We start from the raw sequence: 121896 nt of genomic DNA, 5'->3' as shown, positions 1-121896 counted from the left end.
CATAGAGGATTGATGGCAAATAAATCAATACTTCTCAGTTAGTAGTGTCATTTGGGGAGATGTAGGAAATGTCTGCCTGCTGGAGAAAATATGTCACTGAGGTTGAATTTCAGAGTTTACTTCCTCAAATCATGTCTAGTCCTAACACATTCTAACACATTCATTCTCTCTCTCTCTCTCTCTCTCTCTCTCTCTCTCTGTTTTATTGAGACAGGGTTTCTCTGTGTAGCCCTGGCTGTGCTGGAATTCACTCTGTAGGCCAGGCTGGCCTCGAACTGAGAAATTTGCCTGCCTCTGCCTCCCAAGTGCTGGGATTAAAGGTGAGTGACACCTCACCTGGCTCTAATACTCTCTTTGAGGCTATAGGTTGAGGACGTGAGCTCTGAGCTCCTCCTTTAGCTGCCACAAATGACACTTGTTGCCATGACAATATCATGGTGATCCTATATCCCTTTATAACTCTAATGAAATTTAAATGCTTCTAAAAATTGCCTTCATGTTGGGGTTTTGTTTCTTGCTATGACCTGTAATGTTAAAAGCAGGAAACTAAAAAAATGATTGTTCCATAGAAGACAAGATCTGCACACAGACCTAAGAGAAGGTGTGTGACCTTGCTCTCAAGTTTCTTCTGACTGGTTATTAAAGATGACAACAATCAATAGCTGGACAGTAGCTGGGCAGAACAGACATAGACAGGGATTAGGGATACTGGACTTGGGATCAGTGGAGAACCACAAGGACAAGAAAGTAGACAGAGAAAAAACAGCCTTAAGTTAGGTCAACAATAAAATAATGGAGTTAAGCATAACCCAGAAGAAATAAAGCAAAATAATATGACAAAATTACTGGCTGGCAAATAGACAAGATAGCATAGAGGATAGATATTAGCCAATATTGGGTATTGATTAAGGTTTATTACAAATATAAAAGTTGTGTGTGTTTTACCTGGAAAAAAATTGGCCAAAGCTGGGGTGGAAACCCTGGTTTGGGACTTCAGTATTCTACAATACCTTAGACATTTTATCACAACAACAGAAAAGGCACTAATACTCACCAACAGTGTTTCACACCTGAATGAGTTATTTTACGGACTTAAAGTGAACTGTGAATTTTAAACCAGTACGTTATCAATGAATCTCACAGGGCTTTTGTCCCTATGAGTTTCCATGTATGAACAAAATAGAGACACCATGCTTGAGCAGATAGTTGACATTTGCTAAAGGTTTTCTCAAAAATGAATAATGTGTAAATTAATGTAACTGGGTTGGCACAAGATGGAACCATGTCCATCAGAGTCATAGATTGCCTTATTTTTGAGTTCTTTAAAGTCCTAAAAGATTATTGTGACATGCAAACTTTAAGCGATCCAGTCCATGTTAAAGGTTTTACTCTCGCATACAGATACTGTGACGTACAAAATGTTTCCACAGTGGCTCCATTTACAGGGTTAACCTGCAGCATGGATTTTTCTCAAGAAAAAAATGACTGGTCCACACACAAGCTTACCACATTTCTTATTTTTATGAGATTTCTTACAAGTCTGTGTTAATTTATACATGATGAGATCAATGTCAATGTCAACTGCAAAGGCCTTACCACATTAATCACACACACTTTCTCTCTTCAGTGTCTTCTTTTATGAATTCTGAGATATATTGTGTGCTCTTTTATGTATTCAAAGATAACTGTGATACGCAAAGGTTTACCACATTGTGTATATTTATACGGTCTCTCTCTGTCTCTCTCTCTCTCTGCAGTATGTGTTCCTTGCTGCATTAGGAGATAACTGCCTGGCATAGATTTTTCCACATTCCTTATAGTCAGAAGGATTCTGGCCCCTAAAATATGTTCATGACGATTAAGACTATGATAACATCCATAGTCTTTCTCTTCAGTACGTTCACTTATACATTCAGAAATGTAAATTGTAAAAAATTGTAAAAAATTTGCTCACAATCCAATTCCTTCGTAGCTTTTTTCTCCAGTGTGGATTCTTTTATTCTTTTGAAGATTAAAATGTTTTGAAAAGACTTACACACACTGAATACACTTGTAAGGTTTCTCTCTAGTATGTCTTCTCTTATGAATTTGTAGATTATAATGCTAGGAAAAGGCTATATCACATTCATTAAATTTGAAGGGTTTCTCGTAGGTATGTGTTTTTCTATGAATTTGAAGATGACAGTATTGGGAAAAGCCTTTATCTCATTGATTACATTTGTAGGGTTTTTGTTCAGTATGTGTTTTTCTATGAATGTGGAGATTACTGTATTGGAAAAAGGCTTTATCACATTGATTACATTTGTAGGGTTTCTCTCCAGTATGTATCCTTACATGGTTTTGGAGATTAATTTCATAGAAAAGGCTTATCACACTGATTACATTTGTAGGGTTTCTCTCCAGTATGTGTTCTTCTATGAGTTTGAAGAGTACTGTATTGAGAAAAGGCTTTATCACATTGATTACATTTGAAGGGTTTCTCTCCAGTATGTGTTCTTCTATGAGTTTGAAGAGTACTGTGTTTTGAAAAAGCTTTATCACACTGATTACATTTGAAGGGTTTCTCTCCAGTATGTATTCTTCTATGAGTTTGAAGAGTATTGTATTGAGAAAAGGCTTTATCACATTGATTACATTTGTAGGGTTTCTCTCCAGTATGTATCCTTATATGTTTTTGGAGATGACATTTCTCAGAAAACGCTTTATCACATTGATTACATTTGTAGGGTTTCTCTCCAGTATGTGTTCTTCTATGAATGTGGAGGTGATAGTTATGGGAAAAGGCTTTATCACACTGATTACATTTGAAGGGTTTCTCTCCAGTATGTGTTCTTCTATGAGTTTGAAGATTACTGTATTGAGAAAAGGCTTTATCACATTGATTACATTTGAAGGGTTTCTCTCCAGTATGTGTTCTTCTATGACTTTGAAGAGTACTGTATTGAGAAAAGGTTTTATCACACTGATTACATTTGAAGGGTTTCTCTCCAGTATGTGTTCTTCTATGAGATTGAAGATTACTGTGTTTTGAAAAGGCTTTATCACATTGATTACATTTGAAGGGTTTCTCTCCAGTATGTGTTCTTCTATGAGTTTGAAGAGTACTGTATTGAGAAAAGGCTTTATCACATTGATTACATTTGAAGGGTTTCTCTCCAGTATGTGTTCTTCTATGAGATTGAAGAGTACTGTGTTTTGAAAAGGCTTTATCACATTGATTACATTTGAAGGGTTTCTCTCCAGTATGTGTTCTTCTATGAGTTTGAAGAGTACTGTATTGAGAAAAGGCTTTATCACATTGATTACATTTGAAGGGTTTCTCTCCAGTATGTGTTCTTCTGTGAGTTTGAAGAGAAAAGTATTGAGAAAAGGCTTTATCACACTGATTACATTTGTAAGGCTTCTCTCCAGTATGTGTTCTTTTATGATTTTGGAGGAGAAAGTGTATTGAAAAGGCTTTATCACATTGATTACATTTGTAGGGTTTCTCTCCAGTATGTGTTCTTCTATGAATGTGGAGGTGATAGTTATGGGAAAAGGCTTTATCACATTGATTACATTTGTAGGGTTTCTCTCCAGTATGTATCCTTATATGTCTTTGGAGACTACATTTCTCAGAAAAGGCTTTATCACACTGATTACATTTGTAGGGTTTCTCTCCAGTATGTGTTCTTCTATGAGTTTGAAGAGTACTGTATTGAGAAAAGGCTTTATCACATTGATTACATTTGAAGGGTTTCTCTCCAGTATGTGTTCTTCTATGAGTTTGAAGATTACTGTATTGAGAAAAGGCTTTATCACATTGATTACATTTGTAGGGTTTCTCTCCAGTATGTGTTCTTCTATGACTTTGAAGATGATTATGTTTTGAAAAGGATTTATCACAGTGATTACATTTGAAGGGTTTCTCTCCAGTATGTATGCTTATATGTGTTTGGAGATGACGTTTAAAAGAAAAGACTTTATCACATTCATTATATATGAAGGGTTGCTCTCCAGTATGAAATCTTTCATGCCTTTTAAGATGACTGAGCTTTGCAAATCCTTTACCACATTGTTTACATTCAAAGCGTTTCTGTCCAGTTTGTGTTCTTTTATGTACTTGGAGACTAGTGTAAGGTAAAACGTCTTCGACACAGTGAATATCTTCAGAGGGCATCTTTTCTGTATGAATCCTTTCATGCCTTTGAGCATGACTGTGAGCACATAAAACAAAGGCTTTATCACGTTGAGTATATTCAGAGGGTTTCTCTGCACTCTGAATCCTTTCACACCTAAGAAGAGAATTGGCACATGTGAAAGTTTTACCCCACGGATGAATACTTTCTTCTTGTTTTTCTGTTTGGTAGTTTGATTACTTATTTTATATAAGTACACTGTAGCTGTCCTGTCTTCTGACACTCCAGAAGAGGGAGTCGGATCTCACTAGGGATGGTTGTGAGCCACCGTGTGGTTCCTGAGATTTGAACTTAGGACCTTCAGAAGGCCAGTTGGTGCTCTTAACTGCTGAGCCATCTCTGAAGTCCCAGAATACTTTCATCTCTAGGATTTAATGTTACTCTTTGTCTAAATGTAAACAGGCATCAGACCTTTTATCCCTTTGCTTACATTCATGCTGTTCCCCTTCATTATGGGTTGTTTCTCATGGTTAGAGACATCTGAGAAGGTATGAACATTGATTACATGGCTCAGTTTTAGGTATTCTTTTTCTATAAAATGTTGTTCCTGTACTTGAAGAAAAGTGGAGCAATTCAGAGCTTTAACGGACTAAGTGTATTCTAAATTTTACTGTACTGTGGCTCATAGTATATTTGCAAAGTGAACCAGGAGAAATAGGAGCATTTCTACATCCCTAGGACTCAAGAGAATTTTCACCAGAATGAGGTTGCTGATGTTTTGCCATCAAACTTGGAAATGTAATTAACTGTTAACTTGTATTATGTTCAAATATCTACTCTATAACTGCAACCCACTATATATCTTCTAATAGTTATAGGAGGCAAAAGAAAAGAGAGAGAGAAAGAAAGACAGACATAGTTTTTTTGGGATATCTGTTTGGTATACATGGTGTGTATCCATTATAAAATATTATATACTTATGAAAGGAAGTCCAATACATAAAATGTTGAAGTTTGCATTCACAAGGTTTGACTCAGTGTTCTCATAGACATGTGAAATATGGATTAAGGTTACTGCAAAGCCGCCTACTCACCTCCCAAATGCTGCCCTTCTAACTAAACTTAGCACTGACACTGCTAATAAATGAGTACAACCAGCTTAAATATAGACTATTGCTTCTTAGAAGCTTTTGGACACATATTTATCAACTATTCAATTCCTGTAGCTTTTCCAAATTAAGCAGAAACAGACTGGCAGTTGTACTGTGTTGCGCTAATAGGGCTATGTTTCAAATGAGGATACACACTAAGGCATTGTTTCCTTGTCCTCTTTCTTAAAGGAAGATCTTTCAAAAAATCAGATACAGGACATTATAGGTGATGGTTTTGTAGGAATGTAACAATCATCAATATACCTAAAGCTGTGCTAATTTACACGGCTCCTTTTCTTATCAATTTTCAGCACACATTAAAATATCTTTAGAGGCAGATTTGTATGAGCTTGCACATGAAAATTACCTTCTGTGTCTTCTAGAACTTTGACAATATTCTTCAATATTTTGGGCTTCCCAATTAAAGCCTAAAACAGAAAATGTATGCCTTGAAATTTGGCAAAATGTAAGTTACTATTTTCAGTGAACCTTATAGTCATGCATGATTTATTCACCAAATCCTTCCTTCATTTTTATTGAAACTACAGAAGTGCATCAAAAGAAAAATTTTTTTCTTTAATTTTAAATCAGGGAAGGGAATTCATAGTCTTACCTATAGCACTGAGGTTCCTGTAGGTCTCCAGCATGACATCTTTGTAGAGCTTCTTCTGGGAAGGATCCAGCAGAGCCCACTCCTCTTGAGTGAAGTTCACATGCACGTCCTCATAAGTCAGTGCATTCTAGAGCATCCCATAAACGTGTACAAAAGAAAGCACAATAGAAACATCGGGCATCTATTCTTCATAGGCAATGTGTTCATATAATTCTGGGGCCTGTAAAACTTATTTACTCACACCCAAGTTCTACTGTAACTACCAAACCATATCAGAAGGAAACTTAATAATAAGGTTCACCCCTGTCATTTCTTTTTTTCTTTTTTAAGAGTTATGTATTTCATATATGTGAGCACACTGTTGCTATCTTCAGACTCCCACATGAGGGCATTGGATCACTATTACAGGTGGTTGTGAACCACCAAGTGGTTGCTGGGAATTAAATGCAGGACCTCTGCATGAACAATCAGTTTCCTAAGTGCTGAGGCATCTCTCTAGCCCTGTCACCCCTGTCATTTCTCAGCCCTTTGAATAGGATGTAGCCTTTTTCAAAAATGTCAATTACACGTATAAAGAGAAAAGCTCTACAAGAGCAATAGTGTTTGGCACACACCAAAGAAATTGTATTAATATTAACAATTACTAATATAAAACACAATAAGCATACTGGGTCTACTCGCTTATGCATTTAACAATGCAGTCAGAGCCAGGCATGGTGGCACATGCTTTTAATCTCAGCACTTGGGTGGCAGAGGCAGGCAAATTTCTGAGTTAGAGGCAAGCCTGGTCTACAGAGTGAGTTCCAGGACAGCCAGGGCTACACAGAAAAATCCTGTCTCACAAAACCAAACCAAACCACACCAAACCAAACCAAACCAAACCAATGCAGTCAGGAGACATAGGCAGAAGGCATTGAGTAGGATGTCAGTGTGATGTATACAATGAGTTCTAGGACAGCCAAAGATACATAGGAAGACCCTGTTCTCCTGCCACAATTAACCAACCAAACCAGAAACATAGAATGAACTTATGTGCTTTTATTTAAGTTCTTATTTAAAAAAAAGATTTTATCTATATATTTTATGTATATGTTACTGCAGCTTTCTTCAGACACATCAGAAGAGGGCATCAGATCCCAATACAGACGGTTGTGAACCACTATGTGGTTGCTGGGAATTGATCTTTGGAAGAGCAGTCAGTGCTCTTACCTGCTGTGGGATCTCTCCAGCCCTTTACTTAAACTCTTTTGAGAGTGATACATACAATACAGTTCTGTATTCATCTTCCAGAACCTGAGGTACACCAGTTCACAATATAACTTTAATAAGATATTACCAAAAGGGAATATATGGTTTAGCAGTTCCACTTGGACATAAGAAAATATTGGCCGAGTTCCTGGGTGCCTGGTTACCTATGGTCCCAGTACTGCAGGTATTGGGGAACATGTTTTGTGATCCTCACCTCTAATCCTATGATCCAGGAAGTGTTAGAGCACTTGGGAGTGGTGCTTCCTCTGGGTGTTGTGGGACAGGTTACAGAATTTACACCCAATGTCCACTCATGGCACCAGTCCATAGTGGAAGCAAGTTGATCCATTCTTATCTCCTTGTACAAAGCTCAAGTCCACTTGGATCAAGGACTGCCACATAAAACCGGATACACTGAAACTAGTAGAAGAGAAAGTGGGGGGAGAGCCTCAAACACATGGGCACAGGGAAAAATTTCCTGAACAGAACACCAATGGTTTATGCTCTGTCTTAGTCAGGGTTTCTATTCCTGCACAAACATCATGACCAAGAAGCAGTTGGGGAGGAAAGGGTTTATTTGGCTTACACTTCCAAACTGCTGTTCATCACTAAGGAAGTCAGGACTGGAACTCGAGCAGGTCAGGAAGCAGGAGCTGATGCAGAGGCCATGGAGGGTTGTTCCTTACTGTCTTTCTCAGCCTGCTCTCTTATAGAATCCAACACTACCAGCCCAGGGATGGTTCCACCCATAAGGGGCCCTTCCACCTTGATCACTAATTGAGAAAATGCCTTACAGTTGGATCTCATGGAGGCATTTCTTCAACTGAAGCTCCTTTTTCTGTGATAACTCCAGCTGTGTCAAGTTGACACAAAATTAGCCAGTACATGCTCTAAGACCTAGAATTGACAATGCAACCTCAGGAAAATGCAAAGCTTCTGTAAGGCAAAGGACAGAGCCAATAGGACAAAATGCAATCAACAGATTGGGAAAAGAATTTTAACAACCCTACATCTGCTAGAGGGCTTATATTCAATATATATAAAGAACTTAAGAAGTTAGACGCCAGAGAACCAAATAACCCTATTAAAAATAGAGTCCAGAGCTAAACAAAGAATTCTCAACTGAGGAATATTCAGTGGCTGAGAAGCACCTAAAGAAATAGTCAACATCCTTAGTCAAAAGGGAAATGGAAATCAAAACAACTCTGAGATTCCAGCTTACACCTGTCAGAACGGCTAAGATCAAAATTTCAAGTGACAGCAGATGTTGGTGAGGATTTGGCAAAAGAGGAATACTCCTCCATTGTTGGTGGGATTGCAAGCTCGTACAACCATTCAAGTTTCTTCAGAAAATTGGACATAGTACTACCTGAGAACCCAGCTATACCACTTCTGTGAATATACCCAAAAGATGCTCCAACATATAACAAGGAAACATGTTCCATTATGTTCATAACAGCCTTATTTATAATAGCCAGAAGCTGCAAAGAACTCAGATGTCCTTCAACAGAGGAGTGGATACAGAAAATGTGGTACATTTACACAATGGAGTACTACTCAGCTATTAAAACCAATGACTTCATGAAAATCTTAGGAAAATTGACGGAAATAGACAATATCATCCTGAATGACATAACCCAGTAAAAAAGGACACACATGATATGCACTCATTGATAAGTAGATATTAGCTGAAAAGCTCAGAATAACCAAGGTAAAATTAACAGACCATATGAAGCAAAAGAAGAATGAAGGCCAAAATTTGGATGTTTCAGTCCTTGTAGAATGGGGAAGAAAATACTCATGGGAGGAAAAGTGTGGCAGGACTTGGGAAGAAGTGAGGAGTGGAAGGTAGGAAAAGGGGGACAGGACCAAGTATGGGAGGAGAGAGGGATGATTTACAGAGGATCAAAAGTTTGAACACAGGTGTGTAGAAATGGGGAAGGGAGATCTGGGGGTAGCTACCAGCAAGTCCAAGATGCTATGAGAGCAAAAGGCTCCCAGGATGTAACAGGGATGAGATTAGTTGAAATGCCCAACAAAGGAGGGGAGAATCATTAGAGAACATATCCAGAGGTTAGGCAAGGCCCCCATTTGGAGGCTGGGGCCACCCACTCATCTTCAAATTCCTAACCCAGAATGTTCTGTCTAAAGGAAAGAATGGGACAAAGTATGGAGCAGAGTCTGAGGGAAAGACCATCCAGAGACTGCCTCACTTGGGAATCTAGCCCTTATACAGACAGCATCCAGAGACTGCCCCACTTGGGAATCCATCCCCTATACAGACACTAAACCCAGACACTACTGTGCATGCCAAGAAATGCTTGCTGACAGGAGCCTATTATACCTGTCTCCTTAGAGGCAATGCCAGAGCCTGACAAATACAGAGGCAGATGATCACAGCCAACCACTGGACTGAGCACATGGACCCCAATGGAGGAGTTAGAGAAAGGACTGAAACAGCTGAAGGGGTTTGCAACCCCATAGGAAGAAAAACAATATCAACCAACCAGATACCTCAGAACTCCTAGGAACTAAATCACCAAACAAAGAGTACAGATATTGGAACTCATGGCTCCAGCCCTATGTGGAGCAGAGGATGGAATTGTCTGGCATCAATAGGAGGAGAAGCCGTTGGTTCTGTGAAGGCTCCATGCCCCAGTGTACTGGAATGCCAGAGCGGTGAAATGGGAGTGGGAGGGTGGGAGGGGCAGTATCCTCATAGAAGCAGGAGAAGGCAGTATGAGAAAAGGCGGTTCCAGAGGGGAAATGGTGAACAGATATAACATTTGAAATATTTTATGTATGTGAAATACACAAAATATCCAATTAAAAAAAAATTCCAAAACCTCCTTCCATTATTTGGGAATCTTATGATAGAAATCCAACTTCAAGCATAAAAGCAAAAACCATGAGCAAATATTGTTTCCTGGCTTGCTCTCTTGCTCATCCAGGCCAGCCCTACTCACTTAGCAATTCTTCCACACTCAGTGGATAAGCCTTCCCTAGTCAAGGGTCACAATGCCACAATCTCTCACCAAATTAGCAAACAATCATTCTGACTGTGTACCGCCTCAACTGTAGTTCTCTCAAATGATTGTAGGCTCTGAAATGCTGACAAATTAAGTAACTTAGGAGACAGAGACAATAATATATGAAAATAATTTAAGAACCCCCATACCAAATCAGTCACTGAAGGATTAAAAATCCAAACACTGATGACTGCAAGGACTGGAAAACACAGATTCTCCAAGAAAGGAGGAGAGGCAACCTTTTCAGGTGAAGAAGAGAAAGCTAACACTGTTTCTCCACAGAAAGTCCCCAAACCAACAAAAACTCAAGGAACTGATAGTAAATTATCAGAAGAAGAAAAGAGGTGAAGGCTTATTATTTCCTAGATAAACAATTGTGTAATTAGATTATAATTAATGAATCATACAACATAGATGGCAGCACTGTAAAAAGGAAACATAAACAGGCCTGTGAATCTAACATGGTCATTTAAATAAGAACTGCAAGACTATAATCAGAATGAAAATTACAAACTCAGTGGCCAGCACTCTTCCTGTTCATTGCTATTGTCTGCTTTGACAATAATGTGAGATGGATTGGGAATGGAGGCTAATCCAAAAAACTGAAGAGATTAAGCATTCTGATATTATAAAATTATAAAAGTGTGAACTGCATTTATGAAATGGAAACTCTAAAAAAATACAAAATACCAGGTTAAAAAACACTGTATGATTTCTATTATACACATAAGCTTGCTTGATTTGCTTACCTTGCATTATAAGATATTAGCACCTTTGAAGACAAGTCTGTCCCTATGTTCATGTGTATGATATTTCATGAGAGAGAATGTTTTCCATGTATGTGTGAGTGGCACACAAGAGAGGAGGGTGTCAGACCCCCTGGATCTGGAGTCACAGGTAGTAAACATGGGTGATGGTATCTAAACTCAGATCATCCCAAGCAAAATGCTTCCTAAGTGACCTGCCCAGGTCACAGATTCTTTTCACGCAATAAAAGAAAAGACTTAACATAGATTAATAACAACAAAAATTTAAATTAACAAAGAAGTGAATAAATTAGTTCAGAGAACCTGAAGCTCAGTGTTTAGATGTGAGTTATAGGGCCAGGGTAGAGGCACGTGGACCATCTCTAGTAACTGTTATCTGAGACCCAATAATCATGGCTATCCCTACTGCTGAGTCTTCTACTGCCCTTATACTTACCTGCTGTGTGTAGAGAAAAAGCCAAAAAAAATCTTTATTAGTAAAGGTTTTCCACTTGAACAGAACAGATAGTTTGGATCTCTCTATGTATGTAGAAAGTGGATATATAAGAATGGCTCACAGAATGTGGTCCAACTAGGAAACCAATAACTGCATACCAATGGAAAGTTGAAGGATATAGTAGTGCCTGTATGTCTCAACTGGCCTTCCTCATATACCATAATTCCAAAGATGGAACCTCTAATGGTAGAAAAATCAACTGATCTCTCTTGCCACAGTATGGCAAGCATAAAGAGAGAAGGAGAGAGCATCTTCAATATCCTTTATAAATGTAGGATGCCGCCAGAAGTAGTAGCCTAGATTAAAGACTGTTTTTTGTCAATTCAAAAGCTCCAGAAGGAAGAAGGGTTCTCCCTAGCCAGGCATGGTGGTGCACACTTTTAATCCGAGCACTTGGGAAGCAGAGGCCGGCGGGTTTCTGAATTGGAGGCCAGCCTGGTCTACAGAGTGAGTTCCAGGACAGCCAGGGCTACACAGAGAAACCCTGTCATGAAAAAAACAAAAACAAATAAACAAACAAACAAAAAAACAAAAAAACTACTTTCACAATGCCCACCTGTTCCAGTTTTAGCTAAGTCAACTTGTTTTAATACAGTAATTTGAACTACTTGAAGTAGTGTTAATTACAGTGACAATATGTTCAGTTCTTTATCCAGATTCATGACTGCCTTTTCTGCAGCCAGAGTCATGGCCAGTCAAGGTGATTATCGACCAGGTCAAATTGATTACCTCACTTCTCATTGCTAATGTCAAGTACTGCCAAACCAGGAAAACTTTCCCCTTCAAAGCCTAGGCTAGAAGACATGCAGCGCTGTCTTCCCATCATGTGGCCTTAGGAACAGGGCCAGATGTTCAAAGCAGTTATCAATTACATAGCATGAGCCAGCCTAGGCATCAAGAGACCTTGTCCTAAACTGCCCTTGTAATAAAATAAAAGAAATTTTTATATGTGGGAAACACCACAGAATTGCAAATAGTAACAGATCATAGCAGTGCTGAATTTACAGAAATTACATTGAAAAGGGAACCAGTAATTGTTTTGTTTTGTTTTGTTTTTTTTGGTTTTGGTTTTTGGTTTTTGAAGATAGGGTTTCTCTGTATAGCCCTGGCTGTCCTGGAACTCACGCTATAGACCAGACTGTCCTCAAACTCAGAAATCTGCCTGCCTCTGCCTCCCAAGTGCTGGGATTAAAAGCGTGCACCATTGGCAGGAGACATCTTGGATCCGGGACTCCACTGAGATTAGTCTGCACAGGTGAGAGTGTGGACTATAGGAGCTGACAGTTTCTGGGACAGGATGTCTGAGGCACCCCCCTTTTCAGGCTCCAGACATCCGGGCACCTGTCCTGCCAGAGGATAGGTGTCCAACCGGCCCGGAGGGATTTGCCTGAGCATCAGCGGGAGCCATCTTGCTTTCCGGATCCCTATGAGACTAGTCTATGCAGGTGAGAGTGAGGACTACAGAAGCTAACAGCTTCCGTGACAGGCCACAGCAACACAGCTTCTGGGACAGGTCCTGTATTGGACCATCATCTTCGGCCAGGAGGGAAGTCCGAACGCCAGATACCTGTGCACCTTCCATGTAAGAGTAGAGCTTGCCTGCAGAGAGTGCTCTGACCACTGAAACTCAGAGGAGGGAGCTAGTCTTGCAGGTCTGCTGAGAGAGGCTAACAGAATCCCAACAGGAACAATCTCTAACCAGAGACAACTAAAACAACTAACTCCAGAGATTACCAGATGGAGAAAGGCAAACATAAGAATCTTACTATGAGAAAACAAGACCACTCATCATCATCAGAACGCAGCACTCCCAGCCCGCCCAGTCCTGGGCACCCCAAAACACCCGAAAAGATAGACCCGGATTTAAAAGCATATCTCATGATGATGATAGAGGACATCAAGAAGGACTTTAATAACTCACTTAAAGAAATACAGTAGAACACTGCTAAACATGCACAAGAACTTAGAGAGGAAGCACAAAAATCCCTTAAAGAATTGCAGGAAAACATGACCAAACAGGTGATGGAATTGAATAAAACCATCCAAGATCTAAAAAGGGAAGTAGACACAATAAAGAAAACCCAAAGTGAGGCAACGCTGGAGATAGAAACCCTAGGAAAGAAATCTGGAACCATAGATTCGAGCATCAGCAACAGAATACAAGAGATGGAAGAGAGAATCTCAGGTGCAGAAGATTCCATAGAGAACATAGGGACAACAATCACAGAAAATATAAAATGCAAAAATATCCTAACTCAAAACATCCAGGAAATCCAGGACACAATGAGACGACCAAACCTATGGACAATAGGAGTAGATGAGAATGAAGATTTTCAACTCAAAGGGCCAGCAAATATCTTCAACAAACTTATTGAAGAAAATTTACCAAACCTAAAGAAAGACATGCCCATGAACATACAAGAAGCCTACAGAACTCCAAATAGACTGGACCAGAAAGGAAATTCCTCCTGACACATAATAATCAGAACAACAAATGCACTACATAAAGATAGAATATTAAAAGCAGTAAGGGAAAAAGGTCAAGTAACATATAAAGGCAAGCCTATCAGAATTACACCAGACTTTTCACCAGAGACTATGAAAGCCACAAGAGCCTGGACAGATGTTATATAGACACTAGAGAGCATGAATGCCAGCCCAGGCTACTATACCCAGCCAAACTCTCAATTACCATAGATGGAAAAACCAAAGTATTCTATGACAGAACCAAATTGACACATTATCTTTCCACGAATCCAGCCCTTCAAAGGATAATAACAGAAAAAAAACAATAGAAGGACGAAAACCACACCCTAGAAAAAGCAAGAAAGTAATCCTTCAACAAACCTAAAAGAAGACAGCCGCAAGAACAGAATGGCAACTCTAACAACAAAAATAATAGGAAGCAACAATTACTTTTCCTTAATATCTCTTAATATTAATGGAGTCAATTCCCCAATAAAAAGACATAGACTAACAGCCTGGCTAAACAAACAGGACCCAACATTTTGGTGCTTACAGGAAACCCATCTCAGGGAAAAAGACAGACACTACTACCTCAGAGTGAAAGACTGGAAAACAATTTTCTAAGCAAATGGTCTGAAGAAACAAGCTGGAGTAGCCATTCTAATATCGAATAAAATCGACTTACTTCCAACCCAAAGTTATCAAAAAAGATAAGGAGGAACACTTCATACTCATCAAAGGTAAAATACTCCAAGAGGAACTCTCAATTCTGAATATCTATGCTCCAAATAAAAGGGCAGCCACATTCATTAAAGAAACCTTAGTACAGCTCAAAGCACACATTGCACCTCACACAATAATAGTGGGAGACTTCAACACCCCACTTTCATCAATGGACAGATCGTGGAAACAAAAACTAAACAGGGACACAGTGAAACTAACAGAAGTGATGAAACAAATAGACTTAACAGATATCTACAGAACATTTTAATCCGAAAACAAAAAGATATACCTTCTTCTCAGCACCTCATGGTATGTTCACCAAAATTGACCATATAATTGGTCACAAAAAAGGCCGCTACAAATACAAAAATATTGAAATTGTCCCAAGCATCCTATAAGACCACCATGGATTAAGGTTGATCTTCAATAACAACATAAATGATGGATAGCAAACATTTATGTGGAAACTGAACAACACTCTTCTCAATGATACCTTGAACAAGTAAGGAATAAAGAAAGAAATTAAGGACTTTTTAGAGTTTAATGAAAATGAAGCCACAACATACCCAAACTTATGGGACACAATGAAAGCTTATCTAAGTTGGAAACTCATAGCTCTGAGCGCCTCTAAAAAGAAACTAGAGCACACAATAGCAGCTTGACAACACACCTAAAAGCTCTAGAAAAAAAGGAAGCAAATTCACCCAAGAGGAATAGATGGCAGGAAATAACCAAACTCAGGGGCGAAATCAACCAAGTAGAAACAAGAACTATTCAAAGAATCAACCAAATGAGGAGCTGGTTCTTTGAGAAAATCAACAAGATAGATAAACCCTTAGCCAGACACACTAGAGGGCACAGGGAAAGCATCCTAATTAACAAAATCAGAAATGAAAAGGGAGACATAACAACAGATCCTGAAGAAATCCAAAACACCATCAGATCCTTCTACAAAAGCCTATACTCAACAAAACAGGAAAACCTAGATGAAATGGACAAATTTCTAGACAGATACCAGGTACCAAAGTTAAATCAGGATCAAGTTAATGATCTAAACAGTCCCATATCCCCTAAAGAAATAGAAGCAGTCATTAATAGTCTCCCAGCCAAAAAACGCCCAGGACCAGATGGGTTTAGTGCAAAGTTCTATCAGACCTTCAAAGAAGATCTAATTCCAGTTCTGCACAAACTATTCCACAAAATAGAAGTAGAAGGTACTTTACTCAACTCATTCTACGAAGCCACAATTACTCTGATATCTAAACCACAGAAAGATCCAACAAAGATAGAGAACCTCAGACCAATTTTTTTTTTATGAATATCGATGCAAAAATACTCAATAAAATTCTGGCTAACCCAATCCAAGAACACATTAAAACAATCATCCATCCTGACAAAGTAGGTTTTATTCCAGGGATGCAGGGATGGTTTAATATATGAAAATCCACCAACATAATCCACTATATAAACAAAGTCAAAGACAAAAACCACATGATCATCTCCTTAGATGCAGAGAAAGCATTTGACAGAATCCAACATCCATTCATGATAAAAGTCTTGGAAAGATCAGGAATTCAAGGCCCATACCTAAACATGGTAAAAGCAATCTACAGCAAACCAGTAGCCAACATCAAAGTAAATGGTGAGAAGCTGGAAGCAATCCCACTAAAATCAGGGACTAGACAAAGCTGCCCACTTTCTCCCTACCTATTCAACATTGTATTTGAAGTCCTAGCCAGAGCAATTCGACAACAAAAGGAGATCAAGGGGATACAAATTGGAAAAGAGGAAGTCAAAATATCACTTTTTGCAGATGATATGAGAGTATATATGGATGACCCTAAAAATTCCACCAGAGAACTCGTAACCTGATAAACAGCTTCAGTGAAGTAGCTGGATATAAAATTAACTCAAACAAGTCAATGGCTTTTCTCTACACAAAGAATAAACAGGCTGAGAAAGAAATTAAGGAAACAACACCCTTCTCAATAGTCACAAATAATATAAAATACCTTGGCGTGACTCTAACTAAGGAAGTGAAAGATTTGTATGATAAGAGCTTCAAGTCTCTGAAGAAAGAAATTAAAGAAGATCTCAGAAGATGGAAAGATCTCACATGCTCATGGATTGGCAGGATCAACATTGTAAAAATGGCTATCTTGCCAAAAGCAATCTACAGATTCAATGCAATCCCCATCAAAATTCCAACTCAATTCTTCAAAAAATTAGAAAGAGCAATTGGCAGATTCATCTGGAATAACAAAAAACCTAGGATAGCAAAAACTCTTCTCAAGGATAAAAGAACCTCTGGTGGAATCACCATGCTTTACCTAAAGCTGTACTACAGAGCAATTGTGATTAAAGACTGCATGGTACTGGTATAGCAACAGACAAGTAAACCAATGGAATAGAATTGAAGACCCAGAAATGAACCCACACACCCATGGTCACTTGATCTTTGACAAGGGAGCTAAAACCATTCAGTGGAAAAAAGACAGCATTTTCAACAAATGATGCTGGCACAACTGGTGGTTATCATGTAGAAGAATGCGAATTGATCCATTCCTCTCTCCTTGTACTAAGGTCAAATCTAAGTGGATCAAGGAACTCCACATAAAACCAGAGATACTGAAACTTATAGAGGAGAAAGTGGGGAAAAGGCTAGAAGATACGGGCACAGGGGAAAAATTCCTGAATAGAACAGCAATGGCTTGTGCTGTAAGATCGAGAACTGACAAATGGGACCTCATAAAACTGCAAAGCTTCTGTAAGGCAAAAGACACCGTCAATAAGACAAAAAGGCCACCAACAGATTGGGAAAGGATCTTTACCTATCCTAAATCAGATAGGGGACTAATATCCAATATATATAAAGAACTCAAGAAGGTAAATGCCAGAAAATCAAATAACCCCATTAAAAAATGGGGCTCAGAGCTAAACAAAGAATTCTCACCTGAGGAATACTGAATGGCTAAGAAGCACCTGAAAAAATGTTCAGCATCCTTAATCATCAGGGAAATGCAAATCAAAACAACCCTGAGATTCCACCTCACACCAGTCAGAATGGCTGAGATCAAAAATTCAGGTGACAGCAGATGCTGGCGAGGATGTGGAGAAAGAGGAACACTCCTTCATTGTTGGTGGGATTGCAAACTTGTACAGCCACTCAGGAAATCAGTCTGGCGGTTCCTCAGAAAATTGGATGTAGTACTACAGGAGGATCCCGCAATACCTCTCCCGGGCATATATCCAGAAGATGTTCCAACTGGTAAGAAAGACACATGCTCCACTATGTTCATAGCAGCCTTATTTATAATAGCCAGAAGCTGCAAAGAACCCAGACACCCCTCAACAGAAGAATGGATACAAAAAAATGTGGTACATTTACACAATGGAGTACTACTCAGCTATCAAAAAGAATGAATTTCTGAAATTCCTAGGCAAATGGATGGACCTGGAGGGCATCATCCTGAGTGAGGTAACCCAATCACAAAAGAACTCAAATGATATGTACTCACTGATAAGTGGATATTAGCCCAGAAACTTAGAATACCCAAGATATAAGATACAATTTCCAAAACACATGAAACTCAAGAAGAACGAAGACCAAAGTGTAGATACTTTGCCCCTTCTTAGAATTGGGAACAAAACACCCATGGAAGGAGTTACAGAGACAAAGTTTGGAGCTGAGACAAAAGGATGGACCATCTAGAGACTGCCATATCCAGAGATCCATACCTTAATCAGCTCCAAACGCTGACACCATTGCATACACTAGCAAGATTTTGCGACCCTGATATAGCTGTCTCTTGGGAGACTATGCCCGGGCCTAGCAAACACAGAAGTGGATGCTCACAGTCAGCTATTGGTTGGATCACAGGGCCCCCAATGGAGGAGCTAGAGAAAGTACCTAAGGAGCTAAAGGGAACTGCAACCCTATAGGTGGAACAACAACATGAACTAACCAGTACCCGAAGCTCTTGTCTCTAGCTGCATATGTATCAAAAGATGGCCTAGTCGGCCATCACTGGAAAGAGAGGCCCATTGGTCATGCAAACTTTATATGCCCCAGTACAGGAGAACGCCAGGGCCAAAAAGTGGGAGTGGGTGGGAGGGTATGGGGGACTTTTGGGATAGCATTGGAAACGTAAATGAGGAAAATACCTAATTAAAAAAAATATATAAATATATAATACATATATATTTATATATATATAAAGCGGGCACCACCAAGCCCGGCATTTTTTTTTTTTGAGACAGGATATCTCTCTGTAGTCTCAGCTGTACTGGAACTCGCTCTGTAGACCAGTGTGGCCTCAAACTCAGAAATCCGCCTGCCTCTCAATAATTGGTTTTTTCATACTTAAATAAAATTGAAAAACTGCATAGACATACTGGCATCCAAAACTAGCTGCCTATACCCTCATATCAGGAATAGCATTAATGAAACACTATTTGAACTTGCCTCTATGTGGACTCTTAGTTGCTGACACCTGTATCTTGACACATGCAACTACAACCACTGGCCTGGGTTTCAATTCCTGAGCTGACTTAATGATGTCAGTGAAGATTGCACATGTATCTGTAGAACAGTACCCTACGTGCAAATTGAATACTCATTGGCTTAACTGACGTTCACAAATCAAACACCCATCAATATAGGCTGTCTTCATCACAGAACATGATTAATACATGATCCAAAATTAAAAATCACCTCCCTGCCATAATCAGGTCTTGTTCATAATGGTAACTCCAGCAGCTGATTGCCTACACATTTCCCCAGCAGGGATCGCAATAAACTCTCTTCTCTTCTGATGTGAATGCAGAAGCCATGCCCATCATGCAAATCCTGTTCCTCTTACTGTAATAAAAAACTTGATTACATACATGATTCAGCAAGTAATTTAAAAACACGGTGGTGGTAGTGATTTAGACTTAAGTATTTAGTTGGTTTAGTCAACAGGAGAACAATGTCATTGTCCTGGGAAATACAGAGTGGAATGAATGCTACCTGACTCGACATAGGAAAGCTTGTCTCAGAAACATTATTAAAAAGCCTGCAGGTACAGCTGGTGTGGATTAACATCTTTCCCAGGGTGAGATCACTTATTCACCTCTGGCTGATGCCCAAAGAAGACCCAGCCTAGGAAACAGCATGAATTCCACATATGGTGTCATCAGTAAGTCCTTGTAGGATCAGCCCCCAGGTTACACTTTGAATAATTTACTGGGTGACAGGACATTGCAAGTCACTGAGGCTGATGGAGATTTACAGAGCAAAACTATCTTCTAGTCCATAATGTAAGATCTAGAAAAGAGGTTTTGTTGTTATTGTTGTTGTTATTTGTTTTTTGTTTTGTTTTGTTTTGTTTTATTTTGTTTTGTTTTGTTTTGTATTTTCATGACAGGGTTTCTCTGTATAGCCCTGGCTGTCCTGGATCTCAATTTGTAGACCAGGGTAGCCTTGATCTCAGAAAACTCCCTACCTATGCCTATCAAGTGCTGAAATTAAAGGCGTGTGCCACCACTACCCGGCTTAGAAAAGACTTTTAAAAGATAAGATTCATGCTAGAACTCTCCCATACATAAAGGACAGAGAACACAAATACAGAAAATATCAAGGATACATCACCTAACAGCACTGTGGTTATGGTTCTAACATGATCATGTCTGCTGACCTTCTCTAATCTCAGAATAAGACTGTTTGAAGGTTCTGACTCACCCACCCACCCACCCGCCCGTCCATCCGTCCATCCATCCATCCATCCATCCATCCATCCATCCATCCATCCAAATATATGGGTGTAGCTATTTTCCACTTTGCCCAGTGTATATGTGTCTGTGTGAGTGACTCCTTTCCTCTCCTCTCCTCTCTCTCTTGAAGAGAGTTAACAAACTCCCTGGCCAGAAAGTAGCTTCTAGCAATAAAAATTTGTATTTAATACTCCCCAGGCTAGCCAGCAGGTTTTAATTCCCAGATATTAGTGTTTATTTATGTAGAAATAATAAAGAGTTAAGTTTATAGCAATACTAAGACATAACAGACGTAAAGAGTTAATAAAGAATAGTTTCTCCAGCACTTAATGTACCACAGAATAATGAGAAAGAATGTAGATTTTACCACAACATTATAAGAAAGAGTTAAGATTCCCCAGCATGGCATGAAGCACAGGACAGTCATAAAGTTAAGAAGGAGTTAAGTTTTCAGGGCTTAATAAAGCACACAATAGTAATAGAGAGTTATAAAGTGAAGATACAGCAATTAATAAAGCATAGAGTTTTATAAAGTAAAAATAATGCACAGCGAGATAAAGAGGAAAGAAGCCAGCCATTTTCAGCCACAATATGAGTAAGAGAGTGTCAAGTCTCTAGAAGCCATTAGTGGATAGCATCCAGTACACTTGGAGAAAGTTACCCGGCCAGAGATCATCAGTCTTTTGGCCCTCATCCAATGCTGTGTCCTAACCACCTGAGCTGTAAACCCCCAAAAGCTGGAATGCCCCCAGCAGCAGGGGCTGTCCCTAAACCTGTAGCCTAATGTGGTATCTGATGCACCTAATCTGGGGAAGACTTGATGAGAAAAGGTGGGAAGATACCTGGGGCCAGGAGAAGCAATGGAAAAGGTCTCTATGACAGGGAGGGGAGATCAGCAGATGGGACAGCATTTGAAATACAAAAAACAGCACCTCAGTTTAGTAAAGCTTTCACCAAGAACCTAAGGCAACTCTGTGAGGTAAAATGTGAACTTGATCAGTGTTACCAAAGGCTTTATGTGTAGAAAATTAAAACAACACAGACTTCTCAATGCCCACATAATGACTCAAACTGGACCCTAATCTGTTATATTTCTCACCCTCCAGGTACTACTGATCTTTCTTCCAAGCTTGATCCACATCACCTCCTCTCTCAGTTTTGAAACTATTTGTAAAATTTATCACACAAACACGTCTGTGTAATGCAATGTTCAGAAACCCTAGAAACCAGAAATTTATTCTGTCAATTGCCTTTCCACTACTTTGACAAAACAATGTCTCAGTGTGTACACTGTATAGTAATTTCATAAGCACCACAGTTTAACACTGCCAGGACTGCAGAACCTCTCTCTCCCCATGAAATTTAACCTCAGGAAGGCTGAGAGGCCAAGGGTTTCTGCTCAGTTCACCACATGGACGAATAGAACCATTGTCTGACTCACAGTCCATCCCAGTCCCAGCAGATCAGATTCTGATTACTCAGCCTACCTGCTCTTCCTGGTCATGGAATTTCCTGTCCTAAACAGTGGCTGCCACACTCAGCACAGTATTGCTTGTGGTCTACCTTACAGACCACTCATGCTGCATCACAGGAGAATCCCAGCAGGATTCCACAACATACCTCTTAATGTTGCTTCTAATGACTAGGTCTTCCCAGAATTCATCTCAACCTAGAGTCACTCAGCTGTACCTCAGGACAGCAGCGACATTGCTACTGGATGAACAGAGAACAAATGACTCAGACAGCACAGACCTACCTAGCTCTGTACTTCCTCAACAGGGGCAGACAGGGCCCTAGTCTGGGAAATTTGTAGTTATCAAGAAATTCTTCCAATCTCCCAGAGAACATCTTCTTATTCAATCAACGACAGAGTACCTTGTGTGTGCATTCTATTACACTCCAATAGTCCATTTCAGCCATTAACTCACTTCATATTTGGAATGTCCTGCAGGCAGACGTAGGTCACATTCAAACAGTAACGATTGTTCAAGCAAAAAGAGCTCTTAGATGATAAACAATGAGTCGCCTATGCAAGGATTGGAGGCAGAAGATGGATGGTGGAAATGCCATAAGTATAGTCAGAAAATATTGTTTAAAAGGTGAAATGGGCCTTATGGGCATGTGCTCTAAGAAGCCGGCCAGTTTGCGTCTCAGTCATGATGTTTGTGGAGGAATACCAACTGTGACTAAGACAGTGATGCTAACGGTTGTTTGCTTGCACTATTTCTCTCCGTGAATTACACAAGAATCCTGTCCTACTCTGGTCTGAAGGCAGAAGCCATGCGCCACATGCAAATCCTTTCCCCTTACTGCAGTGGAAAGTTGATGATATAACTCAAAACTGGTAAGTTTAAAAATGAGTGACGGTGCAGGCAGTTCGTTTAGAATTTAGCTATAGCTTAATCAAGAAAACAATGTTATTCGACCAGGAGCAACAACTGGGATCAAGGACACTGGAGTATGTGTGGGAAAACTTTTCCAAAAACATATTTCTAGGCTGGAAATACAGCTGCTCTAGTATTAATACGTGTTTTTTTTTTTTTTTCTTTTTTTACAGTAGTTAGTTTTATTAAGTACTCTGTAAACTGAGACTAATACGCTGACATCAGAGGATACCACTTTTTCACATTATCTCACCATCGTGGCATAGGTTATGCCAAGTGCCAGAATGCCCCTTTCTACTTGTCCTAAGGATTGGGTGAAGGTGGGGACAGATCCTTCCACTTTAGGAAAGTCATGTTCATGTCACAATACACCTGGTTTAAATGGAGCAACAAAATTCCAAAGGACATTCTACCCACTTTTGAGATGTTCTAAATCCAAATATTTCTATTCAGTTGAGTGCAATGGGGTAGACACAGAAGGAACCTCACCTCAACTTACATCTTTGGGATTAAACAGCATTTAACAGGGTAGGTGATTTACAGCCAAAATCAAGCAAAGATTTTCAAAGAAGCATCAACAGAAATGTTAAGAATGACATTTGAATTCCAATCCAGAAGAAGTGCTACTGGGAGATACTGAGGTCTTAGCCAATATCAGAAAGGGATGGGAATGACCTTTTAGACACTGTTCTGTAAGAATGCTTTGGCCAATAAAGTCTGGGTCTGCTGAACCAGATATCTCGAGTCCTGCAAGGCTGGCACCTGTGCAGCTCCATCACAGAGTGCTCTCCAGTGTGTTATAGTTGTCTTTAAAGCTCTTCAGTTCGAGGAAGTGCTTAGGGCGTTTGCACTTCTGACTGGAGGGCAGGTATGTGACCTGGATTGTTGTTGGCGACTGAGTTAGGTCTTTGGCTGCTGACTGGTGTTGTCACTGAGAACTTCCAATTCGTGCTTTGACCACAGTGGCCAGCTCACTCAAGGCCTCTTGATATCGCAAGTACTCACTCTGGCCAAAGACCCCTGTCCCATAGTGGGCTGTCTCATATCCATCCAGGAGAGTATCAATGAGGGCCTTGCCAACACCCTTGAAAGGCGTGCTAGTATTTCGCAGACCTAGCAAGTAGGAGCAGAAATTCTTACCCATTAAAGAACAGGGGTTCCGGCCTTCAGCATGGAACCGGATCTCAGAGGCACGGAAGGCATCTAGAGCTTTCATTCTGTACAGATAGTTGTAGCAACTTTGATTCCCCTGGGTTTCCAGCTGCAGTAGTCTGGTATCATCATCTGCAAGGAGCTGGGGTTCATACTTGATATCTTGAACCCTGGATAGTCGATATCGATCTCCTCTTTTAAGTCCTTGAGTGCATTGTGTCCTACAGGAACATGAGGTCCCCTTCTAGATTTCATTGCAAAGCGCATGATTTGTCTCTTCACAAAAATAAACAGCAGTACGAATACCAGGCTCCCGTACGCCATCACCAGGAAGACATTCACTCCAGAAAGCCAGTTACTACTAGATGCCATCGCCTCTCTCTCTGGGAACACCTGCTAGGACAGTCACGTCACGCTCAACTGTTAGCCCAGGTTCTGCCGAAGCCAGGGCACCTAGGTTCCTTGGAGCTTTCCAAACATTTCCATATGGTTTTCAATTAAAAAAAAAAATCAACCAACCAAATAAACAAATAAAAAACAGACTAGAGTCCGTCAGAAAACATGGTGGATGGGGGAGCTAGTTAAGCATAGGACCTTCCCGACCCATTTCCCCCCCACTCCCACCCCGACCGTCACGTGACTTATGTCCGCAAAGGAACCTGGGAGTCAATACGTGATTTGATAAGGAAATAACTCTACACAATTAAAAATTATCTTTAAAAATCTTTTTTCAATCATTTATTTTCTTTATTTACACTTTAAATGTTATCCCCTTTCCTAGTTTCCCCTCTGAAAATCCCCTATCACCTCTCCCCCTGCTTATCAACCCACCCACTACCACTTCCTAGTCATGGCATCCCCCTATATTGGGGCACAGAACCTTCACAGAACTAAGGGCCTCTCCTCCCAGTGATGACCTACAAGGCCATCCTATTCTACATATGCAAGGGGAGCCATGAGCCCCACCATGTGTTTTCTTTGACTGGTGATTTAGTCCCAGGGAGCTCTGGGGGTAATGGTTAGTTCATATTGTTGTTCCTCAGCCTGGGACTCTCAGCCCCATAAAGAATAGGGGAGGTACAGGAGGGAAGTTAAGTCAAGAGGGTGGGTTTTCTAATCTCAAAATTATCAGTCCCTCAAAATCAAAGTTGCTCCTTAACGAGAAACAGAAAGCAAGAGTGGACAAAAGTGACAGAGAGCAAAAATAAACAAGACACCATATGGGAGGTTCCACATCCACTCAGTCTTTCCCAGAAAGTAACACCAGGCACATTCTGTTCCCTGGGGTCCTTGGAACATCTCTCAAGGCCCCATGGCTATGAGGAACCAGCACATCTGCTGCAGCGAGATTCCACATCCTCTTTTGTCATTTCTTCCATGAAATACAAAGTTTTAGGCTTCTTCAGAACAGAATTACAGAATTATTTAGAAAAGAATTATTGTGGCACATAGACACACAGACATTACTGGCATTGAGACCTACTGTGTTGGGTCCTGGTGGCCTTGTAGTTCCTGTACCAGAAAGCATTCCTTAACCCCAAAGACCACCAAGGAGCCATTTCTGAAGTAATAGAATTTGGGTAGCTTAATTACAACTCAGGCTTGGGCTCTCCTCCAACCCAACTCTGACTCAGTAGGACAGGAAGGAAAGGTGGATGAGCCCCAAATCTCAGCAGGACAAGATTTTATAGGACAATAGAACCCAGTGAGGGGGTGAGGGAGGAAGTACAGTCTGACAAATATCTATTAGAATATCTATTGTAAGTCAACAGGTGGGTGCTCTAAGGCAAGATCATATACAATCACCACAAGTCTGAAAGTACATCTGAAACAATCAGACTACCTTTGATTAACTGCTGCTTGGAAGTAGCTAGGGAGGAACTCATGGCCAAGGACAAAAAGTGGGGTCCTTGCTGGAACAGGGGTGGGGCTTGGGTACTCCTGCAGGTCAAGTTCTCAGGCTTTTTTTCTTTTCTTTAAGATGGAGGACGGTCCCAAGATGGAGTAGATATAATCTCTCAAAACAACTCTCAAAGTAATTTGTGGAAATATGAATGACAATACCAGGCAAAACTGCTCCGAACAAGCAGTCTTCCTTGAAAAGTATGATGAAGCACAGCTTGATATTTGTATAAACTGAGGCATTTAGATGATAGGAGTCCCTTTCTATACATTGCTGCAGAAGGCTACCTATCACCAGGTGAAAGCATATTCCAAGATGAACAGGAGTCACAGAAGGAAGACAGGAACAGCCAAACAATCTCTCTGAATGGATTTGTCACACACAGAGCAAATGTTAATATCTACTACCAGTGTTACAACAACCACATTGGTGATCTCCCCAAAAGCACTTGAGTAAATGTGGTAAATAATTTACTTCCTTCAAGGCTGTGATGCAGAAGAGATGAAACAAGATTGTTTTTTGAAACAAGATGTTTTGCTCTTGAAATTAAAGACAACTCTGATGTCTACAGTCTTTACCAAGTCATTTACATGGATAGGATTTTTCTCTTGTAAAACCTTTTCCTATTTCCTGACATTAAGATGATATAAAAAGACTTGAAAATATTTACAGTGCTATAGACATAGACAAGCCATACAGAAAAGTTCATTTCCAGAACAAATGAAGTTTTTTGGCAACATTTTATAATTCCTTCTAAAAGAAGATCTAATGTTTAAATCTTCTGGGAAACCAGTATGTATATCCTATCACAAAGACACAGAGATGTCTCTTAATAAAAAATTAAAAGAAAATCTATAAATACAGTTACTGTGGTAAATGTCAACACTTCATGGTCTCTTTAAAAGTAAAATTATGAGAGTGTACTCAGTCTGTCAAAGCCTTTGCATAATACAGAAGTTTTTGAGGACCAGAGAGAATTAATACTGAAGGAACTCTAAGACTACAGAGAATGTGGTATGATCTTTAGCTAGCCCGCTTATGTTAAGTTCCACAGGATTGTATTTTCTTGAGAAAAACTCTAACAAGTATCATGAGACTTCTTAAGTATACTGATGTCCCTTTCTATAGTTTCTGTATTTGCAAACTCATGGAAAGAAACCTATGAATTTCATTGATAAGGCAACCTGTTTAGATTTCACACTTCTCTTTACCTCTATGAAATAACTCATTTAGGTGTAAATGGTTATGGCTATGTACCAGTGACATCTCAGCTGCTGGTGATAAAACAAAATATCTAAGGCAACTTTTAAAAGTGTTTAACTTGGGGCTGGAGAGATGGCTCAGCGCATCTGGCCACTGGTTCCCACCCAGCCACGGGAAGTGCCCACTTCCCCAGCTTCAAATGTTCATGCCCCTGCTCTTTCAAGTAAGAGGCAGCTGTCACAGACTCACCATAGAGCTGAACCTCCAGGATGGCACAAAGTACTGGGAAGAACCCTCCTATTCTCCTGATTGGCCTGCCTGGACGCCCTGATTGGCCAGTGATTCTTGAGTGACATAAGCATGCTCCTTAGGGTTGGAGTGTGCTGAAGGCACACATTATACACCTTCAATGCTCAGGATTCTAGTTCAGGAACTTTGAAAATAGTGTAGTCACAGCCCAGAAAGGGACAGGACAAAAGGAAGTAGATAATTTCACTGCTTTGACAATATGTAATATTAAGAATGAGCAGTGAGGCAATCAATTGTAGACCATTGACAAGAGTCTGACTGGCCCATTTTTTGGGTCCACACTCCAGGCAATCAAGAATCTGAATAAAAATTTGAACTTGCTGTGAAACCAAGATACTACATGAGTCCTACCAAACCTATTAATACAATGTGGCCCATTGACTCAGATGAGAAGGGGAGGGGGACCTGGGGGAAGAATTGTGCAAACGGGGTGACTGGGAGGAAGGCAGTGAGCAGGATGTAAATTGAATAAAGAGAAATCGATTTATTAAAAAGCAGGAGAGTGCTTTTATAGTCAAGCTCAAGGCCTAGGCCTAGGTACATAGCATGTGCTTACAAAGGTAGAAACTTTTTCAGTTAGTAATTTAGTTCACTATCACACAGTTAACAGAACATACCAGGAACACTGGAATCCATTTCTGATGTGGAAATCACAAAACTATAAATAAAGAACAAGTCCAAAAAAAAAAAAAAAAGAAGATGACTTCTAACTTGGAATTGAACTGTTACTTTAAGATTAATTTGTAAAAGAAAGAAAAACTGGAGTTTGCAAGCCTATCACCAAATAATCCTGATTATTTCCTGTGTTTGAGACAGGGTCTAATTCAGATGCCCAGCTGACTGTGATTCACTAAGCATACCCCAACGTATCATACATATTAAAAGTATAATAGATAGCAGGATGTATCTAGTCTTGTGCCTTTGAGCAAATATTCTGAGCACCAGAATCTTCTATAGAAGAGAGAGCTGAGAAGTCATTTGGCGTAGGTCTGGTTATTGGTAAAGGAGAGTGATTTTGAAAAATAGCAGGCCATTCCCTGGCAGAGAGAACAGCATAAGAAGATACAGTTAGATCTCACCCCTATGTGCAATGTTTGCTGTTGAGAGATGTAACCTAAAACACAGCTTCTCAACACTCTGAGCTGATGTAACTGTGCAAGTGGATTGGACATATCTGCAAAGTAGTCCCCTTTAGTTGGAAATTCAATATACATTGGATCAAACTAACCTCTCAAAGTATATGAATTTGTATATGAATTTGAGTTTATCCATATTTGTTTGTGTAAAAGTCTTTCCTTCTGTTAGGGTGGCTCTCTTCTCCTGGTTTAAGAGAAGTTTATTGCTCCAAACTTCCCCCAAGCTTAGCAAACAAGAGGCATCTGGACAGGAGGGAAAGGTTCAAGCAATGACTCCTTTACTTAATCACCCACTCCCTTTCCTTGGAGAACTTTCATAGGAAACTTTCTAGAAGAAGTTGAAAGTAAAGATTAAAGACATGTTTAAAAGTGTCCCACTTTTCTTCCTGTGACTTCAACTAACAGCTGGAAGTTAGAGCAGTCCAGTTTCTGTGGAGATAGAACAAAAGCCACTCACTTAATCCCCTGCCATTTTAAGAGGAGGCTCTAAATACTAGAGAAAACAGCTTCCAGCCTTGCCTTAGAGGAATTCCGGTAGGTCAGCTTCAACAGCAAAGCGAATGAGACTCAAGACAGGCAAATGTCTTAATACTAAACAGCAACCCTAAATATCCCTGAAGACCAAGTCTTGTCACCTCAGAAACTCTTCCCCCTCCGGAGGTCAAAGAGGAACCAAGAATGGCCAGGGCTGGTCCCCTGCATCCCATCATCCCGACTCCAGCTGCTTAGACCCCTGCTCCTTCTGGTTAAGGGCAGTGGTCATATGCTCACCATGTTGCCACGTTGAAGATCACTGGCAATTCACTAAGGCCCCTGGCAGCAGACATCAAAATACATCAGACCAATCTTTCAGCCTGCTCCCAAAGGAGAGGACACAGAAAAGAGAAACATGAGACACTGAAGAACACACCTCTATTTCTATTGGCTGGCCTAACCAGAGTTGTTGATTGGCTACTGAATCTTGATTGACATGACCACCTCACCTAGGGTTAGAGTGCTCTGTAGACACACTGCATTGGGCTTCCCAACTCGGGTTTCTTATCCAGGAGCTGACCCTTTTCAGATCTCCAAGACTTTCTTTCAGTCCTGTCCTCCAATAGTCTATCTTTCTGTGATCCAGAACTCAGCAGGAATTTCTTCTTCTTGCTCCTCCAAGGATACCACCTATTCTCCTCCTCCTCGCTCCTCCCCCTCCTCCTCCAAGGAATCAAGAGCCACACCTTGCAGAGTACATTATTCAACCTGGAGCAGAGTGAACCATAGGTTCCAAGGATATTTACAATTAGAGATTTTTAGGACATAAAATGTGATGTTTGCTTCTCTCATTTTACACTGACATCAGGAAAACCACAGCTAATATGCAATTGCTACAGATGAGACTCCAGACAGCCCTGGGAGAAAAGCAGGGGATGGATTCCAATCACTACAGAGCACTGTTGTTAGCAGCACATCTTCCTACGTGGGAAGGTGAAAAAACATATCTGTATTAGTAAAGGTTTTCCAGATGAACAAAACTCAGAGCATGGATCTCTTTAAGCATGTAGAAAGTGGATAGGTAAGAATGGCTCACAGAATGTGGCCCCACTAGTAAATCAATGACTGTACCAACGGAGAGTTGAAGAAAACAGTAGTTCCTGTATATCTCGGCTGGTTTTCAGCATTTATCAGAATTCCAAAGATGGAGCCTTAAGGCTAGAAAAATAAAAAGACCTTGCTAGCCAGTATGTGGGAAGAAGTGAAAGAAAAAGAGAAAGAACTACCATCTTCAATATCCTTTATATATATAGGTTCACAGTAGAAGTTCTGGCCTAGATTAATTTTTTTTCTTCTCAATCTAAACCTCCAGATTAAAGAAGGGTTTTCCCAAGTTAAATGGTGAAAATAATAAAAACCCCTCACAGTGCCCATCTGTTTGGTTTTAGGTAACTAAACTCCTGTAACTACAGTCATTTGAAATAATTGCATTGGTGGCAATAACAGTTGACAGGAAGTTCAGTTTTTAATCCAGATTCTTTTTGTTTTGTTTTGTTTTGTTTTGTTTTGTTTTTTTTCAAGACAGGGTTTCTCTGTATAGCCCTGGCTGTGCTGGAACTCACCCTGTAGATCAGGCTGTCCTCAGACTCAGAAATCCAACTGCCTCTGCCTCCCGAGTGCTGGGACTATAGGTGTGGGCCATCACAGTCAGGCTTCTATCCAGATTCTTAATTGTCTGGTCTGTAGACTGGAGTAATGGCCAGTCAAGGAGACTATGAATATGGAAAATTGGTGACCTCACTACTCATTGCTGATGTCAAGTACAGTCATACCAGGAAAACGTTCACCTTGAAAGCCTAGCCTAGAAGAGGTGCAGGAACCTGGAATGGAGTTGTAAATTTCTAAGGTTGCTGCTAAGGAAGCTTCATAAGAATGGCAGCTTGTAGCTGGGTGTGGTGGCGCACACCTTTAATCTCAGCACTCAGGGGGCAGAGGCAGGTGGATTTCTGAGTTTGAGGCCAGCCTGGTCTACAAAGTGAGTTCCAGGATAGCAGGGCTACACAGAGAAGCCCTGTCTTGAACAACAACAACAACAACAAAAAGAATGGCCGTGTGTGTACTACCTACAGGGAAATGGGAAGATATGGGAGACTTCCATGCTGTCAGCAGAAACTAGCGTACAATGGGACAAAGGAAGAATCTAATCAAACACTGCTGCTCAAGGAGAACACAAGTAATCTCATCAATATCAGTGTGCATGCCTACGGTGGTTTGTGATTGACATCATCAGCCCTATGTGGTAGGAACTATTAGATTCTCAGGATAAGAAACCACCCCTCTCCACAGGCTCTGACCCCAGACCATTACCAGCTCTTCCAAGAATATGCCTGGTTTTAGAGAAGGAGCTCTTTTTCTGTTTCTTTGTCAATACCTCATGGCCTTAGGCAAGGATTCCAAGGCCTAAGCCCCAGGCTGTTACAGGCCCAACCAAGAATGTTGCTGAGTTTGAGAAGAAGCTATGTCATTCTCCATCTATGAAGGCCTCAGGGATAGCCTTGCTTGATCAGGACAGTCCTCACCACAACAGTGTTTTTCCTTTCCAAATGGTGTTGACAGATGTCTTGACCATGTGGCAGAACTATGCTTTTTCAAGAAGAAAAATGGTCCTTTATGGGACACCAGGCCTTAGTGTTGGTTGTGAGCCTGTAATACTTCATTGAGCAGCTTGTTAAAGGGCTGGTCTGTGACCTGGGAAAGGGCCTATTTATTAATCAGGGTTGTCCTCTTTGTTATGACCTGGAGCCATATTTCCCACAATCCTGAAGAACAAACATGTGTATCCCAGCATCCTAGTCTCTCAGATACCTGGTTCCCATACTACTTCTCTGTGGGTATTTAGGTGGCATTCCCTTACTCAACTAAATGTAACTTCCCATTTTCTTATCATTGGGAAGTCTTTTCCCTCATGGACTCTACTCTATGCTTCTTATCACAGCATACTTTTGGAGTTTTCGAGATGGGTATTACAACTGCCGCAAAATTAATTCCGTATCGTTCTTACATGGAGGCCAAGGCACAATGTTTAGAAGATACCAGAGACTCTCAGACTCTCCAAATTTGGCATCTTGCTGAGGATGTTTCTACATTGCAAGCCTTTTCTCCAAACGCTTAGTGCAGATGAAGCTCTCATAAAGAAGTTATTCACGTGCCACAATCGAGTACATCTAGTGATCAAGACCTCATGGAATTGCACAGCTGGCTGTTACTTTCCACCTAACCCAGGGGAGAACCCACTATCAGGACTCACTCCTGCTTCTCACACCACTGCTCCTTCAGGTTAGTGGCAATGGTCACATGCTCACCATGATGAGACTTAATAGCTTGCCTGCACTCTGCAAGGGCACCCAGCATCAGAGGTCAAAGCACATCACACCAACCACAGAAGCCTGCTTTGCTATACCTTAGAACCTACAACAGGGAACAAAGCACCCGGAAGAGCCCTCCTCATCGTCTGATTGGACAGTTTTCCAGGAGTTCCTGATTGGCCAGTGAATCTTGAGTGACAAGAGCACTGGCCTTAGGGATAGACTGTGCTGAAAGCTTGCCTCTTAGGGTTTCCTGCCTCAGGAAATCAGTCCAGAACTTGACACTAAAGATTTGCAAGATCTTTGTTTCAGTTTTGTGTGTGCCTGTCCTCCAATAGCCTAGCTTTCTGTTACCAGCACTGAGCACAAATATCTTCTCCCTCCGTTTCATAATCCTCCCCGTCTCCTCTTCATCCTGCTTCTCCTCCTCCTTTTTCTCCTCCTCCTTTCATTCTACTGTTCCTCCTCCTTGTCCTCTTCTGCCTAATGTTCCCCAACCCCTCTTCCTCCTGCTAATCTTCCTCCTTTTCTTCTTCTCCCTGCCCTCGTCTGCCTCTCCTCCTCCTCCTGTTGTAGAAGAGTGAACCTTATGAACCACAGGCAGAATGTTTCCATGCATATTATCAATTACTGCATCGTTTTAAGATATAAAATGTGATATTTGTCTCTGTGATTTTACATTGATCTCAGAAATACTGCAGCTAATATTCACCTGCTACATATTGAAAGGGTTCAAAAATCACTGAGGACCCCAGATCAGATAATATGCAAAAAGAAAAAGCACTCATTCTGGAGAAACAACCAGCTTTCTTTGAAATGGAGACCCCAGACAACGGTATGAGGACCTCCTTATAGGAAACAGGTGGAACCCTCTAGAATGATAGGGTAGTCTAAAATTTCATTGGTGGATGTAGAGGGTGGCAGGTTGTCAGTGATCTGCAATCCTATGCCATGAACTTTTCACCATATGATGAAATAGGGCTGCCCAGCCCGGATGGACCATTCTCAGATACTTCCCCATTTCTGTGGTTATCCACAGTCTGGTCTCTGGAAGGGGGTTCTACCATCTTCTTCTAGATTTTATGGTCTGTTCCTAAACATGGTGTCTTATGACTTACTTTTGGGATTTACAGTTTATTACTGAAGCTGGCACCTCTTTGAAATCAGGACTGGTCATCAAATGACAACCATGGGGCTCCTTAAATGGAGAAAAATAGGGTTTATTTTGCCCTTTGAATATGATTCTCCAGACAACCCTGGGAGAAAAGCAGGAAATGAGGAAATGGATTCCAATCACTATGGAGCACTACTGTTAGCCAGCACATCTTCCTGAGTGAAAAGGTGAAAAAAAAAAAAAAAACCTATCTGTATTAGTAAAGGTTTTCCACTTGAACAGAACTGATAGTACGGATCTCTCTATTTATGCAGAAAGTGGATATATAAGAATGGCTCACAGAGCCGGCCGTGGTGGCACACGCCTTTAATCCCAGCACTCAGGAGGCAGAGGCAGATGGATTTCTCAGTTCGAGGCCAGCCTGGTCTACAGAGTGAGTTCCAGGACAGCCAGGGATATACAGAGAAACCCTGCCTCGAAAAACCAAAAAAAAAAAAAAAAAAAAAAAAAAAAAAAAAAAAAAATGGCTCACAGAATGTGGTCCAACTAGGAAACCAATAAGTGCATAAGTGCATACCAATGGAAAGTTGAAGGATACAGTAGTGCCTGTATGTCTCTACTGGTCTTCTGCATATAATGTAATTCCAAAGAAGGAACTTTAATGCTAGAAAAATCAAATGATCTCTCTTGCCAGATTATGGCAATCAGAAAAAGAGAAGGAGCTCTCATCTTCAATATCCTTTATAAATGTAGGCTGCCACCAGAAGCTGTGGCCCAAATTAAAGACTGTGTCAATTCAAAAGCTCCAGAATAAACAAGGGTTCTCCCATGTTAAATGTTACATAAAAATTGAAAACACTTTCACAACGCCCACCTGTTTCAGTTTTAGGTTATTCAACTTGTCTTAATACAGTAATTTGAACTACTTGAAGTAGTGTCAATTACAGTTGACAATAAGTTCAGTTCTTTATCCAGATTCATGACTGCCTTTTCTGCAGCCAGAGTCATGGCCAGTCAAGGTGATTATCGACCAGGTCAAAATGATTACCTCACTTCTCATTGCTAATGTCAAGTACCGCCAAACCAGGAAAACTTTCCCCTTCAAAGCCTAGGCTAGAAGACATGCAGCACTGTCTTCCCATCAAAGCGACTGAGACTTAAGATAGGAAAACGAGTTAATACTAAACAGCAACACTAAATATATCTGAAGACCAAGTCTTGTCACCTCAGACACCCTTTCCTCTCAGCTGCCTCAGAAGGAACCAAGAATGGCCAGGGCTGGTCCCCTGCATCCCATCACCCCGACTCCAAATGCTTAGCCCCCTGCTCCTTCCGGTTAAGGGCAGTGGTTCCATGCTCACCATGTCGCCACGTTGTAGATCACTGGCAATTCCCTAAGGCCCGTGGCAGCAGAGATCCAAAACACCTCAGACCAAGCTTTCAGCCCGCTCAGCAACAAAGAGGAGAGCCGGAAATGTGGCCCACGCAAGAACACCCCTCTACTTCTATTGGCGGGCCTATCCGAGGCTATGATTGGCTAGTGAATCTTGATTGACATGACCACCTCCCTTAGGGTTAGAGTGAGCCATAGGTATACAGCATTGGGCTTCCCAGCTCTGGTTTCTTATCCAGGAGTTGACCATTTTCAGATATGCAAGACTTACTTTCAGTCCTGTCCTCCAATAGTCTATCTTTCTGTCATCCCGGACTCAGCTGGAATTTCTTCTTCCTGCTCACCAAGGCCGAGGGCACTGGTTCTCTTCCTCCTCCTCGCTCTGCCCCCTCCTCCTCTGGGGAATCAAGAACCACACCTTGCACAGTACAGTATTCAACTTGGACCAGAGTGAACTATAGGTTCCAAAGATATTTACAATTAAAGATTGATTTTAGTACACAAAATGTGATGTTTGCTTCTCTGATTTCACACTGACATCAGGAAAACCGCAGGTAATATTCAATTGCTACATATGAGACTCCAAATAACCCTGGGAGAACAGTAGGGGATGGATTCCAATCACTATGGAACACTGTTGTTAGCCAGCACGTCTTCCTACGTGGGAAGGTGAAAAAACATATCTGTATTAGTAAAGGCTTTCCACATGAACAGAACTCAGAGCATGGATCTCTCTAAGTATGCAGAAAGATAAGAATGGCTCACAGAATGTGGCCCCACTAGTAAATCAATGACTGTACCAATGGAGAGTTGAAGAAAACAGTAGTTCCTATATGTCTCAGCTGGTGTTCAGCATGTAACAGAATTCCAAAGATGGAGCCTTAATGCCAGAAAAAAAAAAAACAAAAACAAAAACAAAAAACCTTGCAAGCCAGTATGTGGGAAGAAGAGAAAGAGAAAGAACTACCATCTTCAATATCCTTTCTATATGTAGGCTCACCGCAGAAGTTCTGGCCTAGATAAATTTTTTTCTTCTCAATCTAAACTTCCAGATTAAAGAAGGGTTTTCCCATGTTAATGATTGAAAATAATAAAACCCCCTCAGAGTGACCATGTGTTTGGTTTTAGATAACTGAACTCCTGTAACTACAGTCACTTGAAATACTTGCATTGGTGGCAACAACAGTTGACAGGAAGTTCAGTTCTTTATCCAGATTCTTAATTGCCTGGGCTGCAGACCAGAGTAATGGTCAGTCAAGGTGACTATCCAGATGGAAAGTTGGTGACATCACTACTCATTGCTAATGTCAAGTAAAGCCATACCAGTAAAACTTTCACCTTCAAAGCCTAGCCTAGAAAGCATGCAGGACTGTCTTCCCATCATGTGGCTTTAGAGACAGGATTAGATGTTCAAGGCAAGTCTTAATTACATGGCATGAGCCAGCTTGGGCTTCAGGAGACCTTGTCCTAAGCAGCACTTGTAAAAGAAATGGAAAGAAATTCTTATATCTGGAAAACATAACCGAATGGAAACAAGAGCAGTGCAGTATTTATAGGGAACCAATAATTGACTTTTTACAAACATAAATATTATTGAAAAAACACATACCCATTCTGACTTTGAAAAGGAGCATTCATTTCCTTGTAGAATGAATAGCATTTTTCCAATACTGTTTGACCTTGCCTCTATGTGGATGGTTGCCTGCTGAGAAGTCCCAGCACATTTTGGAAGTACTCAACACCTATCCCGAGCTTATCCCTGTCCCGCAGGAAATAAACACAGGACATGCCAGGTTCTTCCGTAGTTAACTTTACTTCTATATCATATTGAGGTAGACAAAGAAGGCTCAGAAAGTGTGTGGCTTAAATACTTTTGGTGACGTGTCTAAACTAGGACTGGTAGCAACACCCATGATCCTCATGCACCCTGGGGATAGGTTAAAGCCCCCAGGGGTTGGGCAAAAGCCCCGGAGACGGACTGGTGACTTTGGCAGGCTGTGCTCTCGCAGCTGCGCACAAAGAGGTTTAGCACCATCTAGTGGCGGCACATAGATTGCAGCCCTTTACAAACACCAACATCAATGGGCTGCGGAAAATAGCCTTTGCCATCACTGCCATTAAGGGCGTGGGGCAGAGATATGCTCATCTGGTGTTGAGGAAAGCAGACATCGACCTCACCAAGAGGGCTGGAGAACTCACGGAGGATGAGGTGGAGCGAGTGATCACCATCATGCAGAACCCACGACAGTACAGCATTCCAGACTGGTTCCTGAACAGACAGAAGTATGTGAAGGATGGGAAGTGCAGCCAGGTTCTGGCCAAAGGTCTAGACAACAAGCTGCCTGAGGACCTGGAGCGGCTGAAGAAAATTCGAGCCCATAGAAGGCTGCACCACTTTTGGGGCCTTCGTGTCCGCGGCCAGCACACCAAGACCACTGGCCGCAGGGGCCGTACTATGGGTATATCCAAGAAGAAATGAGTCTCTGGGTCTTTGCTGTTAATAAATAGCTTATATACCTATGGGGGGGGGCTTGAAATGGGCTTGATGATTATGTGTTCCAGAGAGGAGGGATTTGATTAGAGCCCACCAAGTATTACTTAAGCCTATTCTATCAGGAGGATTATCTTAAATTTTGAAAGAGACAAAAAAATGGCCTTTAGTTCCAGCACTGGGGAGGCAGAGGCAGGCAGATTTCTGAGTTTGAGGCCAGCCTGGTCTACAAAGTGAGTTCCAGGACACACAAGAAACCCCCGTCTCCAAAAACCAAAAACCAAAAACCAACCAAACAAACAAACAAAAAGAAAACCGAAGCACAATCAGTACCTAGATACCCTTTTGCTAGGACTAGTGTAACTATAGTAATTTGATTTTTTGGTAAATTCATTTTTTTATGCAGATTCTTTTGTTTTTGTTGTTTTCAGTTTTGTTTTTGTTTTCCAAGACAGGGTTTCTTTGTGTAGCCCTGGCTGTTCTGGAACTCATTCTGTAGACAAGGGTGGCCTCGAACTCAGAAATCCACCTGCCTCTGCCTCCCCAGTGCTGGGATTAAAGGTGTGGGCCACCACCGCCTGGCTTCTTTGCAGATTCTAGAAGGCTAGAAGGTGTTGGACACCAAAAATGGGCCAGCAGGATACTTATCAATCATCTAAAATTGATTACCTCAATGTTCATTGCTAATATTAGGTACTGTCAAAGCAGGGAATTTATCAGCTCTTTTGGCCTGTTCCACTTTCCAAGCACCATGATTGCAGACCTGTGCCTCCATGTCTTTCTGAGGTGACTTTCACTTCATTCACTGAGTCCCTGGAAACACAGCAGGAATAAGAAGAGCAGTTCCACATATCTTTTCAGTACTGACTTAACACTCTGAGGCTCAGTTTCACCATCTATAGAATGAGGACAGAATCTGCCCTAGTCCTTTGGTGACCCTAACAATATAGACTCAGCCACTCATGTTCACTAAGCCAATTAAAAGAACTCATTTATCTAGCTGTCACATGCCCACCTATAATGCTGGTAATCTGGAGGCAAGGTGGGCAGAATTCTCTGATGTTCTAGAACAGATTATAGTTCCGGGCCATCCATTGTAAGAATAGTCTTTAAAATAAAACAACAGAAATGAATAAAGTAAAAAAAGGAAATTACGAATCAAAATTGAAAACAGATTAACTTGGATGGAGAGATGGCTCAGAGGTTAAGAGCACTGATTGCTTCTTCTGCAGGTCCCAAGTTCAATTCCCAGCAACCACATGGTGGCTCACAACCATCTGTAACAAGACCTGATGCCCTCTTCTGGTGACTGAAGAAGGCTACAGTGTACTTACGAATAATAAATATAATAAATCTTAGAAAAAGAAGAAGAAGAAGAAGAAGAAGAAGAAGAAGAAGAAGAAGAAGAAGAAGAAGAAGAAGAAAACAGATTAACACATTTGTTCATGTGACTAATTTGAAACAGAATTTTCTCCCTTTTCTAAGTTCTGAACAGAATTTTAGCTCCTTGCTCTCCTGAAAAGCATTTAGTTAACAAATGAATATTTATTATACACAGAAGTCCTTAACTAGAGGGAAAAGTCATCCAAGGAAAATTCAAAATTCCTGGTGTCCACTGTAACACTACACCACAACCAAAGGGAGAGCTGAGTATCCAATTCCTACCATCCCTGCAGGATACAGGGATAATGGGGTAGGGGCTGAGAGGCTTTATGGCCTAATTGGAGACGCCCCATGGGGTATGCAAGGTGCTATCATCCACTGATCTGTGTAGTTGCCTTGATAAAAAGAGGGGAAGAACAGGAAAGGACTGACCCACCACAGCTGAGTGGATACAGAGAGTACAATAGAAGGCAGCTGGTGTTCAGCTACACCCCAAGCATTGCACTCCAGAGGGCCTTTTCTTCCTCTTTCTTTTAAAACCAAACCTCACCTCCCCACCCCCAATCCATACTCCATGGTTCTTTCCAAATGCCTGACTTCCACAGTTCTAGAGTGACCTGGTTTTGAGGTCCCGGGTCCCCTGACAATGGCCTTGATGACACCTAGAGTCACCATCACTCAGAATTCAGAAATGAATGTTTTACAGGCATTAAGGAACCAGAACAGGATCCAATTCAGCTAGTCAATCTTCATACATGCATGGTACTCTTCTCTCATTACAAAAAGCATAAATTACATCAGAGGCTCCTACTGCTGCCAAATGAGTCCAAAAACCAGACAGATTGTATTAGAAAATTTTCAGTAAAATGAGGTATGCTCTTTCTTTTTGGATTTTTTTTTTGAGACAGAATTTCTCTATAAAATATGTCTCTCCAAGAACTCACTATGTACACCACCCTGGCCTAAAACTCAGAGACAGTCCTACCACCATCCCTAAATGTCATAGGTTTACAGGTATGCACCTCTAAGATGAGCTGAGATTTTTTTTAAGTGACTTACATTCAAACCAAAGAACGAATGACAAGATCAGAACTGAAGATTAAACCTCATGGTTTTGATATTCAGTACTACTGAAATGTAATAGTAATAATTTAAACTGGCAAATCATTTCATGTTTTCAAAAATGGGGTTATTTTCTTGGCTTTGTTAATTTCCTCCATGGAAAATTGTTTCAACTCTGTTTGTGGATATACAGCTGTGCCATGGGAGTAGGTAGCAGTGAGAAAACACCTAACTGGTGTCTATTATCTACTTCCATTATGGGAGTTCTAGAAATAAAACCCAAGGAGGTTTTGGCTGTGACTCACACCGTTGTATCTTTTTTTGTACCATTTATATACTGCTGGTGTGTGACATGCATAAGCCAGAACCTAAGTATAGAAATAAGAAAATATTGTGGATAATATGGGTCTCTCACTGACTGAACTCAGGTCATCGGGTTTAGAAGCAACTAGCTGTACCCACTGAGACAGTTGTCTGGCATTCATTTGTGATGCTCAGAAAAGCGTTCTAAAGAAGTGTTTTCACCTAAGAATAAAATAACACATTTTTAAAAGGACTTAGCAATACATTATTTTCTTTTGCAGATAAAATATGTTATCACCTTGTACTGTTTTCCTCCATCCTTATAGGACAAAATGTTTACAATTTAAAATGAAGGTAATGTTTCCTGTTAAAATGTTTGATCCACCTAATCTTATTTGAGCATCTATGAGAAGGCTCAGTTTGAAACACTTCTGGTGTGCAAGGTTGGCAAACTGATATTGATCAATGTATAAAGATGGCCAAATGTGATCACACAAAATCATCTTCCAGTCTCCATAAATCCATGGGGGCCTAAAGGCCCATTATCATATCACAGACATAGAACACAAAACAAAATAATACATCTCATTGCTCTTGTAATATCTAGCATCTCTAGATAATTCTATCACAACTTAGTAATTCAAGATGAAGTGCCAAATGGATAACTAATGGGGATATGAAGGAGCATGAATACATATATCTTTGGGATGGAGAGATGGTTCAGTGGTTAAGAGCACTGACTGTTTTGCCAGATGTCCTCATTTCAATTCCCAGCAACCACATGGTGACTCACAACCATCTATAATGGGATCTGATGCCCTCTTCTGGTGTGTCTGAAGATAACTCTGGTGTACTCATATACATAAACAAATCTTTACAAAACACATAAAACAAAACAAAACAAAAACCAAAAATAAATAAATAAAAACAAGACAGCAGGACTTCTGTGATGCAAAGGTCACTGTCAGTAGGACCAAACAGGAGCCTACACACTGGAACATAATCTTCAATAATCCTTCATCTGACAGAAGGATAACATTCAAATTTCTAAAGAACTCAAGAGGTTAGACACCAACAACCCAAATATCCCAATTAAAGTATGGGGTACAGTGCTTATCAGAGAAGTTTCAACAGAGAAATTGTGAGTGGCCAAGAAATATTTAAGAAATGTTCAAAGTCTCTCGTCATCAGGGAAATTCAAATCAAAACTTTGAGGATCCATCTTACACCCACTGGAATTGCAAACATCAAAGACTCAAAATATGCACATGTTGGAAAGAATGTGGAGCCAGAGAAACACTCTTGTATTGGTGGTGGGTGTGCAAACTTATAGAACCACTTTGGAAATCATTTTGTCAGCTTCCAAGAAAACTGGGAAATGTTTTACCTCAAGAGCCAGCTATATCACTCTTGGGCATATACCCAAAACATGTTCCCCCACTCCACCCGGACACTTTCTCAACCATGTTAATAGCAGGTTTATTCATGACAGATATAAACTGCAAAATAAACTTTTCATGTTGCTGACCCGAAGAATGGATAAAGGACATGCCATTCCATTACACGAGGAACAGTCAGGCATTAAAAACAAGAGCATGATGCAGGCAAATGGATGGAATAAGAAAATGTCATCCTGAGTGTGGTAATCCAGACCCAAAAATACATGAAATGTTATGCACTGACTTATAAGTGGATATTACAGATAAAGTATAGGATAATCATACTAAACTTCACAGATCTAAAATACCCAAATAATTAAGTGGGCCCAAGGAAGGCTGGTTGCATGTTCCTCATAAGATTTCAAACTGGGTGGGAAAAGAAATTTGGAAGGAAGCTGTGGGTCGGGGGAGTGAGGTACAGGTGCAGGGAAAGCAGAGAAGATAATGGAAACTGGTGGAATAGGATCCAAAAGACATGTTTAGGTTCTGCCAGGAATCACAGACAGAGGGAGCCCACAAGATGACTATTGCAAGCCTCTAGCTAAACCTCTTAGGACTGGAAGATGTGGATCATGAATTGCCCACTTCCTGTAGCCAAGCAGGTCTCCCAGTGGAGAAATAAGGACATCACCTCACCCACAAAATCTTCCGTCTACTCTTGAGTTCTTGCTCTAGCTCTGTCCTCTCCCTCCTGCTCCCCCTTTCACCCCATTCCTCTTCCCATCTCTCTCCAGTGCTCATGGCCAGCCTCTACTCCTCTATTTTCTCTCTGACCTTCTCTATCTCTACTACCTTCTTAACTCCCCTCCCCTGTGCTGAATAAACTCTATTCTCTACTCTATCTATCTATCTATCTATCTATCTATCTATCTATCTATCTAAAAACAAACTTCCTTCTAAAACTTGCCCTGTCTATAAGACAAACAGGGAGAAGATAGCAAAGAAGGAAGAAGTGGTCAATCAATAACTGGCCCAAATTGAGTCCCATCCCATGGACAAGAACCAATCCCTCACAATATTAATGATATCATGTTATGCTAGCTGACAGGATACTAGCAAACCTCTCTTCTGAGAGACTCTAATGAGCAGCTAACAGAAATACATGCAGAGACAGACAGTCATTAAACAGAGCTTGGTGAAGTGTGTGGAAGAGTTGAGTTCAGGAAAAGATTGAGGGACCCAAAGAAGATAGGGAATCCACAGGAAGACCAATAGAATCTACTCCCCTGGAATCTTGATGGATCCCAGAGACTGAACAACCATCCAAATTGTGAGCATGAACTGGACTTAGACCCTCTCTCATATATGTAACAGAGGTACATAATGGTTTTAATGTGGATTCCCCAACAACTATAGTGGTGGCTGTCTCTGATTTGATGCCTGCCTGTGGATTCCATTACTCTAAGTGGGCTGTCAAATCTGATCTCAGTGAGAAGATGTGCCTAGTCCTGTAGAGAATGATGTGTTCAGGGTAGAGGGGTTGAGGGGGCGGCAGAGTTGAGGATCATACACAGGACTGGTTCCTCCATCTCAAAAGGGAATGTGGAGAGGAGCTGCGAGAGGGTGGTTGGAGAAGAGGGGCTGATACTGGGATTTTAGCTGAAAGTAAATAATTTTTTTTAAAAAGTGAAATCAATTGTTGAGTCTTAAAAAAGACAAATATGCTGAAAAAAATCTACGTAGCTGTACTAACTTTGAAAAGGAGAAGGCAGGGTTGAAGAGATGGCTCAGCAGTTACAAGAACTATTGAAGGTCCTGAATTCAAATCCCAGCAACCACATGTGGCTCACAACCATCCATACCAAGATCTGACGCCCTCTTCTGGAGTGTCTGAAGACAACTACATTGTACTTACATATAATAAATAAATGAATCTTAACAAAAATAATAAAAGATGGTCATTCCCCTGCAGAGAGAAAGGTATTAAGAAAGTGCTGTATAATCTTGCCCCTGAATAAACTGTTAACTTCTAAGATATGTAAACATACAATGTCTTAGAGTTTTACTACTTAGTTAGGGTTTTACTGAACAGACACCATGAACAAAGCAACTCTTATACAGCAAAGAAGTAATTGGGGCTGACTTACAGTTTTAAAGGTTCAGTCAATTATCATCAAGGTAGGAGCATAGTTCTGTCCAGGCAAGCATGGTGCAGGAGGAGCTGAGGGTTCTCCATCTTCATCTGAAGTCTGCTAGCAAAATACTGGCTCCCAGGCAGCTAGGACAAGGATCTTAAAGCACACACCTACAAGGCCACAGCTCCAACAGTGACACACCCTGGGCCAAGCATATAGGAAACATCACAAATACACACAGTTAAAACCAATGGCCTGTTTCTCACACCTCTGAGATGAATTACCTATGAAAGGGGATAAAACATATCTGCAGGGCGCACCTGGTTCAGGTAAATTCAATATTCACTGGATCAAGCATGCCTCCTCAAATTGTATGCATACAAATCTGGTCGGCATGTGGCATGAATTATTAATACATGCAGGAAAATTACAAAATCCTTCAGCATGTCACAATGAGGTACTTTTGCATAATTGTGACTCTAGCAGCTGATTGCTTACAATATTTCTCCCTGTGAATTGTACAATAAGAGGCTACTTTCATTCTGGTGTGAAGTTAAAAGCCATAGTCCATATCCAAATCCTTTTCCTCTTACTGTGATGCAAAGATGACAACATGATTCAAATGGGTAACTGAAAAACTGAATGGTGAGACACCCAGCTAATTGAAGGGTTTAGCTAGGTTAGTCAAGAAGACAACATGTTATTGCCCTCAGGAGCAACAGTGGGATCAAGGCCACCAGAGTCAACCAGAGGAGCTTTTCTCAGTCTCATTCTAGACTGGGAGCAGCTGCTCTAGAATCAATATGTATCTCTTGGAAGAAATTATTTCACACATTTAAAAGATTATTTTTTCAAAAAAATTTTTTTACTAACAGCCAAAATTCAGCTTGAGTTAATGCTCAAAGAAGACAAGCAAGGTCAAAATTTGTATTCCGCATATGTTGTCATTCTGGAGGCTGTTTTGTTAACAGTCTGAAAAGAAAACAGTCCTTTCCTGTTTATAGTCTGAACAGAAAACAGTATTCTACTGATGGAATCTCTCTATTTCCTTGAGCATTAGTGAGAAGGATTAACGTGAAATGTCTACGGTGATCAAGGCTGATAACCTGAATTAGATCTCCATATAATGATGGCCAAAAGTGGAAGCCAAAAAGTTGTCTTCCAGTCTCCACATATCTCTGCTGACCTAAAAACACATCACCACATCCTACACAGATTCAAAGTAAAAAGATTTAAAATTTCACTGCATTTACATCATCCTACATCTACAGATAATTTCCTTAAAAGACAGCAGTAGTTCAAGATGAAGTGCCAACTGCATAACTCACAGGACATGAAGAAGCATGAGCTGACAAATAATATAGACACACACATTGCATAACAAGCTATATTGTGAGATATAGTTGATTGCTGATTATTCTACATTATATTTCTATGAGATAGAGGAATATGATAGGAATTTTATTGTTCTTTCTATTTCCATCCATTAAGCACGTTAACATTAATATTATTAAAACATGTTAAAGAAAAAGGACACACTGATCATACATCTCCTATCTTTGTGCTTGTACTCAGAAGGCTGACACATGAGTATCAAGAGGTAAAACTAAATACTGACTAAAGAGTGACACCAAAGCCAGGCTGGATAACATACAACAATATCTCAAAGAAATTTGTGAATAAAATAAAACACAAAACAGAGCTCACCATGCTTTTACCAGCAACCTTACTGGAAATGTATAATCACACATATCCTTATATTTAAAGAATGGGCCACTTAGAAGAGGAGTATCCAACTAAATTCATTGCAGCAGAAAAATACCTTTTAACAAGTAAAGTTGAAATAAAGGTGAACTTAAGTCTCAGAATGAACTCAAGGATCCCCTAATAAACACCTGTAAATGGATTTGAAAGTCATAAGACAAACGTCAATATCGATTCCAAAAGTTTGAAAATAAAAAACCACCACTACGACTGGTGATCTCTACTACAACACATGGGTGACAATGGGAAATAATTTACTTTCTTCAAGGCCAGGATGAAGAAGAAATTAAACAGGATTTTTTTCCCTGATGTCAAAAACAACTGTGGTGTCTACAGGCTATAATGAGATCATCAACATACATAGGGTTTTTCTCTTGTATAAGTGTTTTCCATTTTCTGACATCAAGATGATATAAAATACTGTAAAATGTTTACATGGGTAGACACATGGCCAAGCAATTAAGAAAACTTTGTTCCCAGGAACCAGGTCAGGGTTCTAGATCTTCCTATATATTCTGCTATACAACAGCTTAATTTTCTTGGAAATCAGCATTCACATAATCACACAAAGCCACAGACAAAGCATAGCCTAGATGAACCAAGGCAAATTCTAGGATGAAATCATTGGCTGGGAAATACACATAATAGCATAGAGGATAAATATCTGCCAAGCTCATGTGCTGATCAAGGCTCAGTATAAATATAAAGGCTGTGTGTCTTTTACCTGAAAAATAAATGGCCAAAGTTGGGGTGGAAACCCTGGTTTGGGATTTTTCTACAATATTTAAAATATTTTCTCCCATCAACAGAAAACACACTAATATGCACCCATAGTTTTACACATGAATGAGTTATTTAATGGACTTAAAGTGAACTGTGAAATTTAAACCAGTTACCTTATCAATGAAATTGAAAGGGCTTTTGGATTTATGTATTTACATTTAAAAAAAAATAGAGACATCATCACATTTGAGCAGATAGTTGACACTTCCTAGAGTTTTTCTCAGGAATAAATAATTTTGTGTAACTTAATGTAAGTGGATTGGCTAAAAATTTTTCCAAGTCCATCAGAATTCTAGACTGCCTTACTTATGAGTTCCTAGAGGTTGAAAAATTACTGTGATGTGCTAATATAACAGATTTAGTATAAGCTAAAAGCTTTCCTCTTACATAAAGATACTGTGAAGTGCAAAGTTTTAACTGAAGGACTACATTTGTAGGGCTTCCCTCCAGCATGGATTTTTACCACATTGTGTACCTTCATAAGTTCCCCCCTCCCCCTACACACACCTCTGTCTCCCCAGTATGTGCTCCTTGATGCATTAGGAGATAAGTGTGTTGGTATAGGTTTTATCACACAGTTAATATTCAGAGGGTTTCTTGCCAATACAAATATGTTCAGGATGATTAAGACTATGGATATTTGTAGATTTTACCATATTATATACATTCTTAAGCTTTCTCTACAGTACTAATTCTTTTATGCTTTTGAAGATGCCTGTTACATATTCAGGCTTTCACACATAGATCACACTCATCGGGTTTCTATCCAGTATGTATTCTTTTATGTCTTTGGAGGTTATACTGTCGAAAAATGGCTTTCTCATATTTATTACATCTGTAGGGTTTCTCTCCAGTATGAATCCTTTTATGTGAATGGAGGTGACTATGCTGTGAAAAGGCTTTCTCACATTTATTACATCTGTAGGGTTTGTCTCCAGTATGAATTCTTTTATGTGAATGGAGGTGACTATGTTGTAAAAAGGCTTTCTCACATTTATTACATTGCTAGGGTTTCTCTCCAGTATGAATTCTTCTACGGGAATGGAGGTTACCATGTTGTGAAAAGGCTTTATCACATTCATTACATATGAAGGGTTTCTCTCAGATATATGTTCTTTTATGTATTTGGAGATGATGATGTTGGGAAAAGACTTTCTCACACTGATTACATTTGTAGGGTTTTTCTCTTGTCTGTGTCCTTTTATGCTTTTGGAGATCACTGCTTTGGGAAAAGGCTTTTTCACATTCTTTACATTTGTATGGTTTCTCTCCAGCATGTATTCTTTTATGTACCTGGAGCATAATATGTCGAGAAAAGTCTTTGTCACATTGATTACATTTGTAGGGATTCTCTCCAGTATGTAATCTTTTATGCATTTGGAGATCGCGGTTTTGTGACAAGGCTTTACCACATTGATCACATCTGTAGGGTTTCTCTCCAGTATGAATTCTTCCATGCCTTTTAAGCCAACTATGTTGTGAAAAGGCTTTACCACACAGATTACATTCATAGCATTTCTCTCCAGTATGTGTTCCTTTACGTTGTAGATTACTGTGACTTGAAAAGGCTTTTTCACACTGATGACATTCATAAGGTTTCTCTCCGGTGTGAATTCTTTCAGCCATTTTAAGATGACTGTGGACAGAGCTTCTGAGGCGGCGCCATTTTCGGCTCCAGACAACCAGCCACTTTCCTGGTCAGAGCACAGGTGTCTGCCCGGTCCAGGATGCTTCTGCCTCAGGTTCCATGGGAGCTGCCTTGGTTCTGGGACTCCGTGGAAAGTAGTCTACACAGGTGAGAGTGTGGACTACTGAAACAACAGCTTCTTTGACAGGCCAAAGCAACACAGCTTCTGGGAAAGATCTTGTTTTGGGCCTTCATCTTCGGCCAGGAGGAGGTCCAAACACCAGATAACTGTACACCTTCCCTGAATGAGGAGAGCTTGCCTGCATAGACTGCTCTGACCACTGAAACTCAGAGGAGAGAGCTAGTCTCCCAGGTCTGCTGATAGAGGATAACAAAATCACCAGAGGAACAATCTCTAAACAGAGACAACTATAACAACTAACTCCAGAGATTGCCAGATGGCGAAAGGTAAATGTAAGAATTTTACTAACAGAAACCAGGACCACTCACCATCATCAGAACCCAGCACTCCCACTCCGCCCAGTCCAGGGCACCCCAATACACCTGAAAAGCTAGACCTGGATTTAAAAGCATATCTCATGATGATGATAGAGGACATCAAGAAGGACTTAAATAACTCACTTAAAGAAATACAGGAGAACACTGCTAAAGAAGTAGAAGACATTAAAGAGGAAACACAAAAATCCCTTAAAGAATTGCAGGAAAACATAACCGAACAGGTAGAAGACATTAAAGAGGAAACACAAAAATCCCTTAAAGAATTGCAGGAAAACACAACAAAACAGGTGATGGAATTGAATAAAACCATCCAAGACCTAAAAAGGGAAGTAGACACAATAAAGAAAACCCAAAGTGAGGCAACGCTGGAGATAGAAACCCTAGGAAAGAAATCTGGAACCATAGATGCCAGCATCAGCAGCAGAATACAAGAGATGGAAGAGAGAATCTCAGGTGCAGAAGATTCCATAGAGAACCTCAGCACAACAATCAAAGAAAACGGAAAATGCAAAAAGATCCTAACTCAAAACATCCAGGAAATCCAGGACACAATGAGAAGACCAAACCTACGGATAATAGGAGTTGATGAGAATGAAGATTTTCAACTCAAAGGACCAGCAAACATCTTCAACAAAATTATTGAAGAAAACTTCCTAAATCTAAAGAAAGAGATGCCCATGAACATACAAGAAGCCTACAGAACTCCAAATAGACTGGACCAGAAAAGAAATTCCTCCGGAAACATAATAATCAGAACAACAAATGCACTAAATAAAGATAGAATATTAAAAGCAGTAAGGGAAAAAGTTCAAGTAACATATAAAGGCAAGCCTATCAGAATTACACCAGACTTTTCACCAGAGACTATGAAAGCCAGAAGAGCCTGGACAGATGTTATACAGACACTAAGAGAGCATAAATGCCAGCCCAGGTACTATACCCAGCCAAACTCTCAATTACTATAGATGGAGAAACCAAAGTATTCCATGACAGAACCAAATTGACACATTATCTTTCCACGAATCCAGCCCTTCAAAGGATAATAACAGAAAAAAAAAAAAAAAAACCAATACAAGGACGGGAACCATGCCCTAGAAAAAACAAGAAGGTAATCCTTCAACAAACCTAAAAGAAGACAGCCACAAGAACAGAATGCCAACTTTAACAACAAAATAACAGAAAGCAACAATAACTTTTCCTTAATATCTCTTAATATCAATGGACTCAATTCCCCAATAAAAAGACATAGACTAACAAACTGGCTACACAAACAAGACCCAACATTTTGCTGCTTGCAGGAAACTCATCTCAGAAAAAAGACAGAAACTACCTCAGAATGAAAGGCTGGAAAACAATTTTCCAAGCAAATGGTCTGAAGAAACAAGCTGGAGTAGCCATTCTAATATCTAACAAAATCGACTTCCAACCCAAAATAATCAAAAAAGACAAGGAGGGGCACTTCATACTCATCAAAGGTAAAATCCACCAAGAGGAACTCTCAATTCTGAATATATATGCTCCAAATACAAGGGCAGCCACATTCATTAAAGACACCTTAGTAAAGCTCAAAGCACATTTTGCACCTCACACAATAATAGTGGGAGACTTCAACACACCACTTTCACCAATGGACAGATCATGGAAACAGAAACTAAACAGGGACACAGTGAAACTAACAGAAGTGATGAAACAAATGGACTTAACAGATATCTACAGAACATTTTATCCTAAAACAAAAGGATATACCTTCTTCTCAGCACCTCATGGTACCTTCTCCAAAATTGACCACATAATTGGTCACAAAACAAGCCTCAACATATACAAAAATATTGAAATTGTCCCATGCATCCTATCAGATCACGATGGACTAAGGCTGATCTTCAATAACAAAATAAATAATAGAAAGCCAATTTTCACGTGGAAACTGAACAACACTCTTCTCAATGATACCTTGGTCAAGGAAGGAATAAAGAAAGAAATTAAAGACTTTTTAGAGTTTAATGAAAATGAAGCCACAATGTACCCAAACCTTTGGGACACAATGAAAGCATTTCTAAGAGGGAAACTCATAGCTCTGAGTGCCTCCAAGAAGAAATGGGAGAGAGCACATACTAGCAGCTTGACAACACATCTAAAAGCTCTAGAAAAAAAGGAAGCAAATTCACCCAAGAGGAGTAGACGGCAGGAAATAATCAAACTCAGGGGTGAAATCAACCAAGTGGAAACAAGAAGAACTATTCAAAGAATTAACCAAACGAGGAGTTGGTTCTTTGAGAAAATCAACAAGATAGATAAACCCTTAGCTAGACTCACTAGAGGGCACAGGGACAAAATCCTAATTAACAAAATCAGAAATGAAAAGGGAGACATAACAACAGATCCTGAAGAAATCCAAAACACCACCAGATCCTTCTACAAAAGGCTATACTCAACAAAACTAGAAAACCTGGATGAAATGGACAAGTTTCGAGACAGATACCAGGTACCAAAGTTAAATCAAGATCAGATTAATGATCTAAACAGTCCTATATCCCCTAAAGAAATAGAAGCAGTCATTAATAGTCTCCCAACCAAAAAAAGCCCAGGACCAGATGGGTTTAGTGCAGAGTTCTATCAGACCTTCAAAGAAGATCTAATTCCAGTTCTTCATAAACTCTTCCACAAAATAGAAACGGAAGGTACTCTACCCAACTCATTCTATGAAGCCGCAATTACTCTGATACCTAAACCACAAAAAGACCCAACAAAAATAGAGAGCTTCAGACCAATTTCCGTTATGAATATCGATGCAAAAATCCTCAATAAAGTTCTTGCTAACCGAATCCAAGAACACATCAAAACAATCATCCATCCTGATCAAGTAGGTTCCATCCCAGGGATGCAGGGGTGGTTTAATATACGGAAATCCATCAACGTAATCCAGTATATAAACAAACTCAAAGACAAAAACCACATGATCATCTCGTTAGATGCCGAGAAAGCATTTGACAAAATCTAACACCCATTCATGATAAAAGTCTTGGAAAGATCAGGAATTCAAGGCCCATACCTAAACATGATAAAAGCAATCTACAGCAAACCAATAGCCAACATCAAAGTAAATGGTGAGAATCTGGAAGCAATCCCACTAAAATCAGGGACTAGACAAGTCTGTCCACTCTCGCCCTACCTATTCAACATTGTAATTGAAGTCCTAGCCAGAGCAATTCGACAACAAAAGGAGATCAAGGGGATACAAATTGGAAAGGAAGAAGTCAAAATATCACTTTTTGCAGATGATATGATAGTATATATAAGTGACCCTAAAAATTCCACCAGAGAACTCCTAAGCCTGATAAACAGTTTCAATGAAGTAGCTGGATATAAAATTAACTCAAACAAGTCAATAGCCTTTCTGTACTCAAAGGATAAACTGGCTGAGAAATAAATTAGGGAAACAACTCCCTTCTCAATAGTCACAAATAATATAAAATATCTTGATGTGACTCTAACTAAGGAAGTGAAAGATCTGTATGATAAGAACTTCAAGTCTCTGAAGAAAGAAATTAAAGAAGATCTCAGATGATGGAAAGATCCCCCATGCTCATGGATTGGCAGGATCAACATTGTAAAAATGGCTATCTTGCCAAAAGCAATCTACAGATTCAATGCAATCCCCATCAAAATTCCAACTCAATTCTTCAACGAATTAGAAAGGGTAATCGGCAGATTCATCTGGAATAACAAAAAACCTAGGATAGCAAAAACTCTTCTCTAGGATGTAAGAACCTCTAGTGGAATCACCATGCCGGACCTAAAGCTGTACTACACAGCAATTGTGATAAAAACTGCATGGTACTGGTATAGTGACAGACAAGTAGACCAATGGAACAGAATTGAAGACCCAGAGATGAACCCACACACCTGTGGCCACTTGACCTTTGACAAGGGAGCTAAAACCATCCAGTGAAAAAAAGACAGCATTTTCAACAAATGTGCTGGCACAACTGGAGGTTATCTTGTAGAAGAATGTGAATTGATCCATTTCTATCTCCTTGTACTAAGGTCAAATCTAAGTGGATTAAGTAACTCCACAAAAACCAGAGACACTGAAACTTATAGAGGAGAAAGTAGGGAAAAGCCTCAAAGATACAGGGGAAAAATTCCTGAATAGAACAGCAATGGCTTGTGCTGTAAGATAGAGAATCGATGCATGGTACCTCATAAAATTGCTAAGCTTCTGCAAAGCAAAAGACACTGTCAATAAGACAAAAAGGCCATCAAAAGATTGGGAAAGGATCTTTACCTATCCCAAATCAGATAGGGGACTAATATCCAATATATATAAAGAACTCAAGAAGGTGGACTCCAGAAAATCAAATAACACCATTAAAAAATGGGGCTCAGAGCTGAACAAAGAATTCTCACCTGAGGAATACCGAATGGCTGAGAAGCACCTGAAAAAATGTTCAACATCCTTAATCATCAGGGAAATGCAAATCAAAACAACCCTGAGATTCCACTTCACTCCAGTCAGAACGGCTAAGATAAAAAATTCAGGTGACAGCAGATGCTGGCGAGGATGTGGAGAAAGAGGAACACTCCTCCATTGTTGGTGGGATTGCAAGCTTGTACAACCACTCTGGAAATCAGTCTGGCGGTTCCTCAGAAAATTGGACATATATCCAGAAGATGTCCCAACCGGTAAGAAGGACACATTCTCCATTATGTTCATAGCAGCCTTATTTATAATAGCCAGAAGCTGGAAAGAACCCAGATGCCCCTCAACAGAGGAATGGATCCAGAAAATGTGGTACATTTACACAATGGAATACTACTCAGCTATTAAAAAAATGAATTTATGAAATTCCTAGGCAAATGGATGGACCTGGAGGGCATCATCCTGAGTGAGGTAACCCAATCACAAAGGAACTCGCACAATATGTACTCAGTGATAAGTGGATATTAGCCCAGAAACTTAGGATACCCAAGATATAAGATACAATTTGCTTAACGCATGAAATTCAAGAAGGTAGACCAAAGTGTGGACACTTTGCCCCTTCTTAGAAATGGGAACAAACCACCCATGGAAGGAGTTACAGAGACAAAATTTGGAGCTGTGACGAAAGGATGGACCATCTAGTGATTGCCATATGCAGGGATCCATCCCATAATCAGCTTCCAAATGCTGACACCATTGCATACACTAGCAAGATATTGCTGAAAGGACCCAGATATAGCTCTCTCTTGTGAGACTATGCCGGGGCCTAGCAAACACAGAAGTGGATGATCATAGTCAGCTATTGGATTGGTCACCCGGCCCCCATGGAGGAGCTAGAGAAATTACCCAAGGAGCTAAAGGGAACTGTAACCCTATAGGTGGAACAACAATATGAACTAACCAGTACCCCGGAGCTCTTGTCTCTACCTGCATATGTATCAAAAGACGGCCTAGTCGGCCATCACTGCAAAGAGAGGCCCATTGGACTTGCAAACTTTATATGCCCCAGTACAGGGGAACACCAGGGCCAAAAAGGGGGAGTGGGTGGGTAGGAGATTGGGGGGGTGAGTATGGGGGACTTTTTGGTTAGCATTGAAAATGTAAACGAGGAAAATACCTAATTTAAAAAAAAAAGATGACTGTGATTGCAAAGGTTTTACCACATTGCTTCCATTCATAGAGTTTCTTTCCAGTTTGTGCTCTTTTACGAATTTGGAGACTATGTTGAGCAAAGGCTTCAACTAATTGAATAATTCCTTGGGGGTTCTTTTCTGTATGAATTCTTTCATGCCTTTGAGCATGACTGTGAGCATGTAAAAAAAAGAAAAAAGACTTTAACACATTGAGTATGTTCAGACGCTTTCTCTGCACTCTGACATCTTTCATGCCTGACAAGAAAATTGGAACATGTGAAAGCTTTATCACACTGAGAAATACTTTCACCTGTATGAATTAGTAGTATTATTTGTCTAAATATAAAGAGGAATCAGATCTCAAGGTTTTTATCACTTTGCAGTTTATCATTCCTGCTCTTACCCCTTCCTTATGGGTTTTTTTTCACCTTCAAAGATACCTGAGAAGGTATGACCATATATTACATAGCTCTACTTTATATATTCTTTTTCTATAAAAGGATTTACCCATATTTGAACAAAAGTGGAACAACTCAGACCTTTACCACACTAAGTGTATTCCAATTTTTCCTAGACTGTGGGTCATATTATATTTGCAAAGTGAATCAGGAGAAAGAGAAGCATTTCCACATTTCTAGGACTCAAAAGAATTTTCTACAGAATGAGGTTGCTGATGTATTGTAAATGAAGCTGGAAAACCAATGATATGAAACTTGTATCACATTCCGAAATCCATCCTAAATGCAAGCAAATGCATGTCTTCTAATTGTTCTGGGAGACAGAGGGGGTCCACTATTTCATTCAATATCCCTTAAGGACACGTGGCAGGTATCCATTAGGATACATGATACATCTATAAAAGGACAACGAACAAATAAAAAGTTAGAACATTTCATTCTATGTATAACATTTTGTTCCTCAGTGATATGTGATATAGGGACTAAGGTTACCGTACAGCATTATTCTTACCTCCCATATGCTCCTCGTCTCAATGAATTTAGAAATGTTACAATTAATATGTGAGTAACACTATCTTTACTAGACTATTTGCTTCTTAGAAGATTTTGGACCTATATGTACTACATTTTAATGTGTATAGCTTTTACATAATGAGAAGAAATGGATTGCCAGATGTACAGTGTAGCTCTAATATGGCTATGTTTCAAATGATGATATACACTAAGGCACTATTTCCATGTCCTCTTTCTTAAAGGAATGCCTTGCAAAAACAAATCAGATACAGGACACTGAGGACCATGGTTTTGTTAGAATGTAAGAATAACCAATACAATTATAGTTGTGCTTATTTACACTGTTGATTTACTTTAAAACCTTTAGCACACATTAATATTTCTTCAGAGGCATATTTGTATAAGTTTGCATGTGAAAATTACCTTCTGCATTCTATGAAGCCACAATTACTCTGATACCTAAACCACACAAAGACCCAACAAAGAAAGAGAACTTCAGACCAATTTCCCATATGAATATCAATGAGAAAATACCCAATAAAATTCTCGCAAGCCACATCCTAGAACACATCAAAACAATCATCCATCATGATCAAGTAGGATTCACCCCAGGGATGCAAGGTTGGTTCAATATACAGAAATCTATCAACATAATCCACTATATAAAAAAACTGAAAGAAAAAAACCATATGATCATATCATTGGATGCCGAAAACGCATTTGACAAAATCCAATAGCTATTCATGATAAAAGTCTTTGAAAGATCAGGAATGCAAGGCCAATACCTAAACATGATAAAAGCAATATAAAGCAAACAAGTAGGCCACATCAAATGAATGGAGAGAAACTTGACAATCCCACTAAAATCAGGGACTAGACAAGGCTGCCCACTCTCTCCCCACCTATTCAATATAGTACTTGAAGTTCTAGCCAGTGCAATCAGACCATAAAAGGAGATCAAAGGACTACAAATTGGAAAGGAACAAGTCAAAATGTCACTATTTGCAGATGATATGATAGTATATATAAGTGACCCCAAAAAATTCCACCAGAGAACTCCTTCAGCTGATAAACAACTTGAGTGAAGTAGCTGGATATAAAATTAACTCAAACAAATCAGTGGCCATTCTCTACACAAATGATAAACAGAATATGAAAAAAATTAGGGAAACAACACCAGTGCCTGACAAATACAGAGTGGATGCTCACAGCCATCCATTGAGCAGAGCACCGGGTCCCCAATGAAGGAGCTAGAAGAAGTACCCAAGGAGCTGAAGGGGTTTGCAGCTCCATAGGAGGTACAACAATATGAACTAACCAGTACTCACAAATCTCCCTAAGACTAAACCATCAATCAAAGAGAACACATGGTAGGACTCATGGCTCTAGCTGCATATGTAGCAGAGGATGGCCTAGTCAGTCATCAATGGGAGGAGAGGCCCTTGGTCCTTTGAAGGTTCTATGCTTCAGTATAGGGGAATGCCAGGGACAGGGAACTGGAGTCATTGGGATGGGGAGAAGGGGGAGGGGAGGGGGAGAGAGGATAAGAGGTTTTCAGAGAGGAAACTAGGAAAGGGGATAACATTTGAAATGTAAATAAAGAAAATATCTATTACAAAAATAAAAGTAGAGATAAATTTAGAAATAAATAAAAAAGACAGAAAATTACCTTCTCTGTCTCCTACAACTTTGACAATGTTCTTCAGTATTTTTGTCGTCCCAATTAAATCCTAAAATAGAGTAACAGGAAATGTATGTGTGGAAATTAGGCAAAATATAAGTTACTATGTTCAATGAACCTTAGAATTACACATGATTTATTCACCAAACTCTTTGTCCATCTCAATTGAAATTACAGAAGTGCATAAAAAGAAAGTAACTGTTTTTTCCAATTTAAAAACACGAAAGGGAATTCATAGTTTTACCTATAGCATTGAGGTTCCTGTAGGTCTCCAGCATGACATCATTGTAGATGCTTCTTCTGAGAAGGATCCAGCAGAGCCCACTCCTCTTGAGTGAAGTTCACATGCACATCCTGATAAGTCACTGCATTCTAGAGCATCCCATAAACGTGTACAAAAGAAAGCACAATAGAGACAATATTGGGCATCTATTCTTCATAGGCAATGTGTCCATATAATTCTGTGGCCTACTCCACTTATTTACTGACACTGAAGTTGTACTTTTTAGTGCCGAGTGTGTGCCACCACCGCCTGGCACTAATCTCTAACATTATTAATGATACTCTGTTATGTTTGTAGAAGGCACCTAGGATAAAGGTCCTCTGAGGGGCTCTACTCAGCTGTTGACTCATACAGATGCATTACCCAAAGCCAAACATTGGACAGAGGTTGGAGATTTTGTGGAAGAGTTGGGGAAAAGATTAAAGTCCCTGGAGTAGGTGGGAACCCCACAGGAAGACCAACAGGGTCAACTAACTTGGACCTCTGTGAGCTCCCAGTGACTGAGCCACCAACCAAAGTGCACACATGGGCTGGAATGGGGTCCTAGGCACATATGTAGCAGAAGTGCAGCAGTCTCCCTGTAGGCTCCCCACCAAATGGATCTGAGTGTCAGGAGCCATCTAGGAAAGTCTAAGTCAAGCAGGAGACCTTCTTATATGGAGCCTACCTCTTTTTGTGTGGCCTAAGATGGGTGAGCTCTTAGAAGAAAGGTCCCAAGAGATTTCACATCAGGATTGCTTCTTGCAGATGATATATATATCTTTTTATCACTACTACTTTTTTTTAATGGTATGTAGGCATCAGCCAGTCTTATTGGGCAAATTTCTTTCAGATCAATATGAAGATGAACTTTGATGAATTAATGCTTTTAGAAGAATTAATGATTTTATGGAGTTCCTGATTTGATTAAAATAATATGAGGAATATTTTTTATAGTGTGCCCATTCCTCATTAAACTAAGTAATGTTTTCCAAATAAGAAATACAATGAGCTCCGGGCGGTGGTGGTGCATGTCTTTAATCCCAGCTCTTGGGAAGCAGAGGCAGGCAGATTTCTGAGTTCAGGCCAGCCTGGTCTACAAAGTGAGTTCCAGGACAGCCAGGGCTATACAGAGAAACCCTGTCACACACACACACACACACACACACACACACACACACACAAAACAAAACAAACAAACAAACAAAAAATAAAACTACAGCATTGAATAAAGCCCAAAGTTTTATAAAGTAAAAATTACACACAGCGAGATAAAGAGAAAAGAATCAAGCCAAGAGAGTGTTTGGTTTCTAGAAGCCATTAGCTGATAGCATCGAGTCAATCAGAGAAAGTTTTAAGACCAGTGATCATCATCCAACACTGTGACCCACCCACCTGAACTGTAACCCCTCAAAATCCAGTCATGCTCCCAGCAGAAGATGTTGTCCCTAAATCTGTAGCCTGACTGTGGTATGTGATGCACCTAATCTGGGGAAGACTTGATGGCCAACAATGGGAGGATACCTAGGGCAAGGAGAAGCAACGGGAAAGGTCTCTATGGCAGGAAGTGGGTGGATGGGGGACCAGCAGAAGGTTCAGCCTTTGGAATGCAAAAAAAAAAAAAAAAAATGTACCTAACTTTAGAAAAGCTTTCACCAAAAACCTAAAGAACCTCTGCAAGGCAAAATGTGACCTTAAACAATGTTCCCTATGGCTTTATGTGTGGAAAATTCATAGAATATTTTGAGCTTTTGGGCTAATATCCACTTATCAGTGAGTGTATACCATGTGTGTTCTTTTGTGTTTGGGTTACCTCACTCATGATTCTATTTCTATCCATTTGCCTGTGAATTTAATGATGTCATTGTTATTAATGCTTTAGTAGTACTCCATTGTATAAATGTACTACATTTTCTGTAGCTATTCTCCTGTTAAGGGTCATCTGGGTTCTTTGCAGCTTCTGGTCATTATATACAAGGTTTCTATAAACATGGTGGGGCATGTGTCCTTGTTATATGTTGGAGCATGTTTTGGGTATATGCCCAGGAGTGGTATTGCTGGTCTTCAGGTAGAAGCATTTCCAATTTTCTCAGGAGCTTCCAGATTGATTTCCAAAGTGATTGTACCAGCTTGTGATCCCACTGGAAATGGAGGAGTTTTTGAACTTACCCATTCTCATTGGTATGAGGTGGAATCTCAGAGTTGTTTTGCTTTGCATTTCCCTGATGGTAAGGATGTTGAACAATTCTTTAGGTGCTTCTTGGCCATTCTAGATAACTCAGTTGAGAATTCTCATTTAGCTCTGTACCCCATTTTTTACCCACAGATCATATGGTGCTTTGGGGAAAGAAAACCAGGGTATGGATGCTTCAGTCCTGCGTAGAAAGGAGAACAGTATGGTTGAAATAGGTAGAAGGAGTAGGGACCTGGGAGGTAGAGATGAGGGGGAAGGAATGCAGATAGGGGCAGGATGAGGCATTGGAAAAAACAGGAGAGAATTACAGAGGATTAGGAAATCGAATAAAATTATGTACCAGTGAGGGATGAGGAACTGGGGGAAGCCACTGGAGAGTCCCAGAAGCCAGGGAAGCAAAAGGCTCCCAGGACACAATGGGGATAACTTTAGCCTCAATAGGGATGACTCTAGCTGAAATTAGAAGCAAAGGAGATATGGAACCTTTAGAGACCATCTCAAGTAGAATGGCGTGGCCTCCAGTCAAAGGATGGAGTAACCAACCTTTTTCAAAGTTTTTAACCCAGAAATGTTTTCGTGCAAAAGAAAGACAGAGATAAATATTGGAGTACAGACTGAAGCAGGGTCATTCTGCTACCACTCCAACTGGGGATCCATCCTCTCATCAGACACAAAACTGACACTGGACACTGTTGCTGTTGCCAAGAAGCTCTTGCAGACAGTAACCTGGTGTGGCTCTTCCTGGGAGGTTCTGCTAGTGCCTGATGAGAGCAGATGTGGATGCTCCCAGCAAAACATCACACTGAGCTCTGGACCCTGGTGGAGGAGGTCAGGGGAAGGACTGGAAGAGCGGAGTGGGATTGTAACCCCATAGAAAGAACAATGTAGATGTGTTCCGACTTTCCGGGTAAAGATGGCACAGCACGATTACAGCTTCTCGCTGACTACATTCAGCCCATCTGGTAAGCTTGTCCAGATTGAATATGCTTTGGCTGCTGTAGCTGGAGGGGCCCCTTCAGTGGGAATTAAAGCTGCAAATAGCGTAGTATTAGCAACTGAGAAAAAGCAGAAATCCATCCTGTATGATGAAAGGAGTGTTCACAAGGTGGAGCCCATAACCAAACACATCGGTGTGGTGTATAGTGGCATGGTTCCCGATTACAGAGTACTTGTACTCAGAACTCAGAAACTTGCTCAGCAATACTGTCTTGTTTACCAAGAACCCATTCCCACAGCCCAGCTGGTACAGAGAGTAGTATCTGTGATGCAGGAGTACATGCAGTCAGGTGGTGTTCCTCCATGTGGTGTTTCTTTACTCACCTGTGGGTGGAATGAGCGACGGCCATATTTATTTCAGTGAGATCCATCTGGAGCTTACGTTTTCTGGAAGGCCACAGCAATGGGAAAGAACTATGTGAACGGGAAAACTTTCCTTGAGAAAAGATATAATGAAGACCTAGAACTGGAGGATGCCATTCATACAGCCATCTTAACCCTAAAGGAAAGCTTGGAAGGGCAGATGACAGAAGATAACATAGAAGTTGGGATCTGCAATGAGGCTCGCTTTAGGAGGCTCACTCCAACTGAAGTGAGGGATTACTTGGCTGCCATAGTGTAAGGAAGATGTGCTGGTAAAATCATGATCTCACCCACTCGACTTTTTCATGTTTAAAGTATGTTTTGTTTGTGTAGACTCATTTCTACATGGTTTAGTGGATTCACATTTTAAAAATAATCATAATAAACTGTTAAAACCAATAAAAAAAAAAAAGAAAGAACAATGTAGGCTGGGATGACCACACAGAACTCCCAGGGACTAGACCACCAGCCAAGGAGTATACATGGAGGAATCCATGGCTCCACATACATATGTAGCAAAAGATGGCCTTGTCTGCCATCAATGTGAGGGGAGAGACTTGGTCCTGTAGATATTTGATGATCCAGCATAGGGGGCTGATGGTGTGGTATGGCAGGAATGGTGAGTTGGTGGGAGCACCCTCATAGAGGCAAAAGGGAGTGGGGAGAAGAGAGTTGGAATGTGGTAGTGGCAGAGGTGTAACCAGGAAGGGTGATATCATTTGAGATGTAAACTAATGGAATGATGAACTAACAAAATGTAGTAATTAAAAGTACAAAGACTTCTCAACACCCACAATAATAACTCAATCTAGACCCTAATTTGTAATTTGGTATTTTTTTCTTTTTTGGGGGGGATTTGTTTGTTTGTTTTCTGGTTTTGTTTTGTTTTGTTTTGTTTTGTTTTTCAAGACAGGGTTTCTCTGTATAGCTCTTGCTGTCCTGGAACTCAATCTGTAGACCTGGCTGGCCTCAAGCTCAGAAATCCACCTGCCTCTGTCTTGCAAGTGCTGGGATTAAAGGTGTGTGCCACCACTGCCCGACCCTAATTTGGTATATTTTTTACCCTACAGCAACTACTGATCTTTCTTTCAAGTATGACCCCATCTCCTCCTGTCAATCAGTTTCTAAACTATTTATAAAATTTATCACACAAAACTACCTTTGGAATGCAATGTTAAGAACTTCTAGAAACCACAAATACATTTTCTAAAATTGTCTTTTCTGTATATCCACAAAGCAGTGTCTTGGTGTGTGCACTGGAAAGTCATTTTGTAAGAACCACAGCTTTCCACTGCCAGGACTGCAGAACCTTTCTCCACCCCCCACGCCCCCAGCAAATTCAAACTCAGGAAGGCTCACAGGCCAAGGGCCTCTGTCCAGGTCACCACATACATGTATGAACAGGACCATAGTCTGCTCACCATCCATCCCAGTCCCAACAGATCAGATTCTGATAGTTTAGCCAACCTGCTCTTACTAGTCCTGAAAGTGACCTTCCTGGACAGGAGCTGAGACACTCAGCTTATGGTCTACCTCACAGTTCCCTAGTGCTACTTCAGAGTTGAATCCCAGAAGGAAGACACAAGGTACTTCCTAATGTTGCTTCTAGTGGCTATGTCTACCCAGAGTTCATCACAATCTAGTGTCATCCTGCTGGGCCTCAAAACTGTGGCAGCACTCCTACTGGACCAGAAGAGATCAAATGACTCAGACAGCACAGGCCTGCCCAGCTCTCTGCTTCCACAATAGGGGCACACAGGGCCTGAGTGTGGGAAATTTGTAGTTATCAAGAAATTCTTGCAGTCTCCCAGAGCACATTTTCTTATTCAATCAAGGGACAGAGTACCTTGTGTGTACAACTACTTCCAATTTTCTGAGGATGGCCAGATTGACTTTCAGAGTGGTTATACAGTTTTACAATCCCACCAGGAGTGGAGGGGTCCCTTTCTCCACACCCTTGGGAGCAGGTGCTCTTACTTGAATTTTTGACCTTAGCCATTCTGATTATTTAGGAGGAATCTCAGGGTTGTTTTGATTTCCACTTTCCTGATGAGTAAGGAGTTTCAACATTTCTTTAAGTGTTTCTCAGACATTCTAGATTCTTCTGTTGAGAATTTTGTCTCCAATTATATGATTAATTTTGGAGAATTTTCTGTGAGGTGCCAAGAAGCAGACATTCTTTTGTCTGAATGTGAAATGTTCTTTAGATATCTGTTTTTGAAAAAATTCTAAAAGAGCTAGAAATTGTAAGAGAGCTGTGTTTTCTCTCCATGGATTTTCCAAACAATGTCAGAAATTCTCATTGAAAAAAATAAATTTCAAGAACTGTTTTAGGTTTTCCAGACATGTCCAGACTGCTCAGGTCTTGCAAAAAAAAAAAAAAAAAAATCTAAAAAGGAAGTGCTACAGCTAGTTGATCTAATGCATACCAAAATCCAAGGTTTTAATTTACACATCAATTTAATTCTTTATTGTAGGGTTACTTTTGATTATCCTATGAATCAGCATCCAGAGTTACCAGAACTTTGACAACAAGCATTTTTTTTTAAGCACTGCAAAAGAATTCAGAGGTCTGTCTGCAGAGCATAAATTTAGCTGGGTGAGACCTTGTCCTGAGATTTCCATTCTGACCACACCTAGACCTAAATTTTCTCTGTTGCAGGCTCACTTTAAACTCAGGGATCTGCCTGCATTTGCATTTGCCTGTCTTTGAATCTTTCCCTTAAGCTGGCTCATAGTATAGCTTCCTCTGTTCCTTTAGATCTGTGAAGCACCTTATACAATTTATATTGCATCCTTATATTTATGTTTAGTTCAGAAGTGATATATTTTTAAACTCATGGTTTTAAAGTTCTTTTCCACAGCCTTAGGTCTTTCTTGAAGTTCCTAGGATTTACCATTTTGATGAGACATTCCCCTGTACTAGGATATATAATCTTTGCAAGACCAAGGGCCTCTTCTCCCATTGATGGCCACCTAGGCCATCCTCTGCTACATATGCAGCTAGAGACACCTTTGTAGAGCTGCTTCTGAGAAGGACCCAGCAAAGCCAATTCTTCCTGCGTGGAGTTCACATGCATGTCCTCATAAGTCACTGCATTCTAGAGCATCACATACACGTTTACAAAAGAAAGCACAATAGAGACAAAATTATTTCCTGACACAGAAGTTCTACTATCGCTACCAAGTCATTTTAGAAGGAAACCTAATAATGAGGTTCACCTCTGTCATTTCTCACCCTTTGAGTAGGATGTAGCCTTTCTAGAGATACACCAATTAATAGACATAAAGATGAGACAAGCTCCACAAGATCAATACTGCTTACCATACATTTAAGAAACTGTATGAACAATTACTAACTATGAAAATTAATAAAGAAGCTGGGTCTATTGGCTTATGCCTTTAACGGTGCAGTCAGGGAGACAGAGGCAGAAGTATCACATTGAGTCTGATGCCACTGTGCTGTTTACAATGAGTTCTAGGACAGCCAGTGTTGAAAGAACCTAGTGGGGAAACCCCCACTCGATTCCCAATTCAGCGTGCACCCAAGAATCACAAACAGATGACCATCTTGATGTAAAAGCATGAGGTAGTTTAATGACCGAACTCCGGGCCAACATGTATCTCCCATAGGAGACAGAGGTGTCGACCACATGTTGGAGCCATAATGGCAGAGCTCTGGGTCGAACCGTATCTCACGCAGGAGACAGTGAATTCGACCCCAAGATTTGGAAGCTAGGGGCTTTTATAGAAAAGGGGTGGGGCTCGGGGAGGAGTTGGCATAGTTTCACATGATTGGTCCATTTAAACATCAACAGACTGTCAGAAGGACGGGAGATAGGGAGGCACCAGGCCAGTCAGGACATGTAACGACGGGCCTGCCTGGGCATGTCCTGGCCTGTTCTGCTATGTTCTCAGCCCCAGGTTTTAAAGCTCACAAACAACTCTTTGGGCTATTTGACATACATTACATGAATCACAGGTCTAAAGTTTTATTTCCTTTCAGTGTTACATAGTAAGACCCTGCATCCCCTGCCAGAATTAACCAACCAAACTGGAAAGAGAGAAAGAACTCATAGGTTTTTATTTAAATTCCTAAGAGAATGGTACATACAATCCAATCTGTGTTCAACTTCCAGAAACTTGTGGTGCACTGGCTCAATCCATAATGTTAATGGGATGTTACCAAAAGGGAATATGTGTTTAAACAGTTACAATTGAACAGAAGAAAACAACATAGGGAAAGACATAGCTCACTATGAAGTGTATGGGGTTGTTTTGAAGCTCTGATTGAGAACCTGCATGTAAACTCTAAAGGTCCTTCTCCCCAATTGCTTTTTGATCAATCAAGAAAGTTGACAGCAGCCAATGGCTGGGAGGAAGAGGCTGGACTTTCAGGTTCCCAAAGGTAAAGGAAAGAGAAGCAGGAGACAGGAAAGAGTGATTTGCCAAGCTTTGGAATAAGAGTCACCAGCCATGTGAGATTTCCACTGGAGTGTTCATTGGCAGCTTCCCCAGATGGGAGATTAGAAATGCAACTAAGTTCAGAGCATCTTTAGGGTGTTGAGCAAGGAGAAGGTAACTGGATAATTAAGCAGATGGTTGGCTTAAGATGTTGAGCAAGGAGATATAACTAGATAACTAAGCTAACTCTAAGGAGATATAGAGATATAGAGAGTTGAGCCAGGAGTAGAGGAAAGGACACACTAGGTGTGAGAAGCTTGGAAAAGCCCAGCCACTGAGTCATAAGGCAGGGTAAAAATATTAATGTGTCTGTGTTTGTGTGAATTTCATCTGCTGATCCAAGGCAACCAGAGCAGGAGTTGGATGTGTACCTGTCCGGAACTTAAAAGGAGGTAGTTACAAGACTACATGCTACATGAAGAGATCTTGCTGCTCCTACAAATCAGTGAGCTCAATTCCCTTTACTTACAGGGGTTTCATAGCTTTCCCTTGTTCTACTTTCAGGAGGTCTCCGGCCATCTTCTGTCTACTGTGAGGACTGGACACACATGAGGTGTATATTCACGCATACAGACTAAAGACTCATAGTGTTCCTAACATAAGTCACAACAAAAACAACTAGAAAGAAGGTCAGCACCTGACATCCAATGACTGAGAAGTCTAAGCAGTATTAATGCCATGCATACATGCCATGCTGGGAAATAGGATGATAAGGTCTGTGAAATTTCAAAAATCAGGAGGTGGATAAAGCTAAGCACAAAAGCATATGTTTGACATCACACATACGAAATACACACACATTACAGGCCCATCTGTCAATAAAACAGGCCAGGCTAGTTGGCCCACATTTGGTCCCAACATTTGAAGTCAGAATCAATTTTATCTCTATGTTCAAGGCCTGGCTGGCCTATAGGACTACTAGGTAGGGGTACAGAGAAAAATTATCTTCAGGAACAGAAAACAAAAATAAAGTATGAAAACTTTAGTTGAGTAAAATAACTTAAGACTCACTAGCTAGCTATTGCTTCCACAGCATCTTAAGGGATTTAAAGACAGAGTCTATTATGGGGAAGGCATGACAGGAAGGAAGGAAGGATGTTTGAAGGAAGCTACAGGATGAATTTCAATCAAAACCGAATAAACAGAAAGAACAGGAAATGGATTAAGCCAATAGACACTCCAATACCATCTCAATAAGGAATTGCATCTAGTAGGGCTTCTTCTACAAAAACCTCCATATTCTCATCAAGGAAGGACACCACAAGGAGACAAGAGTTTAAAGTCAACATGCTATCTGGAAGCTCTTTGATGCCCCTAACTACCCACGAAGTCACAGTCATTCCATGATAAAATTGCCTTGAATCTAACTTCATGGACCCTTAAAATCTGCAACAGCATATACACTGTTCCAATGTCCAAAGTCTCTTTCTCTCTCTCTCTCTCTCTCTCTCTCTCTCTCTCTCTCTCTCTCTCTCTCTCTCTCTCTCTCTGTCTCTTTCTCTCTGTCTTTTGTTTTGTTTTGTTTTTGTCTTTGGTTTTTTGAGACAGGGTTTCTCTGTATAGCCCTGGCTGTCCTGGAACTCACTTTGTAGTCCAGACTGCCGTTCAACTCAGAAATCTACCTGCCTCTGCCTCCGGAGTGCTGGGATTAAAGGTGTGTGCTACCATGCCTGGCTCCCAAAGTCTCTTTTGTTCCTAAAGGCAATCTTTGGACTGTCACATCTTCTAAATTCTGAAAACAAGTTATATTTTTATAACATAAAATGGCACAGAATGCCCTTTCCCATTCCAATAGACAAGAATGGTTACATTTGTTAGATGGAGCAAAGCAAGAAGCCAGCAGGAGAAACAGCAAGTCCTGTCACTCTGTCTCAGACACATGTGGCTTCAATTTTAAGGGGCAAATTCTTCTACGTCTGTTGGGCTTGTTCCTTCTCCTCTATATACGCAGCAGTCCATAGCAGATGTCTCATACCTTGTGCATCTCAACATCCTCATTTTAGATAATGCAACTAAGTATCCATCCTCATAGCATCAAGCAATGAGCTCACCCAGATTGACATTGGGGCTCTGATGCTTAGGAAGAGAGAAGCAGGAACAGTGTTAAAATGAAACCACAGAACAAGCATCCTTGACGTTAAATTTTGCACCATTTTTGTTTCCAGAACCCACAAGACATAACTGGTTGTGCTGCGTTTGGCTTCTAAACTGGGATGGACCCCACTGCAGGTGAACCACAGTTGTAGCAGGTTCTTCATGAAGTTGTTTCCTGGCACTAGGAATCACTTTGACTACTCCCACCATTAATTAGAGACTTAGTAGGAAAGGGTATTTTTCTTATGGCACCCTTTAAAATTTCCAGCCCATAGAAAAGATCTTTCTTTCTTTTTCTGTTTCTTTGTTTGTTTTTCGAGACTGGGTTTCTCTGTGTAGCCTTAGGTGTCCCCGAACTCAGAAATCTGCCTGCCTCTGTCTCCCAAGTTCTGGGATTAAAGGCGTATGCTACCACTGCCTGGCAAAAGAACTTTTCTTTTTTTTTTCTTTTTTTTTTTTTTAGATTTATTTATTTTATTTTATTATATGTGAGTATACTGTAGCTGTCTTCAGACACTCCGGAAGAGGGTGTCAGATCTTGTTATGGATGGTTGTGAGCCACCATGTGGTTGCTGGGATTTGAACTCAGGACCTTCAGAAGAGCAGTCGGTGCTCTTAACCACTGAGCCATCTCACCAGCCCAAGAACTTTTCTTTAATGGTGATAATGTTCTTGCATTTCAATTCATGTATTTCTTTCAGTACTTGATGTTCATCTGAAACTACCTGACATTCTTCTATGTCCTGACCTTCAGGACTCAGTTATTGGGGGGGAGGGGGCTCGAGCAGGACCATGCCTGAAAGAAAAACGGGCAGGAAAGAAGGAGCAAGACCAAGCAATGATTGTCAAGGTCTGTTTATTGTGAGCAAGATTACAGAACATAAGCGGTAAGAAGGGGAAGGAAGTAAAGAGGGAGAAAATTGCCCGTGCCTCAGCCTGGGGGGAGGGGTGGTTCTGCATAACTGCCCAGGAAGGTGCTATCTACTCTTAGCTCAGGCAACATTCCATTCCGTGGTTTTTCCCAGGAAGTTTGCAGATACTATTATCTGATATTGATGTTCTGTCAGCTGTCCTTTCAAAAGGTCAGAAGTTTCTCAAGAAGGGAGAGGAACTTTGGCTTATGGTTCAGTGTCAGTCTCCAACACTTCTATAAAACCAACAAATTTGCTTTAGTTTTTAACCCACTTGTTGACTTATTTCAGTGTTCTGAATGAATCAGTAGGAATAACTGTCCTAAAGATTTATTTTTAAATCTAGGAAATCAGCCCCTTACTTTTTAATCCTGCCTCACTCAATATCCCAGAGCATAGGCAAAACTAGAAGGTTTTGAGGCCAAAATATCACACAAATGACCTATAGCTCAATTTTTCATGGAGTCTCTTTCCCTCTGATACCTATGACATTGATTTCCTTTGTGTGTATACTCTTAACAGGCCAATCTTCTGAGTTCTATGAGGACAGTCAATTAAGATAAATATAGTTCTCAGTGTCTTTGCCTTCTAAAGATCCTATATTTTCAACCTAAATGGAAATGACAACATTCCTAGGTTATGTCAAGCAGCAAATTCATGTTTTATTTAGCATTTTATGTTTATTTTATTTTTTCAATTTTTTAATTAGATATTTTCTTTATTTACATTTCAATTGCTACCCTGAAAGTTCCCTATACCCTCCCTCTGCCCTGCTCCCCTACTGACCCATTCCCACTTCTTGGCCTTGGCGTTCCCCTGTACTAGGTCATATAAAGTTTGCAAGACCAAGGGGCCTCTCTTCCCAGTGATGGCCGACTAGGCCATCTTTTACTACATATGCAGCTAGAGACAGGAGCTCTGGGGGGTACTGGTTAGTTTATATTGTTGTTCCACCTAAAGGGTTGCAGACCCCTTCAGCTCCTTGTGTAGTTTCTCTAGCTCCTCTCTTGGGGGCCCTGTGTTCCATCCAATAAATGACTGTGAGCATCGACGTCTATATTTGCCAGGCACTGGCAAAGCCTCACAAGAGACAGCTATATCAGGGTCCTTTCTGCAAGATCTTGCTGGCATATGCAATAGTGTCTGGGTTTGATGGCTGATTATGGGATGGATCCCTGGGTGGGGCAGTCTTTGGACGGTCCAACCTTTCGTCTTAGTTCCAAACTTTGTCTCTGTAACTCCTTCCATGGGTATTTTGTTCTGTATTCTAAGGAGGAATGAAGTATCCACATGTTGCTCTTCCTTCTACTTGATTTTCTTGTGTTTTGCAAATTGTATCTTGGGTATTCTAAGTTTCTGGGCTAATATCCACTTATTAGTGAGTGCATATCAAGTGACTTTTGTGATTGTGTTACCTCACTCAGGATGATATCCTCCAGATACATCCATTTGCCCAAGAATTTCATAAATTCATTTTTTTAAAGCTGAGGTGTACTCCATTGTGTAAATGTACCACGTTTTCTGTATCCATTCCTCTGTTGAGGTACATCTGGGTTCTTTCCAGCTTCTGGATATTATGAATAAGGCTGCTATAAACATAGTGGAGCATGTGTCCTTATTACCAGTTGGAACATCTTCTGGGTATATGCCCAGGAGATGTATTGCTGGATCTTCCCGTAGTATTATGTCCAGTTTTCTGAGGAACCGCCAGACTTGTCAGAGACCATCCCGTGAGAAAACGAGCCCTTCACAATCTTCCACCCTGACAGGCCAAATGGCCTCGTGTTAGGAGCTGGTTATCACTCCCTCCTCCCTGTTCCCTTCCTGGCACCAGAGGCTGTAAAAGCTGAATTATAGTCCCCTCTTCCCTATCTCTTCCTGAACTCCCATGCCATCCAAGGACATGAGTTATGCCTGAGCCCAGCCTGACACCCCAAGGCTGTTAAGGAGGATCTATGTTCCAGAGATAAGATGCAGAGTGCCAGCTGCCTGGCACCTGACTTCGGCCCTCATGTCAGTAGATGCCCACTTCTTTGTTCTTTGTAAAATTCCCCCTCCACCCTTCCCTATTCCACTCGATGTATGCTTTAAAACAAGGCATCTCAGCATAATAAATGGAGACCTTGATAGGCATCCTTCTTGGTCTCTGCTTACCTTCCCTTCCTCCCATTTTCTTCCAGGTCTGTGGTCCCCCTCGCACCCACGAATAACTGAATCCTGTGGGACGGGATACAGACTGACTTTCAGAGTGGTTGTACAACCTTCCAATCCCACCAGCAGTGGAGTAGTATTCCTCTTTCTCCACATCTTCGCCAGCATCTGCTGTCACCTGAATTTTAGATCTTAGCCATTCTACTGGTGTTAGGTGGAATCTCAGGGTTGTTTTTGATTTGCATTTCCCTGGTGATTAAGGATGTTAAACATTTTCTCAGGTGCTTCTCAGCTATTTGGTATTCCTCAGTAGTGAATTCTTTGTTTAGCTCTACCTCATTTTTCAATGGGGTTATTTGAATTTCTGGAGTTCAGCTATTTGAGCTCTTTGTATATATTGGATATTAGTCCTCTATCAAATTTAGGATTGGTAAAAATCCTTTCCAAATTAGCTAGTGGCCTTTTTGTTTTATTGACAGTTTCTTTTGCTATACAGAAGCTTGCAATTTTATGAGGTCCCATTTGTCAATTCTTGATCTTACAGCACAAGCCATTGCTATTCTATTTAGGAATTTTTCCCCTGTGCCCATATTTTCGAGGCTTTTCCCTGCTTTCTCCACTATAAATTTTAGTGTCTGTGGTTTTTTAAAAAATATTTTTTATTACATATTTTCCTCAATTACATTTCCAATGCTATCCCAAAAGTCCCCCATACCCTCCCCCCCCAATTCCCTACCCACCCATTCCCATTTTTTGGGCCCTGGCGTTCCCCTGTACAGGGGCATATAAAGTTTGCGTGTACAATGGGCCTCTCTTTCCAGTGATGGCCGACTAGGCCATCTTTTGATACATATGCAGCTAGAATCAAGAGCTCCGGGGTAATGGTTAGTTCATAATGTTGTTCCACCTATAGGGTTGCAGATCCCTTTAGCTCCTTGAGTACTTTCTCTAGCTCCTCCATTGGGAGCCCTGTCATCCATCCATTAGCTGACTGTGAGCATCCACTACTGTGTTTGCTAGGCCCCGGCATAGTCTCACAAGAGACAGCTACATCTGGGTCCTTTCCACAAAATCTTGCTACTGTATGAAATGGTGTCAGCGTTTGGAAGCTGATTATGGGGTGGATCCCTGGATATGGCAGTCTCTAGATGGTCCATCCTTTCGTCTCAGCTCCAAACTTTGTCTCTGTAACTCCTTCCATGGGTGTTTTGTTCCCAATTCTAAGGAGGGGAATAGTGTCCACACTTCAGTCTTCATTCTTCTTGAGTTTCATGTGTTTAGCAAATTGTATCTTATATCTTGGGTATCCTAGGTTTTAGGATAATATCCACTTATCACTGAGTACATATTGTGTGAGTTCCTTTGTGAATGTGTTACCTCACTCAGGATGATGCCCTCCAGGTCCATCCATTTGGCTAGGAATTTCATAAATTTATTCTTTTTAATAGCTGAGTAGTACTCCATTGTGTAAATGTACCACATTTTCTGTATCCATTCCTCTGTTGAGGGGCATCTGGGTTCTTTCCAGCTTCTGGCTATTATAAATAAGGCTGCTATGAACATAGTGGAGCATGTGTCCTTCTTACCGGTTGGGACATCTTCTGGATATATGCCCAGAAGAGGTATTGCTGGATCCTCCAGTAGTACTATGCCCAATTTTCTGAGGAACCGCCAGACTGATTTCCAGAGTGGTTGCACAAGCCTGCAATCCCACCAACAATGGAGGAGTGTTCCTCTTTCTCCACATCCACGCCAGCATCTGCTGTCACCTGAATTTTTGATCTTAGCCATTCTGACTGGTGTGAGGTGGAATCTCAGGGTTGTTTTGATTTGCATTTTCCTGATGATTAAGGATGTTGAACATTTTTTCAGGTGCTTCTCTGCCATTCGGTATTCCTCAGGTGAGAATTCTTTGTTCAGTTCTGAGCCCCATTTTTTTAATGGGGTTATTTGATTTTTCTGAAGTCTACCTTCTTGAGTTCTTTATATATGTTGGATATTAGTCCCCTATCTGATTTAGGATAGGTAAAGATCCTTTCCCAATCTGTTGGTGGTCTTTTGTCTTATTGATGGTGTCTTTTGCCTTGCAGAAGCTTTGGAGTTTCATGAGGTCCCATTTGTCAATTCTCGATCTTACAGCACAAGCCATTGCTGTTCTATTCAGGAATTTTTCCCCTGTGCCCATATCTTCAAGGCTTTTCCCCACTTTCTCCTCTATAAGTTTCAGTGTGTCTGGTTTTATGTGAAGTTTCTTGATCCACTTAGATTTGACCTTAGTACAAGGAGATAGGTATGGATCGATTCACATTCTTCTACATGATAACAACCAGTTGTGCTAGCACCATTTGTTGAAAATGCTGTCTTTCTTCCACTGGATGGTTTTAGCTCCCTTATCGAAGATCAAGTGACCGTAGGTGTGTGGGTTCATTTCTTGGTCTTCAATTCTATTCCATTGGTCTACTTGTCTGTCAGTATACCAGTACCATGCATTTTTTATCACAATTGCTCTGTAGTAAAGCTTTAGGTCAGGCATGGTGATTCCACCAGAGGTTCTTTTATCCTTGAGAAGAGTTTTTGCTATCCTAGGTTTTTTGTTATTCCAGATGAATCTGCCAATTGCTCTTTCTAATTTTTTGAAGAATTGAGTTGGAATTTTGATGGGGATTGCATTGAATCTGTAGATTGCTTTTGGCAAGATAGCCATTTTTACAATGTTGATCCTGCCAATCCATGAGTATGGGAGATCTTTCCATCTTCTGAGATCTTCTTTAATTTCTTTCTTCAGGGACTTGAAGTTTTTATCATACAGATCTTTCACTTCCTTCGTTAGAGTCACGCCGAGATATTTTATATTATTTGTGACTATTGAGAAGGGTGTTGTTTCCCTAATTTCTTTCTCAGCCTGTTTATTCTTTGTGTAGAGAAAGGCCATTGACTTGTTTGAGTTAATTTTATATCCAGCTACTTCACTGAAGCTGTTTATCAGGTTTAGGAGTTCTCTGGTGGAATTTTTAGGGTCACTTATATATACTATCATATCATCTGCAAAAAGTGATATTTTGACTTCCTCTTTTCCAATTTGTATCCCCTTGATCTCCTTTTGTTGTCGAATTGCTCTGGCTAATACTTCAAGTACTGTGTTGAAGAGTTAGGGAGAAAGTGGGCAGCCTTGTCTAGTCCCTGATTTTAGTGGGATTGCTTCCAGCTTCTCTCCATTTACTTTGATGTTGGCTACTGGTTTGCTGTAGATTGCTTTTATCATGTTTAGGTATGGGCCTTGAATTCCTGATCTTTCTAAGACTTTTATCATGAATGGGTGTTGGATCTTGTCTAATGCTTTTTCTTCATCTAATGAAATGATCATGTGGTTTTTGTCTTTGAGTTTGTTTATATTATGGATTACATTGATGGATTTTCATATATTAAACCATTCCTGCATCCCTGGAATAAAACCTACTTGGTCAGGATGGATGATTGCTTTAATGTGTTCTTGGATTCGGTTAGCGAGAATTTTATTGAGTATTTTTGCATCGATATTCATAAGAGAAATTGGTCTGAAGTTCTCTATCTTTGTTGGATCTTTCTGTGGTTTAGGTATCAGAGTAATAGTGGCTTCATAAAATGAGTTGGGTAGAGTGCCTTCTACTTCTATCTTGTGAAATAGTTTGTGCAGAACTGGAATTAGATCTTCTTTGAAGGTCTGACAGAACTCTGCACTAAACCCATCTGGTCCTGAGCTTTTTTTGGCTGGGAGAATATTTATAACTGCTTCTATTTCTTTAGGGGATATGGGACTGTTTAGATCATTAACTTGATCCTGATTTAACTTTGGTACCTGGTATCTGTCCAGAAATTTGTCCATTTCGTCCAGGTTTTCCAGTTTTGTTGAGTATAGCCTTTTGTAGAAGGATCTGATGGTGTTTTGGATTTCTTCAGGATCTGTTGTTATGTCTCCCTTTTCATTTCTGATTTTGTTAATTAGGATTTTGTCCCTGTGCCCTCTAGTGAGTCTAGCTAAGGGTTTATCTATCTTGTTGATTTTCTCAAAGAACCAGCTCCTCGTTTGGTTAATTCTTTGAATAGTTCTTCTTGTTTCCACTTGGTTGATTTCACCCCTGAGTTTGATTATTTCCTGCCGTCTACTCCTCTTGGGTGAATTTGCTTCCTTTTTTTCTAGAGCTTTTATATGTGTTGTCAAGCTGCTAGTGTGTGCTCTCTCCAGTTTCTTCTTGCAGGCACTCAGAGCTTTGAGTTTCCCTCTTAGAAATGCTTTCATTGTGTCACATAGGTTTGGGTATGTTGTGGCTTCATTTTCATTAAACTCTAAAAAGTCTTTAATTTCTTTTTTTATTCCATCCTTGACCAAGGTATCATTGAGAAGAGTGTTGTTCAGTTTCCACGTGAATGTTGGCTTTCCATTATTTATGTTGTTATTGAAAATCAGTCTTAAGCCATGGTGGTCTGATAGGATGCATGGGCCAATTTCAATATTTTTGTATCTGTTGAGGCCTGTTTTATGACCAATTATATGGTCAATTTTGGATAAGGTCCTTTGAGGTGCTGAGAAGAAGGTATATCCTTTTGTTTTAGGATAAAATGTTCTGTAGATATCTGTTAAGTCCATTTGTTTCATCACTTCTCTTAGTTTCACTGTGTCCCTGTTTAGTTTCTGTTTCCATGATCTGTCTATTGATGAAAGTGGTTTGTTGAAGTCTCCCACTATTATTGAGTGAGGTGCAATGTGTTCTTTGATCTTTACTAAAGTTTCTTTAATGAATGTAGCTGCCCTTGCATTTGGGGCAGAGATATTCAGAATTGAGAGTTCCTCTTGGTGGATTTTACCTTTGATGAGTATGAAGTGCCCCTCCTTGTCTTTTTTGATTATTTTGGGTTGGAAGTCGATTTTGTTAGATATTAGAATGGCTACTCCAGCTTGTTTCTTCAGACCATTTGCTTGGAAAATTGTTTTCCAGCCTTTCAATCTGAGGTAGTGTCTATCTTTTTTCTGAGATGAGTTTCCTGCAAGCAGCAAAATGTTGGGTCTTGTTTGTGTAGCCAGTTTGTTAGTCTATGTCTTTTTATTGGGGAATTGAGTCCATTGATATTAAGAGATATTAAGGAAAAGTAATTGTTGCTTCCTTTTATTTTTGTTGTTAGAGTTGGCATTCTTTTCTTGTGGCAGTCTTCTTTTTGGTTCGTTGAGGGATTACTTTCTTGCTTGTTCTAGGGCGTGATTTCCGTCCTTGTATTGTTTTTTTTTTTTTTTCTGTTATTATCCTTTGAAGGGCTGGGTTCTTGGAAAGATAATGTGTGAATTTGGTTTTGTCGTGGAATACTTTGGTATCTCCATCTATGGTAATTGAGAGTTTGGCCAGGTATAGTAGCCTGGGCTGGCATTTGTGATGTCTTAGTGTCTGTATAACATCTGTCCAGGCTCTTCTGGCTTTCATAGTCTCTGGTGAAAAGTCTGGTGTAATTCTGATAGGCCTGCCTTTATATGTTACTTGACCTTTCTCCCTTACTGCTTTTAATATTCTATTTTTATTTAGTGTATTTGTTGTTCTGATTATTATGTGTCGGGAGGAATTTCTTTTCTGGTCCAGTCTATTTGGAGTTCTGTAGGCTTCTTGTATGATCATGGGCATCTCTTTCTTTATGTTTGGAAGTTTTTTTCTATTATTTGGTTGAAGATATTTGCTGGCCCTTTAAGTTGAAAATCTTCATTCTCATCTACTCCTATTATCCGTAGGTTTGGTCTTCTCATTGTGTTCTGGATTTCCTGGATGTTTTTAGTTAGGAGCCTTTTGCATTTTGTATTTTCTCCTCTTTTCGAAGATCAAGTGACCATAGGTGTGTGGGTTCATTTCTGGGTCTTCTATTCTATTCCATTGGTCTACTTGTCTGTCGCTATACCAGTACCATGTAGTTTTTATCACAATTGCTCTGTAGTAAAGCTTTAGGACAGGCATGGTGATAAGAGGAGAAAGTGGAGAAAAGGCTCAAAGATCTCTTGGCACAGGGGAAAAGTTCCTGATTAGAACAGCAATGGCTTGTGCTTTAAGATTGAGAATTGACAAATGGGACCTCATGAAACTGCAAAGCTTCTGTAAGGCAAAAGACACTCTCTATAAGACAAAAAGGCCACCAACAGATTGGGAAAGGATCTTTACCTATCCTAAATCAGATAGAGGACTAATATCTAATATATTTAAGGAATTCAAGAAGGTGGACTCCAGAAAATCAAATAACCCCATTAAAAATGGGGCTCAGAGCTAAACAAAGAATTCCCACCTGAGGAATACCGAATGGCAGAGAAGCACCTGAAAAAATGTTCAACATCCTTAATCATCAGGGAAATGCAAATCAAAACAACCCTGAGATTCCACCTCACACCAGTCAGAATGGCTAAGATCAAAAATTCAGGTGACAGCAGATGCTGGTGAGGATGTGGAGAAAGAGGAACATTCCTCCATTGTTAGTGGGATTGCAAGCTTGTACAACCACTCTGGAAATCAGTCTGGTGGTTCCTCAGAAAATTGGACATGGTACTACTGGAGGATCCTGCCATACCTCTCCTGGGCATATATCCAGAAGATGTTCCAACTAGTAAGAAAGAAACCTGCTCCACTATGTTCATAGCAGCCTTATTTATAATAGCCAGAAGCTGGAAAGAACCCAGATGTCCCTCAACAGAGGAATGGATACAAAAAATGTGGTACATTTACACAATGGAGTACTATTCACCTATTAAAAAGAATGAATTTATGAAATTCCTAGGCAAATGGTTGGACCTGGAGGATATTATCCTGAGTGAGGTAACCCAATCACAAAAGAACTCAAATGATATGTACTCACTGATAAGTGGATATTACCCCAGAAACTTAGAATACCCAATATATAAGTTACAATTTGCAAAAACATGAAACTCAAGAAGAACGAAGACCAAAGTGTGGACACTTTGCCCCTTCTTAAAACTGGGAATAAAACACCCATGGAAGGAGTTACAGAGACAAACTTTGGAGCTGAGACAAAAGGATGGACCATCTTGAGATTGCCATATCCAGGGATCCATCCCTTAATCACCCTCCAAATGCTGACAGCACTGCATACACTAGCAAGATTTTTCTGAAAGGACCCTGATATAGCTGTCTCTTGTGAGACTATGCAGGGGCCTAGCAAACACAGAAGTGGATGCTCACAGTCAGCTATTCGATTGATCACAGGACCCCCAATGGAGGAGCTAGAGAAAGTACCCAAGGAGCTAAAGGAATATGCAACCCTATAGGTGGATCATCATTATGAACTAACCAGTACCCTGGAGATCTTGACTCTAGCTGCATATGTATCAAAAGATGGCCTAGTCGGCCATCACTGGAAAGAGAGGCCCATTGGACTTGCAAACTTTATATGCCCCAGTACAGGAGAACGCCAGGGCCAAAAAGTGGGAGTGGGTGGGTAGGGTGTTGGGGGAGGGTATGAGGGACTCTTGGGATAGCATTGGAAATGCAAATTAGTAAAATACCTAATTTAAAAAAAAATGTTCTTAAAAGGCTGAAAATACAGCTGTTCTAGACTTCCCAGGGAGGGAAACACTCAACACACAATTCAAAGATTAATTAAGATAGCCAGAAGCTGGAGAAAACCTAGATGTCTTATGACAGAAGAAGGGTACCGAAAATGTGGTTCATTTACACAATGGAATACTACTCAGCTATTAAGAACAAGGACATCCAGCCGGGTGTGGTGGCACATGCCTTTAATTATAGCACTCGAGAGGCAGATACAGGCAGATTTCTGAGTTTGAGGCCATCCTGGTCTACAAAGTGAGTTCCAGGACAGCCAGGGCTATACAGAGAAACCCTGTCTTGAAAAACAAACAAAAACGAGGAATCCAAGTCTTTCATTTTGGGTGTGTTTGGTGTCTGTTATAGCTGTCTGGTATGAGGCTATGCCAGTGTCTGGCAAATACAGAAGTGGATGCTCACAGTAATCTATAAGATGGAACACAGGACCCCCAATGGAGAACCTAGAGAAAGCACCCGAAAGAGTTGAAGGGGTCTGCAACCCTATAGGTGGAACAACATTATGAACTAACCAGTACCCCCAGAGCTCGTATCACTAGCTGCATATGTAGCAGAAGATGGCCTAGTCGGCATCACTGGGAAGAGAGGCCCCTTGGTATTGCAAACTTTATATGCCCCAATACAGGGGAATGCCAGGGCCAAGAAGCAGTAGTAGGTGGGTAGGGGAGCAGGGCAGAGGGAGGGTATAGTGAACTTTCAGCATAGCATTTGAAATGTATATGAAGAAAATATCTAATAAAAAGTAAATAAATAAATAAATAAATAAATAAATAAATAAGAAAGAATGAAAGAAAGAAACAAACAAAGAAACAAAAAACCGAGGAAATCCTGAGTTTTGCAGGCAAATGATTGAATCTAGAAAACATCATCCCGAGTGAGGTAACTCATACCCCAAAGGACTTGCATGGTATGTACTCATTAATAACTGGATATTAGCCAAAAAGAAAGAAAAAGAAAAAAACCTATACAGAATACACAAGATACAGTCTACAGAATTCAAAAGGCTCAACAAGCTGAAGTGTCCACCCAAGTGAGGACGCCTCATTTCCACTTGGGAGAGAGAAGAAAGCAAACACAAGTGGGGAGGGAGGAACTTGGGAGAGAAAGTGGATGGGGTTGGGGGGCAGTGGGAGGTAGAGGGGTACCTGATCTGGTATTGGGTGAGGGAAAAGGATTGAAGACCTGAGGGTCAGCAGAAAGAATGTAAACAGGCAACCTCAGGAAATAGGAGGTTGGAGGAACCCCCCCGGAATGCACCAGAGACCTGGGAGGTGAGAGATTAACAGGACATATAGGGAGGGATCTTTGATGAAATGCCTGACAGTAGGCAGAGGGAACTTATAGAGCCCACCTCCAGCAGGAAGACAGGACATCAAATGAGGGATGGGGTTGCCATCCCATAGTCACATCTCTGACCCATAATTGTTTCTGTCTGAAAGGATTACAGGGATGAAAATGAAGAGGAGTCTGAGGAGAAGAAGGTCTAGCGACAGGCCCAAGGTGGGATTCAGCTTGACGGGCGGTCCCAAAACCTGACAGTATTACTGAGGCTATGTAAAGCTCACAAAAAGAGATAATAACTGACCCCAAAAGACCCAACAAGCAGCTGAAAGAGTCAGACATAGTTATTTACACCCAAGCAATGGACAGAAGCAGCTGACCCCTGTTGTTGAATTAGGGAAGGCTGAAAGAACCTGAGGGGAAGGGCGATCCTGTAGGAGGACCAGCAGTCTCAATTAATCTGGACCCCTGAGATCTTTCAAACACTGGACACCAAACAGGCAGCATACATCAGATGATATGAGTCCCCCAACACACATAGAGTAGAAGACTTTCAGTTCTGTGTTCATTCCGAGATGATACACCTAACCCTCAAGAGACTAGGTGTTTAGAGTTCAGGTGGGGTTGGGGGTGGAGGCATCCATGAGTAGATGGGGTTGGGTGGGGAGGAGGTGTGGGATGTGGAGCAGTTATATTTATATATATATATATATATATATTTTTTTTTTTTTACAGAAAGGAAGTTCCTACAGGAAATCCAGTGTTGTAAATGTTTTTGTAGATCCAGCTCCCATAATTAAGTTATTAGGAACCTCACAGTTGGCACTAGTTTTCTCTTTGCCAAGGGGCGAACCACCACCTTGTATCCCGCTTCTCAGTCCACAGCGAATTCAGATTAGAGGGCAGTGGTCACATGCTCACCATGATGCGATTTAGTAGCTCACGGCTGCCACTCCCCTAAGGCACTCAGCAATAGAAGTCAAAGCATATCACACCAACCACAAAAACCTGCTCAGCAATGGAGGTGAACAGAACAATGCATATGGAAGAACCCTCCTCCTCTTCTGACTGGAGGGTCTTCCTGGTGTTTCTGATTGGCCAGTGAATCTTGAGTGACACTAGCACCTTCCTTAGGGTTAGACTGTGCTGAAGGGTACACAACAACATTAGGTTTCTTGTCCAGGAGCTGACCAATTTTCAGAATGGCAAGTTTTGTCTTTCAGTATCACTTTTGCCTTTTTTTTTTTTTTTGTATTTCAGATGGGTAGATTTTATTCTTATTTTTCCAGTTTATTAACACTGCTTTAAAAAAGGAGCTTTTGGGCCTCCAAATATTTATATTTACATACATTTCAAAGGGATCCAGTGATTAATATAAGATTCAGTTTAACATGGACAAAGACTTTCTCTGTTACTGTAGTTCATGAATTTTAACCTGTAATACAACTGATCTAGCATTTCATACATGACATGTTTGATGTTCTCTAAATGCAGCTGAGCTAAAAAATAAAATAAAACTATTATGGATGATGAAAGAATAGTTTCAAATTCCATTGCAGACTCACAATAGCTTCATGAAACCTGGAGTTTATTTTCTTAAAGACAATTCAGGGCTTCAAAGAAAAAAAGTACTTGAAGATAGTTCCTCCATTAGATATCTGTATGGGAGATAATGTCTTCATTTTTTTTTTAACTTGTGTGGTATAAATTTGCACGGCATAGTATATTTCTGAAAAAAGCAATAGACATCATTAAGAAAATAGACACTATTTCTAAATTTTGTTAGGAATAAGAAAGCACCACTGATTTGAGGTTATGTCCTGTTGTCACTGATAGTTGACTGTGAGTTGTTTATTTCATCATTTACTCTTATTAAATGTTTTTCTGGGTAATAGCACTTAAGACCATTATTGTGGCTTTCGGACCACAAACAAAACACACTCATAGTAGTATTTCATCATAGAGAGATCATTCACAGTATATGTTGACAATACAGATTCTTTCTCCACCTCTAGCTGAAATCCATACTGCAGAACAACATTTTTAATATCCTCATAGCTCAATTCTATAGATAGTTCATTTGCCAGATTTTCAAAATGGTATAGTAGAGGACCAAGATTTATCCAGATTCCACGTGGCTTGAGTATTCTCCATAACGTATCAATATAATCATTTACATTGTGAGCTGTGTCTATGAAGAAACAGGTGGCAATACCGTCCCAGGCACTGCATTCGGAGTAAATCTCCTGAAAGTCTCCTGCTGTCATCGAAAAGTTAGAATCAGGAGGACGACTGTGGGGGTCAACATCAGGGAAAAGAATGGGTCGGATCTGATCAGCTGATCTCCGATTATTGCTAAACTGATGGATCCAGGGATAAAGTTTATATTTGTTAATTTCAGAACATCTGTTGAGTACAACGTTGGAAGAAAAGAGCATAAAAAAACTCCATTCATTTCCTTGACAAGCATAACCTAGCATAGCTACTTCCCAGGCCAATCTTCCTAGTCCAGCACCAGGTACCAGAATATTTACTTTAGAAGGATCCCATCTCTCTTTTGGAAAAATTTTGATAATCTCTTTAATGATTGGCTTATAGCAGGCGTCCCTTTCTGCTTTCCCGGTCTCACTCCAGTCTCTTACAAACTGTTTCAGTGTAGATTTTAACTTATCCATGTCAAATGTAGATGCTGGCATAATCTTTCCATTGGCATCTTCTCCATATTCTTTATTTTCGAACATATGTATGCAATCATTCACAATGGTCAGCAGTATTTCCTGATTATGGTCAATGCATTTCCGGATCTTGTCCAAGTGAAGAGGAAACTGAGGAAGCAGTTTCTGCTGGTTATCTGGAAGTGATCGAAACTGTCTTTCTGTTCTGTTCACTCGTTCGTGCATGCTGGTGCCATAGTAGCGGAAAGCATTGATGACCTTCCAGAAGTGCTCCCGCTCCAGCTGCTCCTCGTCCTCCGCGGTGCCGCGCGCCGGGGGGCCAGGCAGGCGCGGCCGAGCCCAAACGCCCGGCGGAGAACTGCACCTCCATGTCCTCGCTTCGCCTGCCGTCCTGGGCCGGTTGAGACGCGGGCGGAGCGCGCTGTCGTCGCTGCATCGCCGCCGCGGCCCACGGCGTGACCCGCCTGCGCTTCCCGGCTTCCGAGTGCGTGGTGGCAGACGGCCGGGCCTCCTCTAGACGGCGCCGGCCGCGGCCGAGGCCTCCCTTGCCTATCTTTCAATAGCCTAAATTTCTGTCTTCCAACACTAAGCAAGGATTTCTTCCCCCACCCCCGCTCCCCCTTCTCCCGTCTCCTCCACCTCCTCTTCATACTTTTGCTCCTCCTCTTTCTGTTCTATTTCTTCTTCTCCACTTCTTTCTTTTCATCTTCTTCTTGGTCTCCTTCTTGTTCTTTCTCTTATTTTTCGTCTTCTTTTCTACCTGCCCCTCCCCCCACACCTTCTCATGCTAAACCTCCTTGAATCAAGATGGAGACCTTCAAAAATTCATTATTCATTATATGACCCATTCGCAGAATGATTCTGAGGATATTAAAACTTGATAGAAATTTTAGGACACAAAATACGATATGTGATTTTGTGATTTCACACTTTTTCACTTTCACCTATTGAGCTCTGCCATTCCACAATGGGTGCAGACAGAGTCCTAGACTGGGAAATTCATAGTTATGAAGAAGATCTTGCAGTCTTCCAGAGCATGTCTACTTGATTTATTCAATCAAGGAACAGGGTACATCATGTGTACATTCTCTTACACACCTACAGTAAGTTCTGCCATCAATTTGCTTCATAGTTGGGAAGTCCTGCAGGTAAACATAAGTCACATTCAAACAGTAACTGTTGTTCACGGAGAAATATCCCTCATGAAAAACAATAAATTGTCTATGAAGGAATTCAGAGACAGAAGAGAGATGGTGGGAATGCTGTAAGTATAATGGAAAAATACAGTTTTAAAAGTGGAAAAGGCTTGATGATTATGTGCTCCAGAGAGGAGGGAAGTGTATTAGAGCACACCAAGTGTTACTCAGGCCTAGTCTCTCAGGAGGATCTTTTTTTTTTTTTAAATATTTATTTTTTATTTTAGAGATTTATTATTATTATTATTATTATTATTATTATTATTATTATTATTATTATATAACTACATTGTACCCGACTTCAGATGCACCAGAAGAGGGAGTGAGATCTCATTTTGGGTGGTTGCTGGGATTTGAGCTCAGGACCTTCAGAAGAGCAGTCACTGCTCTTACCACTCAGACATCTCTCCAGCCACCAGGAGGATCATCTTTAAACTTGAAAAGAAAAAACTGCCTTATTTGGTAACAACACAATCATTATCTAGATATTATTCTTCGTAGAATTAGTGTAACTACAGTAATTTGACATTTTAGCAAGTTCAGCTTTTTATCCAAATTTTTTTTTTTTTTTTTTTTTTGGTTTTTCAAGACAGGGTTTCTATTTCTATCCTAGGCTGTCCTGGAACTCACTTCATAGACCAGGCTGGCCTTGAACTCAGAAATCCACCCGCCTCTGCCTCCCAAAATTGATTACCTCAATGTGAATTTTAAGTACTGTCAAAGCAGAGATATTATTATCACCTCCTTTGTCCTGACCCTTTCTGGGCTGTGACTAAACATATTTCAAAGTTGGTCACAAAATTCAATTCTTGCACAGGTGCAGCTTCATTGGACAGTCCCCAACAGAAAACAGAAGTTGGATGGCAATCATTCACTGGCCTATCTTTCCTTTCAATGCAGTCAAGGCCCAGGCTGGGAGAGGTGCAGGACTGACATCCAAGCTTGTGGCAGCAGAGACAGGACTGGAAGATCACATTAATTCTAAATTACAGAGTATGAGCCAGCCTATGCTACAGCAGATAATGCTCTAAACAGAAATAAATAATCTACAGCACTCTTTAAAAATGAAAAGAAATTTTTAATGACTGGGAAGTACTGGAGAAGGAAAACAATTAAGAGACAAGAGCAGAGATGCATTTAAAGGAAATCACATTCAAACACTGAAATCAAGTATTAACTCTTTAAAAAGATAAACATCATTGAAAACTTCTCACATATCTCCACCAATTTTCAAAAAAAGGAGAGCATTCCCTGGCAGCGAGAATGCTGTTAAGAAGATGGGGTTTTACCTCACCCCATGAGCAATGTTAGCTGCTGAGTTATGTAACTTAACACATGCAATCACATGTAATCACTGGCCTGTTTCTCAGCCCTTGGAGCTGAAGTAAATTTGCAAGTAGATTGGACATATAGGCAATATTGACATCTAGTCGGAAATTCAATATTCATTGAACCAAGCTAATCATCCCAATGTGTATGCCCACCAGTCTGATCTGCTTTCTCTCACATGACATGAATTAATAAATGCTGGGGAATTACAAGTTCACTCACCCTGGCATAACCAGGGACTTCTACATAATGGTGATACTAACAGTTGTTTGTGTGCCAAATATCTTTCTGTGAATTACACAAGAATCTTGTCCTCCTACTCTGGTCTGAAGGCAGAAGCCATGCTCCACATGCAAATCCTTTCCCCCCTTACTGCACTGGAAAGTTGACTACATGGCTCTAACAGGTCATTTAAAACTGAGTGGTACTGCAGGCAGTTCATTTAACCATTTGGCTAGCTTAATCAAGAAGACAATATGTTATATTGCCCTCAGGAGCAAGAACTGAGATCAAGGCCACCTGAGTGTAAGTGGGAGAGTTTTTCTCAGAAACATCTTTCTAGGCTGGAGGTACAGCTGTGTTTTGATAAGGAAATCACTGCACAAAAGTAAATGATTATTTTGAAAAACTTCTTTACAAAGAATGTGTATTCAGCTCAAAGAGAACCCAGCCAAGAATAGATTTTGCATTTCACATTTGCTACCACTTTAATTCTTTTTAAGTTTTAGGACCCAGGTTATCCTTTGAACCACAGCAATAGGGAAAGGAGTCTGCAAGTCTAGCCACTGAGGCACATGGGGATTTATAACTCAAGTGCACATTTTAATCATGAAGGAGGACTTCAAAGATAGAGTTAAAAGATGTATCAGTGCCACAATTCTCACACATAAAAGCTACATATGATGGGAGACTTCTGTTAATAGTGTTAGGACTAGGGACTGTGTCCTAACTACTCTAACCAGCTAGGCTGAACCACTCAGCCTCATACAAAACAGAAATATAGAATATTGGAAAAGTCACCTAACAGTACCATGGTTACTGCTTGTACAAGAACAATTCTACTGAGCTACTCTAATCTCAAAGAAAACCAGCTTTTCCTCCTGAGCAAGCTGGTTCAGAGGAAGGCAATGGACGCATCAATGCAGTACAAGAAAGAGTTACATTCCAACTAGCCCGACTGCTGTCTATCTCAGTGCCATTACTATAATGTGGAGAATTCCAGTTTTTTGAGCTATACTTTTAAATTTTATTTAATATGTATTTTAATTTTACTTTGTATGCATGTGTCTGTGCTCTGTATACTTTGAGACTAGAAGGCAACAGCAAATACTTGGCAATAATAGTTAGCAACCAGGTAGTTTAGGGAATGTGCCACAATTCTCACACATACAAGGGACACAAAACACAAATATAGAATATTGCAAAAGTCACCTAACAGTACTGTGGTTGCTGCTCTTACATGAACAATTCTGCTGAGCTACTCTAACCTCAAAGAAACCTCGGCCTTGGCTCTCCGGACCTTGCAACACACTCTGTTGACCACTTTTAACTTGGATGACTGTGAAATCCTGCTGTCCTCACTCTGTAAGCACCATGAATATAGGCATGTGCAACCATACCTGGTTTAGGTGGCTTCCACTTCAATTACTAATGCATTAGAATTACAGCATGTGAAAGACGAACAGTTCCAATTAAGTATATTCAGAAGCAACTTAACTGTGTGACCCTCAGTTTTACCATCTGTAGAACAAAAATAGAAGTCTACCCCAGTTTTGGTGAATTATAACAGATGCCACCATAAACCAAAATAATAATGTTCTTAGTTCACAGAGAGTAGCTTTTAGGAAGGAGAGCTACATAGGATGGGAGACTTCTGTTAATAGTGTTAGGACTAGGGACTGTGTCCTAACTACTCTAACCATTAAGACAAAAAAAAGTGTTATCTGGCGACAACGTGCCCACCTATGTGTGAGATATATACTTGATTGCAGACTATTCTACATTATTACATCTCTATGAGATAGATGAATAGGATGCTTTGGGTGTATACCTAAGGTATTGTTCTTTCTATTTTCATCTATAATTTCACTTTCTATTTTCATCTATTATTTCACTTTAATTTTAATATTATTAAAGCGTGTTGACAAAACAGGACCCACGGAGTATACATGTTCTATTTTTGGACTTGTACTCAGAAGGCTGACACATGAGTATCAAGAGTAAAAGATAGCCCTGACTAATGACTGACAGCAAAGCTAGGATGTATAACAACCAACTCTCAAATGATTTTGTGAGAAAATGAAACACAAAGCCGTGCCCACTATGCTTTCACCAGCAACCTTACTCGAAATGTATGATCTCACTGCCCTCATATTTCAATAAACAATGGACCACTTAGAAGATGAGTATCCAATTCATTTCATTGCAGTAGAAGAGTACCTATCAACAAGAAAAGTGGGATTAAAGCTAAACAGAAATCACAGAAGTCAAGGATCGCATAATAAACATCTGTAAATGGTCTTGAAAGACATAGAATAAACTTTAATATCTATTACAAATGTTTGAAAATAAAACCACCACCACAATTGGTGATCTCTACTACAACACTCGAGTGACCATGGGAAATAATTTACTCCCTTCAAGGCTCTGATGAAGAAGAAAAGAAACAGGATGTTGTCCCTGATATGGAAAACATCTGTGATGTTACAGGCTATAACAAGGTCATCAACATGGATAGGGTGTTTCTCTTGTATAAGATTTTTTTTTTCTATTTCCTGATGATATAAAACACTTTAATTATTTAGATGGCTAGAGACATGGCCAACTAATTAAGACATTTTCATTCCCAGGGACAAGGTCAGGTTTGGACATCTTAGTGTATCTTCTGCCATAAGAAGATACAACAACTTAATAATCTTGGATATCAGCATAGACATGCACATACTCACCCGAAGATGCAGACAAACCCCATAAATAAAATTAAACGACGTTGGTCCGCAAAGAAAATTTTATTCATGATGTTATTCTTGTATAAACATTGACTACTATAACCCAGGGTTTGTGGCATCTAATGCTTATCCACGGAGATTTTCTTCATCATAAGTTGGCTTATATAACAAAAAGCAGACAGAGAATTGATGGCAGAGAAATCAATACTTCTCAGTTAGTAATGTCATGTGGGGAGATGTAGGAAATGTCTGCCTGCTGCAGAAAATATGTCACTATGGTTGAATTTCAGAGTTTACTTCCTCAAACACACACACTCTCTCTTTCTTTCTTTCTTCTTTGTTTTTTTTGGTTTGTTCAAGGCAGGGTATCTCTGTGAAGCCCTGGCCGTGCTGGAACTCACTATGTAGACCAGGCTGGCCTCGAACTCAGAAATTTGCCTGCCTCTGCCTCTCAAGTGCTGGGATTAAAGGTGAGTGACACCTCACCTGGCTTTAACTCTCTCTTTAAGGCTATAGGGTGAGGACGTGAGCTCTGAGCTCCTCCTCTAGCTGCCACAAATGACACTTGTTGCCCTGATAATATCATGGTGATCCTATATCCCTTTAGAACTTTAAGGAAATTTAAATGCTTCAAAAAATTGCCTTCATGTTGGGGTTTCGTCTCTTGCTATGTACTGTAATGTTAAAAGCATGAAACTAAAAACTGATTGCTCCATAGAAGACAAGATCTGCACACACACCCTAAAGAAGGTGTGTGACCTTGCTCTCAAGTTTCTTCTGACTGGTTTTTAAAGATGACAACAATCAATAGCTGGACAGTAGCTGGGCAGACCAGACATAGACAGGGATTAGGGATACTGGACTTGGGGTCAGAGGAGAACCACAAGGAGAAGTAGACAGAGAAAAAAGTAGCCTTAGGTTAGGTCAATAATAAAATAATGGCCATGTGGGGTGACTAAGTGGAGTTAAGCATAGCCCAGATGAAATATGGCAAAATTATATGACAAAATTACTGGCTGGGAAATAGATGTGATAGAATAGAGGATAGATATCAGCCAATATTGGGTGTTGATTAAGGTTTATTACAAATATAAAAGTTGTGTGTGTTTTACCTAGAAAAGAAATGGCCAAAACTGGGGTGGAAAACCTGGTTTGGGATTGCAGTTTTCTACAATACCTTAGACAGTTTATCACAACAACAGAAAAGGCACTAATACTCACCAACAGTGTTTCACAACTGAATGAGTTATTTCATGGACTTAAAGTGAACTGTGAATTCTAAATCAGTTACCTCATCAATGAACCTCATAAGGCTTTTGTCCCTATGAGTTTCCAGGTAGGAACAAAACAGAGACATCATCATACTTGAGCTGATAGTTGACACTTGCTAGAATTTTTCTCAAGAATGAATAATATTGTGTAAATTAATGTAAATGGGTTGGACAGAGATTGGACCATGTCCATCAGAGTCATAGATTGCCTTATTTTTTAGTTCTTTAAAGTCCTAATAGATTAATGTGACATGCAAACTTTAACCGATCTAGTACATGCTAAAGGTTTTACTCACACATACAGATGCTGTGGCATACAAAATGTTTCCATAGTGGCTCCATTTACAGGGTTACCCTGCAGACTGGATTTTTCTCAAGAAAAAAACAACAGGTCCACACACAAGGTTTACCACATTCCTTATTTTTATGAGGTTTCTTACAGTTCTGTGTTAATTTATACATTATGAGATAAATGTAAACTGCAAAGGCCTTACCACATTATTCACACACAGTTTCTCTCTCCAGTGTCTTCTTTTATGTATTCTGAGATATACTATCTGCTCTTTTATGAATTCAAAGATAACTGTGATATGCAAAGGTTTACCACATTGTGTATATTTATACGGTCCCTTCTCTCTCTATCTCTCTGTCTCTCTCTCTCTCTCTCCAGTATGTGCTCCTTGTTGCATTAGGAGAAAACTGACAGGCATAGACTTTTCCACACTGCTTATACCCAGAAGGATTCTGGCCCCTACAAATATGTTCATGATGATTAAGAGTGTGATCACATTCACAGTCTTTCTCTTCAGTATGTTCACTTATACATTCAGAAATGATGGTGTTGTAAAACGGTTGCTCACATCCATTTCCCTCGTAGATTTTCTTTCCACTATGTATTCTTTTATTCTTTTGGAGATGACCATATTTTGAAAAGACTTTCACAGCTGGGCGGTGGTGGTGCACACCTTTAATCCTAGCACTTGGGAGGCAGAGGCAGGCAGATTTCTGAGTTCAAGGCCAGCCTGGTCTACAGAGTGAGTTCAAGGACAGCCAGGACTACACAGAAAAACCTTGTCTAAAAAAAAAAAAAGAAAGAAAAAAGAAAAGACTTTCACACACTGATTACACTTGTAAGGTTTCTCTCTAGTATGTCCTTTATGAATTTGTAGATTATAATGATGGGAAAAGGCTTTGTCACATTCATTACATTTGTAAGATTTCACTCCAGTATGAATTTGTCTCTGTGACTGGAGGTTAGGAGGTAGGGAAAAGGCGTTGCCATACTGATTACATTTGTAGGGCTTATCTTCTGTACGTGTTCTTCTATGAATGTTAAGAGTACTGTGGTGTGAAAATGCTTTGTCACATTGATTACATCTGTAAGGCTTCTCTCCAGTATGTGTTCTTCTGAGTTTGAAGAGTACTGTGTTGTATAAAGGCTTTATCACATTAATTACATTTGTAGAGTTTTTCTCCAGGATGTATCCTTATATGTGTTTGGAGACTACGTTTCTCAGAAAAGGCTTTATCATATTGATTATATTTGTAGGGTTCATCTCAGGTATGTGTTCTTCTATGAGTTTGGAGATGACCGTATTTGGAAAAGCATTTATCACATTCATTACATTTAAAGCGTTTTTCTCCAGTATGTATTCTTATATGTGTTTGGAGACTATGTTTCCCAGAGAAGGCTTTATCACATTCATTATATTTGTAGGGTTTATCTCCTGTATGTATTCTTCTATGAATTTGAAGATAACTGTGTTGTGAAAAGGCTTTATCGCATTCATTACATTTGTAGGGTTTCTCTCTGGTATGTGTTCTTCTATGAATGTAGAGAGTACCTATTGGGAGAAGCCTGTATCACATTCATTACATTTGAAGGGTTTCTCTCCAGTATGAATTCTTATATGTGTTTGGAGACGATGTTTCTCAGAAAGGGCTCTGTCACATTGATTACATTTGTAAGGCTCCAGTATGTGTTCTTCTATGAATGTGGAGATTACTGTATTGGGAAAAGGCTTTATCACATTGATTACATTTGTAGGGTTTTTCTCCAGTATGTATCCTTATATGTGCTTGGAGATTACATTTCTCAGAAAAGGCTTTGTCACATTGATTACATTTGTAAGGCTTCTCTCCAGTATGTGTTCTTCTATGATTTTGGAGGTGAATGTGTTGTGAAAAAGCTTTATCACATTCATTACATTTGTAGGGTTTCTCTCCAGTATGTGTTCTTCTATGAATGTGGAGATTACTGTGTTGTGAAAAGGCTTTATCACATTGACTACATTTGAAGGGTTTCTCTCCAGTATGAATTCTTTCATGTCTTTTAAGATGACTGGGCTCTGCAAATCCTTTACCACATTGTTTACATTTATAGGGTTTCTGTCCAGTTTGTGTTCTTTTATGTACTTGGAGACTTGTGTAAGGTAAAAAGTCTTCAACAAAGTGAATAACTTCAGAGGGGATCTTTTCTGTATGAATCCTTTCATGCCTCTGGGTATGACTGTGAGCATGGAAAGCAAAGGCTTTACCACATTGAGTATATTCGGAGTGTTTCTCTGCACTCTGACTCCTTTCACACCTGAGAAGAGAATTGGCACATGTGAGAGCTATACCTCACGGTGAATATTTTCTTTTTGCTTTTCTGTTTGTTTGTTTGTTTGTTTACTAATTATATGAAAGTACACTGTAGCTGTCCTGTCTTCTGACAATCCAGAAGAGGGTGTCAGATCTCACTAGGGATGGTTGTGAGCCATCATGTGGTTGCTGAGGTTTAAACTCAGGACCTTCAGAAGGGCAGTTGGTGCTCTTAACTGCTGAGCCATCTCTGAAGTCCCAGAATACTTTCATCTGTATGATTTAATGTTACTATTTGTCTTAATGTAAAGAGGCATCAGACCTTTTATCACTTTGCTTACATTCATGTTGTTCCCCTTCATTATGGGTTGTTTTCCATGGTTAGAGACACCTGAGAAGGTATGAACAATGATTACATGGCTCAGTTTTAGGTATTCTTTTTCTATAAAACGCTGTTCCCATACTTGAAGAAAAGTGGAGGAATTCAGAGCTTTAACACACTAAGTGTATTCCAAATTTTACTGTACTGTGGGTCATAGTATATTTTCAAAGTGAACCAGGAGAAATAGGAGCATTTCCACATCCCTAGGACTCAAGAAAATTTTCTCCAGAATGAGGTTGCTGATGTATTGCCATCAAACTTGGAAATGTAATTAACTGTTAACTTGTATTATGTTCAAAAAGTCTACTCTATAACTGAAACCCACTATATATCTTCTAATAGTTATAGGAGACAGAAGGAAAGAGCTAGTGAAAGACAGACAGATATATTTTTTGAAATATCTGTTCGGTATACATGGTGGGTATCCATTATAAAATATCATATACTTATGAAAGGAAGTCCAATACATAAAATGTTGAAGTTTGCATTCACAAGGTTTGACTCAGTGTTCTCATAGACATGTGAAATATGGATTAAGGTTACTGCAAAGCCGCCTACTCACCTCCCAAATGCTGCCCTTCTAACTAAACTTAGCACTGATACTGCTAATAAATGAGTACAACCAGCTTAAATATGGACTATTTGCTTCTTAGAAGCTTTTGGACATACATTTATCAACTATTCAATTCATGTAGCTTTTCCAAAGTAAGCAGAAAGAGACTGGCAGTTGTTCTGTGTAGTGCTAGTAAGGCTATGTTTCAAATGGGGATACACACTAAGGCATTGTTTCCTTGTCCTCTTTCTTAAAGGAAGGCCTTACAAATAATTAGATACAGGACATTAAAGATGATGGTTTTGTTGGAATGTAACAATTATCAATATACTTAAAGCTGTGCTAATTTACACTGCTCCTTTTCTTATCAATTTTCAGCACATATTAACATATCTTTAGAGGCAGATTTGTATGAGCTTGCACATGAAAATTACCTTCTGTTTCTTCTAGAACTTTGACAATGATCTTCAATATTTTGGGCTTCCCAATTAAAGCCTAAAACAGAAAATATATGCCTTGAAATTTAGCAAAATGTAACTTACTATGTTCAGTGAACCTTATAGTCATGCATGATTTATTCTCCAAATCCTTCCTTCATTTTTATTGAAACTACAGAAGTGCATCAAAAGAAAAAATTTTTTCTTGAATTTTAAATCAGGGAAGGAAATTCATAGTCTTACCTATAGCATTGAGGTTCCTGTAGGTCTCCAGCATGACATCTTTGTAGAGCTTCTTCTGAGAAGGATCCAGCAGAGCCCACTCCTCTTGAGTGAAGTTCACATGCACGTCCTCATAAGTCACTGCATTCTAGAGCATCCCATAAATGTGTACAAAGGAAAGCACAATAGAAACAACATCGGGCACCTATTCTTCATAGGCAATGAGTTCATATAATTGTGAGGCCTGTACCACTTATTTACTCACACCCAAGTTCTACTGTAACTACCAAGTCATGTCAGAAGGAAACCTAATAATAAGGTTTGCCCCTGTCATTTCTTTTTTTTTAAGAGTTATATATTTTATATATGTGAGTATATTGTTGCTGTCTTCAGACACCCAAGATGAAGGCATTGGATTGCTATTACAGGTGGTTGTGAACCACCATGTGGTTGCTGGGAATTAAACTCAGGACCTCTGCAAGAACAGTCAGTGTTCTTAAGAGCCTAGGCATCTCTCCAATCCTGTCACCCCTGTCATTTCTCAGCCCTTTGAATAGGATGTAGCCTTTTTTAAAAATGTCAATTACACATATAAAGAGAAAAGCTCTACAAGAACAATAGTGTTGGGCACACACCAAAGAAATTATATTATTATTATCAATTACTATATATACAAATCAATAAGCATGCTGGATCTATTGGCTTATGCCTTTAACAATGCAGTCAGAGCCAGGCATGGTGGCTCATGCCTTTAATCTCAGCACTTGGGTGGCAGAGGCAGGCAAATTTCTGAGTTAGAGGCAAACTTGGTCTACAGAGTGAGCTCCAGGACAGCCAGAGCTATACAGAAAATTCCTGTCTCAAAAAACCAAACCAAATCAAACCAAACCAAACCAAACCAAAAAGAAACCAAAACAAAACAACGCAGTCAGGAGACATAGGCAGAAGACATTGAGATGGATGTCAGTGTGATGTATACAATGAGTTCTAGGACAGCCAAAGATACACAGTAAGACCCTGTATCTCCTGCCATAATTTACCAACCAAATTGGAAACAAAGAATGAACTCATGTGCTTTTATTTAAGTTCTTACTTAAAAAAAAAGATTTTATTTATTTATTTATTTTATGTATATGGCACTGTAGCTGTCTTCAGACACATCAGAAGAGGACATCAGATACCATTACAGATGGTTGTGAACCACCATGTGGTTGCTGGGAATTGAACTCAGGATCTTTGGAAGAGCAGTCAGTGCTCTTACCTGCTGAGCCCTCTCTCCAGCCCTTTACTTAAACTCTTTTGAGAGTGATACATACAATACAGTTCTGTATTCATCTTCCAGAACCTGAGGTACACCAGCTCACACTATAACATTAATAAGATATTACCAAAAGGGAATATATGGTTTAGCAGTTCCACTTGGACATAAGAAAATATTGGCTGAGTACCTGGGTGCCAGGTTACTGATGGTCCCAATAACTGCAGGTGTTGGGGCACATGTTTTGTGATCCTCACTTCTAATCCTATGATCCTGGAAGTGTTAGAGCACTTGGGAGTGGTGCTTCCTCTGGGAGTTATGGGACAGGCTGCGGAATTTACACCCAATGTCCACCCATGGCACCTGTCCAAAGTGGGAAGCAAGTTGATCTGTTTCTATCTCCTTGTAGAAAGCTCAAGTCCACTTGGATCAGGAACTGCCACATAAAACCAGATACACTGAAGCTAATAGAAGAGAAAGTGTGGGGAGAGCCTCAAACACATGGGCACAGAGGAAAATTTCCTGAACAGAACACAAATGGTTTATGCTCTAAGACCAAGAATTGACAAATGTGACCTCAGAAAATTGCAAAGCTTCTGTAAGGCAAAGGACATAGCCAATAGGACAAAATGGCAACCAAAAGATTGGGAAAAGATCTTTACCAACCCTACATCTGCTAGAGGGCTTATATTCAATATATATAAAGAACTTAAGAAGTTAGATGCCAGAGAACCAAATAACCCTATTAAAAATAGGGTCCAGAACTGAACAAACAATTCTCAACTGAGGAATATTGAATGGCTAAAAAGAACCTGAAGAAATAGTCAACATCCTTAGTCATCATGGAAATGCAAGTCAAAACAACTCTGAGATTCCACCTCACACCAGTCAGAATGGCTAAGATCAAAATTTCAAGTGACAGCAGATGTTGGTGAGGATTTGGCAAAAGAGGAATACTCCTCCATTGTTGGTGGAATTGCAAGCTGGTACAACCACTCTGGAAAACAGTCTCAAATTTCTTCAGAAAGTTGGACATAGTACTACCTGAGAACACAGTTATAACACTTCTGTGCATATGCCCAAAAGATGCTCCAACATATAACAAGGACACATTTTCCATTATGTTCATAGCAGCCTTATTTATAATAGCCAGAAGCTACAAAGAACTCAGATGTCCTTCAACATAGGATTGGATACAGAAAATGTGGTACATTTACACAATGGAGTACTGCTCAGCTATTAAAAACAATGACTTCATGAAATGTTTAGGAAAATTGACAGAAATAGACAATATCATCCTGGATGAGGAAACCCAGTCAAAAGGGACACACATGGTATGCACTCACTGATAAGTAGATATTAGACCAAAAGCTCAGAATACCCAAGATACAATTAACAGACTAGATGAAGCTCAAGAAGAAGGAAGACCAAAATGTGTATGCTTCAGTCCTTTTTAGCAGGGGAAAAATGCTCATGGGAGGGAAAGTGTGGTGGGTCTTGGCAAGAAGTGAGCAGTGGAAGGGAGGAAAAAGGGGACAGGACCAAGTATGGGAAGAGAGAGGGATAATTTACAGAGGGTCAGGAATTTGAGCACAGGTGTGTAGCAATGGGGAAGAAGGATCTGAGGATGGCTACCAGCAAGTCCAAGATGCTATGTAAGCAAAAGGCTCCCAGGATCTAACAGGGATGAGATTAGTTGAAATGCCCAACAAAGGAGGGGAGAACCATGAGAGACCATATCCAGAGTTTAGATAAGGCCTCCAGTTGGAGGCTGGGGCCACCTACTCTTCTTCAAATTCCTAACCCAGAATGGCTTCTGTGTACAGGAAAGAAGGGGACAAAGTATGGAGAAGACCATACTGAGGGAAAGAACATCCAGAGACTGCCCCATTTGGGAATCCAGCTCCTATACAGACACCAAACCCAAAAACTACTGTGCATGCTAAGAAATACTTGTTGGCAGGAGCCTATTTTATCTGTCACCTTAAAGGCAATGCCAGAGCCTGACAAATACAGAGGCAGATGATCACAGTCAACCACTGGACTGAGCATACGGACCACAACGGAGGAGTTAGAGAAAGGACTGAAACATCTGAAGGGGTTTGCAACCCCATAGGAAGAACAACAATATCAACCAACCAGACCCCTCCCTCAGAGCTCTTAGGAACTAAACCACCAAACAAAGAGTACACATGTTGGGACCCATGGCTCCAGCCCTATCTGGAGCAGAGGATGGAATTGTCTGGCATCAATAGGAGGAGAAGCACATGGTTCTGGGAAGGGTCCATGACCCAGTGTAGTGGAATGCCAGAGAGGTGAGATGGGAGAGGGTGGGTGGGAGGGGCAGTATACTCACAGAAGCAGGAGGAGGGAGTATGGGAAAAGTGGTTCCAGAGGGGAAATGGGGAACAGGTATAACATTTGAAATGTTTTATGTATTTAAAATACACAAAATATCCAATTAAAAAAAAACAAAAACAAAAACCTCATTCCATTATTTGGGAATCTTATGCTAGAAACTCAACTTCAAATATAAAAGCAAAAATCATGAGCAAATGTTGTTTCCTGGCTTGCTCTTTTACTTGCTCTCACTCATCCAGACCAGGCCTACTCACTTAGCGATTCTTCCACACTCAGTGGCTGAGCCTTCACTAGTCAAGTGTCAATATCACAATCTCTCACCAAAGTAGCAAACAACCATTCTGACTGTGTACTGCTTCAACTGCAGTTCTCTCAAATGATTGTAGGCTCTGAAGTGCTGAAAATTTAAGTAAATTAGGAGACAGACACAACAATATATGAAAAAAAATTAAGAACCCCCATACCAAATCAGTTGGTGAAGGATTAAAAATCCAAACATCGATGATTGTAAAGATTGGAAAAGACAGATTTTCTAAGAAAGGAGGAGAGGCAACCTTTTCAGGTCAAGAAGAGAAAGCTAACACTGTTTCTCCACAGAAAGTTCCCAAAGCAACAAAAACTTAAGGAACCGATAGTTAATTATCAGAAGAAGAAGAAAAGAGGTGAAGGTTTATTATGTCCTAGAGAAACAACAGTATAGTTAGATATAATTAATGAATCATACAACATAGATGGCAGCACTGTAAAAAGGAAACATAAACAGGCCTGTGAATCTAACATGGTCATTTAAATAAGAACTGCAAGATTATAATCAAAATGAAAATTACAAACTCAGTGGCCAGCCCTCTTCCTGTTCATTCCTATTGTCTGCTTTGACAATAATGTGAGATGTAATGGGAATGGAGGGTAATCCAAAAAACTGAAGAGATTAAGCATTCTGATATTATAAAATTGTGTACTACATTTATGAAATGGAAAGTCTAAAAGAATAAAAATCCCAGATTAAAAAACACTGTATGATTTCTATTATACACATAAACTTACTTGATTTGCTTACCTTGCATTATAAGATATTAGCACCTTTGAAGACATGTCTGTCCCTATGTTCATGTGTATGATTTCATGCAAGAGAGGATGTTTTCCATGTATGTGCGAGTGACACAGCAGAGAAGAGGGTGTCAGACCCCCTGGATCTGGAGTTGCAGGTAGTAAACATGGATGTTGGTATCTGAACTCAGGTCACCCCAAGCAAAATGCTTCCTGAGTGACCTGCCCACATCACAGAGTCTTTTCACACAATAAAAGAAAAAGACTTACAGAGATTATTAACAACAAAAATTTAAATTAACAAAGAAGTGAATAAATTAGTGCAGAGAGCCTGAAGCTCAGTGTTTAGATGTGAGTTATAGGATCAGGGTAGAGGCTCGTGGACCATCTCTAGTAACTGTTATCTGAGACCCAATAATCATGGCTATCCCTACTGCTGAGTCTTCTACTGCCCTTATACATACATGCTGTGTGTAGAGAAAAAGCCAAGAATAAAATGCCCAAATATATTCAAGTCTTCATCAAAAGCTGTGAGGAATCTCAGCCAGGAAAAATTAGAGTTTCAACGATGTTAACTGTGATTGTATGTGCTTAGAAAAAAAAACAAACTCATAACTCACAGGAAAAATAGCTCAAACTGACCCCTAAGTTGTTATATTTTTGCCCCTAAACCTCCTTCTGATGTTTCTTCCATATAGAGAGGGCCCATTCTCTAGAGCTCCCTCTGAAAATGGAAGTGATCAGAAAGGTGGGCTATGGCTTTATAACTCCTCATAGGCTGTTGTGGTTTCAGTCAAACCCAGACCCTCTGACGACCACACAAAAAACAAAGTTGAAGAATAATTTAATGTCTGCTTCCTGTCATATGACTTATGAAACAAAATGCAGAATCTGCCCTATTGACAGGTCAACACAATGAACACATCAAACACCTCTGTATCACAGAAACTCTTTGTACCATGGAGCTGAATTTGCCTGAATCATGCCATTGGGACTGGTAGGAGTAGAAAGTAAAAAGCATTCTAATGAAGTAAGGCTGACAGATGATCAGCACCTCCATTCTACCAGTTCCCAAACTATTTGTAAAATGTATCCCATGAAACTGAAGTGTGGAATAGAACATTTAGAACTTCTACAAACCAGACCTCAAGTTTCCCTACCTGTCCTCGAACTGCATACCAAAAGTCTCTGTGTGCACACTGCACAGTGATGGTATCAGCACCACAGCATCCAATGGTGACAACTGCAGAGCCTCCCCTCCCCAAGGAATCTACTCTCAAGGAGGAAAGAAAGCCATTTGCCTCTACCCAGATCAACACATGTATGAACAGAACAGTATGGCTCATAGTCCATCCTAGTTCCATCAGATTGGACTCTGATAGCTGTACCAATGTGCCCTTCCTGGTCTGGGGTCAGTTGTCCTTATCTTCTCCATGGTAGCACTGTGTGTGGTCTTCTTCAGAGCTCAAAGGCATGTGGCTGAGGAGAATCCTAGAAGAACCTGAATGCTATCCCCCACTGGTGTCCCTCATTAGCTTGCACCACCTACCTGAGCCTCATGACCTTAGCATCTCCCCTACTGGAGGTTTACTGATCAATAACTAAGACAGGACAGGTCTCCCCACATCCACCCTTCCATACAAGTCAGTTCTTAAGAAGGTTCCTCTTTATTTGTAATTACCCCCAAAGGGACAGAGACCTTAGAAAACACTCATGCATGGTCTTTTTTCCTTTTCATTGACTGACCAATCATGGCACATCCTGGAATGTGTTTCAGGTCTATCGTTCAGGAACTGGATGGCAGGGTCAAGATTGAGTTTCCAAACTAATTCTCTATTATACAGGATAAGTCAAGTCTGATCTACAGAAGATACTACTATAAATAAAGACAAATAAGCAAAACAATTGGGAAAAATTGAAAATAATATTGATTGGGAAATGTTGGAGAATTCAAACAGGTCAGCGTGTGGTTCTTTAAAAAATGAAATTTATAAATTAATGCCAAAAATGGACTTGGGGGAAGATATATAACACACAGGTATACTGGCACTGCAGGCCATTCCCTAGCAGAGGCAATGACATTAATAAAATACTTTTTGATGTTGTCCCTGTGTGGACTGGTAGCTGCTGAGTCCCGTAACCTGACACACACAGCTGCACCTAATGAGTGGCCTGTGTCTCAAAAATCTGAGCTGACTTAACCATGTCAATGAGCATCACTCAAATCCACATAGGACAGTACCCTAACTGAAAATTCAGTATTCACATGATCACCACATAATACAGTACCCTAACTGGAAATTCAGTATTCATTGGATCAACCTCAATACTTCAAATTGTACACCCACCACTCTTGTGTGTTTATATTAAAATGTACACATTAACATAGGCTAGGAAATCACAAAATCACACAACCTGTGCAACTCAGGTCCTTCTTCATATTGGTGAGCCCTGCAGCTGAGTGCCTTAAACTTGAGTTAGTCTGAGATCTAGCTATTGCCTACTCTGTTTCACTGTGCACTGTACACAGGACATTGCTCTTCCTGTTCTGTTCTGAGGGCTGTGACAATGCTTCATGCAAATCCTTTCTCTGTTACTGCAACACACAGTTTATTCCAGGAGCCAAATGGGTAGTATTAAAACTCTGTTGTGCTACTACCCTTTAACTTAGGAATTTAGAAACTTTAATCAAGAGGAAAGCAAGGTCATTGCCCTGGGAAACAAAAGACTGGGATCAGGGCACTGTGAGCCAATATATCTCCTGTCAGAAAAATGTGCCAGAAAGGCTGAAAATCCAGCTGTTCTAGAATTAGTATGTCTTCCCAGGGAGGGAAACACTCAACACACAATTCAAAGATTAATTAAGAAAAAAAAAATCTACCCTTCGCCTGGTGATTTCTGCCTGGATAGACTGACTGCTAGCTAGTCTGCTCTCCTGAAGGTACCATATCCTGAGGCATCCCAGGAGATCTGTTTGCTTAAGCATTTGATACCACAGCCAGCGACATCCCAGGAGATCTGCTTCACTTAAGCCTCTGACACCACAGCCAGAGACCTCCCAGGAGATCTGCTGCACACAGCACAATTGAGCAACTGATCACCAGCTTGTGTACTCCCCTGAAGACAACACAATTTGAAGGCATCCCAGGGGTTCCTCTGTACACAGGGCAACTGGGCAACCAACATCACAGTCTGAAGACCTCCTGGGGGCTCTGTAGCATGCAGGGCAACTGACCCAATAGATTGAAAGCCTCCCCGGAGTTCTGATGCACACAGGGAAAATGAAACCATAGTCCACAGGCCTCCCTGGAGAACATCTTCCCATAGGACAACAGCTTGACTGCTCCTCTGAAGACCCAAAAGTCTGATGTCCTCCCAGGAGATCTACTGTAGCCCGAGCAATAAATCAGGAGCTTCACTGCCCTTCTGAACCCACCCCCCACCCCCCAGTTGGAAGGCATCACATAAGGTCTGCTAGAACTAGACCTACCAGGAGACCTGAAGTGACCCAGGAACAAAAGAGCAGACTACAGACAGACACCAGGGATTAAACAGATGGGGAGAGGCAAGTACAAGACCATAAAGAACAGAAGCCAATTGTGAACATCATCAGAACCCAGTCCTCCCACTACGACAAGCCCCGAATACACCAAAACACCCGAAAATCATGAAGCTGACCTAAAATCCTATCTCATGAAGATAATCGATTTCTTTAAGGAGGATACAAATAACTCAATGAAAGAAATACAGGAAAACACAGATAAACAGATAAAAGCCCTTAAAAAGGAAACAATAAATCCCTTAAGGAAATACAGGAAAGCTGGACATAGTGGGTCACGCCTTTATTCCCAGCACTTGGGAGGCAGAGGCAGGCAGATTTTTGAGTTCCAGGCCAGCCTGGTCTACAAAGTGAGTTTCAGGACAGCCAGGGCTATACAGAGAAACCCTGTCTCAAAAAAACAAAACAAAACAAAACAAAACAAAACAAAACAAAATACAGGAAAACACAATCAAACAGGTAAACGAATTGCAGAAAGCACTCCAAGACCTAAAATTGGAAGTAGAAACAATAAAGAAAACACAAACCTGTGAATGGAAAACCTAGGATAGAGGTCAGGCATTGCTCATGGACAAAGAAAAAACTACAGGAAATAGAAAAGAGAATCTCAGCTGTAGAAGATACTGTTGAAGAGATTGACACAACACTCAAAGAAAATTCAAAACACAAAAAACTCCTAATGAAAACATCCAAGAAGCCAGGCAGTTGTGGCGCATACCTTTAATCCCAGCACTTGGAAGGCAGAGGCAGGCAGATTTCTGACTTCGAAGCCAGCCTAGTCTAAAGAGTGAGTTCCAGGACAGCCAGGGCTATAAACTCTGTCTCGATATCAAACAAAACAAAACAAAACAAAAACAAAAATATCCAGGAAATTGAGGACACAATGAAAAGACCAAATCTAAGAATAATTGGAATAGAGGAGAATGAAGATTGCAAGCTCAGAAGACCTCAAAAGCATCTTCAACAAAATCGTAGAAGAACATTTCCCCAACCTAAAGACGGAGATGGCCGTTAAAGTAAAAGAAGCCAATGGCACACAGTGCCACCCCCCAAAAAACAAAGAAACAAGCAAGCAAGCAAACAAACAAACAAACAAACAAACAAAAAACCAAAAAAGGGACCCCCCAAAAAATCCTCTCTTCACGTAATAATGAAAACACTAAACACGGAACAAAGAAAGAATATTAAAAGGTACCAGGAAAAAGGACCAAGTAACATACAAAGGGAGACTTATCAGAATTATACCAGACTTCTCATCAAAGACTATGAAAGCCAAAAGTGCCTGGTCATGCAGACTCTAATGAACACAAATGCCAGCCCAGGGTACTATACCCAGCGAAATGCTCAGTCTCCATAGATTGGAGAAATCAAAATATTCCAGGACAAAACCAAATTAAAGTAGTATCTATCTACCAATCCAGCCCTACAGAGGATCCTAGAAGGAAAACTCCTACACAAGGAAGGTACCCACACCAAAGAAAACACAGGATATTAAGCCACTCACAACAAAGTCAAAAGGAAAGAACCACAAGTCCAAAAAGCCACCTACAAAAACAAATATAACAGGAACCAACAATCATCTGTCTTTAATATCTCTTAACATTAATGAACTCAACTCACCTATAAAAAGACATACTCAACTCATATAAAAAGGCATACGCTAACGGAATGGATTTGCACACAAGATCGAACATTTTGCTGCATACAAGAAGCATACCTCAAGAACAAAGACAGACTATCTCAGATAATAGTGGGAGAATTCAACATCCCACTCTCACCAATGGGCAAGTCATTGAAACAGAAACTAAACAGAGACACAGTGAAAGTAACAGAGGTTATGAACCCAACAGATTTGATAGATATTTACAGAACATTTTACCTAAAACAAAAGAGTACACCTTCTTCTCAGTGCTTCATGGTACCTTTTCCCCAATCGACCATATAATTCGTCTTAAAGCAGGCCTCAACAGATACAAGAAGATTGAAATAATCCCGTACATCCTAGCAGATCACCAAGGCATGAGACTGCTGGGTCTGAGTTCACTCAGGGAAGATGCATCAAACCCTCAAGAGACTGAGGCCCCAGGAAGTTTAGAGTTTTGGTGGGGGGTGGGAGGACATCCTACGGGAGACAAGGGATAGGAAGGAGGTACAGGATGTAGAACAGTCTGAGGGTGGACCAGAAAGGGAATAAAATCTGGAGTGTAAAAAAAGAAAAGAAAAAAAAAAATAATAAAAAAAGAAAAAAATCTCTGAAAATACCAAGTATCTAGCTTTAGTTAAAGCTAAGAGAGGAGCCAACCTAGAGAGACTTTGCATTATTCTCCATGTGTTGCTATCCTTAACTCTTCTTTAGGTTCTCACCCCAGGTTATAATGTGAACAATTTAACAATGGACTGAACACCACTGGGGATCTGACCAGCCTCTTAGGCAGATGGGAGATGAACAAGGCAGAGCTATTCCAGACTCATTTCTTAAGTACACCAATACCCTGAAGCATCAGGTCATTCTGCACTGGCAGAGTCCTAAGTAGAAAGTCTCAGACGAGGCCAGAGTTAGGAAAAGTAGGAGGTAGAAAGCACAAAAGCTGGGGTGGGGGAGCAAGTTGCTAAGGCTCTGCTAAGGAAGCTTCTTAAGAATGGCAGCCTGTGCACTACCTACAGGGAAATGGGAAGATATGGGAGACTTCCATGCTGTCAGCAGAATCTAGTGTACAAAGGGACAAAGGAAGAATCTAATCAAACACTGCTGCTCAAGGAGAACACAAGTAATCTCATCAATATCACAGCCCATGCCTACGGTGGTTTGTGATTGACATCATCAGCCCTATGTGGTAGGAACTATTAGATTCTCAGGATAAGAAACCACCCCTCTCCACAGGCTCTGGCCCCAGACCATTACCAGCTCTTCCAAGAATATGCCTGGTTTTAGAGAAGGAGTTCTTTTTCTCTGTTTCTTTCTCAATACCTCAGGGCCTTAGCGAAAGATCCCAAGGCCTAGGCCCCAGGCTGTTACAGTCCGAACCAAGAATGTTGCTGAGTTTGAGAAGAAGCTATGTCATTCTCCATCTATGAAGGCCTCAGGGATGGCCTTGCTTGATCAGGACAGTCCTCACCACAACTGTGTTTTTCCTTTCCAAATGGTGTTGAGAGATGTCTTGACCATGTGGAAGAACTATGCTTTTTCAAGAAGAGAAATGGTCCTTTATGGGACACCAGGCCTTAGTGTTGGTTGTGAGCCTGCAATACTTCATTGAGCAGCTTGTTATAGGGCTGGTCTGTGACCTGGGAAAGGGCCTATTTGTTAATCAGGGTTGGCCCCTTTGTTATTACCTGGAACGATATTTCCCCACAATCCTGATGAAAAAACATGTGTATACCAGCATCCTAATCTCTCAGATGCCTGGTTACCATACTATTTATCTGTGGGTGTTTAGGAGGCAGTCCCTCTCTCAACTAAATGTGACTTCCCATTTTCTTATCATGGGAAAGTCTTTTCCATCATGGACTCTACTCTATGCTTCTTATCACAGCATACATTTGGAGTTCGTAAGATGGGGTTTACAACTGCCACAAAATTACGTCCAAATGGATCTTAAATGGCGGCCAGGGCACAATGTCTAGAAGATATCAGAGAATCTGGGCCTCTCTGAATTTGGCATCTTGCTAAGGATGTTTCTACATGGCAAGCCCTTTCTCCAAACGCTTTGTACAGATGAAGCTCCCATAAATAAGTTATTCAGATGCCACAACCGAATATATCTAGTGGCTAAGACCTCATGGAACCTCATAGATGGCTTCTAGTTTCCACCCAACCCAGAGGAGGGACCACTATCAGGACTCCTGCTTCTCAGACTACTGCTCCTTCAGGTTAGGGTCCCATGCTCACCATGATGAGACTTAGTAGCTCGCCTGCAGTCTGTGAAGGCACCCAGCGTCAGAGTTCAAAGCACACAACAACCACAGCAGCCTGCTTCGCAAAGCTATTTAACCTGCAACAGGGAACAAAGCACCAGGAAGAGCCCTCCTCTTCATCTGATTGGATGGTTTTCTGGAGGCGCTAATTGGCCAGTGAATCTTGAGTGACAAGAACCCTGGCTATAGGGATAGACTGTGCTGAAAGCCTACCTCTATGGCTTCCTGTCCCAGAAACTCATTCCAGGACTTGACACTTTTCAGATTTGCAAGATCTTTGTTTCAGTGCTGGGTATGCTTGTCATCTAATAGCCTAGCTTTCTGTCTACCAGCACTCAGTACGAATATCTTCTCCCTCCATTTCCTAATCCTCCTTCTTCCCTCTTCCTAGAGCTTTTCCTCCTCCTCCTCCTCCTTCCCCTCCCTCTTTTCTCCCTCCCCTCCCCCTCTTCCCCCTCGTCCTCCTCCTCCTCCTCCTCCTCCTCCTCCTCCTCCTCCTCCTCCTCCTCCTCCTCTTTATTCTACTGTTCCTCCTCCTCCTCTTCTACCTAATGTTCCCCCACCCCTCCTCATCCTGCTCCTCTTCCTCCTTTTCTCCTTCTCTCTGCCCTTCTCTAACTCTCCTCCTCGTAGAATCGAGGTGGGTAGCTTGCACAGTTCATTATTCATCTTGGAGCAGAGTGAATGGTATGAACCACAGGCAGAATGGTTCCTTGCATATCACCAATTACGGAATGATTTTAAGATACAAAATGTGATATTTGTTTCTGTGATTTTTACCCTGATCTCAAAAATACTGCAGCTAATATTCACCTGCTACATATTGAAAGGGTCCAAAAATCACTGAAGACCCCAGATCAAATAATACGCAAAAAGAAAAGGCAGTCATTCTGGAGAAACAACCAGCATTCTTTAAAATGGCATCCGTAGAAGAAGGTATGAAGACCTCTTTATAGGAAACAGGTGGAACCCTCTAGAATGATAGGACAGTCTAAAATTTCATTGGTGGGTGTAGGGGGTCACAGGTTGTCAGGATCTGCATTCCTATGCCATGAACTTTTCACCATATGATGAAATATGGCTGCCCAGGCTGGATGGACCATTCTGAGATAGTTCCCCATTTCTGTGGTTATCCGTAGTCTGGTCTCTGGAAGGGGATTCTAACATCTTCTTCTGGATTTTGTGGTCTGTTCTTAGACCTGGTGACTTATGATTTAGTTTTGGGATTTACAGTTTATTCCTGAAGCTGGTACCTTTTTGAAATCAGGACTGGTCCTCAAATGGAAACAAAAGAGCTCTTAAATGGAGACAAATGGGGTTTATTTTGCCCTTTCAATATGATTCTCCAGACAACCCTGGGAGAAAAGCAGGAGATGGATGCCAGTCACTATGGAGCACTATTGTTAGACAGCATGTCTTCCTCAGGGGGAAGGTTAGTGAGCATATCTCTATTAGTCAAGGCCTTCCAGATGAACAGAACTCAGAGCGTGGTTCTCTCTATGTATGTAGAAAGTGGATAGGTAAGAATGACTCACAGAATGTTGTTCAACTAGGAAAACAAAGACTGTGTAACAATGGAAAGTTGAAGAATACAGTAGTCCCTGAATGTCTCACTGGTCTTCAGCATATATCACAATTCCAAAGACAGAACCTCTAATGCTAGGAAATAAAGTGATTTCTCTTGGCAGAGTATGTAAATAGGAAAAAGAGTTATCATCTTCAATAACCTTTAAATATGTAGGCTGCTCCAAGAAGCTGTGTCCTAGATTAAAGTTCATTCAGTCTACTCAAAAACTCCAGAATAAGGAAGGGTTTTTCCCATCTTAAATATTGCAAATAATAAAAAGCCCTCATGGTGCACACCTGATTCAGTTTTAGGTAATTAACTATAGTAATTTGAACTGAAGTGCATTTTACCTCATCCTGAATGCTCTCTGTCTGAGGGCTGTGACATCTTTGTTGAAGACTTCATTTTTATTTTATTTTATGTATATGAGAGTTTACCTGGTAATTGTGTGCAGTACCTGCAGTGGTCAGAAGAGGGCAATAGATCCCTGTCTTAGTCAGGGTTTCTATTCCTGCACAAACATCATGACCAAGAAGCAAGTTGGGGAGGAAAGGGTTTATTCGGCTTACACTTCCATGTTGCTGTTCATCACCAAAGGAAGTCAGGATTGGAACTCAAGCAGGTCAGGGAGCAGGAGCTGATGCAGAAGCCATGGAGGGATGTTCTTTACTAGCTTGTCTCACCTGGCTTGCTCAGCCTGCTCTTATAGAACCCAAGACTACCAGCCCAGAGATGGTCCCACCCACAAGGGGCCTTTCCCCCTTGATCACTAACTGAGAAAATGCCTTACAGCTGGATCTCATGGAGGTATTTCCTCAACTGAAGCTCCTTTCTCTGTGATAATTTTCCTTAACTATATGCAAACTTGAATGTACAACTTACATGCTAGATGCTCAGACATCTCCTTCTATCTATGCTCCTTTACCTAGCTAGTCTATCTTTCTCTTGAGCTTATCAAAACCCATGTGAGCTCCGTTGCTCTTTCCTCAAATCCAGTTCCATCTCTGTCCTGCTATGTCTTACTCCTCTGCTTCCAGGATGCTATTCTAAGCCAAGAGATAGAGATAGAGTCCAAAGAGAGTGCCCACCAGGAGAGCTCTCAAATGTCTAATTGCAATAAAAGAACGTTCTATCTCCCTCACTACATACACACTTGGCAGGTCGATTCATGGTGGTGATGGTAGTAGTGGTGGTGGTGGTGGTGGGAAAATCCAAGCCAAGACTGTAGCGAACTCAACTGAAAAAATTTTAAACTTAACTGATGAGCACCTCAAAGCATCCAGCTGACTTTTCCTCAAGTCATCCAGCAAAGACCACAAGACCCCTCCCAAGCAATTTGCCAGAAAATAGGCAGGAACTTTCCATCCTTTAGCACTCTCTTCTATTAAGGCTTTGGCTTTCAGAGCCACCCCCAAACTGCATCTTTTCAGAACACACCTAGGTGCATCTGAAATTACAATATCTCCCTAAGCTTGGATATTTTGGTACCATTAATCAAATATCCTTCAACAATTTACCCCCTTAATCCTTCCCCCTCCAGCCTAAATTCTTCAAGGCCAATTTCTTCCTTGTTATGTACGGGTGACTGTACTGGCTAGTTTTGTGTCAACTTGACACAGCTGGAGTTACCACAGAGAAAAGGAGCTTCAGTTGAGGAAATGCCTCCATGAGATCCAGCTGTAAGGCATCTTCTCAATTAGTGAGGGAGGCAGGCGGCTTTCTGAGTTTCTGAGGCCAGCTTGTTCTATAGAGTGAGATCCAGGACAACCAAAAGAAGAAGAAAAAAGAGTCAAATACATAAATAAAACCTGCTGACAGCATTTTTTTGTTTTTGTTTTTTAAGACAGGGTTTCTCTATGTCATCCTGGATGTCCTGGATTAAAGGAGTGCACTACCACTGCCCCATGCTGACAGCAATTTTATTAGATGTGTGTATATGGTTCAAGGACTGACCATGCTGCATTGATTAGCCAAATAGGGGACTCAATGCATGAGGCTAACTCTCCTAGTGGAGGGAGAGTTCCAGTCTTTAATAAGCAACAGGATTTTGTTTATTTGTTTTGTTTTGTTTTTTTTTTTGAGACAGGTTTTCTCTGTGTAGCCCTAGCTATCCTGGAACTCACTCTGTGGACCAGGCTGGCCTCAAACCCAGAAATCTGCCTGCCTCTGCCTCCCAAGTGCTGGGATTAAAGGTGTGCACCACCAACTCCAGACTCAACAGGACTTATTAACACTTGGGGAGTGTTAGCGTTCTGTCTACACTCCACCCCACAGTTACCTGGCAACAGCCAGGTAGGCCTGACCCACTATAAAAGGGGATGCTTGCCCCCTCCTCCCTCTCTTACTCTTGCTTCCCACTTGCTCCTCTCTTGCCCTTTTGGACTCTTCCCTTCCCCCATACCTCACCACACCCCCATAGAACATATCTTATACATCTTTATCTTTTTATAAACACATCATATTGAATCTGTAATAAGTACCCATATATATTTATCCTATGTGTTTGGACCACTGTTCCTAGCATGATAATCCTGTATAGAAGAGAGACATAAAAAAGTAATTTGAAGTAGGGCTGGTTGGCAATAAAGTATTATGTTCTTATTTTCTTAAAAATGGTTATTTTATTTCCTAACATTTCAAATGTTATCACCCTTCTTGGTTTCCCCTTGAAAACCCCCCTATCCCCACCCCAAGCATTATGATGCTAAAAAGATTCATTCTTTGAGGCAGACTAGACTTGTCTATCATGGGGTGCCTCTTACTCTCAAAGGCACTGCATTGAGGCCAACTGCTCTAGACCTAGATTGAGAAAAAACCTCCATGGTTTCTGTAATTGGAGGGGGAGATTTATTGTGCTCTCATCGTCCGCAGAACAGTTCTCTATAGTTAACTTTAAGTGCTGTCATAAAACACACCATGGGATCACAGGGCTCCCAATGGAGGAGCTAGAGAAAGTACCCAAGGAGCTAAAGGGATCTGCAACCCTATAGGTGGAACAACAATATGAACTAACCAGTACCCTGGAGCTCTTGACTCTAGCTGCATATGTATCAAAAGATGGCCTAGTCGGCCATCACTGGAAAGAGAGGCCCATTGAACATGCAAACTTTATATGCCCCAGTACAGGGGAACGCCAGGGCCAAAAAGGGGGAGTGGGTGGGTAGGGGAGTGGGGGTGGGTGGCTATGGGGGACTATTGGTATAGCATTGGAAATGTAAATGAGCTAAATACCTAATAAAAAATGGAAAAGAAAAAAAAACACACAATGGCCAAGGCAAAGGATACTTGAAAGCATTAAAGTGGTGCAATGTATGCAATGTATGCTTTGAGCTTTACTAAGGTGTCTTTAATGAATGTGGCTGCCCTTGCATTTGGGGCATAGATATTCATAATTGAGAGTTCCTCTTGGAGGATTTTACCTTTGATGAGTATGAAGTGTCCCTCCTTGTCTTTTTTGATAACTTTGGGTTGGAAGTCGATTTTATTCGATATCAAAATGGCTACTCCAGCTTGTTTCTTCAGACCATTTGCTTGGAAAATTGTTTTCCAGCCTTTCACTCTGAGGTAGTGTCTGTCTTTTTCCCTGAGATGGGTTTCCTGTAAGTAGCAGAATGTTGGGTCCTGTTTGTGTAGCCAGTCTGTTAGTCTATGTCTTTTTATTGGGGAATTGAGTCTGTTGATATTAAGAGATATTAAGGAAAAGTAATTGTTGCTTCCTTTTATTTTTGTTGTTAGAGTTGGCATTCTTTTCTTGTGGCAGTCTTCTTTTTGTTTCGTTGAAGGATTACTTTCTCGCTTTTTCTAGGGCGTGATTTCCGTACTTGTATTGTTTTTTTTTTTTTCTGTTTTTATCCTTTGAAGGTCTGGATTCGTGGAAAGATAATGTGTGAATTTAATTTTGTCGTGGAATACTTTGTTTTCTCCATCTATGGTAATTGATAGTTTGGCCGGGTATAGTAGCCTGGGCTGGCATTTGTGTTCCTTTAGTGTCTGTATAACATCTGTCCAGGCTCTTCTGGCTTTCATAGTCTCTGGTGAAAAGTCTGGTGTAATTCTGATAGGCCTGCCTTTATATGTTACTTGACCTTTCTCCCTTACTGCTTTTAATATTCTATCTTTATTTAGTCTATTTGTTGTTCTGATTATTACATGTTGGGAGGAATTTCTTTTCTGGTCCAGTCTATTTGGAGTTCTGTAGGCTTCTTGTATGATCATGGGCATCTCTTTCTTTTTGTTTGGGAAGTTTTCTTCTATTATTTTGTTGAAGATATTTGCCTGCCCTTTATGTTGAAAATCTTCATTCTCATCCACTCCTATTATCCGTAGGTTTAGTCTTCTCATTGTGTCCTTCATTTCCTGGATGTTTTTAGTTAGGATCCTTTTGCATTTTGTATTTTCTTTGATTGTTCTGCTGATGTTCTCTATGGAATCTTCTGCATCTGAGATTCTCTCTTCCATTTCTTGTATTCTGTTGCTGATGCTCGCATCTATGGTTCCAGATTTCTTTCCTAGGGTTTCTATCTCCAGCGTTGCCTCGCTTTGGTTTTTCTTTATTGTGTCTACTTCCCTTTTTAGTTCTAGTATGGTTTTGTTCATTTCTATCACCTGTTTGGATGTGTTTTCCTGTTTTTCTATAAGGACTTCTACCTGTTTGGTTGTGTTTTCCTGTTTTTCTTTAAGGACCTGTAACTCTTTAGCAGTGCTCTCCTGTATTTCTTTAAGTGAGTTATGAAAGTCCTTCTTGATGTCCTCTAACATCATCATGAGAAATGTTTTTAAATCTGGGTCTAGATTTTCGGTTGTGTTGGGGTGCCCAGGACTAGGTGTGGTGGGAGTGCTGCATTCTGATGATGGTGAGTGGTCTTGATTTCTGTTAGTAGGATTCTTATGTTTGCCTGTCACCATCTGGTAATCTCTGAAGCTAGCTGTTATAGTTGTCTCTGATTAGAGCTTGTTCCTCAGGTGACTCTCTTAGCCTCTATAAAAGCAGACCTGGGAGGCTAGCTCTCTCCTTAGTTTCAGTGGTCAGAGTATTCTCTGCAGGCAAGCTCTCTTCTTGCAGGGAAAGTACCCAGATATCTGGTGTTCGAACCTGCCTCCTGGCAGAAGTTGTGTTCCACTCACCAGAGGTCTTAGGATCCCGTGGGAAATCCTGTGTGGGCCTTTGCGGGTGTCGGGAGACTGCTGGCTTGGCACCCCGGTGCTCGAGTGGAGCGGAAGGGACTTGTGCCCCAGGTCAGGCCTGGGTTTTCTGCTTCCCTAGTTAACTCAGTCTCAGGTTCCACGCGATTGGATTGGGGCAGATGCTGTGTTTCACTCACCAGAGATCTTAGGATCCCTTGGGGAATCCTGTGTGGGCCCTTATGGGTGTCGGAAGACTCCGCTGGCAAGGCACCCCGGTGCTCCGTATGTGTTCTTTTATGCATCTCTAGCCTACCATGTCGTGAAAAGGCTTTATCACATTCATTACATTTGTAGGGTTTCTCTCCAGTATGTGTTCTTTTATGTATTTGGAGACTACTCAGTTGGGAATAGGCTTTATCACATTCATTACATTTGTAGGGTTTTTCTCCACTATGAATTCTTTCATGCGTGTGAAGAATCCAGGGATGCAAGAAGGCTTTACCACATTGATTACACTTACAGGGTTTCTCTCCACTATGAATTCCTTTATGCCTTTGGAGAATAATGTTTTGAGAAGAGGCTTTATCACATTGATTACATTTGAAGGGCTTTGTACCCCGTCCCGCGGGATTCAGTTATTCGTGGGTGCGAGGGGGAACGCGAACCTGGAAGGAAATGGAAGTAAACGAAAGAGAGTCGGAGGACCAAGTAGATGTTAACCTATCAAGGTCTTGTTTATTAGGCTGAGGTGCCTTCTTTTTAAAGCGCCAGGCAGCGGGCACTCTGGATCTTATCTCTGGAACATCGATCCTCCTTGACAGCCTTGGGGGTCAAGCTGGGCTTGGAACTCAGGAAGAGATAGGGAAGAGGGGACTATAATTCAGCTTTTACAGTCTCAGGTGCCACGAAAGGAATAGGGAGGAAAGGGGGGTGATAACCAGCTCTTAGTACAAGGCCATTTGGCCTGTTAGGGAGATTGTGAAGGGCTCACTTTCTCACGGTATGGTCTCTGACATCTCCCCCTTCTGAATTAAATTTAATAAGGCCACACTTAACTGAGGTGACCAAATAATCTTTTCATTTTTAGATGAGCGGGCATTACCATGGCTGGGGGGACATTGACCCGATTCCTCCTGTGGGTGCTGTCACAGACCCACACTTGTGGCTCTTGGTATCTTTTGGGGAGGGGAGGCAGAGCCTCAAAGAAAAAATTTTTTTTACTTGTAATTAAAACTAGATACCAACCTCGTCTAAACCGGGTTTGTCTCTCAGGGAACTCAGAAACGGTCTATTTGGACCTTCCCCTGCAATATTTAGTTTGCACCCATGCTGGGCCCATACTGGATTTGTATTTATCACAAACCAGCATGCACAGTTCTGAGTTCTGTGTAGCTCTCATAGGAGAATTGTCAACCTCAGACTCAGTAAGGCCTCTGTAGGAATTATGCCGATTGTAACACCACAATTTGTGGCTCTCAAGCTATAATAGGAGCTGGAGGTCACTCCTCTTTGTCTCTATTGTCTCCAAAGCCTGAGGAACCAAGGGACTCTGCATCAGCAGCAAGGGTGGAAAACTGGAGACGAGTTGTTGTTTCTGCCTCGGTGGGAAGAGGATCTTCTTCGTCTGAGCCCAGGACATGTAGCTGATGGTAGTGGACTGCAACCGGCTTACTTAAAGCAGCTTCAATCTGCGACTTTACAAAACTGGTTAATTTTCTAAAGGCCCAGGGGCCAAAAGACAAAAGCAGCAGAATACCCAAGAAAGGTCCCAAAAGTGTGGGAAGCAAGGTAGTGACCCAAGGAGAAGTAGAAAACCAATTTTTATATCAAAATTCTTGTTTCTCTCTGTTGTTTTCTCTTTTCTAAACTAGGTCTAACTTTGTCTATGTTATCTTGAACTAAGCCAGTCTTGTCAGAGTAAAGACAGCATTCTTCTAATACCTGAAATTTCTGTCTTTGTAGCCTTAATATGTTATATCCTGTCTTATTGTTGAGACCACTACTTGTAAGACATTAACCTTTGCCTCTAATTTTGTATCTACAATAAGTCGCTAATATTCTTATGCATATTATTAACAAAATGATCAGTATGCAGCTGTTGATCTAAAGCTGTGGTAGATATTGAAGTTAAAATTGCAACTAAAGCAGTAAATCTAAAAATTGCTCATTTGACCTTTTTCAAGTTTGTATTTCTGGATTTTTTAAACTAAGGATCATTTCCTAATTTTAACAGGCAGCAAAACATAAGGTGGTCTCTTTAACAGAATCATAACAGCAAATTCCTTATCTAAATTAGAATCCACAGGATTAGTTAATTGACAACAATTACAATGAATATGAAAAGACTTGTTAAGATTGGTGATCTTAACTCTTAAAATTATCTAACAATATAGCATATAGGTAAGGTACAAAAGCTTTCACAGCTATAGGGGAGTTGTCCTGAATGGCCAAAAACAGTGTCTCTGATGAAATCTTGTTAAATACACTAGCAGTCTCTCTGCCCCACGGGTCATCATTTATAGTTGTCCTCAAGTGGACACTAGGTCGGCTCTCCTTGCTGTAGCCCATGGCGATGATAGGAAGTTTCTTCATCTTGTTTGTAAGTGTCTGCTCTCCCTGATTCTTCTTTTTCTGTGCACTCAACACAGCTTTCTTGTCATCACTGCCAGGGCACTCATGAACTCACAGGTCAGTCTGTCACACGAATCATTCTGGAAGCTAGCATGCTTTTGCAGCATTCTGTGGATAAAACAGAAACACTGCCCCCTTATCCCCATAATAACCTTCTGTTTAGGCTCATGCCATGTGTCAATGAATGGATCCTTTTCATCTCACCTAGACATGATTATGTTTAGTTTTAAGATACTATGAGGCATTTATTAAGTTCTTAGACATCTAAAATTTAAAACTCTTAACAATAAAAGTATGATTTAAATAATGTACAGGGGGTATAATTTTTCCCCTTTTTTTGTTTTTAAGAAGATAGAGTTTTAAAGTTTTATAATACCTTGTCTTTGAGAATTAAAAAATTTTTTGACAAAACCACTTAAATACTGGACTGTTATAGTTGGTTTTAATATAATATGGACAGTGACTAATTACACTTTCAATTGTTTCTCTTGAAGAGAGATTGTAACTAGAATGTTTGAAAAGTTATTATAGTCACATGTGTATAATTTCTATATTTATTAATTAGAAATAAGAGAAAGTCTTTAAGTTGTCTCTGCAAATAACTATCGTCTAGGGAAAAACAGTTTGATCAGTAAGTCTAAAACCCAAATAATTATAAGGATCCTGAGTTTGTATCTTTTCAGGAGCTATCTGTAATCTTTATCAGTTAAAGCTTTATGTAAACCTCTATAGCACAAAAGCAAATCCTAGGGGTCTTTTCCAGGCGACCTAGGACAATTTCTTAACTATCTAAAAACAGTCTTCTAAAAGAAACAGTATTTTTTCTTATAAGTTGCACAAGCAATTGCAAGCTCTGAGGTATAATATTGACTATTAATATACAACTTAAAGTTTGATTGTTCAACATTTTTAAACACCATCTTTAGCACACAATTTAATTATCTGTGCTGAAACAGGAGGAAACTCAAAAGAATAATCATGTGATTTAAATTACATATACTTTTCTCTCATATAAAGGCTATTTTTTAAACACAGTAAATGGGATGCATGCATGCATGAATTTTAGAAGATATACAAGCATGCATGAAATAATTTTTTAAACTATCTTAGGATAATGATTATCAATTTTACTTTATATGATGGTATGCAATAGATCAAGCATTAATATTCTGCAATAACCAAATTAATGGCTGTTTGGAACAAGGAACAGACACTTATACATGTAAGCAAACTCTGTACACTATAACTTTATATAAAGTAGGTAAGTCAAATCACAATGTATTGATAAATTCCACAGCCTAATTGACCTTTTATAAACGTTGATTTTAAATTTTATTTAGAACAACATCTGGCTAGGTCTGTAATAAGGCTATAAGAAGTGCCATACAAGCCGCGCTGAGGCTGCTCCCCTCTGAGCTCAGCCTTAACCCAAATACAAACCTTTTTTAATCTAAACACTCTGCCAGAGTCTTGGCTCAAAGACTATCCCTATGTTGAAGTATCCTTAAAGACCTTGTTTCTTGAGTTTGTTCATGTTGTTTAGAAAGATTCTAACCTTCTGTTATAAGCAAAAGGCTGCCTGCCCCTTTAAGAGCTCCGTTTGTAATCGGGCCCTCAGCAAGGCTTTTTCAGCTATACTTGGCTCCCAGCCACAGTGTAGCTAACTTATCAACTTGTGCTGTGTAATTTTGAAACTGCTTTTTAAACAAGTTTTAACCATTTATATTTTTCAACATGAAACACAGAACAATAATCATTCAAACCACAAAACAAAGACAAACATGAATTGACAGATATATGGACAATTTGTTTTGGTGCACTAAAAACAGACAATAGACAGACAGGGAATAGAACTTGGTGTCTCAAAGGGACACAGATATACTAACCAGAGCTAAGAATATCTCTATAGGAGGCAGAGAGAAAATGGGACGTCTCTCGCTTTCCCTCTGTCTCCAGGAGAGCTCTGAAATAGCTTATTTTCATTTTTTTTCTCTTTTTTTTTTTTTGCTAAAAGATCTCAAACAGGGATAACTGCTTTTTAAAAACTTATTTTCTTTCTCTCATGTTCAGAGTCTACTTCATTATCTCCTTCTTCTGGGAATACTTCCAGAGAAGGGAGAGGAGGTACAGTGGCTGCTTCTGATAGTTACTCTTCAATAAGAAAAAACAGTTTTAGGGACCGCATCAGGACAGAAAAGACAGTTGCAGGGACCGCATCGGGACCCTCATTAGCTAGTTTATCATATAAATCTCTACCTACCTTTCTCTGCTTCATCTATAATAAACCATGGACATACCTGGTCTATGAAAATAAAAAGTCTATCTAATCTTTTTTTTAAACTCGTACTCTTCTTTCTCTGAGAGCTATCTTTAAACCTTTGATGAATGCTGCCTCTTTAGATAGCTTATTTCCCATAACCTGAAGTGGAGATGACTCAACTCACCAAGGACTTCTCGCTCTTCCATGAGCAGCGGAAGGGGTCCTTCACTGCTTCTGAATTGTTGGGGTCTCGACGAACTTCTCTAGAACCTCCACCGATTAGGAATTACAATCCGGACCTCGCCCTCACGTCGGGTGCCACTTATCCCGTCCCGCGGGATTCAGTTATTCGTGGGTGCGAGGGGGACCGAGAACCTGGAAGGAAATGGAAGTAAACGAAAGAGCGTCGGAGGACCAAGTAGATGTTAACCTATCAAGGTCTTGTTTATTAGGCTGAGGTGCCTTCTTTTTAAAGCATATATCGCGGGGAATATGGGAGGGGTTGAGGGAGAATTATACAAGGAACAAAGAAGTGGGCATCTGCTGACATGGGGGCTGAAGTCAGGCGCCAGGCAGCGGGCACTCTGGATCTTATCTCTGGAACATCGATCCTCCTTGACAGCCTTGGGGGTCAAGCTGGGCTCAGGCGTAACTCATGTCCTTGGATGGCATGGGAACTCAGGAAGAGATAGGGAAGAGGGGACTATAATTCAGCTTTTACAGCCTCAAGTGCCAAGAAAGGAATAGGGAGGAAAGGGGGTTGATAACCAGCTCTTAGTACAAGGCAATTTGGCCTGTTAGGGAGATTGTGAAGGGCTCACTTTCTCACAGGATGGTCTCTGACAGCTTTGCTACAGTATGAATTCTTTCATGTGTCTGGAGCCTACTGTGTAGTGAAAAGGCTTTATCACATTCATTACATTTGTAGTGTTTCTCTCCACTATGAGTACTTTCGTGCACATGAAGAGTCCGGAGATGTTGGAACACTTGGCCACATTGTTTACATTGATAATGTTTCTTACCAGTATGGCTTATTTCATGCATTTGCAGATAAAAATGTTGTGAAAAGGCTTTATCACATTGATTACATTTATAGGGTTTCTCTCCAGTATGAATTCTTTCATGCCTTTTAAGACGACTCTGATTTGTAAAGGCTTTACTACATTGATTACATTTGTAGCATTTCTCTCCAGTATGTTTTCTTTTATGTTGCAGGAGATTACTGTGACATGCAAATGTTTTACCACATTGATTATACTCACAGGGTTTCTCTCCAGTATTAATTCTTTCATGACATTTAAGCTGAGTGTTCTTTTCGAAGGCTTTATCACACTGATTACATGCACAGGGTTTCTCTCCAGTATGTGTTCTTTTATGTTGTAGGAGACTATAGTGACGTGTGAATGCCTTAACACATTGATCACATTCATAGGGTTTCTCTCCCTTATGAGTTCTTTCATGCCTTTTAAGATTACTGTGATTTGCAAAAGATTTCCCACACTGATTACATTCATAGGGTTTCTTTAGGATTTGTGGTCTTTTCTGTATTTGGAGACAGGTATAATGTGCAAAGACTTCAAAAAATTGAATAACTCCATGGGGTTTCTTTTCTGTATCAATCCTTTCACGCCTTTGCGCATGACTGTGAGCATGTAAAATGAAGGCTTTATCACATTGAGTATACTCAAATGTTTTCTCTGCACTCTGACTTCTTTCATGCCTGTAAAGTTAATCAACACTTATTACCTCGCTCAGCATTGTATATTCTTTTTCTATAAAAGGTTTTTCACATATTTGAAGTGGAAGAACTTAGACCATTACCACAATAAGTGTATTCCACTTTTCCCTTTACTGTGTGGTGTCCTATATTTGCAAAGTGAACCTGGAGTAATAGAAACATTTTCATATTAATAGTACTTATGAGGATTTTCTACAGAATGTGGTCACTGATGTATTTGCAATGAACTTGGAAAAGCAATTAATTTTAAAGTTGTATCATGTTAAAAAGTCTACTCTAATTGCAACCCACTATATATCTTCTGATTGTTATAGGAGAGAGAGATAAGTACATTGCTTATTTCAATATTCCTTTTGCATCCATTATGATATATGATATACCTATAAACAGAAGAATAACAAATAAAATTTTTGAACACTGCATTCACAGATTTTGACTTTTTATTCCTCACAAACCTGAGACCTAGGGATTAAGGTAACTAACTGCACAATGCCCTCCTTGCCTCCTATTACTTGACCATCTCACTAACCTTAGCAATGTGATTATTAATATTCAAGTAACACTAGTTTTATTGTAGACTAATTGCTTCTTATAAGGCATTGGACATATATTTATTACCTATTCAATGTGTATAGATTTTACAAAATAAGAAGCAGTATATTTCCAGTTGTACTGTGTAGCTCTAATAGGGGTATATTTCGAATGGGATATCCACTAAGGGATTGATTCCATATCCTAATTACCGAAGTGTATCAAAAGAAAGATACTGTTTTCTCAATTTTAAAACAGGCAAGGGAATTCATAGTCTTACCTATAGCATTGAGGTTCCTGTAGGTCTCCAGCATGACACCTTTGTAGAGCTTCTTCTGGGAAGGATCCAACAAAGCCCACTCCTCCTGAGTGAAGTTCACATGCACGTCCTCATAAGTCACTGTATTCTAAAGCATCCCATAAATGTGTACAAAAGAAAGAACAATAGAAACAGCATTAGGCATGAATTCTTCATAGACAATGTGTTCATACAATTCTGGACCTGCCGCACTTATTTCCTGACAGTGAAGTTGTAGTGTAACTACCAACTCATATTAGAAGGAAACTTAGTAATGAGATTCACTCCTGTCATTTCTCACTCCTCTGAATAGTACGCAGCCTTTCTAGAGAAATGTCAACTACTAGTCTTAAAGAGACAACACGCCCTCCACAATCCATAGTGCTTAACAGATATTGAAGAACTTGTATGACCAATTACTAAGTATAAAATAAAAAAAGCTGGCTCTATTGGCTTATGCCTTTAACTCTGCAGTTAGGAGACAGAGGAAGAAGTATCACATTGCGTTGGATGCCAGTGTGAAGTATACAATGAGTTCTAGGACAGCTGAGGAACATAGTAAGATGCAGTATCCCCTGCCAGAATTAACCAACCAAACTGAAAAGGTAGAAAGAACTAATAGGTTTATACTTAAATTCATAAGATAATGATACATACAATCTAGTTCTGTATTCATCTTCCAGAAACTTGAGGTGCACCAGTCCAATATATAATAAGATGTTACCAAAACGGAATGTATGTTTAAACAGTTACAATTGGACAGAAGAAAACAACATAGGGCAGGACACATAGTTCAGCTGTGAAAAGTAGGAGGTTGTTTTGAAGCTCTGATTGGGAATCTGTATATAAACTCTGAAGGTCCTTCTCTCCAACTGTTTTTTATCAATCAATAAAGTTGACAGCAGCCAATGACTGGGTGGAAGGGGTGGGACTTCCAATTTTCCAAAGGTGAGAAAAGAGAAGCAAGAGACAGGAAAGAAAACTTTGCCATGCTTTGGAGGGATAGTCACCAGCCATGTGAGATCCCCAGTGGAGCAGTCACTGGAAACTTCCCCAGATGGGAGATTTGAGGAACTCAGATGAGAACAGATATAGCGTGATGACCAAGGAGAAGGTAACAGGACAACTAAGCTAAGGGCAGGTATAGAGTGTTGAACAAGGAGTAAAGGAAAGGACACACTAGCTGGGGGAGGCTTAAAAATTCCATCCACTGAGCCATAAAGCAGGGTAAAAATATTAATGTGTGTGTGCCTCTGTGTGTGTGTGTGTGTGTGTGTGTGTGTGTGTGTGTGAGACTTTCATCCATGGGGGAACCAGAGCCGGGTCTGGAAGTGTGCCTGTCTGGAACTTAAGGCAAGGTAGCTAAAAGGCTACAAACTACATGAAGAACTCTTGCTGGTCCTACAAATAAGTGAGCTTGATTCCCTCTACTTAAAGGGGTTTCACAGCTATCCATTATTTTACTTTCAGGAAGTCTCAGGCCATATTTTGACTACAGTGAGGGCTGGGCACACATAAGGTGAATATTCATGCATACAGACAAAAGACTCATAGTCTTCCTAACATAAAGTCAAAGCAAACATGACAGGTAGAAAGAAGGTGAGCACCTGCCCTGCAATGACTGAGGAGGCACATCATGAGAATGTGGCACACTGGGAAATAGAATTATAAAGTCTGCAAATTTTCAAAAATAAAGAGGTATGTGAAGCTCAGCACAAATGTATATTCTTGACATATAATGACACGGACATTGCAGGCTCATCTGTAAATAAGAAAAAAAAAGTATAGGCATGTTGGTTCAAATTTGATCCTAGCAATTGAAGCCAAAATCAATTTGATATCTACATTCAAGACCTGACTGGCAAGTATACAGGTCTACTTGAAGATGGCCAGGGACACACAGAAATTTTTTTTTTCATAATCAAAAAAAAAAAAGTATGGAAACAATGGGTAAGAAAAACAGCTTAGCACTGAACAGCTGGATATTGCTTCTTCTGTACCTTATGCAAATTAAGGACAGAGTCTATTATAGGGAAGGCATGACAGCAAGGAAGGACTTGAGAAGGAAGCTGAAAAATGGGTTTCAAGCAAAACCAACAAAACAGAAAGAAGAAGAAATGGATTAAGTCTGTAGACCCTCAAATTCCATTTTAAAAAGCAATTGCATCACGTAGGATTTCCTCAAAAGCCTCCATATTCTCACTAAGTAAGGTCACCAATTAGAGACAAGTGTTTAAAAACAAGATGTCATCTGGAGCTGGGTGGTGGTGGCACACACCTTTTATCCAAGCACTTGGGAGGCAGAGATGGCCGGACTTCTGAGTTCGAGGCCAGCCTGGTCTACAGAGTGAGTTCCAGGACAGCCAGGGCTATACAGAGAAACAAAACAAAACAAAACAAACAAACAAAAAGATGTCATCTGGATACTCTTTGATTCACCCAACTATGCTCTGACCTCGGTCACTATAGGCTCATGGTGATTCCATGAGAAAAATGCATTTAAACTACCTTCAAGGACCTTAAAGTCTGAAATAGTCTATCCAAATATCCAAAGTCTTCTGTGACTCACAGGCAATCTTTGCATTGTCATATCTTCTAAATATGAAAACAAGTTAAAGCTTTATAACACAAAATGGCACAGAATATCCCTTCCCATTCCTATAGACAGGAATGGGTACATTGGGTAGATGGAGCAAGGCAAGAAGCCAACAGGAGAAACATCAAATCCTGTGGCTTTGTCTCAGACACGTGTGGCTGCAATTTTAAGGGGCAGCTTCTCATACATCTCTTGGTTTGGTTACTTCCACTCTGTGTATGCAGCTCTGCATAGCAGATGTCTCATATGCTGTGTATCTCAACATCCTGTGGTTAGAAAATGCAACTAAGGCTTCATCCTTATCGATTCAAGCAATGAACTCTTCCAGGCTCATCATTGGGGCTATGATTCTGCTGAACACAGATGGCTTTAACAGTACTGAATTGAACCAAAACCCATGAATCTATGACCTTTAATTTTGCATCATTATTGTTTCCTGAACCCACTAGACATGGGTGGTGCTGTGGAGTTTGGCTTCTAAACTGGGATGGACTCCACTGCAGGTGGACCACAGTTGTAGCAGGTTTTTCATAAAGTTGTTTGCTGGGACTAGGAATCTCTTTGCCTAGTCCTGTCTTTAATTAGAGGGCTAGCAGTTAAGAGTGTT

At 40.4% G+C, this 121896-nt stretch overlaps 3 protein-coding genes and 5 pseudogenes across 3 annotated transcripts; 2 read left to right on the top strand and 6 right to left on the bottom strand.

The window, feature by feature from the left end:
* Nucleotides 1-1502: 1502 nt before the first annotated feature.
* Gm9595 (predicted gene 9595) lies at nt 1503-34862 on the bottom strand. The gene is made up of 4 exons (NM_001384238.1): nt 34767-34862; nt 5883-6009; nt 5637-5697; nt 1503-4274 (listed from the first exon to the last, which is right to left on the bottom strand). Exons 1-4 carry the CDS (start codon nt 34767-34769, stop codon nt 2354-2356), a joined length of 2112 nt encoding a protein of 703 aa, NP_001371167.1. The 5' UTR covers nt 34770-34862; the 3' UTR covers nt 1503-2353.
* Nucleotides 23708-24544, bottom strand: Gm49400 (RIKEN cDNA 4933434E20 gene pseudogene; annotated as a pseudogene).
* Nucleotides 34863-34879: 17 nt separating the features above from the next.
* Gm6436 lies at nt 34880-37277 on the top strand (annotated as a pseudogene).
* Nucleotides 37278-44662: 7385 nt separating this feature from the next.
* Nucleotides 44663-56875, bottom strand: LOC115488202 (annotated as a pseudogene).
* Nucleotides 59850-60724, top strand: Gm6474 (predicted gene 6474; annotated as a pseudogene).
* On the bottom strand, nt 80625-81973 carry Gm7622 (annotated as a pseudogene).
* A 7804-nt stretch (nt 81974-89777) lies between these two features.
* On the bottom strand, nt 89778-91058 carry Gm20599 (predicted gene, 20599). Its single transcript, XM_030247538.1, has 2 exons — nt 91048-91058; nt 89778-90814 (listed from the first exon to the last, which is right to left on the bottom strand). The coding sequence occupies exons 1-2, from the start codon at nt 91056-91058 to the stop codon at nt 90184-90186; spliced, it is 642 nt and encodes a 213-aa protein (XP_030103398.1). The 3' UTR covers nt 89778-90183.
* Nucleotides 91059-111576: 20518 nt separating this feature from the next.
* Gm21933 (predicted gene, 21933) lies at nt 111577-117836 on the bottom strand (the record flags this gene model as incomplete). Its single annotated transcript, XM_017315660.1, has 3 exons — nt 111577-111705; nt 117171-117322; nt 117575-117836. Coding segments are annotated over 3 exons (543 nt in total), but the record flags the coding sequence as incomplete, so codon positions are not given.
* Nucleotides 117837-121896: the final 4060 nt, after the last annotated feature.

This window comes from Mus musculus, chromosome 13 (assembly GCF_000001635.26).
Source record: "Mus musculus strain C57BL/6J chromosome 13, GRCm38.p6 C57BL/6J".
Classification (NCBI taxonomy): domain Eukaryota; kingdom Metazoa; phylum Chordata; class Mammalia; order Rodentia; family Muridae; genus Mus; species Mus musculus.
This window is presented reverse-complemented; position numbering and strand designations above follow the sequence as displayed.

Bases quoted from the DNA above. Each gene is read 5' to 3' on its own strand.
- Gm9595 (NM_001384238.1), bottom strand. The intron at 5,698-5,882 runs GTAAGACTATGA...TTTCTGTTTTAG, and splicing joins CAGGAACCTCAGTGCTATAG to GCTTTAATTGGGAAGCCCAA. The intron at 4,275-5,636 runs GTAATTTTCATG...TTCTCTTCTTAG, and splicing joins AGTTCTAGAAGACACAGAAG to GTGTGAAAGGATTCAGAGTG.